General features: G+C 33.7%; 141 non-coding genes across 141 annotated transcripts; all 141 read left to right on the plus strand.

The window, feature by feature from the left end:
* Positions 1-45891: 45891 nt before the first annotated feature.
* On the plus strand, positions 45892-45964 carry Trnar-ccu (transfer RNA arginine (anticodon CCU)). The gene has a single exon. It is a non-coding gene; the product is annotated as a tRNA-Arg (tRNA).
* A 247-nt stretch (positions 45965-46211) lies between these two features.
* Trnar-ccu (transfer RNA arginine (anticodon CCU)) lies at positions 46212-46284 on the plus strand. The gene has a single exon. It is a non-coding gene; the product is annotated as a tRNA-Arg (tRNA).
* A 1967-nt stretch (positions 46285-48251) lies between these two features.
* Trnar-ccu (transfer RNA arginine (anticodon CCU)) lies at positions 48252-48324 on the plus strand. The gene has a single exon. It is a non-coding gene; the product is annotated as a tRNA-Arg (tRNA).
* A 566-nt stretch (positions 48325-48890) lies between these two features.
* Trnar-ccu (transfer RNA arginine (anticodon CCU)) lies at positions 48891-48963 on the plus strand. Its single transcript has one exon. It is a non-coding gene; the product is annotated as a tRNA-Arg (tRNA).
* Positions 48964-49370: 407 nt separating this feature from the next.
* Positions 49371-49443, plus strand: Trnar-ccu (transfer RNA arginine (anticodon CCU)). The gene has a single exon. It is a non-coding gene; the product is annotated as a tRNA-Arg (tRNA).
* Positions 49444-49838: 395 nt separating this feature from the next.
* On the plus strand, positions 49839-49911 carry Trnar-ccu (transfer RNA arginine (anticodon CCU)). Its single transcript has one exon. It is a non-coding gene; the product is annotated as a tRNA-Arg (tRNA).
* A 727-nt stretch (positions 49912-50638) lies between these two features.
* Trnar-ccu (transfer RNA arginine (anticodon CCU)) lies at positions 50639-50711 on the plus strand. The gene has a single exon. It is a non-coding gene; the product is annotated as a tRNA-Arg (tRNA).
* A 398-nt stretch (positions 50712-51109) lies between these two features.
* Positions 51110-51182, plus strand: Trnar-ccu (transfer RNA arginine (anticodon CCU)). The gene has a single exon. It is a non-coding gene; the product is annotated as a tRNA-Arg (tRNA).
* Positions 51183-51589: 407 nt separating this feature from the next.
* Trnar-ccu (transfer RNA arginine (anticodon CCU)) lies at positions 51590-51662 on the plus strand. Its single transcript has one exon. It is a non-coding gene; the product is annotated as a tRNA-Arg (tRNA).
* A 247-nt stretch (positions 51663-51909) lies between these two features.
* On the plus strand, positions 51910-51982 carry Trnar-ccu (transfer RNA arginine (anticodon CCU)). Its single transcript has one exon. It is a non-coding gene; the product is annotated as a tRNA-Arg (tRNA).
* Positions 51983-52069: 87 nt separating this feature from the next.
* Positions 52070-52142, plus strand: Trnar-ccu (transfer RNA arginine (anticodon CCU)). The gene has a single exon. It is a non-coding gene; the product is annotated as a tRNA-Arg (tRNA).
* Positions 52143-52380: 238 nt separating this feature from the next.
* Positions 52381-52453, plus strand: Trnar-ccu (transfer RNA arginine (anticodon CCU)). The gene has a single exon. It is a non-coding gene; the product is annotated as a tRNA-Arg (tRNA).
* An 87-nt stretch (positions 52454-52540) lies between these two features.
* On the plus strand, positions 52541-52613 carry Trnar-ccu (transfer RNA arginine (anticodon CCU)). The gene has a single exon. It is a non-coding gene; the product is annotated as a tRNA-Arg (tRNA).
* Positions 52614-53171: 558 nt separating this feature from the next.
* On the plus strand, positions 53172-53244 carry Trnar-ccu (transfer RNA arginine (anticodon CCU)). The gene has a single exon. It is a non-coding gene; the product is annotated as a tRNA-Arg (tRNA).
* A 570-nt stretch (positions 53245-53814) lies between these two features.
* On the plus strand, positions 53815-53887 carry Trnar-ccu (transfer RNA arginine (anticodon CCU)). Its single transcript has one exon. It is a non-coding gene; the product is annotated as a tRNA-Arg (tRNA).
* An 87-nt stretch (positions 53888-53974) lies between these two features.
* Positions 53975-54047, plus strand: Trnar-ccu (transfer RNA arginine (anticodon CCU)). Its single transcript has one exon. It is a non-coding gene; the product is annotated as a tRNA-Arg (tRNA).
* Positions 54048-54614: 567 nt separating this feature from the next.
* Trnar-ccu (transfer RNA arginine (anticodon CCU)) lies at positions 54615-54687 on the plus strand. The gene has a single exon. It is a non-coding gene; the product is annotated as a tRNA-Arg (tRNA).
* Positions 54688-55094: 407 nt separating this feature from the next.
* Positions 55095-55167, plus strand: Trnar-ccu (transfer RNA arginine (anticodon CCU)). The gene has a single exon. It is a non-coding gene; the product is annotated as a tRNA-Arg (tRNA).
* A 91-nt stretch (positions 55168-55258) lies between these two features.
* On the plus strand, positions 55259-55331 carry Trnar-ccu (transfer RNA arginine (anticodon CCU)). The gene has a single exon. It is a non-coding gene; the product is annotated as a tRNA-Arg (tRNA).
* Positions 55332-55418: 87 nt separating this feature from the next.
* On the plus strand, positions 55419-55491 carry Trnar-ccu (transfer RNA arginine (anticodon CCU)). Its single transcript has one exon. It is a non-coding gene; the product is annotated as a tRNA-Arg (tRNA).
* A 567-nt stretch (positions 55492-56058) lies between these two features.
* Positions 56059-56131, plus strand: Trnar-ccu (transfer RNA arginine (anticodon CCU)). The gene has a single exon. It is a non-coding gene; the product is annotated as a tRNA-Arg (tRNA).
* An 87-nt stretch (positions 56132-56218) lies between these two features.
* On the plus strand, positions 56219-56291 carry Trnar-ccu (transfer RNA arginine (anticodon CCU)). Its single transcript has one exon. It is a non-coding gene; the product is annotated as a tRNA-Arg (tRNA).
* Positions 56292-56378: 87 nt separating this feature from the next.
* Trnar-ccu (transfer RNA arginine (anticodon CCU)) lies at positions 56379-56451 on the plus strand. Its single transcript has one exon. It is a non-coding gene; the product is annotated as a tRNA-Arg (tRNA).
* Positions 56452-56689: 238 nt separating this feature from the next.
* Positions 56690-56762, plus strand: Trnar-ccu (transfer RNA arginine (anticodon CCU)). Its single transcript has one exon. It is a non-coding gene; the product is annotated as a tRNA-Arg (tRNA).
* A 247-nt stretch (positions 56763-57009) lies between these two features.
* On the plus strand, positions 57010-57082 carry Trnar-ccu (transfer RNA arginine (anticodon CCU)). Its single transcript has one exon. It is a non-coding gene; the product is annotated as a tRNA-Arg (tRNA).
* Positions 57083-57482: 400 nt separating this feature from the next.
* On the plus strand, positions 57483-57555 carry Trnar-ccu (transfer RNA arginine (anticodon CCU)). Its single transcript has one exon. It is a non-coding gene; the product is annotated as a tRNA-Arg (tRNA).
* A 237-nt stretch (positions 57556-57792) lies between these two features.
* Trnar-ccu (transfer RNA arginine (anticodon CCU)) lies at positions 57793-57865 on the plus strand. The gene has a single exon. It is a non-coding gene; the product is annotated as a tRNA-Arg (tRNA).
* Positions 57866-57952: 87 nt separating this feature from the next.
* Positions 57953-58025, plus strand: Trnar-ccu (transfer RNA arginine (anticodon CCU)). Its single transcript has one exon. It is a non-coding gene; the product is annotated as a tRNA-Arg (tRNA).
* A 407-nt stretch (positions 58026-58432) lies between these two features.
* Positions 58433-58505, plus strand: Trnar-ccu (transfer RNA arginine (anticodon CCU)). Its single transcript has one exon. It is a non-coding gene; the product is annotated as a tRNA-Arg (tRNA).
* Positions 58506-58752: 247 nt separating this feature from the next.
* On the plus strand, positions 58753-58825 carry Trnar-ccu (transfer RNA arginine (anticodon CCU)). The gene has a single exon. It is a non-coding gene; the product is annotated as a tRNA-Arg (tRNA).
* An 87-nt stretch (positions 58826-58912) lies between these two features.
* Trnar-ccu (transfer RNA arginine (anticodon CCU)) lies at positions 58913-58985 on the plus strand. The gene has a single exon. It is a non-coding gene; the product is annotated as a tRNA-Arg (tRNA).
* A 247-nt stretch (positions 58986-59232) lies between these two features.
* Trnar-ccu (transfer RNA arginine (anticodon CCU)) lies at positions 59233-59305 on the plus strand. The gene has a single exon. It is a non-coding gene; the product is annotated as a tRNA-Arg (tRNA).
* Positions 59306-59392: 87 nt separating this feature from the next.
* Positions 59393-59465, plus strand: Trnar-ccu (transfer RNA arginine (anticodon CCU)). Its single transcript has one exon. It is a non-coding gene; the product is annotated as a tRNA-Arg (tRNA).
* An 875-nt stretch (positions 59466-60340) lies between these two features.
* Positions 60341-60413, plus strand: Trnar-ccu (transfer RNA arginine (anticodon CCU)). Its single transcript has one exon. It is a non-coding gene; the product is annotated as a tRNA-Arg (tRNA).
* A 247-nt stretch (positions 60414-60660) lies between these two features.
* Positions 60661-60733, plus strand: Trnar-ccu (transfer RNA arginine (anticodon CCU)). Its single transcript has one exon. It is a non-coding gene; the product is annotated as a tRNA-Arg (tRNA).
* An 87-nt stretch (positions 60734-60820) lies between these two features.
* Trnar-ccu (transfer RNA arginine (anticodon CCU)) lies at positions 60821-60893 on the plus strand. Its single transcript has one exon. It is a non-coding gene; the product is annotated as a tRNA-Arg (tRNA).
* An 87-nt stretch (positions 60894-60980) lies between these two features.
* On the plus strand, positions 60981-61053 carry Trnar-ccu (transfer RNA arginine (anticodon CCU)). Its single transcript has one exon. It is a non-coding gene; the product is annotated as a tRNA-Arg (tRNA).
* An 87-nt stretch (positions 61054-61140) lies between these two features.
* On the plus strand, positions 61141-61213 carry Trnar-ccu (transfer RNA arginine (anticodon CCU)). Its single transcript has one exon. It is a non-coding gene; the product is annotated as a tRNA-Arg (tRNA).
* Positions 61214-61300: 87 nt separating this feature from the next.
* On the plus strand, positions 61301-61373 carry Trnar-ccu (transfer RNA arginine (anticodon CCU)). The gene has a single exon. It is a non-coding gene; the product is annotated as a tRNA-Arg (tRNA).
* Positions 61374-61768: 395 nt separating this feature from the next.
* Positions 61769-61841, plus strand: Trnar-ccu (transfer RNA arginine (anticodon CCU)). The gene has a single exon. It is a non-coding gene; the product is annotated as a tRNA-Arg (tRNA).
* Positions 61842-61928: 87 nt separating this feature from the next.
* Trnar-ccu (transfer RNA arginine (anticodon CCU)) lies at positions 61929-62001 on the plus strand. Its single transcript has one exon. It is a non-coding gene; the product is annotated as a tRNA-Arg (tRNA).
* Positions 62002-62088: 87 nt separating this feature from the next.
* Trnar-ccu (transfer RNA arginine (anticodon CCU)) lies at positions 62089-62161 on the plus strand. Its single transcript has one exon. It is a non-coding gene; the product is annotated as a tRNA-Arg (tRNA).
* Positions 62162-62568: 407 nt separating this feature from the next.
* Positions 62569-62641, plus strand: Trnar-ccu (transfer RNA arginine (anticodon CCU)). Its single transcript has one exon. It is a non-coding gene; the product is annotated as a tRNA-Arg (tRNA).
* Positions 62642-63036: 395 nt separating this feature from the next.
* Positions 63037-63109, plus strand: Trnar-ccu (transfer RNA arginine (anticodon CCU)). Its single transcript has one exon. It is a non-coding gene; the product is annotated as a tRNA-Arg (tRNA).
* Positions 63110-63196: 87 nt separating this feature from the next.
* Trnar-ccu (transfer RNA arginine (anticodon CCU)) lies at positions 63197-63269 on the plus strand. The gene has a single exon. It is a non-coding gene; the product is annotated as a tRNA-Arg (tRNA).
* A 247-nt stretch (positions 63270-63516) lies between these two features.
* Trnar-ccu (transfer RNA arginine (anticodon CCU)) lies at positions 63517-63589 on the plus strand. The gene has a single exon. It is a non-coding gene; the product is annotated as a tRNA-Arg (tRNA).
* Positions 63590-63836: 247 nt separating this feature from the next.
* On the plus strand, positions 63837-63909 carry Trnar-ccu (transfer RNA arginine (anticodon CCU)). Its single transcript has one exon. It is a non-coding gene; the product is annotated as a tRNA-Arg (tRNA).
* An 87-nt stretch (positions 63910-63996) lies between these two features.
* Positions 63997-64069, plus strand: Trnar-ccu (transfer RNA arginine (anticodon CCU)). The gene has a single exon. It is a non-coding gene; the product is annotated as a tRNA-Arg (tRNA).
* Positions 64070-64784: 715 nt separating this feature from the next.
* On the plus strand, positions 64785-64857 carry Trnar-ccu (transfer RNA arginine (anticodon CCU)). Its single transcript has one exon. It is a non-coding gene; the product is annotated as a tRNA-Arg (tRNA).
* Positions 64858-64944: 87 nt separating this feature from the next.
* Positions 64945-65017, plus strand: Trnar-ccu (transfer RNA arginine (anticodon CCU)). Its single transcript has one exon. It is a non-coding gene; the product is annotated as a tRNA-Arg (tRNA).
* Positions 65018-65104: 87 nt separating this feature from the next.
* Trnar-ccu (transfer RNA arginine (anticodon CCU)) lies at positions 65105-65177 on the plus strand. Its single transcript has one exon. It is a non-coding gene; the product is annotated as a tRNA-Arg (tRNA).
* Positions 65178-65264: 87 nt separating this feature from the next.
* Trnar-ccu (transfer RNA arginine (anticodon CCU)) lies at positions 65265-65337 on the plus strand. The gene has a single exon. It is a non-coding gene; the product is annotated as a tRNA-Arg (tRNA).
* A 555-nt stretch (positions 65338-65892) lies between these two features.
* On the plus strand, positions 65893-65965 carry Trnar-ccu (transfer RNA arginine (anticodon CCU)). The gene has a single exon. It is a non-coding gene; the product is annotated as a tRNA-Arg (tRNA).
* Positions 65966-66360: 395 nt separating this feature from the next.
* Positions 66361-66433, plus strand: Trnar-ccu (transfer RNA arginine (anticodon CCU)). The gene has a single exon. It is a non-coding gene; the product is annotated as a tRNA-Arg (tRNA).
* Positions 66434-66520: 87 nt separating this feature from the next.
* Positions 66521-66593, plus strand: Trnar-ccu (transfer RNA arginine (anticodon CCU)). The gene has a single exon. It is a non-coding gene; the product is annotated as a tRNA-Arg (tRNA).
* A 247-nt stretch (positions 66594-66840) lies between these two features.
* Positions 66841-66913, plus strand: Trnar-ccu (transfer RNA arginine (anticodon CCU)). Its single transcript has one exon. It is a non-coding gene; the product is annotated as a tRNA-Arg (tRNA).
* A 407-nt stretch (positions 66914-67320) lies between these two features.
* Trnar-ccu (transfer RNA arginine (anticodon CCU)) lies at positions 67321-67393 on the plus strand. The gene has a single exon. It is a non-coding gene; the product is annotated as a tRNA-Arg (tRNA).
* A 235-nt stretch (positions 67394-67628) lies between these two features.
* Positions 67629-67701, plus strand: Trnar-ccu (transfer RNA arginine (anticodon CCU)). The gene has a single exon. It is a non-coding gene; the product is annotated as a tRNA-Arg (tRNA).
* Positions 67702-68099: 398 nt separating this feature from the next.
* On the plus strand, positions 68100-68172 carry Trnar-ccu (transfer RNA arginine (anticodon CCU)). Its single transcript has one exon. It is a non-coding gene; the product is annotated as a tRNA-Arg (tRNA).
* A 567-nt stretch (positions 68173-68739) lies between these two features.
* Positions 68740-68812, plus strand: Trnar-ccu (transfer RNA arginine (anticodon CCU)). The gene has a single exon. It is a non-coding gene; the product is annotated as a tRNA-Arg (tRNA).
* Positions 68813-69059: 247 nt separating this feature from the next.
* Trnar-ccu (transfer RNA arginine (anticodon CCU)) lies at positions 69060-69132 on the plus strand. The gene has a single exon. It is a non-coding gene; the product is annotated as a tRNA-Arg (tRNA).
* Positions 69133-69379: 247 nt separating this feature from the next.
* Positions 69380-69452, plus strand: Trnar-ccu (transfer RNA arginine (anticodon CCU)). Its single transcript has one exon. It is a non-coding gene; the product is annotated as a tRNA-Arg (tRNA).
* Positions 69453-70010: 558 nt separating this feature from the next.
* Trnar-ccu (transfer RNA arginine (anticodon CCU)) lies at positions 70011-70083 on the plus strand. The gene has a single exon. It is a non-coding gene; the product is annotated as a tRNA-Arg (tRNA).
* Positions 70084-70481: 398 nt separating this feature from the next.
* Positions 70482-70554, plus strand: Trnar-ccu (transfer RNA arginine (anticodon CCU)). The gene has a single exon. It is a non-coding gene; the product is annotated as a tRNA-Arg (tRNA).
* A 567-nt stretch (positions 70555-71121) lies between these two features.
* On the plus strand, positions 71122-71194 carry Trnar-ccu (transfer RNA arginine (anticodon CCU)). The gene has a single exon. It is a non-coding gene; the product is annotated as a tRNA-Arg (tRNA).
* Positions 71195-71441: 247 nt separating this feature from the next.
* On the plus strand, positions 71442-71514 carry Trnar-ccu (transfer RNA arginine (anticodon CCU)). Its single transcript has one exon. It is a non-coding gene; the product is annotated as a tRNA-Arg (tRNA).
* Positions 71515-71601: 87 nt separating this feature from the next.
* Positions 71602-71674, plus strand: Trnar-ccu (transfer RNA arginine (anticodon CCU)). Its single transcript has one exon. It is a non-coding gene; the product is annotated as a tRNA-Arg (tRNA).
* An 87-nt stretch (positions 71675-71761) lies between these two features.
* On the plus strand, positions 71762-71834 carry Trnar-ccu (transfer RNA arginine (anticodon CCU)). Its single transcript has one exon. It is a non-coding gene; the product is annotated as a tRNA-Arg (tRNA).
* An 87-nt stretch (positions 71835-71921) lies between these two features.
* On the plus strand, positions 71922-71994 carry Trnar-ccu (transfer RNA arginine (anticodon CCU)). The gene has a single exon. It is a non-coding gene; the product is annotated as a tRNA-Arg (tRNA).
* Positions 71995-72081: 87 nt separating this feature from the next.
* Positions 72082-72154, plus strand: Trnar-ccu (transfer RNA arginine (anticodon CCU)). The gene has a single exon. It is a non-coding gene; the product is annotated as a tRNA-Arg (tRNA).
* Positions 72155-72241: 87 nt separating this feature from the next.
* On the plus strand, positions 72242-72314 carry Trnar-ccu (transfer RNA arginine (anticodon CCU)). The gene has a single exon. It is a non-coding gene; the product is annotated as a tRNA-Arg (tRNA).
* An 87-nt stretch (positions 72315-72401) lies between these two features.
* Trnar-ccu (transfer RNA arginine (anticodon CCU)) lies at positions 72402-72474 on the plus strand. The gene has a single exon. It is a non-coding gene; the product is annotated as a tRNA-Arg (tRNA).
* A 407-nt stretch (positions 72475-72881) lies between these two features.
* Trnar-ccu (transfer RNA arginine (anticodon CCU)) lies at positions 72882-72954 on the plus strand. Its single transcript has one exon. It is a non-coding gene; the product is annotated as a tRNA-Arg (tRNA).
* Positions 72955-73041: 87 nt separating this feature from the next.
* Trnar-ccu (transfer RNA arginine (anticodon CCU)) lies at positions 73042-73114 on the plus strand. Its single transcript has one exon. It is a non-coding gene; the product is annotated as a tRNA-Arg (tRNA).
* An 87-nt stretch (positions 73115-73201) lies between these two features.
* On the plus strand, positions 73202-73274 carry Trnar-ccu (transfer RNA arginine (anticodon CCU)). The gene has a single exon. It is a non-coding gene; the product is annotated as a tRNA-Arg (tRNA).
* An 87-nt stretch (positions 73275-73361) lies between these two features.
* Positions 73362-73437, plus strand: Trnar-ccu (transfer RNA arginine (anticodon CCU)). The gene has a single exon. It is a non-coding gene; the product is annotated as a tRNA-Arg (tRNA).
* Positions 73438-73669: 232 nt separating this feature from the next.
* On the plus strand, positions 73670-73742 carry Trnar-ccu (transfer RNA arginine (anticodon CCU)). Its single transcript has one exon. It is a non-coding gene; the product is annotated as a tRNA-Arg (tRNA).
* An 87-nt stretch (positions 73743-73829) lies between these two features.
* On the plus strand, positions 73830-73902 carry Trnar-ccu (transfer RNA arginine (anticodon CCU)). Its single transcript has one exon. It is a non-coding gene; the product is annotated as a tRNA-Arg (tRNA).
* An 87-nt stretch (positions 73903-73989) lies between these two features.
* On the plus strand, positions 73990-74062 carry Trnar-ccu (transfer RNA arginine (anticodon CCU)). Its single transcript has one exon. It is a non-coding gene; the product is annotated as a tRNA-Arg (tRNA).
* Positions 74063-74469: 407 nt separating this feature from the next.
* Positions 74470-74542, plus strand: Trnar-ccu (transfer RNA arginine (anticodon CCU)). Its single transcript has one exon. It is a non-coding gene; the product is annotated as a tRNA-Arg (tRNA).
* Positions 74543-74937: 395 nt separating this feature from the next.
* Positions 74938-75010, plus strand: Trnar-ccu (transfer RNA arginine (anticodon CCU)). The gene has a single exon. It is a non-coding gene; the product is annotated as a tRNA-Arg (tRNA).
* Positions 75011-75097: 87 nt separating this feature from the next.
* On the plus strand, positions 75098-75170 carry Trnar-ccu (transfer RNA arginine (anticodon CCU)). The gene has a single exon. It is a non-coding gene; the product is annotated as a tRNA-Arg (tRNA).
* A 407-nt stretch (positions 75171-75577) lies between these two features.
* Positions 75578-75650, plus strand: Trnar-ccu (transfer RNA arginine (anticodon CCU)). The gene has a single exon. It is a non-coding gene; the product is annotated as a tRNA-Arg (tRNA).
* An 87-nt stretch (positions 75651-75737) lies between these two features.
* Positions 75738-75810, plus strand: Trnar-ccu (transfer RNA arginine (anticodon CCU)). The gene has a single exon. It is a non-coding gene; the product is annotated as a tRNA-Arg (tRNA).
* Positions 75811-75897: 87 nt separating this feature from the next.
* Positions 75898-75970, plus strand: Trnar-ccu (transfer RNA arginine (anticodon CCU)). The gene has a single exon. It is a non-coding gene; the product is annotated as a tRNA-Arg (tRNA).
* Positions 75971-76217: 247 nt separating this feature from the next.
* Positions 76218-76290, plus strand: Trnar-ccu (transfer RNA arginine (anticodon CCU)). The gene has a single exon. It is a non-coding gene; the product is annotated as a tRNA-Arg (tRNA).
* A 247-nt stretch (positions 76291-76537) lies between these two features.
* On the plus strand, positions 76538-76610 carry Trnar-ccu (transfer RNA arginine (anticodon CCU)). Its single transcript has one exon. It is a non-coding gene; the product is annotated as a tRNA-Arg (tRNA).
* Positions 76611-77325: 715 nt separating this feature from the next.
* Trnar-ccu (transfer RNA arginine (anticodon CCU)) lies at positions 77326-77398 on the plus strand. The gene has a single exon. It is a non-coding gene; the product is annotated as a tRNA-Arg (tRNA).
* Positions 77399-77804: 406 nt separating this feature from the next.
* Positions 77805-77877, plus strand: Trnar-ccu (transfer RNA arginine (anticodon CCU)). Its single transcript has one exon. It is a non-coding gene; the product is annotated as a tRNA-Arg (tRNA).
* Positions 77878-77963: 86 nt separating this feature from the next.
* On the plus strand, positions 77964-78036 carry Trnar-ccu (transfer RNA arginine (anticodon CCU)). The gene has a single exon. It is a non-coding gene; the product is annotated as a tRNA-Arg (tRNA).
* Positions 78037-78123: 87 nt separating this feature from the next.
* Positions 78124-78196, plus strand: Trnar-ccu (transfer RNA arginine (anticodon CCU)). Its single transcript has one exon. It is a non-coding gene; the product is annotated as a tRNA-Arg (tRNA).
* Positions 78197-78763: 567 nt separating this feature from the next.
* Positions 78764-78836, plus strand: Trnar-ccu (transfer RNA arginine (anticodon CCU)). The gene has a single exon. It is a non-coding gene; the product is annotated as a tRNA-Arg (tRNA).
* Positions 78837-78923: 87 nt separating this feature from the next.
* Trnar-ccu (transfer RNA arginine (anticodon CCU)) lies at positions 78924-78996 on the plus strand. The gene has a single exon. It is a non-coding gene; the product is annotated as a tRNA-Arg (tRNA).
* Positions 78997-79243: 247 nt separating this feature from the next.
* Trnar-ccu (transfer RNA arginine (anticodon CCU)) lies at positions 79244-79316 on the plus strand. Its single transcript has one exon. It is a non-coding gene; the product is annotated as a tRNA-Arg (tRNA).
* Positions 79317-80030: 714 nt separating this feature from the next.
* Positions 80031-80103, plus strand: Trnar-ccu (transfer RNA arginine (anticodon CCU)). Its single transcript has one exon. It is a non-coding gene; the product is annotated as a tRNA-Arg (tRNA).
* An 87-nt stretch (positions 80104-80190) lies between these two features.
* Trnar-ccu (transfer RNA arginine (anticodon CCU)) lies at positions 80191-80263 on the plus strand. Its single transcript has one exon. It is a non-coding gene; the product is annotated as a tRNA-Arg (tRNA).
* An 87-nt stretch (positions 80264-80350) lies between these two features.
* Positions 80351-80423, plus strand: Trnar-ccu (transfer RNA arginine (anticodon CCU)). Its single transcript has one exon. It is a non-coding gene; the product is annotated as a tRNA-Arg (tRNA).
* An 87-nt stretch (positions 80424-80510) lies between these two features.
* Positions 80511-80583, plus strand: Trnar-ccu (transfer RNA arginine (anticodon CCU)). Its single transcript has one exon. It is a non-coding gene; the product is annotated as a tRNA-Arg (tRNA).
* Positions 80584-80670: 87 nt separating this feature from the next.
* Positions 80671-80743, plus strand: Trnar-ccu (transfer RNA arginine (anticodon CCU)). Its single transcript has one exon. It is a non-coding gene; the product is annotated as a tRNA-Arg (tRNA).
* Positions 80744-80830: 87 nt separating this feature from the next.
* Trnar-ccu (transfer RNA arginine (anticodon CCU)) lies at positions 80831-80903 on the plus strand. The gene has a single exon. It is a non-coding gene; the product is annotated as a tRNA-Arg (tRNA).
* Positions 80904-81150: 247 nt separating this feature from the next.
* Trnar-ccu (transfer RNA arginine (anticodon CCU)) lies at positions 81151-81223 on the plus strand. The gene has a single exon. It is a non-coding gene; the product is annotated as a tRNA-Arg (tRNA).
* Positions 81224-81470: 247 nt separating this feature from the next.
* Trnar-ccu (transfer RNA arginine (anticodon CCU)) lies at positions 81471-81543 on the plus strand. Its single transcript has one exon. It is a non-coding gene; the product is annotated as a tRNA-Arg (tRNA).
* Positions 81544-81938: 395 nt separating this feature from the next.
* Positions 81939-82011, plus strand: Trnar-ccu (transfer RNA arginine (anticodon CCU)). Its single transcript has one exon. It is a non-coding gene; the product is annotated as a tRNA-Arg (tRNA).
* Positions 82012-82098: 87 nt separating this feature from the next.
* Positions 82099-82171, plus strand: Trnar-ccu (transfer RNA arginine (anticodon CCU)). Its single transcript has one exon. It is a non-coding gene; the product is annotated as a tRNA-Arg (tRNA).
* Positions 82172-82258: 87 nt separating this feature from the next.
* On the plus strand, positions 82259-82332 carry Trnar-ccu (transfer RNA arginine (anticodon CCU)). Its single transcript has one exon. It is a non-coding gene; the product is annotated as a tRNA-Arg (tRNA).
* Positions 82333-82578: 246 nt separating this feature from the next.
* Positions 82579-82651, plus strand: Trnar-ccu (transfer RNA arginine (anticodon CCU)). Its single transcript has one exon. It is a non-coding gene; the product is annotated as a tRNA-Arg (tRNA).
* A 395-nt stretch (positions 82652-83046) lies between these two features.
* On the plus strand, positions 83047-83119 carry Trnar-ccu (transfer RNA arginine (anticodon CCU)). The gene has a single exon. It is a non-coding gene; the product is annotated as a tRNA-Arg (tRNA).
* Positions 83120-83206: 87 nt separating this feature from the next.
* On the plus strand, positions 83207-83279 carry Trnar-ccu (transfer RNA arginine (anticodon CCU)). Its single transcript has one exon. It is a non-coding gene; the product is annotated as a tRNA-Arg (tRNA).
* Positions 83280-83366: 87 nt separating this feature from the next.
* Trnar-ccu (transfer RNA arginine (anticodon CCU)) lies at positions 83367-83439 on the plus strand. The gene has a single exon. It is a non-coding gene; the product is annotated as a tRNA-Arg (tRNA).
* An 87-nt stretch (positions 83440-83526) lies between these two features.
* On the plus strand, positions 83527-83599 carry Trnar-ccu (transfer RNA arginine (anticodon CCU)). Its single transcript has one exon. It is a non-coding gene; the product is annotated as a tRNA-Arg (tRNA).
* Positions 83600-83846: 247 nt separating this feature from the next.
* Trnar-ccu (transfer RNA arginine (anticodon CCU)) lies at positions 83847-83919 on the plus strand. The gene has a single exon. It is a non-coding gene; the product is annotated as a tRNA-Arg (tRNA).
* Positions 83920-84166: 247 nt separating this feature from the next.
* Trnar-ccu (transfer RNA arginine (anticodon CCU)) lies at positions 84167-84239 on the plus strand. Its single transcript has one exon. It is a non-coding gene; the product is annotated as a tRNA-Arg (tRNA).
* Positions 84240-84634: 395 nt separating this feature from the next.
* Positions 84635-84707, plus strand: Trnar-ccu (transfer RNA arginine (anticodon CCU)). The gene has a single exon. It is a non-coding gene; the product is annotated as a tRNA-Arg (tRNA).
* An 87-nt stretch (positions 84708-84794) lies between these two features.
* Trnar-ccu (transfer RNA arginine (anticodon CCU)) lies at positions 84795-84867 on the plus strand. Its single transcript has one exon. It is a non-coding gene; the product is annotated as a tRNA-Arg (tRNA).
* Positions 84868-84954: 87 nt separating this feature from the next.
* Positions 84955-85028, plus strand: Trnar-ccu (transfer RNA arginine (anticodon CCU)). The gene has a single exon. It is a non-coding gene; the product is annotated as a tRNA-Arg (tRNA).
* Positions 85029-85274: 246 nt separating this feature from the next.
* Positions 85275-85347, plus strand: Trnar-ccu (transfer RNA arginine (anticodon CCU)). The gene has a single exon. It is a non-coding gene; the product is annotated as a tRNA-Arg (tRNA).
* A 395-nt stretch (positions 85348-85742) lies between these two features.
* Positions 85743-85815, plus strand: Trnar-ccu (transfer RNA arginine (anticodon CCU)). The gene has a single exon. It is a non-coding gene; the product is annotated as a tRNA-Arg (tRNA).
* An 87-nt stretch (positions 85816-85902) lies between these two features.
* On the plus strand, positions 85903-85975 carry Trnar-ccu (transfer RNA arginine (anticodon CCU)). The gene has a single exon. It is a non-coding gene; the product is annotated as a tRNA-Arg (tRNA).
* Positions 85976-86062: 87 nt separating this feature from the next.
* On the plus strand, positions 86063-86135 carry Trnar-ccu (transfer RNA arginine (anticodon CCU)). Its single transcript has one exon. It is a non-coding gene; the product is annotated as a tRNA-Arg (tRNA).
* An 87-nt stretch (positions 86136-86222) lies between these two features.
* Positions 86223-86295, plus strand: Trnar-ccu (transfer RNA arginine (anticodon CCU)). Its single transcript has one exon. It is a non-coding gene; the product is annotated as a tRNA-Arg (tRNA).
* An 876-nt stretch (positions 86296-87171) lies between these two features.
* Trnar-ccu (transfer RNA arginine (anticodon CCU)) lies at positions 87172-87244 on the plus strand. The gene has a single exon. It is a non-coding gene; the product is annotated as a tRNA-Arg (tRNA).
* An 87-nt stretch (positions 87245-87331) lies between these two features.
* Positions 87332-87404, plus strand: Trnar-ccu (transfer RNA arginine (anticodon CCU)). Its single transcript has one exon. It is a non-coding gene; the product is annotated as a tRNA-Arg (tRNA).
* Positions 87405-92787: 5383 nt separating this feature from the next.
* Positions 92788-92860, plus strand: Trnar-ccu (transfer RNA arginine (anticodon CCU)). Its single transcript has one exon. It is a non-coding gene; the product is annotated as a tRNA-Arg (tRNA).
* An 87-nt stretch (positions 92861-92947) lies between these two features.
* On the plus strand, positions 92948-93020 carry Trnar-ccu (transfer RNA arginine (anticodon CCU)). Its single transcript has one exon. It is a non-coding gene; the product is annotated as a tRNA-Arg (tRNA).
* A 1998-nt stretch (positions 93021-95018) lies between these two features.
* Positions 95019-95091, plus strand: Trnar-ccu (transfer RNA arginine (anticodon CCU)). The gene has a single exon. It is a non-coding gene; the product is annotated as a tRNA-Arg (tRNA).
* A 728-nt stretch (positions 95092-95819) lies between these two features.
* On the plus strand, positions 95820-95892 carry Trnar-ccu (transfer RNA arginine (anticodon CCU)). Its single transcript has one exon. It is a non-coding gene; the product is annotated as a tRNA-Arg (tRNA).
* Positions 95893-96448: 556 nt separating this feature from the next.
* Positions 96449-96521, plus strand: Trnar-ccu (transfer RNA arginine (anticodon CCU)). The gene has a single exon. It is a non-coding gene; the product is annotated as a tRNA-Arg (tRNA).
* Positions 96522-96608: 87 nt separating this feature from the next.
* Trnar-ccu (transfer RNA arginine (anticodon CCU)) lies at positions 96609-96681 on the plus strand. The gene has a single exon. It is a non-coding gene; the product is annotated as a tRNA-Arg (tRNA).
* Positions 96682-96768: 87 nt separating this feature from the next.
* Trnar-ccu (transfer RNA arginine (anticodon CCU)) lies at positions 96769-96841 on the plus strand. The gene has a single exon. It is a non-coding gene; the product is annotated as a tRNA-Arg (tRNA).
* Positions 96842-96928: 87 nt separating this feature from the next.
* On the plus strand, positions 96929-97001 carry Trnar-ccu (transfer RNA arginine (anticodon CCU)). Its single transcript has one exon. It is a non-coding gene; the product is annotated as a tRNA-Arg (tRNA).
* A 568-nt stretch (positions 97002-97569) lies between these two features.
* On the plus strand, positions 97570-97642 carry Trnar-ccu (transfer RNA arginine (anticodon CCU)). The gene has a single exon. It is a non-coding gene; the product is annotated as a tRNA-Arg (tRNA).
* Positions 97643-98851: 1209 nt separating this feature from the next.
* Positions 98852-98924, plus strand: Trnar-ccu (transfer RNA arginine (anticodon CCU)). The gene has a single exon. It is a non-coding gene; the product is annotated as a tRNA-Arg (tRNA).
* A 727-nt stretch (positions 98925-99651) lies between these two features.
* Positions 99652-99724, plus strand: Trnar-ccu (transfer RNA arginine (anticodon CCU)). The gene has a single exon. It is a non-coding gene; the product is annotated as a tRNA-Arg (tRNA).
* Positions 99725-100120: 396 nt separating this feature from the next.
* Trnar-ccu (transfer RNA arginine (anticodon CCU)) lies at positions 100121-100193 on the plus strand. Its single transcript has one exon. It is a non-coding gene; the product is annotated as a tRNA-Arg (tRNA).
* Positions 100194-100280: 87 nt separating this feature from the next.
* On the plus strand, positions 100281-100353 carry Trnar-ccu (transfer RNA arginine (anticodon CCU)). Its single transcript has one exon. It is a non-coding gene; the product is annotated as a tRNA-Arg (tRNA).
* Positions 100354-100440: 87 nt separating this feature from the next.
* Positions 100441-100513, plus strand: Trnar-ccu (transfer RNA arginine (anticodon CCU)). The gene has a single exon. It is a non-coding gene; the product is annotated as a tRNA-Arg (tRNA).
* A 407-nt stretch (positions 100514-100920) lies between these two features.
* On the plus strand, positions 100921-100993 carry Trnar-ccu (transfer RNA arginine (anticodon CCU)). Its single transcript has one exon. It is a non-coding gene; the product is annotated as a tRNA-Arg (tRNA).
* A 567-nt stretch (positions 100994-101560) lies between these two features.
* Positions 101561-101633, plus strand: Trnar-ccu (transfer RNA arginine (anticodon CCU)). Its single transcript has one exon. It is a non-coding gene; the product is annotated as a tRNA-Arg (tRNA).
* An 87-nt stretch (positions 101634-101720) lies between these two features.
* On the plus strand, positions 101721-101793 carry Trnar-ccu (transfer RNA arginine (anticodon CCU)). Its single transcript has one exon. It is a non-coding gene; the product is annotated as a tRNA-Arg (tRNA).
* Positions 101794-102970: 1177 nt separating this feature from the next.
* On the plus strand, positions 102971-103043 carry Trnar-ccu (transfer RNA arginine (anticodon CCU)). The gene has a single exon. It is a non-coding gene; the product is annotated as a tRNA-Arg (tRNA).
* Positions 103044-104225: 1182 nt separating this feature from the next.
* Trnar-ccu (transfer RNA arginine (anticodon CCU)) lies at positions 104226-104298 on the plus strand. The gene has a single exon. It is a non-coding gene; the product is annotated as a tRNA-Arg (tRNA).
* Positions 104299-130315: the final 26017 nt, after the last annotated feature.

Here is a 130315-nt window from a genome sequence, read left to right on the forward strand (position 1 = left end):
AATCCATATATGCAAAAAACAGGTAGTTCTCCAAAATCAAAATCTCCGACCAGGTAATTCCAGTAGTAATTATTCCAATTAGTAAAAGGAAATAGTGTGACATAAAACGATTCGAAAAGTTGGTTATGTCATTCCTTGTTCAAAATTTTGATATTTGTTTCAGATCAAATTCAGATAGGCACACATTGGTATAATTAGTATCGGAAGGTTGAGCTTTTTTCAAGACGATTTGCCATTCTGAAAGTTCGTTAAGGTTTTTCTAAGAATAAATTGGAATCGGAAAAACCTATGTTTTGTGCTGTTTAATCAAAAATGGCTTTTAAACCAGTATATCCCATCCAATTACACGCACGTAATAAATCTTAAATTTAAAAAGTATAGAAAATGTAGAATAATTTTTTTAGATTAAACGAAATATGGAAAAACGATATGACATAAACACAGCTGATGCAGAATCTAGTTATACCTATTATTATGTAATTAGTGTTTATTATTATATAATATATGTTATTAAGATAATACAACCCACTGATATAAATTCAAATAAAGACAAATTGTCTGTAAGACTTTGATAAAAATCTGAATACGATGTAATGTATTAATTTTTTCAGCATTTTTTAAATAACTTTTTTCAATTAATTACATAAAATTATTTTCACAATTTATTCTTCATTTCTCAGGGATTTTAACAGCATGTCACAAATAAATACCTAAATAGTAAAAAAGGACAATATATTTGAAAATTCTCAAAAGATTTAAAAACTTTTTATTGCATTCCTTCTCTTGGAATCGAAAAACTTAAGAATTCGTTCCGAGAAATGGATGTTATTTTTATAGAGACCTCAAATTTCATATAAATGCTTTAAAATAATAAGAATTTAAACATTCTACATATTTATATTTGATTCCATAAATATAAAGAAAAAAGGAATGGATATGAATTCACTTAAGATTTCGGATTTTTTAAAATTAATTCTCCCTAGTATTTTGAAATATGGAAGAAAGGAATAAAAAAAGCATTAAATTGATTTGATAATGTTTTAAAATTAGAGAACTACGTCCTCTTCAAGCAAAGCCCAAAATATGCTTGCGTATATATATAAACAGAGAGTAACACGAATTTTGCATGCAGTTTTGAAACATTTCTATGCGTATCTCGGAAATACGTTTCGTTTCGTTTGTAAGTAATGGCACTGTAAGATGAGGTAAGCACGCGATGGAAAAACATGTATAAAAATGAACCCGTGGGAAAATGGGAATTTAAGCAATTTCATTCAAACCGTTTCTTTACAATGCCTTATATTTATATCGGTATTGTTATGATTCAAACGATATTTTCACGGATGTTATATTAACGTAAAGTATTGCATCGTAAATATAGAATAAAAAAAATTACGAAAGGTTTAGTATTTTTAACAGTTTCTTTTCCTAATCCAAACGAACAAAACCGTCTTATAGTATTTTAAGAAAAATTTCTTTTTAAATGCTTTTGGGGTGATTTCGCAGGAAATATTGTTCTCCTTCTTTTTCAATTCTCACTTGTTTATGTTCTGAGTTAAGGTATTTTATGCGATGAGAATTTAGAAAATATCTTGGGATATTATTTGCGTTTTTACTGGCATTTAGTTTCTCACTCTTTGTCGAAAAAAAATTATTTTTTCTTTTAAATATTCATGAGAAGGTTACTCTTTTCTTTTTTTTTTAATAATACTTTGTTTACATGAATAAGAATTGATTATAATATTGTAAACATTCTAAATATTTTTTTATCATAACATGTTGCAATGTCGTCCTACATATAGAAAAAAAGGCAGGTTAAAAGATTAAAATATATGTTGAAAAGTTGTTCAATTAAAAGGATAAGAATTTCTGTAAATTTCCATTATTCTCTGGAAAACTTAATTTCTTTAAAATATTTTCATAAAATATCTTTTTCTTTTAAATATTCATGAGAATGTCATTGTTTTCTTTTTTTATAATATTACTTTATTTAAATGAAGAAAAACTGATTATATGATTGTAAATGTTCTGAATATTCTTCGATCATAAAGTGTTGCAATGTCATTATATTAACAGCAAAAAGTTGGTTAAAAGAATAAAATACATGTTGAAAAGTTGTCAAATTATAAATATAAGAATTTCTGCAAATTTCCATTATTCCATGGAAAACGTAATTTCTTTAAAATATATGAGAAAATAATTTTAAAAACATTTCTATAAATATTTCTTTAAAATATCTTTTCTTCGATATTCATCTATTATAACATGTTACAATATCGTTTTATATACAAGAAGCTTATTAAAAGAATAAAATACATGTTCAAAAGTTGTTGAATTATAAAGATATGAATTTCTGTAAATTTCCAGTGTTCTACGGTAAACGTAATATTTTATGTATTGATGAATTATTCAAAACAGAAACGAATTCAGAATATTTAAAAATATGATTCAAATATATTAATCTCTATCTATTATAATAAAAAGTGAATAATTGAGAGACTACACATCTACTATTTGGTGTCTTATAGAGCAGGTCACTGAACTCACAGCTATCGAATTTGGCAAAATGGTGAAAAAATTTACTTAGGGATAATTTTCTTTCAAATTCTAATTGGAATTTTAATAGTAGAAAATTTGACTGAACAGAAAATTGAAATTTTGACTGTTTTCTGTCATTAATTTCGAAAATGTTGCTGCCTAAACATTTTTTTTTCTCGGATTGTTTTCTGTTTCTAGTACTTTTATGAATTTTGTTTTAACTTACGATTTCTTGATATAAAAAATTTCTTATTTAAAACACTAATAAAGTGCTTTCCAAACATTTTATAGTAATTCTTTTCTAATTGTTATTTTATATTATAATTCCAAAATAATTATAACCTTTGGCAATGCCATTTTCCTTTTTTTTTTTTTTAAGCTATTTTGTATTCAGATTCCTAAACCTTTTCCGATATTTTGCTAGTCGCCCTGTATTTGCAACATCGTATACTCACTGTCTTACAAAATGATAATCTCATGATGTTTACATTTATATTCAAAGCCAATATGTAAAATTTCACCTTAAAGAGAATAATCTTATAATAATATTTTTGGTTTCTAAAAATAATTATTTTACTTCGTACATTATCAGCATGATTTTAGTCTAATAGAGTATCAAACTGACACAAATGTTAATCTTATTTTTAAAATAATTTAATATTTACCTTCTTGCAATATTCGTTTAATCCTTTTCATCTTAACTAGTTTTTTTTATCAAAAATGTTGATATCGAAACAAAATTTTAGAAAGGCAATTTTATGATAGAAACAATTTTTGTAAATTAGGATTTTTATCTGTTTCTTATAAATTTTATCTTTCAATTAATGCCCCGCATTTTTTTTATAATATTCATTTTTCCTCGTCACTTCATAAAGTTACTTGATTTTTAGTTTAAAATTTCATTTTCTATTTTAAATTACACTAATAAAAGCTTGTTTTAAAATATTTTTATCCTTATTATTTCTATTATTCAATCTTTAGTGTATATCATAATTCGAGATTGTAAGTATGATGGATTCTAAAATTAATGGATGCTGTGACTGGTATGAAATCAATATTTGGTTAAACTAAGAATAATAATTAAGTGTTGTAAAATTATTTAAACATTGTAGTCTAATAGAGCATCAAAATTTACCCTTAAATTTTATCCCTTTCTTCACTCTTCTCCACATACTTGAATCACGTCAGATATAGTGAGTGAAAATTCTATTATAGAAGTACGATTGGATAATAAATAATACAAGAAAAAATTACAATTTAAATAAAATTATTTGATTATACAGTATTTAAGTCCGTAAACGTTCCCATTTTATTTTATAAAAAGGAATTCATTTGAATTGCATTATTTATCAAAAGATTTATACAAGTAAACAATTAATAGATCTTGGTTTCAGCGACATTATTACAATTAGTGTAACATTCTTCAACGATTATATATATATATGTGTGTGTGTGTGTGTGTGTGTGTGTGTGTGTGTGTGTGTGTGTGTGTGTGTGTGTGTGTGTCTGTATGTATGTATGTGTGTGTGTGTTATGATCGGCATAATAATATTATCCATCTGTTATTATTATTAATAATAGGTTAATAATAACCAAGTAATCATATTAGTTATAACACATATACATTTGTATAAGTATATAAAATTTTGAATGTTGGATGGTTTTGTGTTCTCGAGTTTCAGTTTTAAAGGATACGCAGAACTTTTTGGAAATTTTGTCTTTAAAAATATTCTATAAGAATTCTGCCTACCACTGTCTTTTGGGTAAAATAAATATGTTGTGACTCTATTATTTTTATATAAAAATAAAATTGCTACTTTAAAATGTTTTGCGAAGCAGGAGAGATATTATGAATCAATGTAAAAATTTAAAAAAACATGTATAAAATTTATTAAATTTTTCACAGAGCTGTTAAATTATAAAAACAAAAATGCTTTCGTTTAGAAAAAAAATTTTATATTTTCCTTAATGAATTTTCAATTAAAATACCAAATGAAATCAAGAATATCTCATTTAAGAATAGGATGAAAATTATCTTTTGATTTTGTTATAAAATATCAAAAGATAACGATAAATAAGAAAATCAGTAATCATATTGGATAAACACATTTGAATCAAGGAATTACATCATTCTCAAACAGTGCTCATGATTTGGTAGCGTGTATATAAACATAGCTTAGAACGAGTTTTTTTTCAGGCATTTCACTAACATTTCTATGCGTATCGCGAAAATACGTTTACGTTTCGAATGTAAGTAATGGCGTCGTAAGGTGGGGAAAGCATGCAATAGAGAAATTTATGAGAAACCCGTGGGGAAAATTGGGATATTCACAATTCCTTTCCCCGCCTCCTCACAATGCTTTATATTCATACTGGTTTTGTTTTGAATCGAAGAAGACTCAAATCCAAACGATATTTCTACCGAAGTTAGGTTTGCATAAAATATTGCATAGTAACATTCGAAACGGCTTGTAGCAACAAATAAACAAACAAAAAAATTACGGAAGGTACAATATTTTTTAGCAATCTTTGTTCCAGGTTTAACTGAGAAAAAAAGAACCTTCTTATAATATTTTAGGGAAATTTTCTCTTTAAATTTTATTTGGTTGATTTAAGAGAAAATATTTCTTTTTTTTTCTCGTTTCTATTCTGTGGCAAAGATTTTATGCTGGGAAAATCTAGAACATACACCGGGTTTTATTTGCTTTTCAAACACAAGTTGTTTTCGCATAATTTTCCGACCAATGTATATTTTTATCTTTTCTTTTAAATATTCATGAGAATGTTAAAGTTTTCTTCGACATAATATTTTGTTTACGTGAATAAAAATTGATTCCAAGTTTGTAAATTTTCTTTGTGTTTTTCTGCCATTAGATATTTGGACTGTTATTTTATAAATGAAAAATGCCTGTTGAAAAGAATAAAAGCATATGAATAAAAAGAAATTAAATTTTAAAAATAAGAATTTCTTAAAGTTGCTATGGTTATTGTTCTATACAAAACACAACATGTGTGTTGATGAATGATTGGGATGTGTTTTTCTGCCATTAGATATTTGGACTGTTATTTTATAGATTAAATATGCCTGTTGAAAAGAATAAAAGCATATGAATAAAAAGAAATTAAATTTTAAAAATAAGAATTTCTTAAAGTTGCTATGGTTATTGTTCTATACAAAACACAACATGTGTGTTGATGAATGATTGGGATGTGTTTTTCTGCCATTAGATATTTGGACTGTAATTTTATAGATTAAATATGCCTGTTGAAAAGAATAAAAGCATATGAATAAAAAGAAATTAAATTTTAAAAATAAGAATTTCTTAAAGTTGCTATGGTTATTGTTCTATACAAAACACAACATGTGTGTTGATGAATGATTGGGATGTGTTTTTCTGCCATTAGATATTTGGACTGTTATTTTATAGATTAAATATGCCTGTTGAAAAGAATAAAAGCATATGAATAAAAAGAAATTAAATTTTAAAAATAAGAATTTCTTAAAGTTGCTATGGTTATTGTTCTATACAAAACACAACATGTGTGTTGATGAATGATTGGGATGTGTTTTTCTGCCATTAGATATTTGGACTGTTATTTTATAGATTAAATATGCCTGTTGAAAAGAATAAAAGCATATGAATAAAAAGAAATTAAATTTTAAAAATAAGAATTTCTTAAAGTTGCTATGGTTATTGTTCTATACAAAACACAACATGTGTGTTGATGAATGATTGGGATGTGTTTTTCTGCCATTAGATATTTGGACTGTTATTTTATAGATTAAATATGCCTGTTGAAAAGAATAAAAGCATATGAATAAAAAGAAATTAAATTTTAAAAATAAGAATTTCTTAAAGTTGCTATGGTTACTGCTCTATATAAAACGCAACATGTGTGTTGATAAATGATTAGGATATAAAGCTAAGTACAAAATTTTAAAAACTGTAGTCACATGCAATAATATGAGTATTTTGTCATAGGTTTTATAGTTTTCACTATAATGAAAGCTTCCAAATTATTTTTAAAAAATAGATATTACAATCTTCCATAAGGTAAAGTGAATGGTTTTCACCTTCGAGCGAGCTTAAATCGGAACGCTTGTTGGATTTTTTTCTTTCTGCTATTTCACTTGTTTGCAGCGCTACTATTAGCATTGCATATTGGAATAAAAACATTTTATAACCAAAACATTCAATTAGAAACAGAAATAAAGTTATTCAAACAGTAATTTCACTATTCATTACTAAAATACTCAATCAATTTTTTTGAAATTTGATTAGATTACCTCAAAAACCATTTTCTGTATTCAAAATATGTTTTATTCCTTCTGATAAATAATAAATAAAACGATGCTATTGAAACTGACAGTTCAGAATAATACTTAACGTGTAAAAATGGTGCACAAAAAAAATGGAAAATCCCCTGAGCAGACCTTTCTGTAATGAAATTGCAATAATTATGATAATAATAACTGCAAGCTGTAGACCAACAAAAATTCAAATTGGGATTTTGATCTGAAATATTTAAAGAGTTGAAATTTAGCCTTAATTTTTAATTCACTTTCTCTGAATAAAATTAATTTGGATTTTACATGCTTGTTGAAAATATAGTTACGAAAAAAAAAAATCAAAGACCGATGTGACGGGTGTACGGTAAAAATTCAAACAGTCTCAGTAAAAAATCAACAACACTTTATTCTACAAGAAAATAAGGAAACACAGTAACAGCATAGGACGTTCGGAGAGAATATCAAAAAAAAAAGAATATTCACGTCTCTCGACTTAACTACAACTGCTGACCGATACGAATACTTTTTTTATAGCTCCCAAGACATGAAATCGAATGTTCTAAAACAAACGCCGAATCTGGGGTCTCAATGCAGTTATCGCCAAAGTTTTTGAATATTCTACGTCCTCCACTTTCTGTCTCCATATTCATTGTCAAGTTTGACGCCAAGGCCAGGATCATTAAACCATCATTTATTGAGCATTCTTTAGAAACATTTATAACACTTTCTTCCTTACCAGAAATCCAATTGCTCAAAGAAACAAACAATTCTTCTCAGTAAAAATAATAACGCTTTATTCTACAAGAAAGTACGAAAACACAGGGCAGCCTAAAACGCCCAGCGAGAATTCCAGACAAAGAATAATTACATCTCAACAACAGCTACTGAGCGTTATGACTACGGTTTTTATAGCGATATTGAATGTTCCAGAGCAAACGCTGGAGTTGGAGTGCTATTTCAAAAATAATCAAATTTTTGAATATTCTGGGTCTTCCACTTTTTTTCGTCATATTCATCGCCAAGTTCGTCATATTCATGCCAAGGCCAAGAGGCGTTTACCCTGCATTTATTGAACATTCTTAAGAACTATTTATAGCACTGTCTTCCTTACCAAAAAAACTATTTGAGTGGGGAAGTAACATTGCAAATTCGTAATTGCTGCAAAAAAGTCATCGTAAAAAGTTTTTATCAATGAATTTCCAAATATGAAACTAATTTTCGATCCTAAGAACTTTGAAAAATGATTTGTTAAGAAATTTTACATCAATTTTTATACGATGAAGAATATATTCTTTACTGCTAAAAACCTTGCCAAAGCATCTAACTTTATCTTAAATCTGCTGCTTGCCTTTTATTAAAAGCTACGCTTCTAAGTCTCTTTCTCTTTTTGCATTAGTGTTATAGATTTTTGAGTCCATTCGAAAAAAAGCGTTTAATGCGCCGTTTAATCTCTTTTGTTCTCCGAACATCTATGCTTTTTATTTTCCAGCCAAGCATTGCTTTTCCACATGTTTCAAACAGAAAACCTACTTCCTAAATCCATTATCATTCCTCCAGTCATCATAAAAAGAACTGGGGAAAGATACTGCATCTAAAATATTTTTCAAATTTTAAGAAGAAGAGATGCTTATATATTTTCCCCCGTTGTAATATTTCAGAATTTCAACCGAATCGCTTATTGGGGCATTGAAAGATTGGATGACGGGTAAATGGATTTTTTTGGCAGTAAATTGAATTATTTTTAAAGTCTGATAGGTTCTTTCTTAAGAATTCGATTCGATATTTGAAAAAAAATTGAATTGTAAAAGTTTTAGAGTTCATTATTTATTTATTTATTTGAAATGATCTAAAATTTAATGCTGCATGCGATTTATTAAATTACTCTACCTATCATTTTAAATTGTGATTTACAATACAATATTTTTATTTTCCAAATAAAAAAAGAAGGTAGTTTAACGACATTTTTGTTTTAAATATGGGAATAAAATTGTATAAAATAGAAGAATTACTTTTGAAATCTTTTATTTGGGCATCTTTTGAATGAAATGAATTTATTAATTATTCGCAAAAATATCAACATATATAAATTTAATAAAATAAATCGGGAAAGAAAAGTAGGAAATCATTTTCAAAGAATATAATAGTAACAATAATATAATTAAAAATTAAAATTATCAGTGACAAATGCAAAATAGAATTGCAAGTGCAAATGCCAAAAAGAAAATGTCACGAAATTGTCGAAACTATTTATAAAGATGTCAGAATAGTGGCATCTTATTTTTTATTTCATTCTTTTTTTAGCTACTTCGATGAAAATCAGACATTTTCAATCGCATTGTAAAGTATTGTTAATTTTATACTTAATTATAAAAAACGCGTTTTAATTATTTTTAGCTTTATTCTCATTAACAATTTTGAGCATTCAATTGTTTACTGGCATGATATATTTAAACTAAAGAAAAATACGATGGAAGAATATTTCAAATATGCATATCTAGTTTGTTTCACAGCACTAAAACTGTATATGTGAATCAAATAAAAAAAATGTTGAAGCAATATATGTTTAGATAAAAGCGAAGTTTAAATTCCTATTTATGTATAAAAGGAGGATTAACTTCAATTCATTGATGTATCTGTTCAAAAATTTGCATTCTGATCTCATATTTTTCTTCTTAAGCCGATTATTTTTGTCTACGTACTTCAAATGCATCTGTAATTTTTAAGATTTCATATTTCAGTCAGATTTTTTGTATAATGATTATATTTAACCGAACATAATTCTTAAATTTACTAATACTGGAATAATTAAGAACAATCATTTTTATCTGATTGTTACAAGAAAATAAACCATTGAAATGTTTGATAATTTTCTACAATAATATGTTAAATAAAACCATAATGTATATTAAATCCTATAATTTGAAGTTGTGGTATACAATTTTTAACTCTATTAGCTTTCCAAACCAAATGCTTCAATAAAAAAATAACTTTGTGTTATTTCTGAATATTTGTCAACCAAATTCGTGAAATAAGTCTAATAACAAATTTAATTTTATGTGAATCTGAATCCTTAGCAAATGAAACTGTTATATAAAGAAATTAATCATTCGTTATACTATTTGCATTTTGCCAAATAGATAAAACTGAGTATTAAACATCTCCTTTACATTCATTAAAACTGAAGTTGAAAAATAAAAAGGTATATATAAATTTTTAAGCGAAATTTTCAGGTTTTGTTTTCCTCCTTTTAAGTAAATAATGTTTCCGAATTAATAAGAGTAATTGATTTTAGATATTTTATTTTTATGCACACATCAATAATTTCCCATTCCTAAATAAATATTTTATTAGTCCTCTTTTCGAATTCAAAAATGTAATCATAATAATTTATTTTATTAAAGGAAATAATATTAATTCAAAATATCCTGAATATTTAGAAGTTAGTTCTAAATATTCAATAATAATATTTAGTTCATTCTAAATATCATGTAATTTTTTGCTCATGAATACTTAAAAGTTAAGTTCATATTATTTTTAAATGCCACAAACTATGTTATATACCTCAATTAACATACAGTTTTCTGAATATGAATGCATTTTTTCCTTTTTTTCAAAGATAGAAAAACTTGTGATGTTAATATAATAATAGCATGCGATAATAAAAATATGTGACAAATTGATCAAATTAAAACAAAAACAGAATGAAAACGATTCCGATTTGCACAACATTTTGCTTCTTAATTTTTTTAGCTAAATCTGTTCATAATTTTATATCATTATCATTTTATTATTCTATTGTTGTAGAAAATCTATATATATATAATTAAATTTGTTTAATGATTTATTTTTATTTTGCGTTGATACCGCAAACTTATTATTTTCGTAAATTATGAGAATCAATTACTTTGTTGCAAACGATTTGTATTTTTATTTTGCTATGTTTCAAGTCTCATTATTAGAATGGCATTATTATGAATTTAAAAATTTTACTGCCGAATATTTCATAAGAATTATTATGCTTTATAAATCTGTAAACTCATTTCCTTTTTCATGTTTCGGGAAGAATATGGAAATATTGTTTAATTTTCCGAGTGCTGTTTTATGTGGATGCTGAAATTTCTGTTTAAATGCAGGAATACAAACATCATTTCATCTAAGTAAGAATTAACGTTTATTTATTATTTAGGTCAGAATTTTTTTCACCGTAAGCCTTATAGATTATTAATGGACAGTGATAATATGGGACAGTGCATTAGTATTTTTTGAAGTTTTCCCATAATTGAAAATAAACTTTCCATTGTGGTTCGAATTATTCATCAATCGAACTTTTTTATTTTTTAATAAAATAATATTATTTCTAGAACTATCTTCTGTATGATTTTTCTTAATTCTTAAGAATTACAATCTTTAAAGTATTTCCAAATTAAATATTTAATACTAATTGCTTATTAAACGTGTTTTATTTATTTATTAAACGTATTTTAATAATTTTATAATTTATGAAATTTATATGAATTATTATTGAATTGATTTATGAAGAAGATAATTTTTATGATATATGAAATATAATTTTTTTTAGCTGTTGGTAATTTCGATTTTTCTTATAGGCTATTTTTAATCCATATAAATAATTTTAATTTATTCTAAATGATATCTTGAATAATCTCAATTCCATTAATCTATAGACACTGTTCTTGGTTGTTTGCTAAAAAAACATGTTTTCTCCTATTCGATTAAGTAAAAGTGTTCAAAATTAGGAACTTTTTAAGTCAAAATGCTTGAGCATGCTAATAATGCATGTATAAATATATAAGAATCAACTATATAAACCTCTGTTTTAAAAATTAGTAAACTTCTTACCATTTGCTTAGTTTAATATTATAAGTAACAGTATCGCATGTTCTAAATAATTTTAAATAAGTTTTATGACTTATCTAGCATCAAAAAATTCTATAAAATGTACAAAAATTATAACTGAAACTGTTTCACTGTTGTTTTTAGATTTGTTGCTTTTCGTTCTTTCTGATAAAAAGACCGGAAATTATTTTCCAAAAAAAATTAATTAAACGTCATTACAAAATTTGGTTAATTATCTTCTCAATGTTGCAAGTTCCATTACTGTAATAAACTTTCACTGATTTTTTCAGTTTTTTTTAAAGATTTGTTGTTAGTTCCGGTCACGATAAGTCGCAAACAAATAACTGTATTTAAAAATTTTATTAATTGTAGTGAAATGAGTTAATTTAAAATGTTTATAATGTGTTCTTTCAATGTGAATTGAAACAGATGTTAAAAACAAAAGTGGAAATATTGCTCACTCTTATGTAGTTTCATATCGCAATAGAAAAATTGTGAATGTTTTTAAAAAATCATATCTTTTTGTTTACAAACTTTACGTTCTACGTCTGTTTGGTTGGCGGAATAAATATTGATGTATGTGCCGTTTTTATGCAATATTTGACGAAATTAAACAATTTTGATAAAGACAATGAACCAAATATCAGCTTTGTAGTGCTTTGGAACTATAAACTATTATTTTCATATATGCATAAGAAATGATAGGTAAATATATTGACATAATTAGAATAAAATTGGATATTAAAGAAGTCTAAAATGTTTTATATTATAATAATACTGGGAGTAAAAAATTTTTACTTTTGCAACGCTTTCCTATCTAAATCTTCTATATGAGAAAATGAACTTCTTTTTCTAAAATAATATTAATAACAAATAAAATGAAGAAAAGAAGAATGAAAATGGTTAAAGCAACGAAAACTTTCTGTTTTGTATCAAAATAACAACATTTTTTGACAAAAGAAATGCCCTCAGCTTTTTCTCTTCTGAGCTTCAGAAATGGATTAAATGTGGAAAATAAATAAATATTTCAAATTCTTATCCAAAAAGCAGATTTCCATCATTCAAAGATAAAAATTTCAAGAAACCAATTTGCAGAGAGAAAATTTCTGAATTTCGATATTTGGTGATAATCGAATTCGAAGTATTATCATTAAAATCAGAAGTGTTAGTACAAATATGTTTCAATAAAGAATGCCAAATTTTGATAAATATCAATTAACAATTAATAAATTACTACAGTAATTAAAAGCGGGAAAGATTTTGAGAAAAATTGATTTAAACATTCCAAAATATTTATAACATAGGTTCCCAAAGTGGTCCAGGTGGACCCCCAGGGGTTCATAGGAGACCACACGGGGGTCCACGTAGACGTGAAAACAGGGGTTCACAAGTTGTAAGTGGAGGTCCACGAAAAATTTTCTGGTTTTCATAATAAAGAACAAAAATTTTGGCTTGGATTTACCTATCAACGTACGCAGGTAGCATCATTTACTAGGTAGGTACTCAAAAATTTGAGATTACTTCTTACAAAACTGAAGCCAAATATTGATAATTTGCTGTAAATTTATCAAATACATTCGTCTCATTAAAAGTATGACTATTTTTTATTGTTGATTTACATTTCAGAGTTCATTGTTGATTTTTTGTCAATTGTTGATTGTTTGTAATAATAAATGTTTATAATTTTGCATAACCACAAGTATTATTTTAATAAATAGGACATAAGAAAATGTGCTACTTTTTTTTCCTTCTTAACACCCCCAATTTAGGGTGATATTTTTTAGGAGTTTTGGGAATACCGTAGAAATGTAGCAGCAGGGGGTCTACCGAAAATAATAAAACTTTGAAAGTGGTACACGAGAAAAGAAAGTTTGGGAACCTCTGATTTATAATAATCCTCTTTGCTTAAAGGTTAAATCAATTTTAATAATCATTTTACAACTCTAATATTATTACACTAACAAAAGTATCTTAAAAACAGTTTTCAGTACTTTTTGCAAATTTTTTTTTGAAACTAAATGAAAATTGTCATTTAAATAAAATGTTTCAGTAATCCAAAAACGCACACAATTATCAGTAATTGGCAGATACACAATTTAATTTTTGTATTGAAATGTAGTATTTTTATTATAAACATCATGATCCGATACCATAAAAATTACTATTTTTAATTCAAAAATTGTATCATAATTTTATCGAATCAAAATAAGATGCAAAATAAATAACATAATTTATTGATTATTAATTTGATTCATTACTAATAAATTTGAAAATATTTAACCTGATTTGTATTAAGATCAAAATTGAATCAGTTAATATATATTTTCTTTTTTGCATTTCGGTTTAACATTCTAGATTGTACATAAATCATGAATATTAGACACATATAATTAATATTTTTATCTTAAGTATGCTATTCTTTTTTCCATCAATCAAATGGCAACATAACTGTGGTTTCAATTCTTATTTTTTTTTTCGTCTGTTATTTTGTGCATAACTGTCATTTCAAAACACTAACTGTAAACTCTATTCCAAACAATATATTTAAAACGACCATCATCGTGATTGTTTTTATTTGAGGTATCTTTCTGCCGTTGTTTTGCTGGGGGATATGATGAATTCGGTGCGATTTATTTCCGGTCAGAATATGAGTAATTGGGATGAGGGAGGGCCGAATTTGTGACAGCATGATGGAATATTTCATTAACCCAGAATGCATTAGGTTCCAGATCGGAATCATTCCTTTCTGGAAGTCCTTTATCGAGCGCCTGGGAACAGGTCTGACCTGACAGATGGAATTTCTTCTGACGTAAAGTTTCAATTTTTCATTTGCCCTCTCTCCTAAATGGGCAACTTAAAAGTTTATAATGGAAGAAATATTTTGATTGATTTTAATAAAAAAGCCACATGGTAAAATAGTCTTTCTTCCATGAATAAAATAATAGATGCTATGCTTCTTACAAGCACAGTTATGTTTTCGTTTATGAAAAGTATTTATGTATGCAAAATGTACTGACATGCTTAGGTGATTTCGAGGGGAAGAGAATTTTCTTAAAGTTTGTTTCTGTTCCATTTCAAAGGTCTTATTCTTTTTGTTTTGTAACATCGATTCTAACAGATGTATTTAATTTAATGTTCTGCAATAAAAATATATATCATTTTCCATAAGAATTTATCCTGCTCTGCGAGATGGATTTTCTTAATATTAAATATAAAAAAATATTTATGTCATACTAATATGCATACTAGAGAGAATACTGTTTTTAAAAACAAATCTTATGACTTTCTTGAAGAATATTTTTAAATGTTTTAATAATTTTATTAGTTAATTTTATTATTTATGCATTTATATACCTCTTAAATTATTATCTATAAAATATTTCATTGAATACCAATACTAATATTTAAAATTCATTTGATTATATTATTTATCATGTTTTCGAAGATGTTTTCTAAAGACTGTTTTTGTCCATTAGATTAAAATTAACAAATTAAATTAATAAACTCATATTAAATGGTTATTATTGTTAAATGAAATTAATCAAACCATGCATTTTTAAGGAAAGAATTTCTGAGTTGTGTAATTGTTAAATCAAACACGAAAGGGTGAAAATAAATTGCTTGAGTTATAGAACCAATTTTATTTCATTGTAGATGCTTAACAAAAAATAAAAATAAATTCCCAAATTTTACTTTAAAAATTAATTAAATATCCGCATAGAAATCTGGACGTTCAATAGTTTAGGAAATATTAGGACGCTCTAACATTATCCGAAATATTAGGATGTTAATAAACTTTTATTTTTAAAATAAAATGATCGAAAAGTTCTTGCCTAAATGATTGCAGTATTATAAAAAGAACTTTTTTATTTCAAAGACGAAAATTCAACATTTTTATCTTTATGAAGGCAAATAGAATGGTAAAAATCTCAAATGGCAAAGCAGACCCACTCTATAAACTATTCCTTTAGTGGTCGATGATCCGGAATTCCAGTTCATCAAGTTGTTCTAAAACCCCTGTTCTGGGATATTATGGTCAATGTCAACATAAGATGATACCACGAGAAACGCTCCAAAATAAATCATGCAATTAAATAATCCTGAGTTTGACTCTATTTTTTAAAAACAATCATTTTAACACCATTTGATTTTAAATACCATTTATTGATATTTAGTGTAAGAAAATTCTACAATTAAAATGAAAGCACCTTAATTTCAGTGACTAAACTTATATATAAATACGTATAAAGCCCTTTCTTAGTGTAATGGACAATGATAGTTTTCTATATAGTGTTAGATTAAGTTATCACTGACTCTCAGTTCATTAGAAAATTACAAGAGCACAATTCTAGTCATTTACCTACCGTTATACGATGCGGGACCCTTCGTTAATGTAAAACTGCAAATTATCAAATCAACAATGACCTTACTTCAAAAGAGATACTTACAAGAAAAATATAGAATTTTCTGGTTTCAAATAATAATCATTTAAATGGTTCAACGATATTTGTTAAAGTTTTTATTTAGAAATATTAATTAAATTTTCTTCAATGACCTTTCTTCACAATTCTCTTCTTTTTCTTGGGAATTACTTATTCTGATTTCATATGAGATTCATTTAATGATTATTTATATGTAAAATCGAAATTTAATTATATACAAGCCAGCTAATTTCATCCGTTTCTTTCACGAGAACGTTCAAATTGTAATTTTATTTCTTTTGTCATATCAATATTTTAAATTATTTCCTGAGAGAATGCCCTATCTGCTTCTTTTGGCTGATCTTACTTTATTAAAGCATAAGCAAACCAATAAATTTATCTAATGCTCTTAAAACAAAGGAAAATTGAACTATGGTGAATATTTATACGAACATAGAACAACAAGTTGACATCAACCCAAATAGTTTATATATATAATATAGTTTTTTTCTATATTATAACATATAAACATGCAAATTCTAGTTATTACAGAAATAACCAATCTGTTGAAAAGGCTTCTGAAGTTTTTGATGAAGGTTTGTGGAACTGAAAATTTAGAGCAGAGAGTGTTTATACTTTATAAAGTATTTAAAGGAGATTAGAATATCTAGTTAAAAATGTCAAAGCAAGATAAGGTTTTAGGCTTTATACTGTTACTTTATTTTATTTTAAAATTATATGGCAGGAAGAGCGTGCACACAAAAATCTTTTCTACGCATTCAATATTTAAAACAACAAAAAGCATTACTATGAAATATACTTAAAAAGAATATAATGAAACAAAGGAAATAAATAGTCTAAAAATGTATTTTATTATATGTTTTAAGTATTAAAAAAAACAAAATTATTATTTATATTCATAAATCTATAAATTACTAATTACTGATTATGAATTTCAAAATTTAAAATAGAATTTTGGATGCATGGACATTAATAATTTTCATTGCACCCAATTAAACTCTTATATTTCTATACATAAATCTTTGAATTATTTTGAGATATAATAACATAAATTTATAACTGCGTCTGTTTTGTCGCATGTTTTAGAATTTAGTAGTATAAATAAAAATTTCTTTGAAATGCATTTATACATCTACATGTTTATACCATACTGACCATTAAAATGAATTATAAAATCTTGGATTATACTTTAGAATAATTATAGTTTCAAAATTTAAATGTGTTTAAAATATCTAAAAAAATGTGGAAATTTTCACGAATTTCTAAATTGAGAATCACCAAAAGTTAAATATTTTAAATGAAATTTTTATTAAGTTCTTTCATTGTGGTATAATTAAATTAAAAAACTCTTCCTTTCAATTTTTTTTAAATTTATTTTTTCAAATTTACTAAATTATGGTTAAAGTTATAGTTAAAATAAACCTTGCAAGCTTCTAAGAAAGTTAGAAAACAACGAAAACGTTTTTTCACTGTCTGCAGGCTTCCATTCAACATAAATTATGTTCAATTAAATAAGAAATCTTTATCGTCTTTTGAATACTTCAGAGGAGAATTTAGATAGGAATTTCAGATTCAACGAAGTGTCTGTAAAGTAATCTTTCAAATCATGGTTCATGGCATTTTGAATAGTATAAAGAAGAATGGAAATAGTTTTAAAAGTCCTAAAAAAAAAAACCTCCCGGCAGTGGATGATCAATCTTCTGACAGTCACCAAGAGTTCTTTCTGATGGTATACAGCAATTACTGATGGACTAGCTCAACTGTTTAATGTATGCGATGCTCTAGTAAACTGCTGAGTTTAAATATATGTGATAAGTCTGCGTTTGATGCAACTATATTTACTTGATGCTATCATTAAAAATGTCTTTAGATGCTTTGAAATAAAGAAAATCTTTATATAAAAGGATGTCTTTACAGAGGAAAATATTTGTTTATATTTATTATTGTTTGAAAGGTATTTATCTTCTATATTACGAAAAAAATAAACAAAATGTTTCTATTTTTTTTTCTTTCAATACGTTTTGCGATTTCTCATTTGTCTAAATTGCTAAAAAAATCTGCCACATCGGCTGCTGTGATTTCATTCTCCCTAACCCTAAGTTACAAAGCTGTCTTACCTTCTCAATTTGAGAAGATATTGTTCTTGCTGAATATCTTAGGAAGTATAGCATATTGCAAACTGTTACGAAAAGTAATGAATGTGACGAAGATGATTTTGAAGACATTATTAATAAATCTTCAAAAGATTAAAAGCTAACATCATTTGAGACGATATAAAGAAGATTATAGCTTCAAAAACAGTTAGAGATAAAGTGTTTCAATCTCTAAAAAAGCGTGAAAATCTTTTACAGAAAATGTGTTCTTTGTATTAAATTTCTACAAAATAGGATTAGAATCTTTTTTATAGTGTAAGGTGTGTGTTAAATTCCATAAAGTAGATGGTTAAGTTTCGGTCTTATTTTTTCTCGTTTTTTTATATCTTAATTTGCATATTTCTTTTTAACGAAATTTTTAATGAAACGATAAGGTTTTGTTAAATTGAGATCTAACTGTATTTTCACACCTATAAAATATTTTTGAAACGAGATTTTAATTCATTATACTTTTTTTAAATCAGAAAAGTTACTTTTTAAAAAAAGTTATCTTTTTGTAAAAAATCTCAGATTTCAACAATAATCTTATCTAAACACAGTTTAATTTTATGACCATAAAATTTCTTTCACAAATATATGAGGAAGAATTTAGAGCATATCCATTAATACTACATGTTAAGCATATCATTTAGAAGAAGTATAAAAATATAATTTATGAAAATTAAAATATGCATTTTTTTTCTTTCCCATATCTCATGAAATTGCTAATATATATTGTGGGAAATAGCATTTTAAAGACAATGAATTGCTTCCTTTAATAAAATAATTTTCTTGAAACATACATCTATTCATTATGGTTCATAAAAATTAATCTTATCTAAAATTAAATCGCTTCTGATATGAGGCATTCCTGTTACACATAACAATAATTATTTAGAATTCATTCTTTCCAATACATTGTATGAGGCTTCGGTGATAATATGGAATGATATGAGATGCAATTATTCAATGTTTGCGGACATAGTGCACCTTAAACCTTTCGAAATAAAATATAATTCCCTTGAACTGACTTGGAAATTTTAAGGAGGGTATACTGGCTCAGATACCATCTGTGTTATCTGATTCTCTATGTCAGATCACAAAGTGAAAGAGTATTCTCTCTCAACTTTTCTGATGCTTCAAAAATAGGTCGCGTTATAAATTTCGCTTTGACGCATAACAAATAATGCGATCAAGTATGAAGTTTTACCAATTTTTATTTGATTTACTGCGTCCAAAATCTGCTGCATATCTATAATTTTAATGACAATACCATATAGTAAATTTAATCTATCTAACCTGTTGAATCTTTTAGTTATCACCTTCACATTTAAAATGGCAAACAAACCATCTAACAATCAACCTATCCGTTTATCTGTATAGTTAGTGCAAAATTTGATACACATTTATAATTCAAATGTTAAAACTGCATGCTAAATTTCTTCACCTTGTTTTTTGCATTTAAAGTTATGTTCACATAGATAAGAATTGACAGATTTTCTTATTTCGATCATAATTTGACACATTTCTGCAGATTGATGACTATATAACAAATTTAATGTTTGTTGCTTTAGTCTTTATGAATTATTACGTTTTCAGAGATACAATTAAAATTTGAAATATAGTTTTTCCGAATTCAAAGAGTTTAAAGCGAAATAATGCAACAAAATCGTGTGATTGAACACCTTGGCGATTAATACTTTCTCTTAGTGTACATGATACGCAAAAAAAATCAAAGCCTTATACTTTCTTGGCATAATAGTAATTAATTCAAACTCTGCTAAAGTAGCATATATATCATCACAAGATGTTGCCATTCAGAAAAAAAAACCTTTTTCTTCGAGAATAAAGTTTTATTAACAATTTTCTTAGGGATACATTTCTTAATGGCAGACATTAACAAAACATACTCTCTTTTTTCTTACTTCATTGTTTAATTCCACAACAGCAATTAGACAGTTTCATATTTAGAATTTACTTGTATTATTGATGATTCCGACAGCATAAGAAATTGTGCATGCATTTCGGAACCTTTCAATTTTTGGAACAGCAAACAAAATGATGTTCTTTACTAAAAAGTTACAAGACAGAAACCGCAACCGGAACTTTAATCAAGCAAAGCAAACGAAACGTCAGCGACGACAAAAAAAATGTAAAAAAAAACTTATCTAATATAGTAAACTTGGTTCTTGGCTGCGGAAAGATATTTGAACTGTCAGAAGATTCTTCTTCGTCTAACTCTATATACTGGCGAAAATTTCTCAATTCCAGCCTGTCAAAGTGTACTCATGTAGGAAAAAAGTTGTTCTGACAACTAAGGAAAAAATGAATGAAAGTCGTGAAGCTGCTTATTACTTCTTTTCTGAAAAAAGGTAGGATTCTGGTTTGGGACAGAAATTAATTATCAGGTAGTAACTAAACTGTCGTCATATCAACTCTTGCTCAGAAAATCTTAGTATATCTGACTAACGAAATGCAATTAATTTTTAATCCTTTCTACCGTTATATTGTATGATTTCAGGGAGACTTAAAATTTCTAATCTAAATAAACAGCTACTTCTTAATTATTACTTGTTAATGGAATGTTTTTATTTCGAAATTATTTTTGAAGATGTTAATTGTAATATATATTTTTAAAAATATTCTACATTTAGATGTTCTATTTTGGATCTCCATGCTAAGCAACCAAAATTACATTATCATTTCAGTATAGATTCATCTTATTTCCATGTAGATTTTCACTGTGAAATAATAATTAGATCAACATATTTTAATTTTAAAAAGGGTTTTACGAATGAATCTGCTAATGATAATATGAGACCATCGAATTAACAAAATTAACACTTGAGTCGATATTTACTCTCCACCCTACAAGAGAGAGAGAGAGAAAGATTTGACAAAAATGGAATTAATCTTTAATATGTATACGCACGTGGGTAAAATTATTTGGAATCAGATTTCAAAACCTGAACCTTCCTGCTTCTAATATCAAGACTGCCGTAACTGCCATTGTGCTTCTAAGATTCTATTTCAAGATAAAGGAGGAATGAATAATATATTGGAATCAAAAATTACTGTTTGAATTAAGAGAAAAAATATTTAATATATTAATAGAATTAAACAAGTCTGGAAGCAGGTTGAAAGGAAAGGAAACCCAAATTTTTTTTTAAACATTCTATGTCATTAAATTCTTTAAATATGATACTAGATAAAGAAGAAAATAGCATGTAACTTAGCACAATTGACAATGTTCAAGCATTACCTACCGCTAATTCCTTGAGATTCCTAATAATTTTAGTTCGTAATTGCTAGTTCAAAGCTGTGCAAACTTTTTCTAATCCCTTTTTCATCATAAATTTAAAAATCTATAGAAAGATTTTAGAATTTTCATGAGAAATAGTGGAACTCATGGAAATAATGGAACATTAATATCGTAATATTAAAAATTCGATACCTTTCATTTGTTGATAAATAATTAATCCGATATGGCTAAAATATTTGAATCCGATATGGCTTTCGAAACCACGTGATATTATAAATATAATTATAATTATTATATTAAAATAATATATATTATATTATAATAATTTAAATTATTATATTGTTATAATTTCCTCTTAAAGGAAAAAAACTAATTAAATCAATAAAAATTAAGAAAGAATTGACTTTATAAAACGAAAAAAATTAAAAAGCCCTAAATATGTTAATCGATTTATGAAATTTTACACGAAACTGAATTTCTTCATTTTTAGTACCCTAAATCCAATGGAACAGCAACCGAACATTAACTTCAGAATTATGCATCAGAGGTTAAAAGCCATGTTCCAATAGAATCAACTAATCTTTGAATGTTCATTTCCAAAAAGAAGGCGTTAATGCATTTCGAATATTTATAATGACGAATCGGAACGGTGTATTTCCTCATTATACAGTCAGAGCGCTGAACAGAAAAGGCAATTACCGTTCCATCTTCTAAAACTGCATCAAATCACCGATGCGTAAAAGGAATGAACAGCAGATAAAAGGCGGGAAAAGACAGAAACAGAAGAGCAGCTGAAAAATAAATAAACAAATAAATAAAGGAAAACAATAACTCATTGCGGCATTTACGCAGTCTAATTGACTGCCTAACAAATGACATTGTGTGCCGCATACACTCATTTTAAGGATTAAAACTTAGTGTATGCTAATTACTTGAAGGATGTCTGGAGCGCAGACGATAATTGAATTTTCGGCCGGTGGAATATGAAGGCAAAAAATGAGTCATAAAAATGACAACCGATGTCATTTGTTAAAATAAACGGAAGAAGAACGAAAATTGCTTCAGAACAAGAAGATGGCTCTTTCTATCGTTTGGTTATTATTTTTAAACATTTTTTTTTCAATTTTTATTATTTTTTGTTCTTGATTTTTAACATTTTTTGTCATTATTCTTATTCTTCTCGTCACGAGAGTTTCTAAAATTTTTCTTCCTAGTTTTTTCTAATTATAAGCACTCAGGCTAAGTGGGAAAAGTTTTCGAGGAAGAAGAATTTCAGATTTTGAGTTATTACAGTGATTCATTTTAGATGACTGGAGGAGTTAGTTTGTTTTAAATTTATTTGTATTTTTTTATTAGCCCAATTTTCTACATTTTCGGTAATTTAATTTAAGGAGAGGGCAGTTTCTGTTGAAGATTATTCATGAATGTTTTTTAACAATGTTTTTTTATGTCAACGGATGTTTTAGATACTTGTTAGATTATTATTTTAATTGGGTCATTTGTCGCATTATTTAAATGACTTTACTAATGAGATCAGCGTATTAAATAAAGTTATTGACTAATTACATTAGAATCACATTTAAAAATGTAAAGGAAACAAGCTAATGCAGCAATGAGCTTAAGAATGCTTGAAAAAAGAAAACGTTTAAGAACTTCGTATTTCGATTGGCGTTTTTGTTTTATCATATAATAAAAGATATAAAAAATTTAATAACTATAATTTTGATCAATGAATATGACATAAAAGGATGCAAACGTAATTGTTCAATCACTAGTTTTAAATTATCGTTGAAAGAATGTTTCAATCACTGTGAAAATTCTTTAAAAAAATACTTTGAATTTTTATCAGATGATTGAGAATTCTTCGAATTCCTTCTTATCTTACTTAACTTAATAGAATTTTTTCATTTTTGTATTGGAAAATGAATTGGCTTTTTTTTTTTAAATTCATAATCATTATTTTTTTTCCACGAATTCATTATATAAAATATAGAAATGAAATTAGTAGTGAATTAATCACTAATTTTTTTGATTTTGAATGGAAAATTTTTCTTTGCAAAGTTATTTTACAATAATGGAATTAGAAGTGCCGATTTAAATAATTTACATATTAATTATTAAAATGAAATTATTCGTGTATCATAATTCTGCTCATCAAAAGTATTGAAATATCCGATGTTTTGATTAGGATCTGTTATTTAAAATCTTCAAAATAAAATTCTCTCAGTTCTATTTTCTTTTCAAGTGAGAATTTGACAGTTCTTTATATTTGGCTACAGAAAAAAAAAATTTAATGAGAGAGAAAAGTAACATTTAAGGCAGTTTTAAGCATTATAAAATCTCTTAGATTTTTTCTTTTTATCTTAGTTCCAAACGCAATAAACTTCCTTATCTTTAAATGGCCTTACAGAAATCAAACCAAAAGAATAACTAAAAAAATTAATAATAATTAAATGCAATAAAAATAAAAGATGATCATCGCATCTGGTAAAATAGAGTACTTGTTCTTAGCTGTTTACCTGTTACTGCGCCTACGCTTACAATTATAAGGTTAATTTGTATTTCCAAGGTTAACTGTTTCTTGAACTAAAATATCGAATCAGATTGCAGGCTTTACTTCTAAACATTTAAGAAACTATGCTTTTGTTTATTATGGCACTTGCCACGGACAAGCCCGCTGTTAGGAAGACAGCGATTTAAGCCGGAGGGGGAGCGTCTCTTGTTTTTATAGTAGCGCCAACTGGGGCCAAGTTTACGGCTTTGCTACTCAGGCATCACTCATTCGCTTGCACAACCCCTTTTTATAGGAAGGCACATTCACACATAGAACAACCATGCCCAAAACGGGAATCGAACCCGGTACACCCACATCACAGGGAAGACGCGCTACCCCTATGCCAGAAAGCGAGATTTATTTATGAGCAAAGATGAGATTTTTGAGATTTTTTTTTCTTTTTGTCAAGGGTAATATAACATTTGAAATCGTCACTTATTTCATAAAAATATTCTAATATTGGAATTCCCCTATAATCAAAGGACTACTTTCTGAAACTTATTTTTTATTCCTTTTTATCTGTGAGAGAGATAAAGCAGTTAAAAAATCAGTTTCCTTTCGTCTTTAAAGAAATATTGACTATTGAAATGTAAATTTTATAGTTACTGTTTGTTTATTGCGCATTAGATTATTAACGTTATTATAGAAAGTAATAGAATCAAATGCTAAAAATATATCGATGTTACTGATAAAAATTGATAAACATATATCAGCATCTTATGAAATTCGTGAGAAATAAGTAGGAGCAAAATTTTCCTATTTTCAAAAAGCAGAGTAAAGGACAGAAATAAATATATCTTTCTTATAGCATAAAGAGAACTCATTACAAATTATCAATATTTAGAATTTTTATAGATAAAAAGGGAATGTAAGTAAGTAATTTTTTGCATTATTGTTTCCATTTGAAGTTTTCATTCAATGGATTATGCGATATGTAACATTTTATCTTAAGATTTTTAAGTACTAGATCGTCGAAATACATATTTTATTTTACATTTTTGTAAATTATCAACACTTTAATGAAAAAAATTTGAATTTCTTATTTAAACCTTTTTTTAAAGTTTAACATAATTTTGCTTTAAATTTTCTTAATAGTTTGGCAAAATTTCATCCAGGACTTTAAATATTGATTAATATAAAATAATAGGCAATTCAAATTATTAAACGATATTATGAAATTTGTTTCTTAAGCATTTTTGCAATACGTTTTTTAATGCTTTATAGATGAAAGAGCCCTTCGGATTTAATTTTGTCTACTAATATTAAAAACCAGTTTATGATTTCATTGTTTGCCCAAATTCGGAACAAACCGGCGATGAATTTGCTTATTGGACTTTACTTTTTAAACAATAGTTTTCTTTTTAACATGGCATATGTCATTAAGCTGAACACTGTCTGTAAATTCCATGATGCAATATTCTTGGTTATGATGGTATGCAATTAACTGCTTTAGTTAATGTTAAATCGCTGGACCAAGAACTACAAAATTTGGCAGATTGCTTTATCTCTAATAGTAAGTGTTTAGTTCTTAAAATTTTAACTACTGTTTAAAGTTAAAATATATAGAAATGTTTATGTTTTTTTCTCAATAATTTTTAACAATATTATCTCACAAAAATCATATTTGTATCATTTTAAAATTCAAAATACAGTTTTTCAGTGACACTAATTCACAATGACTTTTCTGTACTGACTTTCCAGTGATACTCCGATAAATGGCTTTTCTGTAATTTTTATAAATTAAAAAAAATATTTTCCAGCATAGCTTTTTTTTTGTTATAGCGTTTATATAACTGAGTACTGCAATAATATTAAATACATTTTTTGAGTGCATGTTAGTTTTAAAAACAACAGCATTATTATTATATTTTGGACCAGAGATTTGAATCTCCTTTAAAACCTTTGGATGTCATTCAGTTCCTTATCTATGCTCTAAAAATCCATAGAATTTGTGTTCCTGCAACTTTAATTCTTTTTTTTTTCTTAGTGCTCTGAACACAGGGATTTTTAAATTGTAACCGTCTAATATTTAAAAATATCTACAACTATTTCTGAAGAAAACTCTTCTGATATCTATACATGACAATATACAAAAATAACTTAGTCCCATTAATAAATAATTAAAAATTAACATTCCTTGTAATCATTACCTGAGTTTCGACTACATAATATTTTTGAATTTCATGGGACCCACCCATGTAAATCAATTTCACAAACAATTCAGACTTTTTCCAGATCTCTCTTACATGAAATCGATGACAAACAATTATGATATCTTATACAAGAACTTGCATATTAAGGAGTTTCCTGTTCCAACTTATTAGCACGACTCTGTTCTTTAGATTAGCTTGACAGCTCTTATTAGCTCACTAATAACTCCCTTCAGAAAATATCACTCATGGACATAATGATACAAGTCTCCTTTATTGCATACTAATTCGAACAATCGTGCCGGTCTGTAGGTACACAAATTAAACACGCCCCTCAGATTTCGATGCGTGACAGTTTAGGGCCCCTTGAGAGCCCTCCCCCAACCCTCAGCGGTTGTGTAGTCCCCCGATTATTGGTGATACTCAATCGTTAGTCATTCACAACTCATTCGGATTTCCAAAGGCGGTAAATTAAGCATTCTTCGAAGTGCATCCAAAAGCGATGGCGTGGTTGGCTCGCTAGCACACCTGGTGGCAACGCGCATTGAATATTGATATAGTTTTCGCACGGACCCGTCACCACTACTCAACACAACTCGGTTTTCATTCCACGTGTGCGCCAGCCACATGCTTCGAATTTCATTAAAATCTAATGGGGAATAAATACAGCGGATTTGGCTCAAATCCGGCTCCGAATAGTATCCACTTTATGGTTCTGCCATTGTTAAGTAGAGATTGTGGTCTGAGATAACGGAACTGAGCTTAAATGGTGTATTGCCGATCGTCGGCTGCCGCATGGCGTGCGCGGTCGTCGGTTAAGCTAATGAATGGCCTTGAACTTATGCGGAGCGAAGACGATTGAATTTCTCTGAATTGTTTGAATATACATAGTGTAATTGAAGTTCTGACATCTGAGAGAAATTGTAGAATTCATGGATGGTTGTTTTGGATTTTGAGACTGACGTTAAAAAAGCAAAGACGATCCCGCTCTGAAATAGAATTATTATTATTTTTTTCAGCTTTAGCAGTTGTAAAATTTTTGTGATACTCTATGTATTTCATTTTTATTTTCCTGCATGAAAAGAATGAAAAAGAGAATTATCATAATCGCTAAAATATTTGACTTTAAAATTTTGATGGATATTCACTTTTTAAATCGCACTAAATCAGTTTGCTTCTCTGTAAGCAGGTTAATACATATTAATTCGTCAATTATTTATCTTTTTGATTAGAAATTTTTTTGTGAAAACCGAATAATTCAGAAAACTGATGAGACTATTACCTTTTTTAATGCTTTTGTTAATAATGATGTGATCATTGCAAAAGCTACTACTAATAACATGAGTTACAAAATCGAATAATCATCATATTTGATATTAAGAATTTATTTTTTTTAACTACAAAGGCTATCATATTATTATCACATTCATTTATAATAAACTTTTATTTAATTTGATTTATTTCATTTTTATAATAATGAAGTTTTGAATATTCATATTTATAATAATGATTTTTCTCCCTCTTTCTGTATACTTGAACTCTGATATTTTTTATAACTGCTGGTTCTAGGTGGAATAAGATATTTTAATATTTTTGGAATTTAATCATTAATTTGATTAAATTTCATTCAATTTAAAAGGGGACGTATGCCAATAAATTTGAAGGAAATTCGATTACATGATGCTATAATATTAAAAATAAGGGATTGTAAACTATATCAAATAATAAAAGTAGAAAACAACAAAAAAAAGGCACTTAAACACACGCTTTTAATGAGGAATTGAAAATTAAAAATTAATTTTATCACAAAAATATGGTGCTCAAAGTTAAATTGTAAAAGCTTAAAATACTGAAACCAATATTAATGCAATTATACAACACAAATGTGGAATTAGGGGCAAAAAAGTGCCAAGCCACATTTTAGACGAAATAAATTTAGTACTGTAAATCTGTTTCTTATTAATAAAAATTATAATAACATACATCTTTTTTGTTTCTAATGTTGCTAGGTGGCAACATATATAAGACATTTTGTTTTTGTCCTAGATGTTTCTAGAACTTTCTTTAGCGGGGGTGATGTATCAAGCAGCAAGAGTTTCGGGTATAACCAAATTCAGGAGAAAATGAATAATTCAGTAATAGTAATTCAGATGATTCATACATAAATGAACACTTGCATAATGATTATCAACTTATAGAAAAAAAGGCTTTGTCTACTGAAATGGACATGGAAATAAATGTTGCATGGCACTATTTTCTTTCAAAATGTTTTTGTTCTTCAATGCTATTAAAGTTATAGTAATTTTTATTTCATGCGTATTAGGTTATAAGATATTGTATGGTTCTGTAATTGGTATATTGCTTTATTATTCTTAAAACCGAGTTTCTTCAGTATTAGTTACATTTAAGATATTTAAAACATCAAAAATATGTTTTTGTGGCTTAGCATTATTTTGGCTAAAATAAAATTCACAATTATTGCTGCATTTGTTCTATAACATTTTATAATTTATTATTATATGATATTTTCAGTTATAATGTTTCATTATAATATTATCATTCTAATGTATGAACTCAGAATATTGTAATTAACCTAAGATTTTCAAATTTGTTATTAATATTATTATTATAAACTTTTAAATTATGTAAAATTTATTGTGAAGTGCTAACAAAGCATGCAATCATTTTTAACACAACAGTACAATGCATTGTTTTATTATTATTTTCTATTTCCTAAAAAAATGATCCAGATGTTAAATTTCTGGAAAACAAGTAATTTAGAAAAAGAAAGAAGAGAAATGCAATTGCTTTTAATTTACAGAAAAATACAATGCTCCAAACAAAATTTAGAAAAATAAAATTAAAGATATTTTTAAACTTTTCGATTACATTCCGCCACTCTTCCATAATTACTACAAGAGCTTGGTTGTTGATTCTGAAGAAGCAGAAAAAACTGTGGAAATGGAAATCGAAGACTTTGTATTTCTGATTTTTATATATATTATTTTTCTTCAGTTGAAGAATCACTTTTCATACATGATAAATTTCTATTATAATAAATAACATATTTTCATAATTGTCACTATTATATTTTGACTGTACAAAATTATAGAACTATCTCATTAACTTTGAATAGTCATAATAGGAAGCATAACTTATCAAATCTCATATCTTTCTAACATTGGACCAAAATAGTGCCAAACCGCACAATTTTTAAGGTTTAATGATGAAGCTAACTAATTTACAATAATAAAAATATCATTATTATAATGCCATATTGTTATCCAGAATAGTTCGAATATTACTAAGAAGCAAGTAAAAAAACTTTATCGCCTTTTTTTTTTTATTTCAATTGAAAGTTTGAAATGTAATTCAGTTTTGAAATGTAACTTGACACTGTCTTACCCTGACACCTTGAAATGAATGTCTTTCAGGTGAATTCCAAAACATTCATTGTGTGTTTAAAATGTATTAGAAAAATGATAAGATTCCAGTTAACTGAAAAAAAATCTCTCATTTCAACAGTTTTATAAATATAAAATCGTCTTTACCTCCATATTTTTCACAAAGAAGGATTTTCTATTTTTATAGTAAGATAATATAAGCACATTTTAAATCATTTTCCTTTGTTCTTTTTTAATTAATATGTTTGAATTCTTTTATAGTTCAACAAATACTTTTTGATAACTAAAACTATGGAAGCTAGCAAAAAATCAGTTTTTTAAATCGTACAGAAATTTTTAATAATCTTTACAAAAAAGACCCATAATATTGATTTATTAAAATGAGTTATTCATATTGAAAACGGGTTTTGAAATGCTAACAAAGCTTCACATTATTTTCCTCAAATTCTGAATTCTGCAATGCTTTTTATTGAATTTTCCCCACTTCTCAAGATGAACCTTTATTTGCTTAACTCATCATGTTACAAAGTTGGTCGATAAATACTCGGCAAAGTTCTGAAACACATATCCCGAAATTCTGTGTGATCATAAACAAAAGCATATCTTTGAAACAAATGGCTGATATATTTCTATCGTTTTGTGAAACAAACCTAAGTTGATACAGACACAGGGGAGTTTTAGTGAATTTCTAATCAGTCTCTGAAATCAACACTAGGCTTCTGAAAAATAATGAATACGAAAAATTATCGAAATGTTTCCTTTGCTGATGTATTTTTAAGAAACCAACGTTTTCCGTAATTTATAGGAATATATAAAACAAAAGAATCATTCAGACATTATATTCAGTAAAAGAGATGTAATTTCAGCGAAACAACGCTTTACTTTTGGAACTTGTTTCTGTTCTGATTTTCGTGTGCATTAAATTGTAAGCATTCATTTTTATTTTTCTGTTGAAATTGCTTATCATTTTGTTTATTCATTCGTTGAAAAACTTTCATTTAACACCGATTTCTTCCCTATTTCAAGCGGAAAACCTTTTCCCAATTTGGGAAAAGCTTGCAATTTCTGAACCGTTGCAATAACCGTTCATGCATTATAATATTTTACCATGATGCTTTATTTTTATTGAAATACACAATAGCATGCCGCTAAAAGTTTGTTTATTAACCATGCATTTGAAACTCTCTTTATATCTCTAAATCTTTCATTATAAAGGAATTTTATATAAATGACATCATTATTTTGAAAAATCCCCCCAAAACAAAATTTCAATGTTATGAAATATTAAAAAAAGCTGAACATGAAAATTTATTGACTCAAACTGCGTAACGTATTATCATGCGTTTTATTTAGACTTCCTTTCAATGTATATATTTATTACAAATGACTCAGAAATTAGCTGATAGGCCCAGATTAAAATGGATATCCTATATATAAAGTTGATATACATCTTTTTCCTGCTTTTATTTTCCTGCAAAATGCCATGTCTCATCTTTATTTCATTTCATAAAGACACGTGCTGGAAATTGCATTTCAATAGAATTAGTTTTCAATAAGAATTAAGTTAATCTTATAGTTTGAACTTTTGTCAGCATAATAATAACCCGTAGATGAAAGCTGGTTTTTCCCATTACGCATAATATGCTCGTGCGGGATAAACGTTATTTTCATTTTATACGAAATATATTGTTGACAAATAAGCTTTAAAATATTTTTTAAAATTATTGAAACAGAAAAAAATTAATTTTATTGAAAAAAATTGGAATTTTCAGATGATATAAAAATCGTTTTTGTACTTAAATATTTTCGGAAAATATCGCAAAAAAAGCTCCAAAATTTCGCTACATTTTTAATTGGTTAAAATTGTAATTAAAATTTTTAAAAAACACTCCTTGTTGAGCATTTCCATCCTCCAAAGTATATCTGTTGCAGGTTTGACAGCTCTAGGTCAAACAGTCTAGCTTGCAAAATTCCAACACAGAGACACACACACATTCATCTTTATTATAAGTAAATATAACATAGGCCGTACTCCGGCAAAAAATAAAAGCAGAGGGGTTTTTTTAGCTTCCTGTAAATAGGACTGAAGAGAACGAAGTTGAAAATTATAATAAGGATTGGTAGAATACGGCCTAATTCTAAAATAATAAAATAAGGAAAACATTTTTCTTCTGAGATTTAATTCTGGCACGTGATATTCAATATACAGGACTGAATCATATTAGTATTAATATATTCGTGTAACATATTGATTGATTGGTTCGAGATATTCAGCATATTCAATTTTAAGACATAATCTAAAATTGAAAAGTTACACTTCAAATTATTATATGAAATAAAGAATAAATCATTGGAATGAACATTTATTTTTATCTGAAGTCCAAATAATATGGACTTAATAAATAAGTTAAGTTTTCAAGAAAACTCTCTTTCCAGGGTCTCTAGTGGCATGCTGGTAGAGAGGCTCGATTCTAGAGAGATACCGATTCGAAATCCCATTTCACCTAAGAACCGCTGGTAAGTGACTCTGACACACATTTGATCCATCAGAATTAAATGCCCCTCCCTGTTGGTATGGTGTAGAAACTTAAAGAAGGGGGTTTAACCGTGGTTCAAGGTCGTCTGTCCCAAAATAGCCCTCCTATTGCTACAAAATCGGTCGTAAATGGAACTAAACTAAACTTATTGCTTTTCATTGCATAAGTTCGATTCAAAGCCACCAAGTGCTCTAGATTAGTTCTGTTAGTAAAAATTTAAATTCTTTTCTTCGGGTTATAAAATCATTCCAGATAAAACCCAGTTTAAATTGTCAATTTTTATAAAATGCATTTATTCTCAAAAAAATTTTTAAGTAATTGTCTGGATAATTATTCCTATCAGTTTTATTTATGTACATTGTATTATCATAATTTGTAATCTCAATTTCACTTTCTAATTTTTTAATATCACATATATAGGCTTGTTTTTTATTAATGTCACTGATAAAGTCGTCAGGAGTTTACCAAGCAGTTACCATCATTGTCAATGATAAAATGACCAGATATGCTTCTATTAAAGTCGAGGAAAAAATAGTCAAACGGGTTAACATCGGGACATCCGATTTCCCACTTACTGACATAACTGGTTTTGTCTATTTTTGTTTTCATATCATTATTAAGGTTCCGAAAGGAAGAGTTTTAATAATCAAGTCAAAAAACTTGAGAATAAAGTCTAAAGTTAATAAGTCATAAAGTTTCTTGATCTTGTATGACATTCTTCTGTAGAAAAGACGGTATCCAAAACCAAGGAATTATATTGGTTTCCTTCTATGAAGAGATATGTCGCCAAATTTCAATATGCTTCTAATGCCTGGTCGATTAATTTCCAAATGAAAATAGGTAAAGTCTTATCTATCCTATCCCACCATACCGGAGACTATTTGCTATTATACATTTTGATCACCTAAATCGCTTTATAACATGTCTTAAGAGAAATAAAGAATTGCTTGTCATTATTGATAATATGGCCAGATTTTTACGCCTCTATCCTGTGAGAAAAGCAACATAAGAATTTTATTAAATGAGTGATTATTTCGGAGTACCGATATCATAACTAATAAGATCACCAGATCGAGGTATCATATCAGTTCAAAGCTTTGGTTTCACTTCACATGAGTTTCAAAGCTCTGCAATAAGAATAGAATCTTGCACATCTCAAAATCAAAGTCATATACTGAAGAAAATGGAATGATCAATAGGATATGCATAGAGGTATTGCCTATTGTTTAACATCAAATGAAAATACCGATCAAAAGAATTGCAATAGTACATTTACAGAAAAAGAAAGAAACTTGAATAACGCTGTGAACAAATCTCTTTTTAAAACATGTTTTTAAAACTCTTCAAGGATATTCAAAGATAGGATTTTGAGGTTATTCAGTGGGGAAGAAGGTGGAATTTGGTGTGACTCAGAATAATTACAACTCGAAGCAAGACAAAAAAATCACAAAAGCATAAGAGGAAACAAAAATATATATTAATAAAAAGAAATGTATCATATTATCCTTTGATAAATGAGAAATAATTGTAGTAAAAAGAAAACCTAAAGTGAGTCAACAAAAACTCAACCACGGTGTCGAGAATCAATGGTTGTCACAAAAATATTTCTTAGTGAAACTTGTAATGACGTAAATGTATAATACATTAATTCTTAGTGATACGTAGGGCGTGACACTTATTTCACCTTTAATACCAAAGCTTTCCGATTTCAAATTTTTTAAAAAAATCTGTTATGCTAATTCAAACATGTTTTATGGTAACATGGAATATTATTAAACTTGTACAAATTCTTTATAAGAGGTCTGGAAGACAATTAAAAGATATTACAACATCAACTACCAGTAAATTTATTTTAAAAATTCGCTCATTTTATTAGGAACGATAGCGTTTTCCTCCATACCTAAAAAACACCTGTTAATCAAAAGAAGCATGGTCCTCCATCCTCTTCAGGATCGATTGAAAGAGACACGCTATTTATTTCTATCACGTCGGTGCAATTCCGAGTAAATAACGGGCATTTTTTCCCCTAGTCTTTTGTGATCAAGACCGATTATCGCTGCCTCTCCAAGAAAACGAACGAGCTCGTTTTACGAATGCATGAGAGGGCGTTTCGTGACGCTTATGCACGAATAGAGACCACCACTTCGACACGCCATCACCAGTGCACCAAGTTTATGGCCTGCACGGAAGCTTGAGCTCTAAATTTATGCCCTATGTCTCTCTACCCTGGTATTACTTTACCAATAGTCACGTCTGTTACAACTGATCATAACTAATGGGGCATCCTGTCATAAATTGGGTATTTTTTGGGGAATGACCTATATTTTGATTAGTTAGTGTAGTTAGGGCAATTAACTCTGGAATTGGACAATAAATGTAGATATTGTTGGTAAATAGTGTGTGGTTTGGAAAGTTCATTAGCTTAAATCGATGTTATTGTAATATTAGATGACGCTCGTTTGCAATAGCTATGTTTTGAAAAAAGGTAAATTCTCGATTTACTGATATTGTCTTCTCCTATTTCGTAAATAATTGAACATGAGAGATTGTAAGATTGATCAGAAATATAATTAGTGTGTAGAAATACACATACATGCAAATACTGTTAATCAATTCAACTTTTTATTAATTTTCGTCTGAACCATTATGTACACTCAAAAAATCTAAACAAAAATGTCTTATCAAAAAATGAATAAATTTAGAAAGTATAAAAGTTGTAAGAGTAAAGTTAATTTATAGTCTGCCCTTTAAATTAAAATTATTAATTTCAAATCATCGAAGCTGATTTTGTCTTGATTTTCTCACAAGTGTATACGTTATGTTTTTTTTTTTTTTTCAATTCCTTTGAATAGAATATGAAACGAATCGAATCTGAATGAATATTCATTTCATAATCCGACTGGATTCAAAATTTGACACAGATTTTCTATTTTGGAGTTGAGAAAACATATTAAATATCATTAATTTACTTATGAGTTACAGCTTTCACAAAATCACGAATAAGCAGTCTTCACATCAACGAAATATTTCAAAAATATGATACATTTGTAATTCTGACGATATTTTTGACATTTTCAATTGTTGAGTTCAGTCTCATACGAATGGTCAGATATACAGACATCTTTTTAATTCAATTCTCCAAAAATAGAAACAGACCTACAACTTTAATGGAAAGTCTACAATGGAATAAGCTAATTACACATATGACTTATCACATCCCTAACATGAAGATAGATCTACAAAAAATAATATCAGAAACGGTTTTATTGAATTCAACTATTTTTAAACCATAAATTCAAATTCAAAGATCGATCTTTTTGGTGATTACAAGTACTTTCTTTGCTAATGCATTGTATACTAAAAAATTTAAAAGTATTTGCAATTTTGTACGAGAGCAAAACAAACTATTATTTCTGTTTCCTTCCATTAGAATTTTATTGGATTCCGAATAATTATTTTATCTGAGCAATTAAAAAAACCCAATTCAGATCATATAAGTAACAGAAAATTGAATAAAGGAAGATTGAATATAGAAAAGGTGTTCGTAATTTTTCCAAGTTACAGTGACATCGTATTCTCGAAAAGAAGGAGAATATTGATCTTGGTCACTTGAATATTCATAATCTGAATGACAATAATAACGAACAGATTCTGATTTACAGATACTGACATAAAACTTCTGGTAGAGATAGAAAATGCAAACTTTTGTATATATTTTACACCATATATCTAAAGAATAGCTTTAATTTTTATTTTGATTGGTAGTTATCTAAAATAAGTAAAAATATTTTTATTTTTAAAGAAAATTTTAACTATGAAGAAATTTCCTAAAAAGTAATTTTTAAAATTCTCGTTTGCAGAATGAGAGTTGCAATATAATATTCCATTAAAGCTACATGGAACATATTTTGAGCCGAATTTAAAATTCCGAACCATAGTGAGATGAAGATAATAATTCCAAAGTTGGCGAACCACTTCGCAAAATTTTAGACTTTAGCGAGGACGGTCTCAATTTCACAAAACAGTGAAAAATGACACAAATTTGTGGAATATAATCACAAATTTGTGCCATTTATACACAGTTTTGTGGAATCTGAGGTATCACTCATTTCTGAATCTGGAGTTTCAGTAACAGTTAAACATGATCCCATATGCACGATTAATATTCAAATGACGCAAAATACGAACACGCTTTCCACTTCGCATGAAAATTTGAAAAGTTGGTTGGACTGCCTTGATTTCTAAGAATTTTATCACTGCCTTTTTTTAAAAAATAAAAGATTTCCGCTTATTTTAGATTATTCACTGCAGAAGGAAAACAGCTTTTTAGCTAAACGTAATATACAGTTAAATTTCTGCATCTTTCTCATACTTATGATACACAGGTGTTGCATCAGCTTTCGCAAATTATGTTTATCCTACAAGAATACCACCAATTCTGTGACTTTTCAAGTTGCAGTGACCAAATACCATGTCCTTTTTTGAACCTCGTAACTCAATCGCGATCAAATCATCTCTATTGAAAACTTCTTTTATTCGATTTTCTTCGATCTGAGTTCAGGAAGGTATTAATGGTCGAAACCAACGACAGTTATATTTTCCCGGAGAAAACTGGTAGCTCTATTTTTATGGAGTATGTTTTGATTTCTCACGTTTACAAGTAATTCAAAGAGAAGGTAATGGTATAATTATTCCTCGGCAGTTTGATGAATCTTTACTATTTAGAACTTGCTGAATTCTATAAGAGTCGACTATAGACTAGTAAAGGAAGATTACCCTATTATAATGTTAAAGTGATTTAATAAACAAATTTTCATGCATCTCTCTCTCTCTCTCTCTCTCTCTGAATTCTAAAGTGAGAGATAAATACAGTGAAAACTCTAGACTTTCTCTCCTGATGTTTAAATATTTTAATGCAATATCTTTTAATGTTGTTGAGAAAATAATTATTTAAATAGAAATTTCCAAAAGCTCTTAAAAGCGTCAAGAACGTTATATATGTTATTTGTTCTTGAAATCAGCAAAGAAGTTTGGTGCTATTTGTTTTTGAAAGTTTATTTAAAATCAGAAACTGAATAGTCCAAACAGTTTTAATTTCAAAGGATAATTTGGTTTAAAAGTTAATTTTAAGCGAATTTAACAATTCCCGATAATAAAAATTATGCAAATGGCAACAATCTATTTTCACATGACAACTATGCTATTTGTCAAACTCATGTACTTTGATTCAGTGCTGTGACGCCTTCGCTAAAATCCCCTGTAAATTCCAAATTTGAACTGCATGTTTGGCATAAATAGCACGAGAATGACTTAACTTATACGTGCATGAAAAATTTCAAAGGCATTACGCCTAAACTTACACACAAGATATTCTAAGTGTTCGATTTGTAAAATGAATTGGCAAAATTAAACTTTGCGTTATCTGTTTTCCGCCTTAATGTCACCCAAACATTAAAATCTCACCAAAAATTTCAGGGTTGCAACAAAAACTATATTTATTACATTTAATTTGTTATCTTCTTAGAAAAATTTTAATTTTCATCAGTTTTATATTCTTTAGTCTAGCCTAAGAGATCATTTCCACCTTTGTGCAGGAAAACTGAACAGCATATAATAATATCCATTAATTACAATTAATCTTCAAGCAATAAAATGAATCATTCATCAATACCAAGCTATCAATGAATTTTTAAAAAATTCCTTTACTCTCCACCAAAATGCTACTTTACAATGAGCAAAACCTCCATTCAACGATAGAATTTTCAACTGAAACACTATCTCATATCTCTGGAGAAATTAAACTGCATCTCTTCTTAATTTCCATAATGATCACATTTCTTAAATGCATAATTAGGCTTAAAGATTTATTCATCTAATATCTTTTAACTCAACTCATTGCATAGCTAATTTGGCTATTAAAATGAAATGCAATTCAGGAAACAAAATAGAACAGTTTATTCCGTGAACTATAAACACATCACACAAAGCGTCTTAGTTTTGAATCACCGCCAACAAACTAACCAATAAAAAAAGGAAAGAATGCGATGATTTACAACCAAGTAGCACGCCATCTTTGAAACAACTGTAACTTGTATCTTTGATACTTTTTTTTTCAATGGGTTGTGGATTCTGCCAAGAATACATCACGTAAAATGAGAAATCAATATTGGCTTAGGTTTAAAGTCTTATAAAAAATTACCTGCACAGAGAAAACATACAATTCCCCTTCGATTTCGACGAAATAATTTGATTGATCATTTGTTTTTGACTTTTATAAAATCAATTGATGATTCCAATTTTTATACGTGTAATATTAAATATTCATTTAAAAAAGAAAGAAAGTCAAACGAATAGGACTACATCAGGCATAATTTATGTATTACCTATATGCAGTCGCGAAGTTAGCCTTTCTACGAGCTTAAACATTATACAATCGCGGAAAAACTTTATTTTGCTGCCAATTATGATTCATAAAAAAAATACCTTTATATAGCTTGTAACGTATACTAAAAGGTTCGTAAGAAATTATCGACACATTTAATTCTATACAAATTTTAAAATTTGCTATGAATTTCTCTAGAGATATGAGAAACACCTTTTTTTTATGATATGAATAGATTTCACATGCAAAAATTACCTGGATTGCACATTTTGGTTTATATACCATGATTGCATTGGGAGATATTTGACTTTTTCTATTAAGGGGTTGTTCCCATATTTATATGTCTAAGGTTTATAATGTAATGTATAATGTTTATGTGTAAGGTCTCTAAACATTGGTAATAATTTTTTTTTAATTTTTGGCAAACTTTTAAAACATTTTTGAAATTTCAATCTACATGTAAAATCGTTTGCTACTTCATGCATAATAAATTATTTAGGTTGGAAATTTCATAAAAATGTTTAGTTTGCTTTCCACAAAGAAATATTCAATAGCACTGAAATTGCATCTGAGCATGAATCGCCATTAAGTTGAAAGCATTAAAATGGGAAATTTTGTTGCATAATCGAAATACTATATTTTTCATCATTTAAGAGAAATAATAAATTTAATGTTAGATTAAGATCTTACCAATAAAGGAAGAGAAAAAATTAAACTGATTTTTATTATTTTGCGATTTATTCTTGCATTTTGCTACAGTATATATTATTCCTATCATCATTGTTTACTATTTATGAATTGATACACCACTTTATTTTACAAACATATAAAAAAAGTGGTGCATTTTATTCCTTGATAAATGCAGTTTAGTTTTCTTCAATGCTTTGTCGGTGACTTAGCGTTCTATATAAATTCTTTTTGATTTCAAAAGAATTCGTTACAAGAAGATACATATACAGAATATATATTTGATACAGATTTGGGGCTCAAAATCGAAGAACCTCATTGTAAAGGTTCATTCATTTATTTTACATACCTTTATTTCAAATTATTGTTCCTTTTTTAAACTATTATCCATTCCATATTTTGCAGTTCCCAATATGATTAGAAATTCGAAAGCAGAATAACTGTAAAAAATAATTATAGTGTAATTATTTTTATATAATTATGAGAGTAACTATTCTATGGAATGTATTTAAGAAATATCTAGTTAGATAATGAAGAGTACATTTATATTTTTTTAAATGTTAAATACATTATATTGCAATATATAAAGTATATTCCTTTGCTGTATGCAATATATAAAGTTATTATATTGGATACAGGAAATTAAACTATATTAAAATAAACAGTTTACTTTACGAATTACACTATTCATTTTTACCATCTTTTAAGCGAAAGCTTGTAGAAAAATTGAGATTCGTCGTTATTTTCTGTTGATTTAATTCCATATTTAATTTTACAACAATAACATCTGAAAGTTTAAACTGTAACTTTTTACAAATTTCTACTAAAATAAATCATTTATATTTCCTGAAAAATCATATTTCTGTTTATGTACTTATGATTGAACAAATCATTTTGATGGACATGGTTAATATTTAAAACTGTAAAATGAGAAGTCTTTGCTTCAAAAGATCAGTCTTCATTTAATAAGTTTCAAATATGTGTACATTTCTTTTCTAATCCAAAACACGTGTCAGTAAAGGACACAAGAATTTTTTTTCTCTTGCAATTAAATAAGAAAAGGTAAGTAAATAAGATAACGATTGAACATCATAAATTTGTTCTGTCTGTGAACGTTTTTTCTAGGTATAGTTTTCTTTTTCTATTCAGGGTGTTTCATTGAACCGTTTCAGAACTTCTAAGAGGGGTAGGGTACATCCTGACGAACCAAAATCATATACCCATGGGCAGTCAGAAATGCTTTCCTGACGCGGTAGATGGCGTTTTGCGAAAAGTCCGAGCTTTCGTGCAGGGAATCTTCAGTTCGCACAAGAACGCCAAGTTAGTAGGATGGATGATTACACGATTGCAGAATTACACGTCGTGCAGCGCAGAATCGATTTTCGGTCAATGTATGGGCCGTATTGGGGGAGATCACCTCATCGGACCTTACCTGTTACCGGGTCGTTGAACCAGACCTACGTACTTGCTCTTTCTGCAGAGCCCATTTTGCCACAACTTTTGAGAGATGAACAGATTTCTGTATCGACGCAACAGACAATGCGGTTCCAACACGATGGAGCCCCTGCCCATTATAGCGGAGATGTTAGTAATTACCTGGATGTCACATTTAGTCAACTGTGGATCGGACGTGGGGGTCCCGTGCATTGGCCTGCTCGGTCACCCGAATTATCATGTCTTGATTTTTATTTCTGGGGTGATATGAAATCACTAGTTTATGACACCCCTGTTGACACTGCTGAGGAGCTCGTTGCAAGAATCGCAGTAGCTGCCGAAGAGATTCGAGATATACCTGGAGTATTCCAGAATGTTCGAATGTCCATGCGTCGGAGATGTGAGGCGTGCATTGTAGCCCGTGGAAGAAACTTCGAACATTTACTTTAATCCATGTACCTTTTGCTTCTTTTCATGTATTATTAAAACGATTTCTCATTTATGGTCTCTTTTCTTTATGGTGCTTCTGTGTACAACACCGCTTCAGGAAAGCATTTCCGACCCCACATTGCTCTATGATTTCGAGTTGTCAGGATGTACCCTATCCCTCTTAGAAGTTCTGAAACGGTTCACTGAAACACCCTGTATATTATTGCAGCTTATCAAAGAATTGATTAAATTTACTCTTTTAGTTGTTGCTCATCCCCCTTGGATTGAACTCCGATTCAAACCAAGTCCAAGAGATCGAGGAAAGAGGGATGTAGTAGCTTCTGAGGGTAAAGATCCCTGCGCACCCGAGGGCAGAAGTCTGATTTTAGCTCATATGAATATGACACTCACACACTCGCTTGCTCAACCCCTTTTTACAGAGGGGCTCTTTCACACACCTCACGATCGAACAAAGGGTAAAGAACAACCATGCCCAAACCAGCACTCGAGCATGGGAAGCCCAGATCATGGGGAAAACGCGCTACCCCTAGGAAAGGACGCCGGCTTAAATTTGCTCTTTGAATTCGTATACAAACTTCTTGAAATTAACCACTTGTTTGAATGTAAAAAATAATTTATAAATATATAATCAATAGAACACAGTCCCCACACCAACCTGTTAGTGGGTTTCAAAGCTTAGAAATAGTAAAAAAAATTTTACTTTAGTATCTGGAAATTTATTATTAAACTCTTATTAATTAACTATATTTAAGTGCTGATATTATAAAATTTTAAAAATTAAGCTTATAATATTTTTATTACAGTTGTAAGTGAAAATGAGACTGCCTTCTGCCTCATCGGTTTTCTGAGAATGACTCAGTTGCTTTCAATTTATTTATGAAAAGAGTAAATAAGATCAACAAACTATTGATTGGTTATCCTCCTTCAGTGTGTGCCGTGCACTGATATGTGCGCTAACATTTATGTGTATGAAACATCAGGTAAGTAAATAATTGCATATATTTAATTATCTGGTTTAAAATATTTAAAAAAATGCTCGCATGAATATGTTTTTTCAATATGTTAGTTAAACTTCTTAAAATCAAAATCTGAGTAAAATTAAGTAAAATGATATACAGATTAAGCAGTCTGAGTCATTTTAACCTTTATATCGGTTTTTTAAAATTATTATGAATTTATTATAATTTTTTTTTTCATTTTATGTCATATTCTGAAATAACTATAAGTTAAAGTGATAATTCCTTAATGTCACAAATTCTTTATAATTAAAATGTTTAATTTTCAAATTGCTTTAAAAGTTTATAACCAATTTTAATAAATTTAAAAATACATTTACTTTCTTCACTTTTAAAAATAAATTCTTTCTTTTTCATTAATAAATCCAATTCAAATAAATTAATTTCAAAACCGTTTGGTAATCCTACAGAAAGTATATGAAAATGTTGCCAAAAAAAGGAAGAAAAATATGAATTTCTTTACAAAGGCTTAAGCTTGGTAATCCTCTAATAGTTACGCACCTGCTAGTTCAAAATATTTTTATAATCATGGAATTTTACAATCTACGATAGATAGTCTAGACTTTTTTCCTTAGTTTCCATTTCATAATAGTGTAATATTTAAATAGCCCTTTTTTTCGAAAGCTTTTTGACAGCTTCTTTTTTTTTCATGCCATTTACATTTTATGTGGGAAGTATCCACAGTAGTTACGGAATATTTTTACATAATCAGAATTTTTCATTTCCAAAATACACTTTGTACTCTTTTTTTTTCAAAGTCAAACTTCCATATATATATAGAAAAATTAGAGTCTTCATTTTTCTAAAAATCATCTTAGACATCTTTTTATGTTTGCTTTCATCAACAGTTCGAAAGAAACTTCTAACTGCTTTTTTTTAAATTTATGACAGATAAAAAAAATCGTTTGCATTTTGAAACAACTAAAAGAATGTTTATTTTTCCACGGTTTTTAAACATCTGTTCAACTGAACTGTTATTTTCGTTTTTTGTAAAAGCAAAAGTGTTTAATGTTTCATGAAATCTGCGCTAAAGAGACACTTGGATTAATTAACTAAGTGTTTATTCAGTAGCTAAAAGAGAAACAATCTCTAGCGAATTTTCGTAATTTTCTCTTGCTGAATTTAAGGCGCATGTTGAAATATTCAGTAGAGATTGTGAATAAAGTAACCGGAAAAGTTGAGGTTTAATCTTGTCTTAGAGCTTTCAAATCTAGATGTACTTAATGTTTACCGAGGACTTACTCTTTAGCTCAACTCCTCTGAGTCTCAATGTTTGCATAGAACGTTTCCTTTCATGCTTTTTTAATCCTTGTTTATTCTTAAAAAGAATGAGGAGTTTTTTACTTCAGTTTTTTTTTCTCGTTTCTCCCACCTTTATTTTTTGTGTATGAAGCTAGAATATAAAAATACTTAATTTAAATTCCTTTGATCCCTTCTGTAGCAGTTTAATCTTTAACTAAAACTGAAAATTATTATGGGTGCTCATCATTACGCAAAACATAATGATGAGCACCAGTTTCAAATGACTTTTAAACAAATTTTGTTTCTATCTTTTCAATATCAAAACTAATGTATGTAAAATAAAAGATTGAACAAATATTCCAAGTATGTTTTTGATTGGCAACTACTCATTTATTTATAATAAAGACAGAAGTTTGTGTGTGTGTGTGTGTGTGTGTGTGTGTGTGTGTGTGTGTGTGTGTGTGTGTGTTGGCATTTTATAGGCTAACTCGCTTAACCTAAAACTACCAAGCTTTGCACAAATATACTTTGGAGGATGGGAATATGCACATCGGAGCAATTTTTTTTATTTGAATTAATTAAATATTAAACAAAATTTTGATGTTTTTCCGCAATAACATCCAAAAATATTATAGAGCCAAAATAATTTTTGCTATGAAACGTTTGGTTGCAGCTAGGGATTGCAATACCGGACCAAAATTTCAATACCGGTATTCGGTATTTTTTTAATCTTAATACCGGGATACCGGTTTTAATACCGGTATTAGAAATTTTGGAAAAAGAAAGAAAACACAGGTGTTTTTTTGTTTTATTTGCCAGTTTTGTTAGAAAGTGTAAATATCACAAAAAATAATTTGTAACTTATAAATTATAACAGTATATAATCACAAAAAAGTCAAGAAACATCTTATTTATTTAAATCACAAAAAAGTGTAAATATCACTATTCAGTTTGTGGTACTATTACAAATTTTTGAAATGTGATCTAAAAAAACATAATGCATCAATTGTACTGTCATTAAGCCTGAAAAGTAATTTTGTGTAAAAATTACCAGCTGTCGCAAACGCTCTTTCGGCATCTACGCTAGTTGATGGTACTGTTAGCAATGCGTAATATACTTTTTCCAAGTATTTACCTCTAAATCCTTCATCTTCAAATAAATCGATTTCTTGTCGGATGGTTTTGGATATAGCTGATTTCTGTATTGTATTTTGGTTCGTTGATTTTTTTATTTATCGCTAATTCTAATTTTTGTTCAAGAGACAATTCCTTTTCACTATCGACAGTAGTGACATCATAATCTTCGATAAATGAACCGAATTCTGCATGTGGATAGGTTTGTGGGAAAATGTTTTTAAAGAAACTTTACTCTAACTTAATCAGATTTGAATTGGTTATTTTCTTTTCTTCTTTTCATTTTCATTTTTAAAATCATTAGAATTATGTAAACACCATAAGACATTTTCTATTTCGGTATGCCTTTCTTCTGTGCGATTTATCAATGCAATATATAATTCTTCAGATACTAAAGTGTGCTGTTTTTTCAGTGACTGCAACATGAAATTTATTGTTGCATTAGCTGTTAATAAATTAGAATCTCTCCGACATAATGTCTCAGTAGTCAGTTTTATTGGAAGTAGAGCTGATATATTTCTGGATATTATGTCGAATTCACTATCTGAAAAATTAATTTACAGGTTTAAGTCGATTATTGCTTTTTGGATTGGATTTCTCAGTTTCAAAAATCGTTCCATCATTAGGAGTAAACTGTTCCAACGTGTTTTAGAATCTAATATTAACATATATTCTGTTTTATTTTCAGTTTGTGTATATTTTAGTAATATATCCTTTTAATAGGGGAACGTTTAAATATTTTAACAATTTTTCGAACTTTATAAATTATAGGAGGCAATTCTTGATAGGTTAATATTTCATCCTCATTAGCAATATCTTCTTCAACAATGACAAATTTAATGTTTTAAATTTTATAATCAAAATATATTTCCTATCTTATTCTTCAATATCAGTGAAGTGGCTAACCTGAAGCCCTCGTATCCTAATAGATAAGGCATCGGTCTCCCAAACCGGGGATTGCGGGTTCGACTCCCGCCGAGGGTAAAAATGGCAAATTTGAAGTTTTAAATTTTATAATCAGAATATATTTCATATTTCATTCTTTAATATCAGTGAAGTGGTTAACCTGATGCCCTCGTGGCCTAATGGATAAGGCATCGGTCACCTAAACTGGGGATTGCGGGTTCGGCTCCCGCCCAGGGTAGAAGTGGCAAATTTAAAGTTTTAAAAATTATAATCAAAATATCTTTCATATCTTATTCTTCAATATCAGTGAAGTGGCTAGCCTGAAGCCCTCGTGGCCTAATGGTTAAGGCATCGGTCTCCTAAGCCGGGGATTGTGTGTTCGACTCCCGCCCAGGGTAGAAATGAAGAGTTTAATTTTTTAAAAATATCTTTCATATCTTATTGTTCAATATCAGTGAAGTGGCTAACTTGAAGCCCTCGTGGCCTAATGGATAAGGCATCGGTCTCCTAAACCGGGGATTGCGGGTTCGACTCCCGCCGAGGGTACAAATGACAAATTTAAAGTTTTAAATTTTATAATCATGATATCTTTTATATCTTTTTGTTCAATATCAGTGAAGTGGCCGGAATGTAGCCCTCGTGGCCTAATGGATAAGGCATCGGTCTCCTAAACCGGGGATTGCGGGTTCGACTAACGCCGAGGGTAAAAATGGCAAATTTGAAGTTTTAAATTTTATAATCAGAATATATTTCATATCTTATTCTTTAATATCAGTTAAGTGGCTAACCTGAATCCCTCGTGGCCTAATGGATAAGGCATCGGTCTCCTAAACCGGGGATTGCGGGTTCGACTCCCGCCGAGGGTATAAATGACAAATTCAATGTTTTAAATTTTATAATCAAAATATAGTTCCTATCTTATTCTTCTATATCAGTGAAGTGGCTAACCAGAAGCCCTCGTATCCTAATAGATAAGGCATCGGTCTCCTAAACCGGGGATTGCGGGTTTAACTCCCGGCGAGTGTAGCAATAAAGAATTTTATGTTTTTAATTTATAAACAAAATGTCTTTCATATATTTTTGTTCAATATCAGTGAAGTGGCTGACCTGAAGCCCTAGTAGCTTAATGGTTAAGGCATCGGTCTCCTAAACGGTGAATTGTGGGTTCGACTACCGCCGAGGGTAGAAATGCAGAATTTCAGGTTTTAAAAATATCTTTCATATCTTATTGTTCAATATCAGTGAAATAGCTATCATGATGTCCCCATGCCGTAATGGATAAGGCATTAACCTCTTTATCCGGGGATTGCGGGTAAGACTCCCTCCTAGTGAAGAACAAATGAATTTAATGTTTTAAAATTTAAAACCAAAATATCTTTCATATCTTTTTGTTCAATATCAGTGAATTAACTCGCCTGAGCACTCGTGGCCTAATGGATACGACATCAGTCTCCCAAACCGGGGACTGCGGGTTCGACTGCCGTCGAGGGTACAAATGACAAATTTTATGTTTTAAATTTTATAATCAGAATATCTTTCATATCTTATTCTTTAATATCAGTGATTTGGCTAACCTGATGCCCTCGTGGCCAAATGGATAAGGCATCGGTCTCCTAAACCTCGGATTGCGGGTTCGACTCTCGCCGAGTTTATAAATGGCAAATTTAATGTTTTAAATTTTATAATCAAATTATATTTCATATCTTATTCTTCAATATCAGTGAAGTGGCTAACCTGACGCCCTCGGAGCCTAATAGATAAGGCTACGGTCTCCTAAAATAGAGATTGCGGGTTCGCTTCCCAACGAGGATATAAATGACAAATTCGATGTTTTAAAGTTTATAATCAAAATATATTTCATATCTTTTTGTTCAATATGTGAAGTGGCTGACCTGAAGTCCTTGTAGCTAAATGGTTAAGGCGTCGGTTTCCGAAACCGGCGATTGTGGGTTCGACTCCCGCCGAGGGTAGAAATAAAGACTTTATTGTTTTAAAAATATCTTTCATATCTTATTGTTCAATATCAGTGAAATAGCTCTCATGAAGCCTCCATGGCGTAATGGATAAGGAATCAACCTCCTTATTCGCGGATTGCAGGTAAGACTCCAACCGAGTGAAGAAAAAAAGAATTTAATGTTCTAAAATTCATAATCAAGATATCTTTCATATATTATTGTACAATATCAGTAAAGTGACTGGCTTGAAGCACTCGTGGCCTAATGGATAAGGCATCGGTCTCCTAAACCGGTGTTTGTATGTTCAACCCCCGCCAAGGGTAGTAATAAAGAATTTAATGTTTTAAAATTTAAAATCAAAATATCTTTCAGTTCTTTTTGTTCAATAACAGTGAATTGACTCGCCTGAAACCCTCGTGGCCTAATGGATAAGGCATCGGTCTAATAAACCGGGGATTGCGGGTACGACTCCCGCTGAGGGTATAACTGACAAATTCGAGGTTTTAAAGTTTGTAATCAAAATATATTTCATATCTTATTCTTCAATATCAGAGAAGTCGCTAACCTGAAGTCCTTGTAGTTTAATGGTTAAGGCATCGGACTCCTAAGCCGGGAGTTGTGTGTTCAACTCCCGCCGAGGGTAGAAATGAAGAGTTTAATGTTTTAAAAATATCTTTCATATCTTATTGTTCAATATCAGTGAAGTGGCTAACTTGAAGCCCTCGTGGCCTAATGGATAAGGCATCGGTCTCCTAAACCGGGAATTGCGGGTTCGACTGCCGCCGATTGTAAAAATGGCAAATTTAAAGTTTTAAATTTTATAATCAGAATATATTTCATATCTTATTCTTTAATATCAGTGAAGTGGATAAAATGAAGCCCTCGTGGCCTAACGGATAAGGCATCGGTCTCCTAAACCGGAGATTGCGGGTTCGACTCCCGCCGAGGGTATAAATGACAAATTCAATGTTTTAAATTTTATAATCAAAATATATTTCTATCTTATTTTTCAATTACAGTGAAGTGGCTAACCTGAAACCCTCGTATCCTAATAGATGAGGCATCGTTCTCCTAAACCGGGGATTGCGGGTTCGACTCCCGCCGAGGGAAAAAATGTCAAATTTGAAGTTTTAAATTTTATAATCAGAATTTATTTCATATCTTATTCTTTAATAACAGTGAAGTGGCTAACCTGAAGCCCACGTGGCCTAATGGATAAGGCATCGGTCTCCTAAACCGGGGATTGCGGGTTCGACTCCCACCGAGGGTATAAATGACAAATTCAATGTTTTAAATTTTATAATCAAAATATCTTTCATATCTTATTCTTCAATATCAGTGAAGTGTTTAACCTCAAGCCCTGGTATCCTAATGTATAAGGCATCGGTCTCCTAAACTGGGGATTGCGGGTTCGGCTCCTGCCCAGGGTAGAAGTGGCAAATTTAAAGTTTTAAATTTTATAATCAAAATATCTTTCATATCTTATTCTTCAATACCTGTAAAGTGGCTAACCTGAAGCCCTCATGGTCTAATGGATAAGGCATCGGTCTCCTAAACCGGGGATTGCGGGTTCGACTCCCGCCGAGGGTACAAATGACAAATTTAAAGTTTTAAATTTTATAATCATGATATCTTTTATATCTTTTTGTTCAATATCAGTGAAGTGGCCGGCCTGTAGCCCTCGTGGCCTAATGGATAAGGCATCGGTCTCCTAAACCGGGGATTGCGGGTTCGACTAACGCCGAGGGTATAAATGACAAATTCATTGTTTTAAATTTTATAATCAAAATATATTTCATATCTTATTCCTTAATATCAGTGAAGTGGCTAACATGAAGCCCTCGTGGCCTAATGGATAAGGCATCGGTCACGTAAACTGGGGATTGCGGGTTCGGCTCCCGCCAAGGGCAGAAGTGGCAAATTTAAAGTTTTAAATTTTATAATCAAAATATCTTTCATATCTTTTTCTTCAATATCAGTGAAGTGGCTAGCCTGAAGCCCTCGTGGCCTAATGGATAAGGCATCGGTCTCCTAAACCGGGGATTGCGGGTTCGACTCCCGCCGAGGGTACAAATGACAAATTTAAAGTTTTAAATTTTATAATCAAAATATCTCTCATATCTTTTTGTTCAATATCAGTGAAACTGCTGGCCTGCATCCCTCGTGGCCTAATGGATAAGGCATCGGTCTCCTAAACCGGGGATTGCGGGTTCGAGTCCGGTCCAGGGTAGACGTGGCAAATTTAAAGTTTTAAATTTTATAATCAAAATATCTTTCATATCTTCTTCTTCAATACCAGTGAAGTGTCTAACCTGAAGTCCTTGTAGCTTAATGGTTAAGGCATCGGTCTCCTAAGCCGCGGATTGTGTGTTCGACTACCGCCCAAGGTAGAAATCAAGAGTTTAATGTTTTAAAAATATCTTTCATATCTTATTGTTCAATATCAGTGAAGTGGCTAACTTGAAGCCCTCGTGGCCTAATGGATAAGGCATCGGTCTCCTAAACCGGGAATTGCGGGTTCGACTCCCGCCGAGGGTACAAATGACAAATTTAAAGTTTTAAATTTTATAATCAAGATATCTTTTATATCTTTTTGTTCAGTATCAGTGAAGTGGCCGGCCTGTAACCCTCGTTCCCTAATGGATAAGGCATCGGTCTACTAAACCGGGGATTGCGGGTTCGACTCCCGCCGAGGCCAAAAATGGCAAATTTGAAGTTTTAAATTTTATAATCAGAATATATTTCATATCTTATTCTTTAATATCAGTTAAGTGGCTAACCTGAAGCCCTGGTGGCCTAATGGATAAGGCATCTGTCTCCTAAACCGGGGATTGCGGGTTCGACTCCCGCCGAGGGTATAAATGACAAATTCAATGTTTTAAATTTTATAATCAAAATATATTTCCTATCTTATTCTTCAATATCAGTGAAGTGGCTAACCTGAAGCCCTCGTATCCTCATAGATAAGGAATCGGTCTCCTAAACCGGGGATTGCGGGTTCGACTCCCGCCGAGGGTAAAAAGGGCAAATTTGAAGTTTTAAATTTTATAATCAAAATATCTTTCATATCTTATTCTTCAATATCAGTGAAGTGGCTATCATGAAGCCCTCGTGGACTAATGGATAAGGCATCGGTCTCCTAAACCGGGGATTGCGGGTTCAACTCCGGCCGAGGGTACAAATGACAAATTTAAAGTTTTAAATTTTATAATCATGATATCTTTTATATCTTTTTGTTCAATATCAGTGAAGTTGCCGGCCTGTAACCCTCGTGGCCCAATGGATAAGGCGTCGGTCTCCTAAACCGGGGATTGCGTGTTCGACTCCCGCCGAGGGTATAAATGACAAATTCGATGTTTTTTTAAATTTTATAATCAAAATATATTTCATATCTTATTCTTCAATATCAGTGAAGTGGCTAACCTGAAGTCCTTGTAGCTTAATGGTTAAGGCATCGGTTTCCTAAGCCGGGGATTGTGTGTTCGACTCCCGCCCAGTGTAGAAATGAAGAGTTTAATTTTTTAAATATATCTTTCATATCTTATTGTTCAATATCAGTGAAGTGGCTATCTTGAAGGCCTCGTGACCTAATGGATAAGGCATCGGTCTCCTAAACCGGGGATTGCGGGTTCGACTCCCGCCGAGGGTACAAATGACAAATTTAAAGTTTTAAATTTTATAATCATGATATCTTTTATATCTTTTTGTTCAATATCAGTAAAGTTGCCGGCCTGTAACCCTCGTGGACTAATGGATAAGGCATCGGTCTCCTAAACCGGGGATTGCGGGTTCGACTCCCGCCGAGGGTATAAATGACAAATTCAATGTTTTAAATTTTATAATCAAAATATATTTCCTATCTTATTCTTCTATATCAGTGAAGTGGCTAACCAGAAGCCCTCGTATCCTAATAGATAAGACATCGGTCTCCTAAACCGGGGATTGCGGGTTCGACTCCCGCCGAGGGTAAAAATGGCAAATTTGAAGTTTTAAATTTTATAATCAGAATATATTTCATATCTTATTCTTTAACATCAGTGAAGTGGCTAACCTGAAGCCCTCGTGGCCTAATGGATAAGGCATCGGTCGCCTAAACTGGGGATTGCGGGTTCGGCTCCCACCCAGGGTAATAGTGGCAAATTTAAAGTTTTAAACTTTATAATCAAAATATCTTTCATATCTTATTCTTCAATATCAGTGAAGTGGCTAGCTTGAAGCCCTCGTGGCCTAATGGATAAGGCATCGGTCTCCTAAACCGGTGATTGCGGGTTCAACTCCCGCCGATGGTACAAAGGACAAATTTAAAGTTTTAAATTTTATAATCAAAATATATTTCATATCTTATTCTTCAATATCAGTGAAGTAGCCGGCTTGTAACCCTCGTGGCCTAATGGATAAGGCATCGGTCTCCTAAACCGGGGATTGCGGGTTCGGCTCCCGCCCAGGGTAGAAGTGGCAAATTTAAAGTTTTAAATTTTATAATCAAAATATCTTTCATATCTTATTCTTCAATATCAGTGAAGTGGCTAGCCTGAAGCCCTCGTGGCCTAATGGATAAGGCATCGGTCTCCTAAACTGGGGATTGCGGGTTCAACTCCCGCCGAGGGTACAAATAACAAATTTAAAGTTTTAAATTTTATAATCAAAATATCATTCATATCTTTTTGTTCAATATCAGTGAAACGTCTGGCCTGCAGCCCTCGTGGCCTAATGGATAAGGCATCGGTCTCCTAAACCGGGGATTGCGGGTTCGACTTCCGCCGAGGGTATAAATGACAAATTCGATGTTTTTTTAAATTTTATAATCAAAATATATTTCATATCTTATTCTTCAATATCAGTGAAGTGGCTAACCTGAAGTCCTTGTAGCTTAATGGTTAAGGCATCGGTCTCCTAAGACGGGGATTGTGTGTTCGACTCCCGCCCAGTGTAGAAATGAGGAGTTTAATTTTTTAAAAATATCTTTCATATCTTATTGTTCAATATCAGTGCAGTGGCTATCTTGAAGCCCTCGTGGCCTAATGGATAAGGCATCGGTCTCCTAAACCGGGGATTGCGGGTTCAACTTCCGCCGAGGGTACAAATGACAAATTTAAAGTTTTAAATTTTATAATCATGATATCTTTTATATCTTTTTGTTCAATATCAGTGAAGTTGCCGGCCTGTAACCCTCGTGGCCCAATGGATAAGGCATCGGTCTCCTAAACCGGGGATTGCGGGTTCGACTCCCGCCGAGTGTATAAATGACAAATTCGATGTTTTTTTAAATTTTATAATCAAAATATATTTCATATCTTATTCTTCAATATCAGTGAAGTGGCTAACCTGAAGTCCTTGTAGCTTAATGGTTAAAGCATCGGTCTCCTAAGCCGGGGATTGTATGTTCGACTCCCGCCCACTGTAGAAATGAAGAGTTTAATTTTTTAAATATATCTTTCATATCTTTTTGTTCAATATCAGTGAAGCTGCCGGCCTGTAACCCTCGTGGCCTAATGGATAAGGCATCGGTCTCCTAAACCGGGGATTGCGGGTTCGACTAACGCCGAGGGTATAAATGACAAATTCAATGTTTTAAATTTTATAATCAAAATATATTTCCTATCTTCTTCTTCTATATCAGTGAAGTGGCTAACCAGAAGCCCTCGTATCCTAATAGATAAGGCATCGGTCTCCTAAACCGGGGATTGCGGGTTCGGCTCCCACCCAGGGTAATAGTGGCAAATTTAAAGTTTTAAACTTTATAATCAAAATATCTTTCATATCTTAATCTTCAATATCAGTGAAGTGGCTAGCTTGAAGCCCTCGTGGCCTAATGGATAAGGCATCGGTCTCCTAAACCGGTGATTGCGGGTTCAACTCCCGCCGAGGGTACAAAGGACAAATTTAAAGTTTTAAATTTTATAATCAAAATATATTTCATATCTTATTCTTCAATATCAGTGAAGTAGCCGGCTTGTAACCCTCGTGGCCTAATGGATAAGGCATCGGTCTCCTAAACCGGGGATTGCGGGTTCAGCTCCCGCCCAGGGTAGAAGTGGCAAATTTAAAGTTTTAAATTTTATAATCAAAATATCTTTCATATCTTATTCTTCAATATCAGTGAAGTGGCTAGCCTGAAGCCCTCGTGGCCTAATGGCTAAGGCATCGGTCTCCTAAACTTTGGATTGCGGGTTCAACTCCCGCCGAGGGTACAAATAACAAATTTAAAGTTTTAAATTTTATAGTCAAAATATCTTTCATATCTTTTTGTTCAATATCAGTGAAACTTCTGGCCTGCAGCCCTCGTGGCCTAATGGATAAGGCATCGGTCTCCTAAACCGGGGATTGCGGGTTCGACTCCCGCTCAGGGTATAAATGACAAATTCGATGTTTTTTCAAATTTTATAATCAAAATATATTTCATATCTTATTCTTCAATATCAGTGAAGTGCCTAACCTGAAGTCCTTGTAGCTTAATGGTTAAGGCATCGGTCTCCTAAACCGGGGATTGCGGGTTCGACTCCCGCCGAGGGTACAAATGACAAATTTAAAGTTTTAAATTTTATAATCATGATATCTTTTATATCTTTTTGTTCAATATCAGTGAAGTGGCCGGCCTGTAACCCTCGTGGCCTAATGGATAAGGCATCGGTGTCCTAAACCGGGGATTGCGGGTTCGACTCCCGCCGAGGGTATAAATGACAAATTCAATGTTTTAAATTTTATAATCAAAATATATTTCCTATCTTATTCTTCTATATCAGTGAAGTGGCTAACCAGAAGCCCTCGTATCCTAATAGATAAGGCATCGGTCTCCTAAACCGGGGATTGCGGGTTCGACTCCCGCCGAGGGTAAAAATGGCAAATTTGAAGTTTTAAATTTTATAATCAGAATATATTTCCTATCTTATTCTTCTATATCAGTGAAGTGGCTAACCAGAAGCCCTCGTATCCTAATAGATAAGGCATCGGTCTCCTAAACCGGGGATTGTGGGTTCGACTCCCGCCGAGGGTAAAAATGGCAAATTTGAAGTTTTAAATTTTATAATCAGAATATATTTCATATCTTATTCTTTAATATCAGTGAAGTGGCTAACCTGAAGCCCTCGTGGCCTAATGGATAAGGCATCGGTCACCGAAACTGGGGATTGCGGGTTCAGCTCCCACCCAGGGTAATAGTGGCAAATTTAAAGTTTTAAACTTTATAATCAAAATATCTTTCATATCTTATTCTTCAATATCAGTGAAGTGGCTAGCTTGAAGCCCTCGTGGCCTAATGGATAAGGCATCGGTCTCCTAAACCGGTGATTGCGGGTTCAACTCCCGCCGAGGGTACAAAGGACAAATTTAAAGTTTTAAATTTTATAATCAAAATATATTTCATATCTTATTCTTCAATATCAGTGAAGTAGCCGGCTTGTAACCCTCGTGGCCTAATGGATAAGGCATCGGTCTCCTAAACCGGGGATTGCGGGTTCAGCTCCCGCCCAGGGTAGAAGTGGCAAATTTAAAGATTTAAATTTTATAATCAAAATATCTTTCATATCTTATTCTTCAATATCAGTGAAGTGGCTAGCCTGAAGCCCTCGTGGCCTAATGGCTAAGGCATCGGTCTCCTAAACTTTGGATTGCGGGTTCAACTCCCGCCGAGGGTACAAATAACAAATTTAAAGTTTTAAATTTTATAATCAAAATATCTTTCATATCTTTTTGTTCAATATCAGTGAAACTTCTGGCCTGCAGCCCTCGTGGCCTAATGGATAAGGCATCGGTCTCCTAAACCGGGGATTGCGGGTTCGACTCCCGCCGAGGGTATAAATGACAAATTCGATGTTTTTTTTAAATTTTATAATCAAAATATATTTCATATCTTATTCTTCAATATCAGTGAAGTGCCTAACCTGAAGTCCTTGTAGCTTAATGGTTAAGGCATCGGTCTCCTAAACCGGGGATTGCGGGTTCGACTCCCGCCGAGGGTACAAATGACAAATTTAAAGTTTTAAATTTTATAATCATGATATCTTTTATATCTTTTTGTTCAATATCAGTGAAGTGGCCGGCCTGTAACCCTCGTGGCCTAATGGATAATGCATCGGTCTCCTAAACCGGGGATTGCGGGTTCGACTCCCGCCGAGGGTATAAATGACAAATTCAATGTTTTAAATTTTATAATCAAAATATATTTCCTATCTTATTCTTCTATATCAGTGAAGTGGCTAACCAGAAGCCCTCGTATCCTAATAGATAAGGCATCGGTCTCCTAAACCGGGGATTGCGGGTTCGACTCCCGCCGAGGGTAAAAATGGCAAATTTGAAGTTTTAAATTTTATAATCAGAATATATTTCCTATCTTATTCTTCTATATCAGTGAAATGGCTAACCAGAAGCCCTCGTATCCTAATAGATAAGGCATCGGTCTCCTAAACCTGTGATTGTGGGTTCGACTCCCGCCGAGGGTAAAAATGGCAAATTTGAAGTTTTAAATTTTATAATCAGAATATATTTCATATCTTATTTTTTAATATCAGTGAAGTGGCTAACCTGAAGCCCTCGTGGCCTAATGGATAAGGCATCGGTCACCTAAACTGGGGATTGCGGGTTCGGCTCCCACCCAGGGTAATAGTGGCAAATTTAAAGTTTTAAACTTTATAATCAAAATATATTTCATATCTTATTCTTCAATATCAGTGAAGTAGCCGGCTTGTAACCCTCGTGGCCTAATGGATAAGGCATCGGTCTCCTAAACCGGGGATTGCGGGTTCGACTCCAGCCGAGGGTACAAATGACAAATTTAAAATTTTAAATTTTATAATCATGATATCTTTTATATCTTTTTGTTCAATATCCGTGAAGTGCCCGGCCTGTAACCCTCGTGGCCTAATGGATAAGGCATCGGTCTCCTAAACCGGGGATTGCGGGTTCAACTCCCGCCGAGGGTACAAATAACAAATTTAAAGTTTTAAATTTTATAATCAAAATATCTTTCATATCTTTTTGTTCAATATCAGTGAAACTTCTGGCCTGCAGCCCTCGTGGCCTAATGGATAAGGCATCGGTCTCCTAAACCGGGGATTGCGGGTTCGACTCCCGCCGAGGGTATAAATGACAAATTCGATGTTTTTTTAAATTTTATAATCAAAATATATTTCATATCTTATTCTTCAATATCAGTGAAATGGCTAACCTGAAGTCCTTGTAGCTTAATGGTTAAAGCATCGGTCTCCTAAGCCGGGGATTGTATGTTCGACTCCCGCCGAGTGTAGAAATGAAGAGTTTAATTTTTTAAATATATCTTTCATATCTTTTTGTTCAATATCAGTGAAGTTGCCGGCCTGTAACCCTCGTGGCCTAATGGATAAGGCATCGGTCTCCTAAACCGGGGATTGCGGGTTCGACTCCCGCCGAGGGTATAAATGACAAATTCAATGTTTTAAATTTTATAATCAAAATATATTTCCTATCTTCTTCTTCTATATCAGTGAAGTAGCTAACCAGAAGCCCTCGTATCCTAATAGATAAGGCATCGGTCTCCTAAACCGGGGATTGCGGGTTCGGCTCCCACCCAGGGTAATAGTAGCAAATTTAAAGTTTTAAACTTTATAATCAAAATATCTTTCATATCTTAATCTTCAATATCAGTGAAGTGGCTAGCTTAAAGCCCTCGTGGCCTAATGGATAAGGCATCGGTCTCCTAAACCGGTGATTGCGGGTTCAACTCCCGCCGAGGGTACAAAGGACAAATTTAAAGTTTTAAATTTTATAATCAAAATATATTTCATATCTTATTCTTCAATATCAGTGAAGTAGCCGGCTTGTAACCCTCGTGGCCTAATTGATAAGGCATCGGTCTCCTAAACCGGGGATTGCGGGTTCGGCTCCCGCCCAGGGTAGAAGTGGCAAATTTAAAGTTTTAAATTTTATAATCAAAATATCTTTCATATCTTATTCTTCAATATCAGTGAAGTGGCTAGCCTGAAGCCCTCGTGGCCTAATGGCTAAGGCATCGGTCTCCTAAACTTTGGATTGCGGGTTCAACTCCCGCCGAGGGTACAAATTTAAAGTTTTAAATTTTATAATCAAAATATCTTTCATATCTTTTTGTTCAATATCAGTGAAACTTCTGGCCTGCAGCCCTCGTGGCCTAATGGATAAGGCATCGGTCTCCTAAACCGGGGATTGCGGGTTCGACTCCCGCCGAGGGTATAAATGACAAATTCGATGTTTTTTTAAATTTTATAATCAAAATATATTTCATATCTTATTCTTCAATATCAGTGAAGTGGCTAACCTGAAGTCCTTGTAGCTTAATGGTTAAGGCATCGGTCTCCTAAGCCGGGGATTGTGTGTTCGACTCCCGACCAGTGTAGAAATGAAGAGTTTAATTTTTTAAAATATCTTTCATATCTTATTGTTCAATATCAGTGCAGTGGCTATCTTGAAGCCCTCGTGGCCTAATGGATAAGGCATCGGTCTCCTAAACCGGGGATTGCGGGTTCGACTCCCGCCGAGGGTACAAATGACAAATTTAAAGTTTTAAATTTTATAATCATGATATCTTTTATATCTTTTTGTTCAATATCAGTGAAGTGGCCGGCCTGTAACCCTCGTGGCCTAATGGATAAGGCATCGGTCTCCTAAACCGGGGATTGCGGGTTCGACTCCCGCCGAGGGTATAAATGACAAATTCAATGTTTTAAATTTTATAATCAAAATATATTTCCTATCTTATTCTTCTATATCAGTGAAGTGGCTAACCAGAAGCCCTCGTATCCTAATAGATAAGGCATCGGTCTCCTAAACCGGGGATTGCGGGTTCGACTCCCGCCGAGGGTAAAAATGGCAAATTTGAAGTTTTAAATTTTATAATCAGAATATATTTCCTATCTTATTCTTCTATATCAGTGAAGTGGATAACCAGAAGCCCTCGTGGCCTAATGGATAAGGCATCGGTCACCTAAACTGGGGATTGCGGGTTCGGCTCCCACCCAGGGTAATAGTGGCAAATTTAAAGTTTTAAACTTTATAATCAAAATATCTTTCATATCTTATTCTTCAATATCAGTGAAGTGGCTAGCTTGAAGCCCTCGTGGCCTAATGGATAAGGCATCGGTCTCCTAAACCGGTGATTGCGGGTTCAACTCCCGCCGTGGGTACAAAGGACAAATTTAAAGTTTTAAATTTTATAATCAAAATATCTTTCATATCTTTTTGTTCAATATCAGTGAAACGGCTGGCCTGCATCCCTCGTGGCCTAATGGATAAGGCATCGGTGTCCTAAACCGGGGATTGCGGGTTCAACTCCCGCCGAGGGTATAAATGACAAATTCGATGTTTTAAATTTTATAATCAAAATATATTTCATATCTTATTCTTCAATATCAGTGAAGTAGCCGGCTTGTAACCCTCGTGGCCTAATGGATAAGGCATCGGTCTCCTAAACCGGGGATTGCGGGTTCGACTCCCGCCGAGGGTATAAATGACAAATTCAATGTTTTAAATTTTATAATCAAAATATATTTCCTATCTTATTCTTCTATATCAGTGAAGTGGCTAACCAGAAGCCCTCGTGGCCTAATGGATAAGGCATCGGTCTCCTAAACCGGTGATTGCGGGTTCAACTCCCGCCGAGGATACAAAGGACAAATTTACAGTTTTAAATTTTATAATCAAAATATCTTTCATATCTTTTTGTTCAATATCAGTGAAACGGCTGGCCTGCATCCCTCGTGGCCTAATGGATAAGGCATCGGTCTCCTAAACCGGGGATTGCGGGTTCAACTCCCGCCGTGGGTACAAAGGACAAATTTAAAGTTTTAAATATTATAATCAAAATATCTTTCATATCTTTTTGTTCAATATCAGTGAAACGGCTGGCCTGCATCCCTCGTGGCCTAATGGATAAGGCATCGGTCTCCTTAACCGGGGATTGCGGGTTCAAATCCCGCCGAGGGTATAAATGACAAATTCGATGTTTTAAATTTTATAATCAAAATATATTTCATATCTTATTCTTCAGTATCAGTGAAGTAGCCGGCCTGTAACCCTCGTGGCCTAATGGATAAGGCATCGGTCTCCTAAACCGGGGATTGCGGGTTCGACTCCTGCCGAGGGTAAAAATGGCAAATTTGAAGTTTTAAATTTTATAATCAGAATTTATTTCATATCTTATTCTTTAATATCAGTGAAGTGGCTAACCTGAAGCCCTCGTGGCCTAATGTGTAAGGCATCGGTCTCCTAAACTGTTGATTGCGGGTTCGACTCCTTCCCAGGGTAGACGTGGCAAATATAAAGTTTTAAATTTTATAATCAAAATATCTTTTATATCTTATTCTTCAATATCAGCGAAGTGGCTACCCTGAAGATCTCGTTGCCTAATGGATAAGGCATCGGTCTCCTAAACCGGGGATTGCGGGTTCAACTCTCGCTGAGGATACGAATGACTAATTTAAAGTTTTAAATTTTATAATCAAAATATCTTTTATATCTTATTCTTCAATATCAGCGAAGTGGCTAACCTGAAGCCCTCGTGGCCTAATGGATATGGCATCGGTCTCCTAAACCGGATATTGCGGGTTCGACACCCTCCGAGAGTATAAATGACATATTCAATGTTTTAAATTTTATAATCAAAATATATTTCATATCTTATTCTTCAATATCAGTGAAGTGGCTTACTTGAAGCCCTGGTATCCTAATAGATAAGGCATCGGTCGCCTAAACCGGGGATTGCGGGTTCGAGTCCGGCCCAGGGTAGAAGTGGCAAATTTAAAGTTTTAAATTTTATAATCAAAATATCTTTCATATCTTCTTCTTCAATACCAGTGAAGTGTCTAACCTGAAGTCCTTGTAGCTTAATGGTTAAGGCATCGGTCTCCTAAGCCGCGGATTGTGTGTTCGACTACCGCCCAGGGTAGAAATGAAGAGTTTAATGTTTTAAAAATATCTTTCATATCTTATTGTTCAATATCAGTGAAGTGGCTAACTTGAAGCCCTCGTGGCCTAATGGATAAGGCATCGGTCTCCTAAACCGGTGATTGCGGGTTCAACTCCCGCCGAGGGTACAAAGGACAAATTTAAAGTTTTAAATTTTATAATCAAAATATCTTTCATATCTTTTTGTTCAATATCAGTGAAACGGCTGGCCTGCATCCCTCGCGGCCTAATGGATAAGGCATCGGTGTCCTAAACCGGGGATTGCGGGTTCAACTCCCGCCGAGGGTATAAATGACAAATTCGATGTTTTAAATTTTATAATCAAAATATATTTCATATCTTATTCTTCAATATCAGTGAAGTAGCCGGCTTGTAACCCTCGTGGCCTAATGGATAAGGCATCGGTCTCCTAAACCGGGGATTGCGGGTTCGACTCCCGCCGAGGGTACAAATGACAAATTTAAAGTTTTAAATTTTATAATCATGATATCTTTTATATCTTTTTGTTCAATATCAGTGAAGTGGCCGGCCTGTAACCCTCGTGGCCTAATGGATAAGGCATCGGTCTCCTAAACCGGGGATTGCGGGTTCGACTCCCGCCGAGGGTATAAATGACAAATTCAATGTTTTAAATTTTATAATCAAAATATATTTCCTATCTTATTCTTCTATATCAGTGAAGTGGCTAACCAGAAGCCCTCGTGGCCTAATGGATAAGGCATCGGTCTCCTAAACCGGTGTTTGCGGGTTCAACTCCCGCCGAGGGTACAAAGGACAAATTTAAAGTTTTAAATATTATAATCAAAATATCTTTCATATCTTTTTGTTCAATATCAGTGAAACGGCTGGCCTGCATCCCTCGTGGCCTAATGGATAAGGCATCGGTCTCCTAAACCGGTGATTGCGGGTTCAACTCCCGCCGAGGGTACAAAGGACAAATTTAAAGTTTTAAATTTTATAATAAAAATATCTTTCATATCTTTTTGTTCAATATCAGTGAAATGGCTGGCCTGCAGCCCTCGTGGCCTAATGGATATGGCATCGGTCTCCTAAACCGGATATTGCGGGTTCCACTCCCGCTGAGGGTATAAATGACATATTCAATGTTTTAAATTTTATAATCAAAATATATTTCATATCTTATTCTTCAATATCAGTGAAGTGGCTTGCTTGAAGCCCTGGTATCCTAATAGATAAGGCATCGGTCGCCTAAACCGGGGATTGCGGGTTCCAGTCCGGCCCAGGGTAGAAGTGGCAAATTTAAAGTTTTAAATTTTATAATCAAAATATCTTTCATATCTTCTTCTTCAATACCAGTGAAGTGTCTAATCTGAAGTCCTTGTAGCATAATGGTTAAGGCATCGGTCTCCTAAGCCGCGGATTGTGTGTTCGACTACCGCCCAGGGTAGAAATGAAGAGTTTAATGTTTTAAAAATATCTTTCATATCTTATTGTTCAATATCAGTGAAGTGGCTAACTTGAAGCCCTCGTGGCCTAATGGATAAGGCATCGGTCTCCTAAACCGGGGATTGCGGGTTCGACTCCCGCCGAGGGTACAAATGACAAATTTAAAGTTTTAAATTTTATAATCATGATATCTTTTATATCTTTTTGTTCAATATCAGTGAAGTGGCTGGCCTGTAACCCTCGTGGCCTAATGGATAAGGCATCGGTCTCCTAAACCGGTGATTGCGGGTTCAAATCCCGCCGAGGGTATAAATGACAAATTCGATGTTTTAAATTTTATAATCAAAATATATTTCATATCTTATTCTTCACTATCAGTGAAGTAGCCGGCCTGTAACCCTCGTGGCCTAATGGATAAGGCATCGGTCTCCTAAACCGGGGATTGCGGGTTCGACTCCCGCCGAGGGTAAAAATGGCAATTTTGAAGTTTTAAATTTTATAATCAGAATTTATTTCATATCTTATTCTTTAATATCAGTGAAGTGTCTAACCTGAAGCCCTCGTGGCCTAATGGGTAAGGCATCGGTCTCCTAAACTGTTGATTGCGGGTTCGGCTCCTTCCCAGGGTAGACGTGGCAAATTTAAAGTTTTAAATTTTATAATCAAAATATCTTTTATATCTTATTCTTCAATATCAGTGAAGTGGCTACCCTGAAGATCTCGTGGCCTAATGGATAAGGCATCGGTCTCCTAAACCGGGGATTGCGGGTTCAACTCTCGCTGAGGATACGAATGACTAATTTAAAGTTTTAAATTTTATAATAAAAATATCTTTCATATCTTTTTGTTCAATATCAGTGAAATGGCTGGCCTGCAGCCCTCGTGGCCTAATGGATATGGCATCGGTCTCCTAAACCGGATATTGCGGGTTCCACTCCCGCCGAGGGTATAAATGACATATTCAATGTTTTAAATTTTATAATCAAAATATATTTCATATCTTATTCTTCAATATCAGTGAAGTGGCTTACTTGAAGCCCTGGTATCCTAATAGATAAGGCATCGGTAGCCTAAACCGGGGATTGCGGGTTCGAGTCCGGCCCAGGGTAGAAGTGGCAAATTTAAAGTTTTAAATTTTATAATCAAAATATCTTTCATATCTTCTTCTTCAATACCAGTGAAGTGTCTAACCTGAAGTCCTTGTAGCTTAATGGTTAAGGCATCGGTCTCCTAAGCCGCGGATTGTGTGTTCGACTACCGCCCAGGGTGGAAATGAAGAGTTTAATGTTTTAAAAATATCTTTCATATCTTATTGTTCAATATCAGTGAAGTGACTAACTTGAAGCCCTCGTGGCCTAATGGATAAGGCATCGGTCTCCTAAACCGGGGATTGCGGGTTCGACTCCCGCCGAGGGTACAAATGACATATTTAAAGTTTTAAATTTTATAATCATGATATCTTTTATATCTTTTTGTTCAATATCAGTGAAGTGGCTGGCCTGTAACCCTCGTGGCCTAATGGATAAGGCATCGGTCTCCTAAACCGGTGATTGCGGGTTCAACTCCCGCCGAGGGTACAAAGGACAAATTTAAAGTTTTAAATTTTAGAATCAAAATATCTTTCATGTCTTTTTGTTCAATATCAGTGAAACGGCTGGCCTGCATCCCTCGTGGCCTAATGGATAAGGCATCGGTATCCTTAACCGGGGATTGCGGGTTCAACTCCCGCCGAGGGTATAAATGACAAATTCGATGTTTTAAATTTTATAATCAAAATATATTTCATATCTTATTCTTCAGTATCAGTGAAGTAGCCGGCCTGTAACCCTCGTGGCCTAATGGATAAGACATCGGTCTCCTAAACCGGGGATTGCGGGTTCGACTCCCGCCGAGGGTAAAAATGGCAAATTTGAAGTTTTAAATTTTATAATCAGAATTTATTTCATATCTTATTCTTTAATATCAGTGAAGTGGCTAAATTGAAGCCCTCGTGGCCTAATGGATAAGGCATCGGTCTCCTAAACTGTTGATTGAGGGTTCGGCTCCCGCCCAGGGTAGACGTGGCAAATTTAAAGTTTTAAATTTTATAATCAAAATATCTTTCATATCTTTTTGTTCAATATCAGTGAAATGGCTGACATGCAGCCCTAGTGGCCTAATGGATATGGCATCGGTCTCCTAAACCGGATATTGCGGGTTCGACTCCCGCCGAGGGTACAAAGGACAAATTTAAAGTTTTAAATTTTATAATCAAAATATCTTTCATATCTTTTGGTTCAATATCAGTGAAACGGCTGGCCTGCATCCCTCGTGGCCTAATGGATAAGGCATCGGTCTCCTAAACCGAGGATTGCGGGTTCAACTCCCGCCGAGGGTACAAAGGACAAATTTAAAGTTTTAAATTTTATAATCAAAATATCTTTCATATCTTTTTGTTCAATATCAGTGAAACGGCTGTCCTGCATCCCTCGTGGCCTAATGGATAAGGCATCGGTCTCCTAAAAAGGTGATTGCGGGTTCAACTCCCGCCGAGGGTACAAAGGACAAATTTAAAGTTTTAAATTTTATAATCAAAATATCTTTCATATCTTTTTGTTCAATATCAGTGAAACGGCTGGCCTGTAACCCTCGTGGCCTAATGGATAAGGCATCGGTCTCCTAAACCGGGGATTGCGGGTTCGGCTCCCGCCCAGGGTAGACGTGGCAAATTTAAAGTTTTAAATTTTATAATCAAAATATCTTTCATATCTTATTCTTCAATATCAGTGAAGTGGCTTACTTGAAGCCCTGGTATCCTAATAGATAAGGCATCGGTCGCCTAAACCGGGGATTGCGGGTTCGAGTCCGGCCCAGGGTAGAAGTGGCAAATTTAAAGTTTTAAATTTTATAATCAAAATATCTTTCATATCTTCTTCTTCAATACCAGTGAAGTGTCTAACCTGAAGTCCTTGTAGCTTAATGGTTAAGGCATCGGTCTCCTAAGCCGCGGATTGTGTGTTCGACTACCGCCCAGGGTAGAAATGAAGAGTTTAATGTTTTAAAAATATCTTTCATATCTTATTGTTCAATATCAGTGAAGTGGCTAACTTGAAGCCCTCGTGGCCTAATGGATAAGGCATCGGTCTCCTAAACCGGGGATTGCGGGTTCGACTCCCGCCGAGGGTACAAATGACAAATTTAAAGTTTTAAATTTTATAATCATGATATCTTTTATATCTTTTTGTTCAATATCAGTGAAGTGGCTGGCCTGTAACCCTCGTGGCCTAATGGATAAGGCATCGGTCTCCTAAACCGGTGATTGCGGGTTCAACTCCCGCCGAGGGTATAAATGAAAAATTCGATGTTTTAAATTTTATAATCAAAATATATTTCATATCTTATTCCTCAGTATCAGTGAAGTAGCCGGCCTGTAACCCTCGTGGCCTAATGGATAAGGCATCGGTCTCCTAAACCGGGGATTGCGGGTTCAAATCCCGCCGAGGGTATAAATGACAAATTCGATGTTTTAAATTTTATAATCAAAATATATTTCATATCTTATTCTTCACTATCAGTGAAGTAGCCGGCCTGTAACCCTCGTGGCCTAATGGATAAGGCATCGGTCTCCTAAACCGGGGATTGCGGGTTCGACTCCCGCCGAGGGTAAAAATGGCAAATTTGAAGTTTTAAATTTTATAATCAGAATTTATTTCATATCTTATTCTTTAATATCAGTGAAGTGGCTAACCTGAAGCCCTCGTGGCCTAATGGGTAAGGCATCGGTCTCCTAAACTGTTGATTGCGGGTTCGGCTCCTTCCCAGGGTAGACGTGGCAAATTTAAAGTTTTAAATTTTATAATCAAAATATCTTTTATATCTTATTCTTCAATATCAGTGAAGTGGCTACCCTGAAGATCTCGTGGCCAATTGGATAAGGCATCGGTCTCCTAAGCCGCGGATTGTGTGTTCGACTACCGCCCAGGGTGGAAATGAAGAGTTTAATGTTTTAAAAATATCTTTCATATCTTATTGTTCAATATCAGTGAAGTGGTTAACTTGAAGCCCTCGTGGCCTAATGGATAAGGCATCGGTCTCCTAAACCGGGGATTGCGGGTTCAACTCTCGCTGAGGATACGAATGACTAATTTAAAGTTTTAAATTTTATAATAAAAATATCTTTCATATCTTTTTGTTCAATATCAGTGAAATGGCTGGCCTGCAGCCCTCGTGGCCTAATGGATATGGCATCGGTCTCCTAAACCGGATATTGCGGGTTCCACTCCCGCCGAGGGTATAAATGACATATTCAATGTTTTAAATTTTATAATCAAAATATATTTCATATCTTATTCTTCAATATCAGTGAAGTGGCTTACTTGAAGCCCTGGTATCCTAATAGATAAGGCATCGGTAGCCTAAACCGGGGATTGCGGGTTCGAGTCCGGCCCAGGGTAGAAGTGGCAAATTTAAAGTTTTAAATTTTATAATCAAAATATCTTTCATATCTTCTTCTTCAATACCAGTGAAGTGTCTAACCTGAAGTCCTTGTAGCTTAATGGTTAAGGCATCGGTCTCCTAAGCCGCGGATTGTGTGTTCGACTACCGCCCAGGGTGGAAATGAAGAGTTTAATGTTTTAAAAATATCTTTCATATCTTATTGTTCAATATCAGTGAAGTGGTTAACTTGAAGCCCTCGTGGCCTAATGGATAAGGCATCGGTCTCCTAAACCGGGGATTGCGGGTTCGACTCCCGCCGAGGGTACAAATGACAAATTTAAAGTTTTAAATTTTATAATCATGATATCTTTTATATCTTTTTGTTCAATATCAGTGAAGTGGCTGGCCTGTAACCCTCGTGGCCTAATGGATAAGGCATCGGTCTCCTAAACCGGTGATTGCGGGTTCAACTCCCGCCGAGGGTACAAAGGACAAATTTAAAGTTTTAAATTTTAGAATCAAAATATCTTTCATGTCTTTTTGTTCAATATCAGTGAAACGGCTGGCCTGCATCCCTCGTGGCCTAATGGATAAGGCATCGGTCTCCTTAACCGGGGATTGCGGGTTCAACTCCCGCCGAGGGTATAAATGACAAATTCGATGTTTTAAATTTTATAATCAAAATATATTTCATATCTTATTCTTCAGTATCAGTGAAGTAGCCGGCCTGTAACCCTCGTGGCCTAATGGATAAGGCATCGGTCTCCTAAACCGGGGATTGCGGGTTCGACTCCCGCCGAGGGTAAAAATGGCAAATTTGAAGTTTTAAATTTTATAATCAGAATTTATTTCATATCTTATTCTTTAATATCAGTGAAGTGGCTAAATTGAAGCCCTCGTGGCCTAATGGATAAGGCATCGGTCTCCTAAACTGTTGATTGAGGGTTCGGCTCCCGCCCAGGGTAGACGTGGCAAATTTAAAGTTTTAAATTTTATAATCAAAATATCTTTCATATCTTATTCTTCAATATCAGTGAAGTGGCTACCCTGAAGATCTCGTGGCCTAATGGATAAGGCGTCGGTCTCCTAAACCGGGTATTGCGGGTTCAACTCTCGCCGAGGATACGAATGACTAATTTAAAGTTTTAAATTTTATAATCAAAATATCTTTCATATCTTTTTGTTCAAAATCAGTGAAATGGCTGACATGCAGCCCTCGTGGCCTAATGGATATGGCATCGGTCTCCTAAACCGGATATTGCGGGTTCGACTCCCGCCGAGGGTACAAAGGACAAATTTAAAGTTTTAAATTTTATAATCAAAATATCTTTCATATCTTTTGGTTCAATATCAGTGAAACGGCTGGCCTGCATCCCTCGTGGCCTAATGGATAATTCATCGGTCTCCTAAACCGAGGATTGCGGGTTCAACTCCCGCCCAGGGTAGAAATGAAGAGTTAAATGTTTTAAAAATATCTTTCATATCTTATTGTTCAATGTCAGTGAAGTGGCTAACTTGAAGCCCTCGTGGCCTAATGGATAAGGCATCGGTCTCCTAAACCGGGGATTGCGGGTTCGACTCCCGCCGAGGGTATAAATGACAAATTCGATGTTTTTTTAAATTTTATAATCAAAATATATTTCATATCTTATTCTTCAATATCAGTGAAGTGCCTAACCTGAAGTCCTTGTAGCTTAATGGTTAAGGCATCGGTCTCCTAAGCCGGGGATTGTGTGTTCGACTCCCGCCCAGTGTAGAAATGAAGAGTTTAATTTTTAAAAAATATATTTCATATCTTATTGTTCAATATCAGTGCAGTGGCTATCTTGAAGCCCTCGTGGCCTAAGGGATAAGGCATCGGTCTCCTAAACCGGGGATTGCGGGTTCGACTCCCACCGAGGGTACAAATGACAAATTTAAAGTTTTAAATTTTATAATCATGATATCTTTTATATCTTTTTGTTCAATATCAGTGAAGTGGCCGGCCTGTAACCCTCGTGGCCTAATGGATAAGGCATCGGTCTCCTAAACCGGGGATTGCGGGTTCGACTCCCGCCGAGGGTATGAATGACAAATTCAATGTTTTAAATTTTATAATCAAAATATATTTCCTATCTTATTCTTCTATATCAGTGAAGTGGCTAACCAGAAGCCCTCGTATCCTAATAGATAAGGCATCGGTCTCCTAAACCGGGGATTGCGGGTTCGACTCCCGCCGAGGGTAAAAGTGGCAAATTTGAAGTTTTAAATTTTATAATCAGAATATATTTCCTATCTTATTCTTCTTTATCAGTGAAGTGGCTAACCAGAAGCCCTCGTATCCTAATAGATAAGGCATCGGTCTCCTAAACCGGGGATTGCGGGTTCGACTCCCGCCGAGGGTAAAAATGGCAAATTTGAAGTTTTAAATTTTATAATCAGAATATATTTCATATCTTATTCTTTAATATCAGTGAAGTGGCTAACCTGAAGCCCTCGTGGCCTAATGGATAAGGCATCGGTCACCTAAACTGGGGATTGCGGGTTCGGCTCCCACCCAGGGTAATAGTGGCAAATTTAAAGTTTTAAACTTTATAATCAAAATATCTTTCATATCTTATTCTTCAATATCAGTGAAGTGGCTAGCTTGAAGCCCTCGTGGCCTAATGGATAAGGCATCGGTCTCCTAAACCGGTGATTGCGGGTTCAACTCCCGCCGAGGGTACAAAGGACAAATTTAAAGTTTTAAATTTTATAATCAAAATATCTTTCATATCTTTTTGTTCGATATCAGTGAAACGGCTGGCCTGCATCTGTCGTGGCCTAATGGATAAGGCATCGGTGTCCTAAACCGGGGATTGCGGGTTCAACTCCCGCCGAGGGTATAAATGACAAATTCGATGTTTTAAATTTTATAATCAAAATATATTTCATATCTTATTCTTCAATATCAGTGAAGTAGCCGGCTTGTAACCCTCGTGGCCTAATGGATAAGGCATCGGTCTCCTAAACCGGGGATTGCGGGTTCGACTCCAGCCGAGGGTACAAATGACAAATTTAAAGTTTTAAATTTTATAATCATGATATCTTTTATATCTTTTTGTTCAATATCAGTGAAGTGGCCGGCCTGTAACCCTCGTGGCCTAATATATAAGGCATCGGTCTCCTAAACCGGGGATTGCGGGTTCAACTCCCGCCGAGGGTACAAATAACAAATTTAAAGTTTTAAATTTTATAATCAAAATATCTTTCATATCTTTTTGTTCAATATCAGTGAAACTTCTGGCCTGCAGCCCTCGTGGCCTAATGGATAAGGCATCGGTCTCCTAAACCGGGGATTGCGGGTTCGACTCCCGCCGAGAGTATAAATGACAAATTCGATGTTTTTTTAAATTTTATAATCAAAATATATTTCATATCTTATTCTTCAATATCAGTGAAGTGGCTAACCTGAAGTCCTTGTAGCTTAATGGTTAAGGCATCGGTCTCCTAAGACGGGGATTGTGTGTTCGACTCCCGCCCAGTGTAGAAATGAAGAGTTTAATTTTTTAAAAATATCTTTCATATCTTATTGTTCAATATCAGTGCAGTGGCTATCTTGAAGCCCTCGTGGCCTAATGGATAAGGCATCGGTCTCCTAAACCGGGGATTGCGGGTTCGGCTCCCACCCAGGGTAATAGTAGCAAATTTAAAGTTTTAAACTTTATAATCAAAATATCTTTCATATCTTAATCTTCAATATCAGTGAAGTGGCTAGCTTGAAGCCCTCGTGGCCTAATGGATAAGGCATCGGTCTCCTAAACTTTGGATTGCGGGTTCAACTCCCGCCGAGGGTACAAATAACAAATTTAAAGTTTTAAATTTTATAATCAAAATATCTTTCATATCTTTTTGTTCAATATCAGTGAAACTTCTGGCCTGCAGCCCTCGTGGCCTAATGGATAAGGCATCGGTCTCCTAAACCGGGGATTGCGGGTTCGACTCCCGCCGAGGGTATAAATGACAAATTCGATGTTTTTTTAAATTTTATAATCAAAATATATTTCATATCTTATTCTTCAATATCAGTGAAGTGGCTAACCTGAAGTCCTTGTAGCTTAATGGTTAAGGCATCGGTCTCCTAAGCCGGGGATTGTGTGTTCGACTCCCGCCCAGTGTAGAAATGAAGAGTTTAATTTTTTAAAAATATCTTTCATATCTTATTGTTCAATATCAGTGCAGTGGCTATCTTGAAGCCCTCGTGGCCTAATGGATAAGGCATCGGTCTCCTAAACAGGGGATTGCGGGTTCAACTTCCGCCGAGGGTACAAATGACAAATTTAAAATTTTAAATTTTATAATCATGATATCTTTTATATCTTTTTGTTCAATATCAGTGAAGTGGCCGGCCTGTAACCTTCGTGGCCTAATGGATAAGGCATTGGTCTCCTAAACCGGGGATTGCGGGTTCGACTCCCGCCGAGGGTATAAATGACAAATTCAATGTTTTAAATTTTATAATCAAAATATATTTACTATCTTATTCTTCTATATCAGTGAAGTGGCTAACCAGAAGCCCTCGTATCCTAATAGATAAGGCATCGGTCTCCTAAACCGGGGATTGCGGGTTCGACTCCCGCCGAGGGTAAAAATGGCAAATTTGAAGTTTTAAATTTTATAATAAGAATATATTTCCTATCTTATTCTTCTATATCAGTAAAGTGGCTATCCAGAAGCCCTCGTATCCTAATAGATAAGGCATCGGTCTCCTAAACCGGGGATTGCGGGTTCGACTCCCGCCGAGGGTAAAAATGGGAAATTTGAAGTTTTAAATTTTATAATCAGAATATATTTCATATCTTATTCTTTAATATCAGTGAAGTGGCTAACCTGAAGCCCTCGTGGCCTAATGGATAAGGCATCGGTCACCTAAACTGGGGATTGCGGGTTCGGCTCCCACCCAGGGTAATAGTGGCAAATTTAAAGTTTTAAACTTTATAATCAAAATATCTTTCATATCTTATTCTTCAATATCAGTGAAGTGGCTAGCTTGAAGCCCTCGTGGCCTAATGGATAAGGCATCGGTCTCCTAAACCGGTGATTGCGGGTTCAACTCCCGCCGAGGGTACAAAGGACAAATTTAAAGTTTTAAATTTTATAATCAAAATATCTTTCATATCTTTTTGTTCAATATCAGTGAAACGGCTGGCCTGCATCCCTCGTGGCCTAATGGATAAGGCATCGGTGTCCTAAACCGGGGATTGCGGGTTCAACTCCCGCCGAGGGTATAAATGACAAATTCGATGTTTTAAATTTTATAATCAAAATATATTTCATATCTTATTCTTCAATATCAGTGAAGTAGCCGGCTTGTAACCCTCGTGGCCTAATGGATAAGGCATCGGTCTCCTAAACCGGGGATTGTGGGTTCGACTCCCGCCGAGGGTATAAATGACAAATTCAATGTTTTAAATTTTATAATCAAAATATATTTCCTATCTTATTTTTCTATATCAGTGAAGTGGCTAACCAGAAGCCCTCGTGGCCTAATGGATAAGGCATCGGTCTCCTAAACCGGGGATTGCGGGTTCGACTCCCGCCGAGGGTATAAATGACAAATTCAATGTTTTAAATTTTATAATCAAAATATATTTCCTATCTTATTCTTCTATATCAGTGAAGTGGCTGGCCTGCATCCCTCGTGGCCTAATGGATAAGGCATCGGTCTCCTAAACCGGTGATTGCGGGTTCAACTCCCGCCGAGGGTACAAAGGACAAATTTAAAGTTTTAAATTTTAGAATCAAAATATCTTTCATATCTTTTTGTTCAATATCAGTGAAACGGCTGGCCTGCATCCCTCGTGGCCTAATGGATAAGGCATCGGTCTCCTAAACCGGGGATTGCGGGTTCAACTCCCGCCGAGGGTACAAAGGACAAATTTAAAGTTTTATATTTTATAATCAAAATATCTTTCATATCTTTTTGTTCAATATCAGTGAAACGGCTGGCCTGCATCCCTCGTGGCCTAATGGATAAGGCATCGGTCTCCTAAACCGGTGATTGCGGGTTCAACTCCCGCCGAGGGTACAAAGGACAAATTTAAAGTTTTAAATTTTAGAATCAAAATATCTTTCATATCTTTTTGTTCAATATCAGTGAAACAGCTGGCCTGCATCCCTCGTGGCCTAATGGATAAGGCATCGGTCTCCTTAACCGGGGATTGCGGGTTCAAATCCCGCCGAGGGTATAAATGACATATTCGATATTTTAAATTTTATAATCAAAATATATTTCATATCTTATTCTTCAGTATCAGTGAAGTAGCCGGCCTGTAACCCTCGTGGCCTAATGGATAAGGCATCGGTCTCCTAAACCGGGGATTGCGGGTTCGACTCCCGCCGAGGGTAAAAATGGCAAATTTGAAGTTTTAAGTTTTATAATCAGAATTTATTTCATATCTTATTCTTTAATATCAGTGAAGTGGCTAACCTGAAGCCCTCGTGGCCTAATGGGTAAGGCATCGGTCTCCTAAACTGTTGATTGCGGGTTCGACTCCTTCCCAGGGTAGACGTGGCAAATTTAAAGTTTTAAATTTTATAATCAAAATATCTTTTATATCTTATTCTTCAATATCAGCGAAGTGGCTACCCTGAAGATCTCGTGGCCTAATGGATAAGGCATCGGTCTCCTAAACCGGGGATTGCGGGTTCAACTCTCGCCGAGGATACGAATGACTAATTTAAAGTTTTAAATTTTATAATCAAAATATCTTTCATATCTTTTTGTTCAATATCAGTGAAATGGCTGGCCTGCAGCCCTCGTGGCCTAATGGATATGGCATCGGTCTCCTAAACCGGATATTGCGGGTTCGACTCCCGCCGAGGGTACAAATGACAAATTTAAAGTTTTAAATTTTATAATCATGATATCTTTTATATCTTTTTGTTCAATATCAGTGAAGTGGCCGGCCTGTAACCCTCGTGGCCTAATGGATAAGGCATCGGTCTCCTAAACCGGGGATTGCGGGTTCGACTCCCGCCGAGGGTATAAATGACAAATTCAATGTTTTAAATTTTATAATCAAAATATATTTCCTATCTTATTCTTCTATATCAGTGAAGTGGCTAGCCAGAAGCCCTCGTGGCCTAATGGATAAGGCATCGGTCTCCTAAACCGGTGTTTGCGGGTTCAACTCCCGCCGAGGGTACAAAGGACAAATTTAAAGTTTTAAATATTATAATCAAAATATCTTTCATATCTTTTTGTTCAATATCAGTGAAACGGCTGGCCTGCATCCCTCGTGGCCTAATGGATAAGGCATCGGTCTCCTAAACCGGTGATTGCGGGTTCAACTCCCGCCGAGGGTCCAAAGGACAAATTTAAAGTTTTAAATTTTAGAATCAAAATATCTTTCATATCTTCTTCTTCAATACCAGTGAAGTGTCTAACCTGAAGTCCTTGTAGCTTAATGGTTAAGGCATCGGTCTCCTAAGCCGCGGATTGTGTGTTCGACTACCGCCCAGGGTAGAAATGAAGAGTTTAATGTTTTAAAAATATCTTTCATATCTTTTTGTTCAATATCATTGAAGTGGCTGGCCTGTAACCCTCGTGGCCTAATGGATAAGGCATTGGTCTCCTAAACCGGTGATTGCGGGTTCAACTCCCGCCGAGGGTAGAAAGGACAAATTTAAAGTTTTAAATTTTAGAATCAAAATATCTTTCATGTCTTTTTGTTCAATATCAGTGAAACGGCTGGCCTGCATCCCTCGTGGCCTAATGGATAAGGCATCGGTCTCCTTAACCGGGGATTGCGGGTTCAAATCCCGCCGAGGGTATAAATGACAAATTCGATGTTTTAAATTTTATAATCAAAATATATTTCATATCTTATTCTTCAGTATCAGTGAAGTAGCCGGCCTGTAACCCTCGTGGCCTAATGGATAAGGCATCGGTCTCCTAAACCGGGGATTGCGGGTTCGACTCCCGCCGAGGGTAAAAATGGCAAATTTGAAGTTTTAAATTTTATAATCAGAATTTATTTCATATCTTATTCTTTAATATCAGTGAAGTGGCTAACCTGAAGCCCTCGTGGCCTAATGGGTAAGGCATCGGTCTCCTAAACTGTTGATTGCGGGTTCGGCTCCTTCCCAGGGTAGACGTGGCAAATTTAAAGTTTTAAATTTTATAATCAAAATATCTTTTATATCTTATTCTTCAATATCAGTGAAGTGGCTACCCTGAAGATCTCGTGGCCTAATGGATAAGGCATCGGTCTCCTAAACCGGGGATTGCGGGTTCAACTCTCGCTGAGGATACGAATGACTAATTTAAAGTTTTAAATTTTATAATAAAAATATCTTTCATATCTTTTTGTTCAATATCAGTGAAATGGCTGGCCTGCAGCCCTCGTGGCCTAATGGATATGGCATCGGTCTCCTAAACCGGATATTGCGGGTTCCACTCCCGCCGAGGGTATAAATGACATATTCAATGTTTTAAATTTTATAATCAAAATATATTTCATATCTTATTCTTCAATATCAGTGAAGTGGCTTACTTGAAGCCCTGGTATCCTAATAGATAAGGCATCAGTCGCCTAAACCGGGGATTGCGGGTTCGAGTCCGGCCCAGGGTAGAAGTGGCAAATTTAAAGTTTTAAATTTTATAATCAAAATATCTTTCATATCTTCTTCTTCAATACCAGTGAAGTGTCTAACCTGAAGTCCTTGTAGCTTAATGGTTAAGGCATCGGTCTCCTAAGCCGCGGATTGTGTGTTCGACTACCGCCCAGGGTAGAAATGAAGAGTTTAATGTTTTAAAAATATCTTTCATATCTTTTTGTTCAATATCAGTGAAGTGGCTGGCCTGTAACCCTCGTGGCCTAATGGATAAGGCATTGGTCTCCTAAACCGGTGATTGCGGGTTCAACTCCCGCCGAGGGTAGAAAGGACAAATTTAAAGTTTTAAATTTTAGAATCAGAATTTATTTCATATCTTATTCTTCAGTATCAGTGAAGTAGCCGGCCTGTAACCCTCGTGGCCTAATGGATAAGGCATCGGTCTCCTAAACCGGGGATTGCGGGTTCGACTCCCGCCGAGGGTAAAAATGGCAAATTTGAAGTTTTAAATTTTATAATCAGAATTTATTTCATATCTTATTCTTTAATATCAGTGAAGTGGCTAAATTGAAGCCCTCGTGGCCTAATGGATAAGGCATCGGTCTCCTAAACTGTTGATTGAGGGTTCGGCTCCCGCCCAGGGTAGACGTGGCAAATTTAAAGTTTTAAATTTTATAATCAAAATATCTTTCATATCTTATTCTTCAATATCAGTGAAGTGGCTACCTTGAAGATCTCGTGGCCTAATGGATAAGGCGTCGGTCTCCTAAACCGGGGATTGCGGGTTCAACTCTCGCCGAGGATACGAATGACTAATTTAAAGTTTTAAATTTTATAATCAAAATATCTTTCATATCTTTTTGTTCAATATCAGTGAAATGGCTGACATGCAGCCCTCGTGGCCTAATGGATATGGCATCGGTCTCCTAAACCGGATATTGCGGGTTCGACTCCCGCCGAGGGTACAAAGGACAAATTTAAAGTTTTAAATTTTATAATCAAAATATCTTTCATATCTTTTGGTTCAATATCAGTGAAACGGCTGGCCTGCATCCCTCGTGGCCTAATGGATAAGGCATCGGTCTCCTAAACCGAGGATTGCGGGTTAAACTCCCGCCGAGGGTACAAAGGACAAATTTAAAGTTTTAAATTTTATAATCAAAATATCTTTCATATCTTTTTGTTCAATATCAGTGAAACGGCTATCCTGCATCCCTCGTGGCCTAATGGATAAGGCATCGGTCTCCTAAACCGGTGATTGCGGGTTCAACTCCCGCCGAGGGTACAAAGGACAAATTTAAAGTTTTAAATTTTATAATCAAAATATCTTTCATATCTTTTTGTTCAATATCAGTGAAACGGCTGGCCTGCATAACTCGTGGCCTAATGGATAAGGCATCGGTCTCCTAAACCGGGGATTGCGGGTTCAACTCCCGCCGAGGGTATAAATGAAAAATTCAATGTTTTAAATTTTATAATCAAAATATATTTCATATCTTATTCTTCAGTATCAGTTAAGTAGACGGCCTGTAACCCTCGTGGCCTAATGGATAAGGCATCGGTCTCCTAAACCGGGGATTGCGGGTTCGACTCCCGCCGAGGGTAAAAATGGCAAATTTGAAGTTTTTAATTTTTTAATCAGAATTTATTTCATATCTTATTCTTTAATATCAGTGAAGTGGCTAACCTGAAGCCCTCGTGGCCTAATGGATAAGGCATCGGTCTCCTAAACTGTTGATTGCGGGTTCGGCTCCCGCCCAGGGTAGACGTGGCAAATTTAAAGTTTTAAATTTTATAATCAAAATATCTTTCATATCTTTTTGTTCAATATCAGTGAAATGTCTGGCCTGCAGCCCTCGTGGCCTAATGGATATGGCATCGGTCTCCTAAACCGGATATTGCGGGTTCGACTACCGCCGAGGGTATAACTGACATATTCAATGTTTTAAATTTTATAATCAAAATATATTTCATATCTTATTATTCAATATCAGTGAAGTGGCTTACTTGAAGCCCTGGTATCCTAATAGATAAGGCATCGGTCGCCTAAACCGGGGATTGCGGGTTCGAGTCCGGCCCAGGGTAGAAGTGGCAAATTTAAAGTTTTAAATTTTATAATCAAAATATCTTTCATATCTTCTTCTTCAATACCAGTGAAGTGTCTAACCTGAAGTCCTTGTAGCTTAATGGTTAAGGCATCGGTCTCCTAAGCCGCGGATTGTGTGTTCGACTACCGCCCAGGGTAGAAATGAAGAGTTTAATGTTTTAAAAATATCTTTCATATCTTATTGTTCAATATCAGTGAAGTGGCTAAATTGAAGCCCTCGTGGCCTAATGGATAAGGCATCGGTCTCCTAAACTGTTGATTGTGGGTTCGGCTCCCTCCCAGGGTAGACGTGGCAAATTTAAAGTTTTAAATTTTATAATCAAAATATCTTTCATATCTTATTCTTCAATATCAGTGAAGTGGCTACCCTGAAGATCTCGTGGCCTAATGGATAAGGCGTCGGTCTCCTAAACCGGGGATTGCGGGTTCAACTCTCGCCGAGGATACGAATGACTAATTTAAAGTTTTAAATTTTATAATCAAAATATCTTTCATATCTTTTTGTTCAATATCAGTGAAATGGCTGGCCTGCAGCCCTCGTGGCCTAATGGATATGGCATCGGTCTCCTAAACCGGATATTGCGGGTTCGACTCCCGCCGAGGGGAAAAGGACAAATTTAAAGTTTTAAATTTTATAATCAAAATATCTCTCATATCTTTTTGTTCAATATCAGTGAAACGGCTGGCCTGCATCCCTCGTGGCCTAATGGATAAGGCATCGGTCTCCTAAACTGTTGATTGTGGGTTCGGCTCCCTCCCAGGGTAGACGTGGCAAATTTAAAGTTTTAAATTTTATAATCAAAATATCTTTCATATCTTATTCTTCAATATCAGTGAAGTGGCTACCCTGAAGATCTCGTGGCCTAATGGATAAGGCGTCGGTCTCCTAAACCGGGGATTGCGGGTTCAACTCTCGCCGAGGATACGAATGACTAATTTAAAGTTTTAAATTTTATAATCAAAATATCTTTCATATCTTTTTGTTCAATATCAGTGAAATGGCTGGCCTGCAGCCCTCGTGGCCTAATGGATATGGCATCGGTCTCCTAAACCGGATATTGCGGGTTCGACTCCCGCCGAGGGGAAAAGGACAAATTTAAAGTTTTAAATTTTATAATCAAAATATCTTTCATATCTTTTTGTTCAATATCAGTGAAACGGCTGGCCTGCATCCCTCGTGGCCTAATGGATAAGGCATCGGTCTCCTAAACCGAGGATTGCGGGTTCAACTCCCGCCGAGGGTACAAAGGACAAATTTAAAGTTTTAAATTTTATTATCAAAATATCTTTCATATCTTTTTGTTCAATATCAGTGAAACGGCTGTCCTGCATCCCTCGTGGCCTAATGGATAAGGCATCGGTCTCCTAAACCGGTGATTGCGGGTTCAACTCCCGCCGAGGGTACAAAGGACAAATTTAAAGTTTTAAATTTTATAATCAAAATATCTTTCATATCTTTTTGTTCAATATCAGTGAAATGGCTGACCTGCATCCCTCGTGGCCTAATGGATAAGGCATCGGTCTCCTAAACCGGGGATTGCGGGTTCAACTCCAGCCGAGGGTATAAATGAAAAATTCGATGTTTTAAATTTTATAATCAAAATATATTTCATATCTTATTCTTTAATATCAGTGAAGTGGCTAAATTGAAGCCCTCGTGGCCTAATGGATAAGGCATCGGTCTCCTAAACTGTTGATTGAGGGTTCGGCTCCCGCCCAGGGTAGACGTGGCAAATTTAAAGTTTTAAATTTTATAATCAAAATATCTTTCATATCTTATTCTTCAATATCAGTGAAGTGGCTACCCTGAAGTTCTCGTGGCCTAATGGATAAGGCGTCGGTCTCCTAAACCGGGGATTGCGGGTTCAACTCTCGCCGAGGATACGAATGACTAATTTAAAGTTTTAAATTTTATAATCAAAATATCTTTCATATCTTTTTGTTCAATATCAGTGAAATGGCTGGCCAGGAGCCCTCGTGGCCTAATGGATAAGGCATCGGTCTCCTAAACCGAGGATTGCGGGTTCAACTCCCGCCGAGGGTACAAAGGACAAATTTAAAGTTTTAAATTTTATAATCAAAATATCTTTCATATCTTTTTGTTCAATATCAGTGAAACGGCTGGCCTGCATCCCTCGTGGCCTAATGGATAAGGCATCGGTCTCCTAAACCGGTGATTGCGGGTTCAACTCCCGCCGAGGGTACAAAGGACAAATTTAAAGCTTTAAATTTTATAATCAAAATATCTTTCATATCTTTTTGTTCAATATCAGTGAAATGGCTGGCCTGCATCCCTCGTGGCCTAATGGATAAGGCATCGGTCTCCTAAACCGGGGATTGCGGGTTCAACTCCCGCCGATGGTATAAATGAAAAATTCGATGTTTTAAATTTTATAATCAAAATATATTTCAAATCTTATTCTTCAGTATCAGTGAAGTAGCCGGCCTGTAACCCTCGTGGCCTAATGGATAAGGCATCGGTCTCCTAAACCGGGGATTGCGGGTTCGACTCCCGCCGAGGGTAAAAATGGCAAATTTGAAGTTTTAAATTTTATAATCAGAATTTATTTCATATCTTATTCTTTAATATCAGTGAAGTGGCTAACCTGAAGCCCTCGTGGCCTAATGGATAAGGCATCGGTCTCCTAAACTGTTGATTGCGGGTTCGGCTCCCGCCCAGGGTAGACGTGGCAAATTTAAAGTTTTAAATTTTATAATCAAAATATCTTTCATATCTTTTTGTTCAATATCAGTGAAATGGCTGGCCTGCAGCCCTCGTTACCTAATGGATATGGCATCGGTCTCCTAAACCGGATATTGCGGGTTCGACTCCCGCCGAGGGTATAAATGAGATATTCAATGTTTTAAATTTTATAATCAAAATATATTTCATATCTTATTCTTCAATATCAGTGAAGTGGCTTACCTGAAGCCCTGGTATCCTAATAGATAAGGCATCGGTCGCCTAAGCCGGGGATTGCGGGTTCGAATCCGGCCCAGAGTAGAAGTGGCAAATTAAAGTTTTAAATTTTATAATCAAAATATCTTTCATATCTTCTTCTTCAATACCAGTGAAGTGTCTAACCTGAAGTCCTTGTAGCTTAATGGTTAAGGCATCGGTCTCCTAAGCCGCGGATTGTGTGTTCGACTACCGCCCAGGGTAGAAATGAAGAGTTTAATGTTTTAAAAATATCTTTCATATCTTATTGTTCAATATCAGTGAAGTGGCTAACTTGAAGCCCTCGTGGCCTAATGGATAAGGCATCGGTCTCCTAAACCGGGGATGGCGGGTTCGACTCCCGCCGAGGGTACAAATGACCAATTTAAAGTTTTAAATTTTATAATCATGATATCTTTTATATCTTTTTGTTCAATATCAGTGAAGTGGCCGGCCTGTAACCCTCGTGGCCTAATGGATAAGGCATCGGTCTCCTAAACCGGGGATTGCGGGTTCAACTCCCGCCGAGGGTACAAAGGACAAATTTAAAGTTTTAAATTTTATAATCAAAATATCTTTCATATCTTTTTGTTCAATATCAGTGAAACGGCTGTCCTGAATCCCTCGTGGCCTAATGGATAAGGCATCGGTCTCCTAAACCGGGGATTGCGGGTTCGACTCCCGCCGAGGGTACAAATGACAAATTTAAAGTTTTAAATTTTATAATCATGATATCTTTTATATCTTTTTGTTCAATATCAGTGAAGTGGCCGGCCTGTAACCCTCGTGGCCTAATGGATAAGGCATCGGTCTCCTAAACCGGGGATTGCGGGTTCGACTCCCGCCGAGGGTACAAATGACAAATTTAAAGTTTTAAATTTTGTAATCAAAATATCTTTCATATCTTTTTGTTCAATATCAGTGAAATGGCTGGCCAGCAGCCCTCGTGGCCTAATGGATAAGGCAGCGGTCTCCTAAACCGAGGATTGCGGGTTCAACTCCCGCCGAGGGTACAAAGGACAAATTTAAAGTTTTAAATTTTATAATCAAAATATCTTTCATATCTTTTTGTTCAATATCAGTGAAACGGCTGTCCTGCATCCCTCGTGGCCTAATGGATAAGGCATCGGTCTCCTAAACCGGTGATTGCGGGTTCAACTCCCGCCGAGGGTACAAAGGACAAATTTAAAGTTTTAAATTTTATAATCAAAATATCTTTCATATCTTTTTGTTCAATATCAGTGAAATGGCTGGCCTGCATCCCTCGTGGCCTAATGGATAAGGCATCGGTCTCCTAAACCGGGGATTGCGGGTTCAACTCCCGCCGATGGTATAAATGAAAAATTCGATGTTTTAAATTTTATAATCAAAATATATTTCAAATCTTATTCTTCAGTATCAGTGAAGTAGCCGGCCTGTAACCCTCGTGGCCTAATGGATAAGGCATCGGTCTCCTAAACCGGGGATTGCGGGTTCGACTCCCGCCGAGGGTAAAAATGGCAAATTTGAAGTTTTAAATTTTATAATCAGAATTTATTTCATATCTTATTCTTTAATATCAGTGAAGTGGCTAACCTGAAGCCCTCGTGGCCTAATGGATAAGGCATCGGTCTCCTAAACTGTTGATTGCGGGTTCGGCTCCCGCCCAGGGTAGACGTGGCAAATTTAAAGTTTTAAATTTTATAATCAAAATATCTTTCATATCTTTTTGTTCAATATCAGTGAAATTGCTGGCCTGCAGCCCTCGTGGCCTAATGGATATGGCATCGGTCTCCTAAACCGGATATTGCGGGTTCGACTCCCGCCGAGGGTATAAATGAGATATTCAATGTTTTAAATTTTATAATCAAAATATATTTCATATCTTATTCTTCAATATCAGTGAAGTGGCTTTCCTGAAGCCCTGGTATCCTAATAGATAAGGCATCGGTCGCCTAAACCGGGGATTGCGGGTTCGAATCCGGCCCAGGGTAGAAGTGGCAAATTTAAAGTTTTAAATTTTATAATCAAAATATCTTTCATATCTTCTTCTTCAATACCAGTGAAGTGTCTAACCTGAAGTCCTTGTAGCTTAATGGTTAAGGCATCGGTCTCCTAAGCCGCGGATTGTGTGTTCGACTACCGCCCAGGGTAGAAATGAAGAGTTTAATGTTTTAAAAATATCTTTCATATCTTATTGTTCAATTTCAGTGAAGTGGCTAACTTGAAGCCCTCGTGGCCTAATGGATAAGGCATCGGTCTCCTAAACCGGGGATTGCGGGTTCGACTCCCGCCGAGGGTACAAATGACAAATTTAAAGTTTTAAATTTTATAATCATGATATCTTTTATATCTTTTTGTTCAATATCAGTGAAGTGGCCGGCCTGTAACCCTCGTGGCCTAATGGATAAGGCATCGGTCTCCTAAACCGGGGATTGCGGGTTCAACTCCCGCCGAGGGTACAAAGGACAAATTTAAAGTTTTAAATTTTATAATCAAAATATCTTTCATATCTTTTTGTTCAATATCAGTGAAACGGCTGTCCTGAATCCCTCGTGGCCTAATGGATAAGGCATCGGTCTCCTAAACCGGGGATTGCGGGTTCGACTCCCGCCGAGGGTAAAAATGGCAAATTTGAAGTTTTAAATTTTATAATCAGAATTTATTTCATATCTTATTCTTTAATATCAGTGAAGTGGCTAACCTGAAGCCCTCGTGGCCTAATGGATAAGGCATCGGTCTCCTAAACTGTTGATTGCGGGTTCGGCTCCCGCCCAGGGTAGACGTGGCAAATTTAAAGTTTTAAATTTTATAATCAAAATATCTTTCATATCTTTTTGTTCAATATCAGTGAAATGGCTGGCCTGCAGCCCTCGTGGCCTAATGGATATGGCATCGGTCTCCTAAACCGGATATTGCGGGTTCGACTCCCGCCGAGGGTATAAATGAGATATTCCATGTTTTAAATTTTATAATCAAAATATATTTCATATCTTATTCTTCAATATCAGTGAAGTGGCTTACCTGAAGCCCTGGTATCCTAATAGATAAGGCATCGGTCGCCTAAACCGGGGATTGCGGGTTCGAATCCGGCCCAGGGTAGAAGTGGCAAATTTAAAGTTTTAAATTTTATAATCAAAATATCTTTCATATCTTCTTCTTCAATACCAGTGAAGTGTCTAACCTGAAGTCCTTGTAGCTTAATGGTTAAGGCATCGGTCTCCTAAGCCGCGGATTGTGTGTTCGACTACCGCCCAGGGTAGAAATGAAGAGTTTAATGTTTTAAAAATATCTTTCATATCTTATTGTTCAATATCAGTGAAGTGGCTAACTTGAAGCCCTCGTGGCCTAATGGATAAGGCATCGGTCTCCTAAACCGGGGATTGCGGGTTCGACTCCCGCCGAGGGTACAAATGACAAATTTAAAGTTTTAAATTTTATAATCATGATATCTTTTATATCTTTTTGTTCAATATCAGTGAAGTGGCCGGCCTGTAACCCTCGTGGCCTAATGGATAAGGCATCGGTCTCCTAAACCGGGGATTGCGGGTTCAACTCCCGCCGAGGGTACAAAGGACAAATTTAAAGTTTTAAATTTTATAATCAAAATATCTTTCATATCTTTTTGTTCAATATCAGTGAAACGGCTGTCCTGAATCCCTCGTGGCCTAATGGATAAGGCATCGGTCTCCTAAACCGGGGATTGCGGGTTCGACTCCCGCCGAGGGTACAAATGACAAATTTAAAGTTTTAAATTTTATAATCATGATATCCTGTATATCTTTTTGTTCAATATCAGTGAAGTGGCCGGCCTGTAACCCTCGTGGCCTAATGGATAAGGCATCGGTCTCCTAAACCGGGGATTGCGGGTTCGACTCCCGCCGAGGGTACAAATGACAAATTTAAAGTTTTAAATTTTATAATCAAAATATCTTTCATATCTTTTTGTTCAATATCAGTGAAATTGCTGGCCAGCAGCCCTCGTGGAATAATGGATAAGGCATCGGTCTCCTAAACCGGTGATTGCGGGTTCAACTCCCGCCGATGGTATAAATGAAAAATTCGATGTTTTAAATTTTATAATCAAAATATATTTCAAATCTTATTCTTCAGTATCAGTGAAGTAGCCGGCCTGTAACCCTCGTGGCCTAATGGATAAGGCATCGGTCTCCTAAACCGGGGATTGCGGGTTCGACTCCCGCCGAGGGTAAAAATGGCAAATTTGAAGTTTTAAATTTTATAATCAGAATTTATTTCATATCTTATTCTTTAATATCAGTGAAGTGGCTAACCTGAAGCCCTCGTGGCCTAATGGATAAGGCATCGGTCTCCTAAACTGTTGATGGCGGGTTCGGCTCCCGCCCAGGGTAGACGTGGCAAATTTAAAGTTTTAAATTTTATAATCAAAATATCTTTCATATCTTTTTGTTCAATATCAGTGAAATGGCTGGCCTGCAGCCCTCGTGGCCTAATGGATATGGCATCGGTCTCCTAAACCGGATATTGCGGGTTCGACTCCCGCCGAGGGTATAAATGAGATATTCAATGTTTTAAATTTTATAATCAAAATATATTTCATATCTTATTCTTCAATATCAGTGAAGTGGCTTACCTGAAGCCCTGGTATCCTAATAGATAAGGCATCGGTCGCCTAAACCGGGGATTGCGGGTTCGAATCCGGCCCAGGGTAGAAGTGGCAAATTTAAAGTTTTAAATTTTATAATCAAAATATCTTTCATATCTTCTTCTTCAATACCAGTGAAGTGTCTAACCTGAAGTCCTTGTAGCTTAATGGTTAAGGCATCGGTCTCCTAAGCCGCGGATTGTGTGTTCGACTACCGCCCAGGGTAGAAATGAAGAGTTTAATGTTTTAAAAATATCTTTCATATCTTATTGTTCAATATCAGTGAAGTGGCTAACTTGAAGCCCTAGTGGCCTAATGGATAAGGCATCGGTCTCCTAAACCGGGGATTGCGGGTTCGACTCCCGCCGAGGGTACAAATGACAAATTTAAAGTTTTAAATTTTATAATCATGATATCTTTTATATCTTTTTGTTCAATATCAGTGAAGTGGACGGCCTGTAACCCTCGTGGCCTAATGGATAAGGCATCGGTCTCCTAAACCGGGGATTGCGGGTTCAACTCCCGCCGAGGGTACAAAGGACAAATTTAAAGTTTTAAATTTTATAATCAAAATATCTTTCATATCTTTTTGTTCAATATCAGTGAAACGGCTGTCCTGAATCCCTCGTGGCCTAATGGATAAGGCATCGGTCTCCTAAACCGGGGATTGCGGGTTCGACTCCCGCCGAGGGTAAAAATGGCAAATTTGAAGTTTTAAATTTTATAATCAGAATTTATTTCATATCTTATTCTTTAATATCAGTGAAGTGGCTAACCTGAAGCCCTCGTGGCCTAATGGATAAGGCATCGGTCTCCTAAACTGTTGATTGCGGGTTCGGCTCCCGCCCAGGGTAGACGTGGCAAATTTAAAGTTTTAAATTTTATAATCAAAATATCTTTCATATCTTTTTGTTCAATATCAGTGAAATGGCTGGCCTGCAGCCCTCGTGGCCTAATGGATATGGCATCGGTCTCCTAAACCGGATATTGCGGGTTCGACTCCCGCCGAGGGTATGAATGAGATATTCAATGTTTTAAATTTTATAATCAAAATATATTTCATATCTTATTCTTCAATATCAGTGAAGTGGCTTACCTGAAGCCCTGGTATCCTAATAGATAAGGCATCGGTCGCCTAAACCGGGGATTGCGGGTTCGAATCCGGCCCAGGGTAGAAGTGGCAAATTTAAAGTTTTAAATTTTATAATCAAAATATCTTTCATATCTTCTTCTTCAATACCAGTGAAGTGTCTAACCTGAAGTCCTTGTAGCTTAATGGTTAAGGCATCGGTCTCCTAAGCCGCGTATTGTGTGTTCGACTACCGCCCAGGGTAGAAATGAAGAGTTTAATGTTTTAAAAATATCTTTCATATCTTATTGTTCAATATCAGTGAAGTGGCTAACTTGAAGCCCTCGTGGCCTAATGGATAAGGCATCGGTCTCCTAAACCGGGGATTGCGGGTTCGACTCCCGCCGAGGGTACAAATGACAAATTTAAAGTTTTAAATTTTATAATCATGATATCTTTTATATCTTTTTGTTCAATATCAGTGAAGTGGCCGGCCTGTAACCCTCGTGGCCTAATGGATAAGGCATCGGTCTCCTAAACCGTTGATTGCGGGTTCAACTCCCGCCGAGGGTACAAAGGACAAATTTAAAGTTTTAACTTTTATAATCAAAATATCTTTCATATCTTTTTGTTCAATATCAGTGAAACGGCTGTCCTGAATCCCTCGTGGCCTAATGGATAAGGCATCGGTCTCCTAAACCGGGGATTGCGGGTTCGACTCCCGCCGAGGGTACAAATGACAAATTTAAAGTTTTAAATTTTATAATCATGATATCTTTTATATCTTTTTGTTCAATATCAGTGAAGTGGCCGGCCTGTAACCCTCGTGGCCTAATGGATAAGGCATCGGTCTCCTAAACCGGGGATTGCGGGTTCGACTCCCGCCGAGGGTATAAATGACAAATTCAATGTTTTAAATTTTATAATCAAAATATATTTCCTATCTTATTCTTCTATATCAGTGAAGTTTCTAACCAGAAGCCCTCGTATCCTAATAGAAAAGGCATCGGTCTCCTAAACCGGGGATTGCGAGTTCGACTCCCGCCGAGGGTAAAAATGGCAAATTTGAAGTTTTAAATTTTATAATCAGAATATATTTCATATCTTATTCTTTAATATCAGTGAAGTGGCTAACCTGAAGCCCTCGTGGCCTAATGGATAAGGCATTGGTCACCTAAACTGGGGATTGCGGGTTCGGCTCCCGCCCAGGATAATAGTGGCAAATTTAAAGTTTTAAACTTTATAATCAAAATATCTTTCATATCTTATTCTTCAATATCAGTGAAGTGGCTAGCTTGAAGCAATCGTGGCCTAATGGTTAAGGCATCGGTCTCCTAAGCCGCGGATTGTGTGTTCGACTACCGCCCAGGGTAGAAATGAAGAGTTTAATGTTTTAAAAATATCTTTCATATCTTATTGTTCAATATCAGTGAAGTGGCTTACTTGAAGCCCTCGTGGCCTAATGGATAAGGCATCAGTCTCCTAAATCGGGAATTGCGGGTTCGACTCCCGACAAGGGTAAAAATGACAAATTCAATGTTTTAAATTTTATAATCAAAATATATTTCATATCTTATTCTTCAATATCAGTGAAGTGTTTAACCTCAAGCCCTGGTATCCTAAAAGATAAGGCATCGGTCTCCTAAACCGGGGACTGCGGGTTCGAGTCCCGCTCAGGGTAGAAGTCTCAAATTTAAAGTTTTAAATTTTATAATCAAAATATCTTCCATATCTTATTCTTCAATATCAGTGAAGTGGCTAACCTTTAAGCCCTCGTGGCCTAATGTATAAGGCATCGGTCTCCTAAACCGGCGATTGCGGGTTCGACTCCCGCCGAGGGTAAAAATGGCAAATTTGAAGTTTTAAATTTTATAATCAGAATTTATTTCATATCTTATTCTTTAATATCAGTTAAGTGGCTAACCTGAAGCCCTGGTGGCCTAATGGATAAGGCATCGGTCTCCTAAACCGGGGATTGCGGGTTCGACTCCCGCCGAGGGTATAAATGACAAATTCAATGTTTTAAATTTTATAATCAAAATATATTTCATATCTTATTCTTCAATATCAGTGAAGTGTTTAACCTCAAGCCCTGGTATCCTAAAAGATAAGGCATCGGTCTCCTCAACCGGGGACTGCGGGTTCGAGTCCCGCTCAGGGTAGAAGTCTCAAATTTAAAGTTTTAAATTTTATAATCAAAATATCTTTCATATCTTATTCTTTAATATTGTCACGTTTATAGGCTTAAGAAGAGAACACTTTTGAACAATATCACTTTATTTAAAGTCAACCAAAGACCTCGGTTACTACAAATGAAGCTCTTATATATACATGTAGAATGTTCTAGAACATTCCTAGAACTAACTAAAGAGGAAATGACGTACAAGGATTAAGGAAATTATAATTTGAATATTCCAGAAACTTCTGGAAGAACTGAAAGGAAAATAAATTAATAAATAACAAATTTTTTTCCCGAGGATCGAACCAGCAATCTCTTTGCCCGCAGTCCGATGTTTTATCAACGAGCCACGGAGACATGTGGCTAGCTTCGTTGCATTGCTTCCTCCTCAAGAGAACAGCGTCTCGATGTTATAGACGAAGGTCCTTAGAGCGTGATCTTGTCATGGGTTCGGTATAGGGCGGGGTCGTCTTCTGAAAATCCACTTCGTCTAGATCAGGATTCCGTATGTCCTGTCCCACGGTCGTGGAATCTGAAAATATATCCTCTTGGGCTTCTGGAGCGTAGTAGGGCTTCATCCTCAGCACATGAACAATGTCCTTTGACTTACGTCTCCTAGAATTTGGATCAAAGTCCTGGACCTCGTAAGTGACCTCCGAAAGTTGACGCAGGACTTCATACGGACCGAAATAATTCTTGAGAAGCTTTTCGGAGCGGCCCACCTTCCTTATAGGAATAAAGATCCACACTAAGTCACCAGGCCGATACAGCACTGCGCGATGTTTTGAATTATAATGACGTCGGTCTTTCTCTTGGGCATCAAAGGTGCGGATTCGAGCCAACTGACGCGATTCTTCTGCGCGGGTTACTAGCCCCGTTACATAGTCTTGTCCTGTATCCTCGATTGGGTGATGGAACATAGTATCGAGTGTAGTTTCGGCTTCCCGCCCAAATGTCAGGAAGAATGGAGTATACCCAGTGGTGCTCTGTTTAGCCGTATTATAAGCAAAAGTGACGAACGGCAGAATTAGGTCCCATGTTTTATGTTCGATATCGACGTACATCGACAGCATATCCGCTAACGTCTTGTTGAAGCGTTCCGTGAGTCCATTCGTCTGCGGGTGATAGGCGGTAGTCATCCTATGCACCACGTTGCATTGATTGTTAATTTCGGCTACGAGCTTTGACTGGAAAACTTGACCTCGGTCCGTGATAATGGTTCTAGGGGCTCCGTGAGTTAGAAGAATCTCTTCCACGAAGAACTTTGCTACTTCTGGTGCTTCTGCAGTGGGAATGGCTTTTGTGACGGCGTATCGTGTAAGATAATCCGTACACACGATTATCCACCTATTTCCTTCTTGAGACTTCGGAAATCGACCAAGCAGGTCCATCCCTACACGCTCGAACGGGATTTCGGTTGGAGGTAGGGGAACCAAGTATCCGGGTGGTTTCAGAGGAACCGTCTTTCGTCTTTGGCACTCCCTGCAATGCCTTACGTAATGGCAGACGCTTCTAAAAAGTCGGGGCCAGAAGAACCTCCTCCGAAGACGATCGTACGTCCTTGAAAATCCAAGATGTCCAGCTGTAGGCTCGTCGTGAAAATGACGAAGGATTTCTAACCGCATTTTCTTAGGAATGACTGGAAGCCACTGTTTTCCGGATGGGTCAAAATTTTTCTTGCAGAGTATGTCATTCACTATAGAGAACCCCGAACTTGATAAATCTGGCGACTCCTCGCAAGCTTTGATATGCTGGGCCAGTGATGGATCGCGACGTTGTTCCGACACCAAATCAATCATTGCCGCCAGGGTCTCTGTTTTCAGCACGTTGTCGTCAGGCACAGGATTTCGGGACAGACTATCAGCGTCGGCATGCTTCTTTCCACTTTTGTGAACAATACAGACGTCATATTCCTGAAGCCTCAAAGCCCATCTTGCTAATCGACCAGAAGGATCTCGTAAATTAGCTAACCAGCATAGCGAGTGATGATCCGTAATTATTTTAAAGGACTTCCCAAAGAGATATGGACGGAATTTTGCTATCGCCCATATAACTGCAAGGCATTCGCGTTCAGTGGTCGAATAGTTTCGCTCTGCTTTAGATAGGGTCCTTGAAGCATATGCAATGACTCTTTCCTTTCCGTCTTGCTGCTGGACTAACACAGCTCCAATACCGTACCCACTGGCGTCGGTATGCAGTTCGGTGGGAGCGTCTTCGTCGAAAAGTGCCAACACAGGTTGCGAAGTCAATGCTGATTTAAGGTCTCTGAACGAGTCTTTTTGAGCTCTATTCCAGCAGAATTTAGCGTCCCCTTTTAAGAGCTCTTGGAGAGGCTTAGCCCGAAAACAGAAGTTTTGGATGAACCGTCTGTAATAAGAGCACAGTCCCATGAAACTTCTTACATCGTGCACAGTCTTCGGTGTAGGAAAGTTGGTGACAGCGGACACTTTATCGGGATCAGGTTTCACGCCTTTTCCGGAAACAAGATGTCCAAGTATTTTGATCTCCTTGGCTCCAAAATGGCACTTTTTCGGATTTAAGGTAAGTCCGGCTTCCTGTATGCAAGAAAGTACGCAATGCAGCCGATGCAAATGTTCAGAAAAGGTCTTCGAAAATACAATTATATCGTCCAAGTAGCAGAGGCACATCTTCCACTTTAAGTGACGTAATAAATTGTCCATAGTTCTTTCAAACGTGGCGGGTGCGTTACACAATCCGAACGGCATTACCTTGAATTCATACAGCCCTTCACTAGTGATGAAGGCCGTTTTCTCCCTATCTGCCTCGTCCACTTCGATTTGCCAATACCCCGAGTGCAGGTCCATCGATGAGAAGTATTGAGCTCCTTTCAAGCAATCCAAAATGTCGTCGATTCTGGGTAAGGGATAGACGTCTTTTTTAGTAACTCTGTTCAGACGACGATAGTCCACGCAGAAACGCCAGCTGCCATCTTTCTTACGAACTATCACCACTGGAGACGACCATGGACTCTCCGATGGTTGAATAATATCTCGCATCAGCATCTTATCGACTTCGTCGTTGATTATGCGTCGCTCCACTGGCGATACCCGATAAGGTCGTTGGCTGATCGCAGGGTGGTTTCCGGTGTTTATCCTGTGTTTTACGTTGATCTTGCGGTTTTGGCGCTGTGGTCCACCATGGAATGAATCTTGAAAATTTCGCAGCAGATTTTGCATCTGCTTCCGCTGCTCAGCACTCAGGGTCGCGGCCATCATTTGGGAACAGTCGATTGGGTCAGTGTACGTCGAGACTTCCACATCGGCAAATGAAGGCACTTCGGTCAGAGTATTTAGGCCGTCGGTGCTGAAAGAATTAGCGTAACCAACACACATGCCTCTTGGGATGTAGCGTGCTTGTGTTTGCCCGTTGGCCACCCAGAGCATACCCTTGTTTTGGAAAAAAGAGGCTATAGTGGAGGGAATGGCAATTCCTTGATTGATGCTTAGACTTTTATTCCCTTCCACAACTAAATCAGTGGCGTCATGTACGTCCGGTGATTGCACTATAATACGTTTGAAGGAACAACCAGGTATGATAAAGTCCGAAACGGCATACAAGTTGAAAGTCTGAGGCGCCGTCTGTTCTTGAAAAACGTCATCAAATGCGAGTTCAGCTCGGCCACAGTCCAAGACAGCTTGTGATGCTTTTAAGAAGTCAAAACCCAAAATGATGTCATGGCTGCAATTCGGCATAACAATGAACTGGTAGGGCTGTGTTCGGTCATTTATGGTAAGTTGAAAGACACAAGTTCCTAACGGCTTTGCATAATTGCCGTCGGCGACCTTCAGAATAATGTTTTCCGAGTCGCTGAACATGACTTTCCGCCGTTTCCGCCGGTATGCTTCGGAGACGACAGAAAAAGATGCACCAGAGTCTACCAGCGCTTTGCCGGGATGGTCGTCAAGAAGAACGTCGATGCGATTCCCGTGCAATTTAGCGGCAAATGGAGGATTCTGAGAAATCGCGGCCTCACCTCCAACACAGGTCGCGGAACTTAGTTTTCCTCATTTCGGCGGTTCGGCGACTGGCTATATCTTCTGTAGGGAGACGGCGATCTATAACGGCGGGTAGGCGATCGTCCTCGACTCGGACTTGGTGAAGGATTTCTGCCCGTTTCTCGATTGATGTCAGCGGTACGATTGTATGTCCGGTAAGAAGTTGCGTCACGTCTGTCGTTCTTGAATTGGTCAACAAATGAAGATCTTCTATCTCTGCAATAGCGTACTACGTGACCTGGGCGGCCGCAATGGAAACAGACTGGCCGATTGTCGGTGGTACGCCATACGTCGGTTTTCCTCGGCATCTGGTTCTGTTGAGGCCATGAAGTCTGGGCAGGCCTACTATATATTGGTTGCATGCGGCGTTTAGGTGCTTGAGCGACTCTTCCCAAGTTTTCACGAGATATAGGAGCCAACGATTGCTCGATTTCCTCTCGTACGATGCTTTCGATGGATTGTAGTTCGGAATATTGGCTTTCGACTTGTGGTGCAGTCATTCTTTGTATTTCTTCCCGAACAATTTTGCGTATCAGCGATGTTAACGGTTGCTCCTCGTCCACGGAAGCTATGGGAATAACATTGGGTAAACGAGAAAACTTCTGACGTCTAATTCTTTTTTGTTGCATTTCCTCGATGTACTGGCAACATTTAATGAAATCGACTGTCGTTTTTACCTCTTTAGGTAACAGTGCCTGGTACACATCTTCTGCGACTCCTTTCATTAGGTGGGACACTTTTTCTTCGTCGGACATGTTTGGATCTATTTGGTTGCAAAGTCCCAGTACGTCTTGAATATAGGATTGTGTAGCTTCACCAGTATTTTGCGCTCGGCCTTTCAGACGATCTTTTGCTCGCCTTATATACAGTTGGGTGTCACCAAAGGTTTTTGTCAGTTCTTCTTGAAATTCGACCCACGAGTTCAGTTTATCTTCGTTATTATCAAACCAAGTCCGGGCGGTCCCATCCAGGAAAAAATATACATTAGCTAAGCAAAGTGTGTCATCCCATTGATTGAATTTCGATACTCTAAGGTATTCTTTCATCCTTTCAATAAATTAATAAATAACAAATTTTTTTCCCGAGGATCGAACCAGCAATCTCTTTGCCCGCAGTCCGATGTTTTATCAACGAGCCACGGAGACATGTGGCTAGCTTCGTTGCAATATCAGGTAAGTGGCTAACCTGAAGCCCTGGTGGCCTAATGGATAAGGCATCGGTCTCCTAAACCGGGGATTGCGGGTTCGACTCCCGCCGAGGGTAAAAATGGCAAATTTGAAGTTTTAAATTTTATAATCAGAATATATTTCATATCTTATTCTTTAATATCAGTTAAGTGGCTAACCTGAAGCCCTGGTGGCCTAATGGATAAGGCATCGGTCTCCTAAACCGGGGATTGCGGGTTCGACTCCCGCCGAGGGTATAAATGACAAATTCAATGTTTTAAATTTTATAATCAAAATATGTTTCCTATCTTATTCTTCAATATCAGTGAAGTGGCTAACCTGAAGCCCTCGCATCCTAATAGATAAGGCATCGGTCTACTAAACCGGGGATTGCGGGTTCGACTCCCGCCGAGGGTAAAAATGGCAAATTTGAAGTTTTAAATTTTATAATCAGAATTTATTTCATATCTTATTTTTTAATATCAGTGAAGTGGCTAACCTGAAGCCGTTGTGGCCTAATGGATAAGGCATCGGTCTCCTAAACCGGGGATTGCGAGTTCGACTCCCGCCGAGGGTATAAATGACAAATTCAATGTTTTAAATTTTATAATCAAAATATATTTCCTATCTTATTCTTCAATATCAGTGGAAGTGGCTAACCTGAAGCCCTCGTATCCTAATAGATAAGGCATCGGTCTCCTATACCGGGAATTGCGGGTTCGACTCCCGCCGAGGGTATAAATGACAAATTCAATGTTTTAAATTTTATAATCAAAATATATTTCATATCTTATTCTTCAATATCAGTGAAGTGGCTAACCTGAAGCCCTCGCATCCTAATAGATAAGGCATCGGTCTACTAAACCGGGGATTGCGGGTTCGACTCCCGCCGAGGGTAAAAATGGCAAATTTGAAGTTTTAAATTTTATAATCAGAATTTATTTCATATCTTATTCTTTAATATCAGTGAAGTGGCTAACCTGAAGCCCTCGTATCCTAATGGATAAGGCATCGGTCTCCTAAAGCGGGGATTGCGAGTTCGACTCCCGCCGAGGGTATAAATGACAAATTCAATGTTTTAAATTTTATAATCAAAATATATTTTCTATCTTATTCTTCAATATCAGTGGAAGTGGCTAACCTGAAGCACTCGTATCCTAATAGATAAGGCATCGTTCTCCTATACCGGGAATTGCGGGTTCGACTCCCGCCGAGGGTATAAATGACAAATTGAATGTTTTAAATTTTATAATCAAAATATATTTCATATCTTATTCTTCAATATCAGTGAAGTGGCTAACCTGAAGCCCTCGCATCCTAATAGATAAGGCATCGGTCTACTAAACCGGGGATTGCGGGTTCGACTCCCGCCGAGGGTATAAATGACAAATTCAATATTTTAAATTTTATAATCAAAATATGTTTCCTATCTTATTCTTCAATATCAGTGGAAGTGGCTAACCTGAAGCCCTCGTATCCTAATAGATAAGGCATCGGTCTCCTATACCGGGAATTGCAGGTTCGACTCCCGCCGAGGGTATAAATGACAAATTCAATGTTTTAAATTTTATAATCAAAATATATTTCATATCTTATTCTTTAATATCAGTTAAGTGGCTAACCTGAAGCCCTGGTGTCCTAACGGATAAGGCATCGGTCTACTAAACCGGGAATTGCGGGTTCGACTCCCGCCGAGGGTATAAATGACAGATTCAATGTTTTAAATTTTATAATCAAAATATATTTCATATCTTATTCTTCAATATCAGTGAAGTGGCAAGCCTGAAGTCCATGTAGCTTAATGGTTAAGGCATCGGTCTCCTAAGCTGGGGATTGTGTGTTCGACTCCCGCCCAGGGTAGAAATGAAGAGTTTAATGTTTTAAAAATATCTTTCATATCTTTTTGTTCAATATCAGTGAAGAGGCTAACTTGAAGCCGTCGTGGCCTAATGGATAAGGCATCGGTCTCCTAAACCGGGGATTGCGGGTTCGAGTCCCGCCCAGGGTAGAAGTCTCAAATTTAAAGTTTTAAATTTTATAATCAAAATGTATTTCATATCTTACTCTTCAATATCAGTGAAGTGGCTAACCTGAAGCCCACGTGGCCTAATGGATAAGGCATCGGTCTCCTATACCGGGAATTGCAGGTTCGACTCCCGCCGAGGGTATAAATGACAAATTCAATGTTTTAAATTTTATAATCAAAATATATTTCATATCTTATTCTTTAATATCAGTTAAGTGGCTAACCTGAAGCCCTGGTGGCCTAATGGATAAGGCATCGGTCTCCTAAACCGGGGATTGCGGGTTCGACTCCCGCCGAGGGTATAAATTACAAATTCAATGTTTTAAATTTTATAATCAAAATATGTTTCCTATCTTATTCTTTAATATCAGTGAAGTGGCTAACCTGAAGCCCTCGCATCCTAATAGATAAGGCATCGGTCTACTAAACCGGGGATTGCGGGTTCGACTCCCGCCGAGGGTAAAAATGGCAAATTTGAAGTTTTAAATTTTATAATCAGAATATATTTCATATCTTATTCTTTAATATCAGTGAAGTGGCTAACCTGAAGCCGTTGTGGCCTAATGGATAAGGCATCGGTCTCCTAAACCGGGGTTTGCGAGTTCGACTCCCGCCGAGGGTATAAATGACAAATTCAATGTTTTAAATTTTATAATCAAAATATATTTTCTATCTTATTCTTCAATATCAGTGGAAGTGGCTAACCTGAAGCCCTCGTATCCTAATAGATAAGGCATCGTTCTCCTATACCGGGAATTGCGGGTTCGACTCCCGCCGAGGGTATAAATGACAAATTGAATGTTTTAAATTTTATAATCAAAATATATTTCATATCTTATTCTTCAATATCAGTGAAGTGGCTAACCTGAAGCCCTCGCATCCTAATAGATAAGGCATCGGTCTACTAAACCGGGGATTGCGGGTTCGACTCCCGCCGAGGGTAAAAATGGCAAATTTGAAGTTTTAAATTTTATAATCAGAATATATTTCATATCTTATTCTTTAATATCAGTTAAGTGGCAAACCTGAAGCCCTGGTGGCCTAATGGATAAGGCATCGGTCTCCTAAACCGGGGATTGCGGGTTCGACTCCCGCCGAGGGTATAAATGACAAATTCAATATTTTAAATTTTATAATCAAAATATGTTTCCTATCTTATTCTTCAATATCAGTGGAAGTGGCTAACCTGAAGCCCTCGTATCCTAATAGATAAGGCATCGGTCTCCTATACCGGGAATTGCAGGTTCGACTCCCGCCGAGGGTATAAATGACAAATTCAATGTTTTAAATTTTATAATCAAAATATATTTCATATCTTATTCTTTAATATCAGTTAAGTGGCTAACCTGAAGCCCTGGTGTCCTAATGGATAAGGCATCGGTCTACTAAACCGGGAATTGCGGGTTCGACTCCCGCCGAGGGTATAAATGACAGATTCAATATTTTAAATTTTATAATCAAAATATATTTCATATCTTATTCTTCAATATCAGTGAAGTGGCAAGCCTGAAGTCCTTGTAGCTTAATGGTTAAGGCATCGGTCTCCTAAGCTGGGGATTGTGTGTTCGACTCCCGCCCAGGGCAGAAATGAAGAGTTTAATGTTTTAAAAATATCTTTCATATCTTTTTGTTCAATATCAGTGAAGAGGCTAACTTGAAGCCGTCGTGGCCTAATGGATAAGGCATCGGTCTCCTAAACCGGGGATTGCGGGTTCGACTCCCGCCGAGGGCACAAATGGCAAATTTAAAGTTTTAAATTTTATAATCAAGATTTCTTTTATATCTTTTTGTTCAATATCAGTGAAGTGGCCGGCCTGTAACCCTCGTGGCCTAATGGATAAGGCATCGGTCTCCTAAACCGGGGATTGCGGGTTCGAGTCCCGCCCAGGGTAGAAGTCTCAAATTTAAAGTTTTAAATTTTATAATCAAAATATATTTCATATCTTATTCTTCAATATCAGTGAAGTGGCTAACCTGAAGCCCTCGTGGCCTAATGGATAAGGCATCGGTCTCCTAAACCGGGGATTGCGGTTTCGACTCCCGCCGAGGGTAAAAATGGCAAATTTGAAGTTTTAAATTTTATAATCAGAATATATTTCATATCTTATTCTTTAATATCAGTGAAGTGGCTAAAATGAAGCCCTCGTGGCCTAATGGATAAGGCATCGGTCTCCTAAACCGGGGATTGCGGGTTCGACTCCCGCCGAGGGTATAAATGACAAATTCAATGTTTTAAATTTTATAATCAAAATATATTTCATATCTTATTCTTCAATATCAGTGAAGTGTTTAACCTCAAGCCCTGGTATCCTAAAAGATAAGGCATCGGTCTCCTAAACCGGGGACTGCGGGTTCGAGTCCCGCTTAGGGTAGAAGTCTCAAATTTAAAGTTTTAAATTTTATAATCAAAACATCTTTCATATCTTATTCTTCAATATCAGTGAAGTGGCTAACCTTTAAGCCCTCGTGGCCTAATGTATAAGGCATCGGTCTCCTAAACTGGGGATTGCGGGTTCGGCTCCCGCCCACTGTAGAAGTGGTAAATTTAAAGTTTTAAATTTTATAATCAAAATATCTTTCATATCTTATTCTTTAATATCAGGTAAGTGGCTAACCTGAAGCCCTGGTGACCTAATGGATAAGGCATCGGTCTCCTAAACCGGGGATTGCGGGTTCGACTCCCGCCGAGGGTAAAAATGGCAAATTTGAAGTTTTAAATTTTATAATCAGAATATATTTCATATCTTATTCTTTAATATCAGTTAAGTGGCTAACCTGAAGCCCTGGTGGCCTAATGGATAAGGCATCGGTCTCCTAAACCGGGGATTGCGGGTTCGACTCCCGCCGAGGGTATAAATGACAAATTCAATGTTTTAAATTTTATAATCAAAATATATTTCATATCTTATTCTTCAATATCAGTGAAGTGTTTAACCTCAAGCCCTGGTATCCTAAAAGATAAGGCATCGGTCTCCTAAACCGGGGACTGCGGGTTCGAGTCCCGCTCAGGGTAGAAGTCTCAAATTTAAAGTTTTAAATTTTATAATCAAAATATCTTTCATATCTTATTCTTCAATATCAGTGAAGTGGCTAACCTTTAAGCCCTCGTGGCCTAATGTATAAGGCATCGGTCTCCTAAACTGGGGATTGCGGGTTCGGCTCCCGCCCACTGTAGAAGTGGTAAATTTAAAGTTTTAAATTTTATAATCAAAATATCTTTCATATCTTATTCTTTAATATCAGGTAAGTGGCTAACCTGAAGCCCTGGTGGCCTAATGGATAAGGCATCGGTCTCCTAAACCGGGGATTGCGGTTTCGACTCCCGCCGAGGGTAAAAATGGCAAATTTGAAGTTTTAAATTTTATAATCAGAATATATTTCATATCTTATTCTTTAATATCAGGGAAGTGGCTAAAATGAAGCCCTCGTGGCCTAATGGATAAGGCATCGGTCTCCTAAACCGGGGATTGCGGGTTCGACTGACGCCGAGGGTATAAATGACAAATTCAATGTTTTAAATTTTATAATCAAAATATATTTCATATCTTATTCTTCAATATCAGTGAAGTGTTTAACCTCAAGCCCTGGTATCCTAAAAGATAAGGCATCGGTCTCCTAAACCGGGGACTGCGGGTTCGAGTCCCGCTCAGGGTAGAAGTCTCAAATTTAAAGTTTTAAATTTTATAATCAAAATATCTTTCATATCTTATTCTTCAATATCAGTGAAGTGGCTAACCTTTAAGCCCTCGTGGCCTAATGTATAAGGCATCGGTCTCCTAAACTGGGGATTGCGGGTTCGGCTCCCGCCCACTGTAGAAGTGGTAAATTTAAAGTTTTAAATTTTATAATCAAAATATCTTTCATATCTTATTCTTTAATATCAGGTAAGTGGCTAACCTGAAGCCCTGGTGGCCTAATGGATAGGCCATCGGTCTCCTATACCGGGAATTGGAGGTTCGACTCCCGCCGAGGGTATAAATGACAAATTCAATGTTTTAAATTTTATAATCAAAATATATTTCATATCTTATTCTTTAATATCAATTAAGTGGCTAACCTGAAGCCCTGGTGGCCTAATGGATAAGGCATCGGTCTCCTAAACCGGGGATTGCGGGTTCGACTCCCGCCGAGGGTATAAATTACAAATTCAATGTTTTAAATTTTATAATCAAAATATGTTTCCTATCTTATTCTTTAATATCAGTGAAGTGGCTAACCTGAAGCCCTCGCATCCTAATAGATAAGGCATCGGTCTACTAAACCGGGGATTGCGGGTTCGACTCCCGCCGAGGGTAAAAATGGCAAATTTGAAGTTTTAAATTTTATAATCAGAATTTATTTCATATCTTATTCTTTAATATCAGTGAAGTGGCTAACCTGAAGCCGTTGTGGCCTAATGGATAAGGCATCGGTCTCCTAAACCGGGGATTGCGAGTTCGACTCCCGCCGAGGGTATAAATGACAAATTCAATGTTTTAAATTTTATAATCAAAATATATTTTCTATCTTATTCTTCAATATCAGTGGAAGTGGCTAACCTGAAGCCTCGTATCCTAATAGATAAGGCATCGGTCTCCTATACCGGGAATTGCGGGTTCGACTCCCGCCGAGGGTATAAATGACAAATTGAATGTTTTAAATTTTATAATCAAAATATATTTCATATCTTATTCTTCAATATCAGTGAAGTGGCTAACCTGAAGCCCTCGCATCCTAATAGATAAGGCATCGGTCTACTAAACCGGGGATTGCGGGTTCGACTCCCGCCGAGGGTAAAAATGGCAAATTTGAAGTTTTAAATTTTATAATCAGAATATATTTCATATCTTATTCTTTAATATCAGTTAAGTGGCAAACCTGAAGCCCTGGTGGCCTAATGGATAAGGCATCGGTCTCCTAAACCGGGGATTACGGGTTCGACTCCCGCCGAGGGTATAAATGACAAATTCAATATTTTAAATTTTATAATCAAAATATGTTTCCTATCTTATTCTTCAATATCAGTGGAAGTGGCTAACCTGAAGCCCTCGTATCCTAATAGATAAGGCATCGGTCTCCTATACCGGGAATTGCAGGTTCGACTCCCGCCGAGGGTATAAATGACAGATTCAATGTTTTAAATTTTATAATCAAAATATATTTCATATCTTATTCTTCAATATCAGTGAAGTGGCAAGCCTGAAGTCCTTGTAGCTTAATGGTTAAGGCATCGGTCTCCTAAGCTGGGGATTGTGTGTTCGACTCCCGCCCAGGGTAGAAATGAAGAGTTTAATGTTTTAAAAATATCTTTCATATCTTTTTGTTCAATATCAGTGAAGAGGCTAACTTGAAGCCGTCGTAGCCTAATGGATAAGGCATCGGTCTCCTAAACCGGGGATTGCGGGTTCGACTCCCGCCGAGGGCACAAATGGCAAATTTAAAGTTTTAAATTTTATAATCAAGATTTCTTTTATATCTTTTTGTTCAATATCAGTGAAGTGGCCGGCCTGTAACCCTCGTGGCCTAATGGATAAGGCATCGGTCTCCTAAGCCGGGGATTGCGGGTTCGAGTCCCGCCCAGGGTAGAAGTCTCAAATTTAAAGTTTTAAATTTTATAATCAAAATATATTTCATATCTTATTCTTCAATATCAGTGAAGTGGCTAACCTGAAGCCCTCGTGGCCTAATGGAGAAGGCATAGGTCTCCTAAACCGGGGATTGCGGGTTCGACTCCCGCCGAGGGTATAAATGACAAATTCATTGTTTTAAATTTTATAATCAAAATATCATTCATATCTTATTCTTCAATACCTGTAAAGTGGCTAACCTGAAGCCCTCGTGGCCTAATAGATAAGGCATCGGTCTCCTAAAACGGGGATTGCGGGTTCAACTCCCGCCGAGGGTACAAATGACAAATTTAAAGTTTTAAATTTTATAATCAAAATATCTTTCATATCTTTTTGTTCAATATCAGTGAAATGGCTGAACAGCAGACCTCGTGGCCTAATGGATACGGCATCGGTCTCCTAAACCGGGGATGAAGGGTTCGACTCACGCCGAGGCTAAAAACGGCAAATTCAAATTTTAAAATTTTAAAAACAGAATATATTTCATATCTTATTCTTTAATATCAGTGAAGTGGCAAACCTGAAGCCCTCGTGGCCTAATAGATAAGGCATCGGTCTCCTAAACCGGGGATTGCGGGTTCGACTCCCGCCGAGGGTATAAATGACAAATTCATTGTTTTAAATTTTATAATCAAAATATCTTTCATATCTTATTCTTCAATATCAGTGAAGTGGCTAACCTGAAGACCTCGTGGCCTAACAGATAAGGCATCGGTCTCCTAAAACGGGGATTGCGGGTTCAACTCCCGCCGAGGGTACAAATGACAAATTTAAAGTTTTAAATGTTATAATCAAAATATCTTTCATATCTTTTTGTTCAATATCAGTGAAATGGCTGAACAGCAGACTTCGTGGCCTAATGGATACGGCATCGGTCTCCTAAACCGGGGATGAAGGGTTCGACTCCCGCCGTGGCTAAAAACGGCGAATTCAAATGTTAAAATTTTAAAAACAGAATATCTTTCATATCTTATTCTTTAATATCAGTGAAGTGGATAACCTGAAGCGCTCGTGGCCTAATGGATAAGGCATCGGTCACCTAAACTGGGGATTGCGGGTTCGGCTCCCGCCCAGGTTAGAAGTGGCAAATTTAAAGTCTTAAATTTTATAATCAAAATATCTTTCATATCTTATTCTTCAATATCAGTGAAGTGGCTAGCCTGAAGCCCTCGTGGCCTAATGGATAAGGCATCGGTCTCCTAAACCGGGGATTGCGGGTTCAACTCCCGCCGAGGGTACAAATGACAAACTTAAAGTTTTAAATTTTATAATCAGAATATCTTTTATATCTTATTGTTCAATATCAGTGAAGTGGCTAACCTGAAGCCCTCGTGGCCTAATGGATAAGGCATCGGTCTCCTAAACCGGGGATTGTGGGTTCGACTCTCGCCGAGGGTAGAAATGAAGAGTTTAATGTTTTAAAAATATCTTTCATATCTTATTGTTCATTATCAGTGAATTAGCTATCATGAAGCCTCCATCGCGTAATGGATAAGGCATCAACCTCCTTATCCGGGGATTGCGGGTAAGACTCCCGCCGAGTGAAGAAAAAAAAGAGTTTAATGTTTTAAAATTTATAATCAAGATATCTTTCATATCTTATTGTACAATATCAGTAAACTGGCTGGCCTGAAGCCCTCGTGGCATAATGGATAGGCCATCGGTCTCTTATAGAGGGGTTTGCTGGTTCAACTCCCGCCGAGGGTAGAAATGGCAAATTTAATATTCTAAAATTTATAATCAAAATATCTTTCATATCAGTTTGTTCAATATCAGTGAAGTGGCTAACTTGAGGCCCTCGTGGCCTAATGGATAAGGCATAGGTCTCCTAAACTGGGGATTGCGGGTTCGACTCCAACCGAGGGTACAAATAACAAATTTAAAGTTTGAAAGTTGATAATCAAGATATCTTTCAGATCTTTTTGTTCAATATCAGTTAAGTAGCTGTCCTAAAGTCCTTTTAGCTTAATGGTTAAGTCATCGGCCTCCTAAACCGGGGATTGTGGGTTCGACTCTCGCCGAGGGTAGAAATGAAGAGTTTAATGTTTTAAAAATATCTTTCATATCTTATTGTTCAATATCAGTGAAGAGGCTAACTTGAAGCCTTCGTGGCCTAATGGATAAAGCATCGGTCTCCTAAACCCAGGATTGCGGGTTTGACTCCCGCCGAGGGTACAAATGACAAATTTAAAGTTTTAAATTTTATAGTCAAGATATCTTTCATATCTTTTTGTTCAATATCAGTGAAGTGGCTGTCCTGAAGTCCTTGTAGCTTAATGGTTACGGCATCGGTCTCCTAAACCGGTGTTTTCGAGTTCAACCCCCGCCTAGGATAGCAATAAAGAATTCAATGTTTTAAAATTTGTAATGAAAATATCTTTCATGTCTTTTAGTTCAATATCAGTGAATTGACTAGCCTGAAACCCTCATGGCCTAATGGATAAGGCATCGGTCTCCTAAACCGGGGATTACGGGTTCGACTCCCGACGAGGGGACAAATTTCAAGTTTTAAATTTTATAATCAAAATATCTTTCATATCTTTTTGTTCAATATCGGTGAAGTGGCTGTACTGTAGCCCTCGTGGCCTAATGGATAAGGCATCGGTCTCCTAAACCGGGGATTGTGGGTTCGGTTCCCGCTGAGGGTAGAAATGGCTAATTTAAAGTTTTAATTTTTATAATCAGAATATTTTTCATGTCTTATTCTTCAATATCAGTGAAGTGGCTGTCTTGAAGTCCTCGTGGATTAATGGATAAGGCTTCGGTCTCCTAAACCGGGGATTGCGGGTTTGACTCCCTCCGAGGGTAAAAATGGCGAATTTAAAGTTTTAAATTTTATAATCAGAATATCTTTCATATCTTATTCTTTAATATCAGTGAAGTGACTAAACTGAAGCGTTCGTGGCCTAATGGATAACGCATCGGTCTCATAAACCGGGGATTGCGGGTTCGACGCCCTCCGAGGGTAAAAATGGCAAATTTAAAGTTTTAAATTTTATAATCAGAATATCTTTCACATCTTATTCTTTAATATCAGTGAAGTGGCTGACCTGAAGCAATCGTGGATTAATGGATAAGGCATCGGTCTCCTAAACCAGGGATTGCAAGTTCGCCTTCCACCGAGGGTAGAAATGGCAAATTTAATGTTCTAAAATTTATGATCAAAATATCTTTTATATCTTTTTGTTCAATATCAGTTAAGTGGCGGTCCTGAAGTCCTTGTAGCTTAATGGTTAATACGTCGGTCTCCTAAACCGGGGATTGTGGGTTCGACTCCCGCCGATGGTAGAAATGAAGAGTTCAATGTTTTAAAAATATCATTCATATCTTATTGTTCAATAACAGTGAAATAGCTATCATGAAGCCCCCATGGCGTAATGGATAAGGCATCAACCTCCTTATCGGGGGATTGCGGGTAAGACTAGCGCAGAGTGAAGAAAAAAAGAATTTAATGTTTTAAAATTTATAATCAGGATATCTTTCATATCTTATTTTACAATATCAGTAAAGTAGCGAGCCTGAAGCACTCGTGGCCTAATGGATAAGGCATCGGTCTCCTAAACCGTTGTTTGCTGGTTCAGCCATCGCCGAGGGCAGCAATAAAGATTTTATTGTTTTAAAATTTATAATCAAAATATCTTTCATATCTTTAAGTTCAATATGAGTGAATTCGCTGGCCTGAAGCCCTCGTGGCCTAATGGATAAAACATCGGTCTCCTATACTGGGGTTTGCGGGTTCGACTAACGCCGAGGTTAGAAATGCAGAATTTAAGGTTTTAAAATATTTTTTTTATCTTTTTGCTCAATATCAGTGAAGTGAACGGCCTGAAGCCCTCGTAGCCTAATGGATAAGACATCGGTCTCCTAAACCGGGGATTGCGGGTTCGACTCCCGCCGAGGGTAGCAATGAAGCGTTTAATGTTTTAAAAATATCTTTCATATCTTATTGTTCAATATCAGTGAAGTAGCTGGCCTGTAGCCCTCGTATTCTAATAGATAAGGCATCGGTCTCCTAAATCGGGGATTGCGGGTTAGACTCCCGCCCAAGGTAGAAATGGCAAATTTAAAGTTTTAAATTTTATAATCAATATATCTTTCATATCTTTTTGTTCAATATCAGTGAAATAGCTATCATGAAGCCCCGATGGCGTAATGGATAAGGCATCAACCTCCTTATCGGGGGTTTGCGGGTAAAACTAGCGCCGAGTGAAGAAAAAAAGAATTTAATGTTTTAAAATTTATAATCAGGATATCTTTCATATCTTATTGTACAATATCAGTAAAGTAGCTGGCCTGAAGCACTCGTGGCCTAATGGATAAGGCATCGGTCTCCTAAACCGGTATTTGCTGGTTCAACCGCCGCACAGTGTAGCAATGAAGACTTCGTTGTTTTAAAATTTACGATCAAAATATCTTGCAGCGATTTCATATCTTATTGTTTAATATCAGTGAAACATCTGTCCTGAATCACTCGTGGCCTTAAGGATAAGGAATCGGTTTCCTAATCCGGGGATTGCTTATTCGACTCGCGCCGAGGTTAGCAATAAAGAATTTAGCTTTATTAGCCCTAATAGCTTATGATTCGAGATTTGGGTATCGTCGATTAGTGAGTCATTTCCATTTGCTACTATTTTATAACACGAATAGAAATGTTAACTATTTTCCTAACCGAGGAAGAGTTTTATTTTAGTGCAGAATGATATCACTTGTTTCGAAACAGGTGAATTGGCTTGATTAAAATTACTGTAACCTAAAAATCAAAGTTATTAAAACGCCATCCCTGAAGTAGATGATTGCGATTTCGAATCGCCGTTTTTTTAATCTGTTTTACAATATAAGTGGAAATTTTGATTCTTTAGTAGAAGATCAAGGACTTTGATCTATTCAGAAGTTATCAGTAAATGCAACACTTTACTTCATTTAGAAATGATATTGTTACGAAATTTCCGGGGGTTCGTTTGGATAGTGGGATTGTATGGTGTAAAGAACGCACAATTAGCAGGCGGCAGTAAAAATAAAACAACGACGTTTATTTACACGAAGACACACAGGACAGCACAAAGACGACAACTATATACAGCACAGAAGACGATTATCTTCAGCATACACAGCAGCATACAACAGTATACTCAGCAGCTCGACTCCATCGCTGCTTCGCTAGTCCCTGGAAGACGAGTTCTTTACCGTCGATTCCGCCTACAACTCTCCGATCTGGTTCACGACGACCCAATTCACGACCACTCTTCTATGTCGCTTCCGACTACTCAATTCACCACTGGTTCACCACTCGACTCCCCGGCAGCTGCAGCTCCTTTTATAGGTCTTAGGAGGCGGGGCTAGAAGCCTCTCAACCAATCAGGACCGTTCGAGGCGTATCTCCGTTCCTACTGGACGGATCGGGAAAATTCTCGTTGTTTCGGGTATAACCTATTTTGGCGCCAAAGTCGCCAAATTCGTCGCCAAGTCGCCAAATGGTCGCCAAGTTTGTCGCCAAGCTCTGGGACCTCCCATGGAACCAACTATGCTGGAAAGCCGCATCGCAGATTCGTAACAATATAATCTAAGTCTGAGTAGGTGAATTGTTTTGTAAGATGGCTTTTGTAACCAAGCATATAATGTAATGTTTTCCTAAACCTAGGATTACAGTTTCGGAGGCGTACTAAATGTAAATTTATATCCATAATCAACAATTTTTATTATGAAAAAAAAATGAACTCTCTTGCATGGAATCTCATAACTTCTTGCATCGCAATTATTTTGCTGCGAAAATATTTCTTGAATTCGTTTTCATAGCAAATCGATCATCACTTAATGGATAACGCATGGGTCTTTTTAGTTTCGGTGTCAACGAAAATACTCTTATATATTTTATTCACGGTTTGATGTTACCAAAGATTATTTGAAGTCATTCGTAAGCAAATATAAAATGCTAGTTTATCGAGCTAATAGTATCTTTCTATTCCAATGAAATAGCTGGTCAAGCAGTCTTCACAATTATTTTTATTAAATTTGTGTTAAATGAGTTATTTTAAGTCCTTTAACTTAGTATCTGAGTCTCATAATGTTTGAGCATATTTTGCAGGAAATAGTTGAAGTGCATAGTACAGTAAAAATTTTCCCATTTATTGTATACCTTAACAAGAAATTACGCTATTTTTTTCTTCCTGCAGAATGAGTAATAGATTTTTAAATGTTGGCAGCACGCCGCATTTGGCAGTGACGTATAAATGCAAATTAATTCCATTTGTTTTTTTAGTCATGACTGATTATGAATTGATTTTTAAAGCTTTTATTTCATTCATTTAAATGAATATATCGTCACTTTGAGAACCAACATCTAAATTAAACAAAAATTATTTTTTGGTGACTCACTTAGAATTCGTAAATGAGTTTTCTTTTAAAGAAAAATATTTTTCAAAACTGATATATTTTATAACATTAAAAGATTAAAAAAAATTGCAGTATTCAATAAATAAAAATAACAAACCTAATTACATCTAGTGACATTTGTAGGATGGTAAAATTAAAATATGAAACATTAAAGAATTAATTGTAAAAAAGGCATCAAATTGTTTTCTTTGAAAACTAATCTTGCGGTTGTCTATTTTTTCAAATAAATGAAGAGATTTTCCATTAATTGTTTTTAATGAATCCATTTGAATACTCAAGTTACTTTAATTTATAAATTTAAATTTCATTTAAAAAAACTCAAATAAAAATTTAGGAGCAATTTCTTTTTATTCCTTATTTTGTAACCAGCTTCCATATTAATATTTATTGTAAACAGCAATACATTAAATTTAAACTAATGTTTGAAAGCATTGTATAAAACTCATTGATGTAAAAAAAAATCTTTTTCACTATCTACTTAGGAACTTTCATTATATTATTCACCATTAAAATAATTTATTAATATACTTGTAATGGAGTTCTTGGCCTTTTAAATTTTTGTGTTCACTTTGTCAATTGTTAATTTATTGATTTTAAATTCTAAACATTCTGTGTCTGATTTAAGGATAAATATTCAATTGAAAAATAGACTTTTATTCAACAAAAGCTTTGTTACAAAAAATTAGAGGCAAGATAGATGTAATTAAGCCTTCAGTATTATTATCACTTCAGTGCAGTTGAAATATCCAAAATTGGCATAAAGATGAAATTTAAGTCATGAAAATTAATCGTTGATTCCTGCCACCAATAAATGATGATAATGATGAGCATTATATTTAAACAATTTCTTACTCAATAAAATTAAAATCACTTCAAAAAAATAAACGGGAATGATCTCTTTGAAGCGTTATGCCATAATATGTAATAAATATTTTATTCATTCCCCTTTCTGGCATAAAAATGTGGACAAGGCCGTGAAACCATGAATGCTGAGATTTGTTTTTCAGAGTTTCTGCACATGAGACTAAAATACAAACCATCAATCATTTGAAAAATGCAATTCCAAATCTGATAAAGATTTGCACTTTATATACTAAAATTGTGAACCAAATTTCATTTATCTACAATGTTTTCTAATTATCGTCTTTACATACATGGAGAAATCCAGACTGACTGATGGTTAATTCCTTGATAGATACATTTTCACATTTGATAGAAATTTATTTTCTCATGTTTTACATGTTAAACTTGTGTACTAAATTTTATTCATCTTGCTTTTTTCATTTTGTATGTATCGTAAAGTCTAGAAATTGGGTGTAAAGACTACATACTAAATTTCATTTGATTCTTGGGCTCACTGATTGATAAACAAAATTCCAGGATTATGTTTTCGGACTTCGGGATGTTTGTAACGTGGAGATTCCTCGAAATCTCGAATTCTAATTTTTCGTCCATTATAACACTTTTACATTATATATTTCATATGTGAGAAAGTGAAAAGTTAATTTCATTATTTTTCTACAAATTTATAATCCATCTCAAATCCTGATGGAAGGGGTAGGAAATCAAATCGCAATGCAGCACAAAACAATGTAATATTAGATGATAAATTCGATTAATTTGTCTCTTAAATTTGACGACATATGAATGGATTTAATTTACTAAATAACATATACCATATACAGATAGAAAGTATTACAATCGCCATAAATTTCAACTTCGTTTGATGAATTTGAGGAATCTCCAAGTTTTCAACATCTCCGAGTTGGAAGAAATTATGTTCCCGACCTCACGCATTTAAACAGAAATAACACAAGAAAAGAAAACATGATAGATAATATGCAAGATAAGAAATTGGCATATGATACCAGAACCAAACTTATGTATTTATGTCAAATGTTGGTCTTGTCAGTGAGAAGGAGATCAATCTTTTTGTTATTTCTATGTTCGGAAACATAACATTTCTGAAACATAATGAGCCAAATCAACATTATGCATCAAATTCGAGTCTTGCCCTAATATTGGATCCCAGTCCGTCAAAGGCAAGAAATAATGATCCATTAATTATCTACACATTGATGGTATGGCATATGTTTGTTATTTTTTAAATTCCTAGGTGGAAAAACTTTGTTGTTAAAAAATTGTTAATATTCAATTAGTGCAGAAAAGGTAAGAAATAATTATCTATTTTAATCGCAAAATAATTCCTACAATGCAATAAGCAAATATTTATAATTTTATTTTCTACAATTACATCTACGAATCAAAAACAATTCGATATAAATTGTGTTTTTTTGTATAATTTTAAATCTTCTACAATAACTAAACGATACGTGCTTGGTACATTCGACATGCCTTCTTAGTATTCACACTTCAATAAACATTTTTATTGTCAATAACATTTTAAATTATCTAAGAGTGTTGAGGGATCACATCACAAATTATTGCATGCTCTTGTGCATCTTATGCCTAAAAACGGTTTCTTGAAATTAAACAAATTTTTTTCATAATATTATGCGTCCTTACATAGAATATTTTTGAGAATGTTTGAAACTACATTTCATTTAATTACTTTGGAACTTTTAATCGCTTTTACACATAATTCTCATATATTCATATATTGCTGCATTTAATCTTAAAACTTTAAGACAATATCTAAAATTATTTAAGTGCCCGAAATGGTATTTTCTTAAATTTTTATGTATTGCCAATTTGAAGCAAAATTCCCATTGATGCACTGCAATTTAGCTAATATTTTAAAAATAAGATTTAGCCAATATTCGAATCTGGATAAAATATATCTAAAAATAATCCTAGTAAGAAAAATGACAATTTTTAAATTAAAAATGACAATAAATGATGTATGATTAATTAATTATATTAAATAATTAATAATCAGTGAATTATTTTAATCAAGTAATAATAAATATAATCAGTAACTTTTATAATTTAAAAAATAATAATTTCAATATACTTTTAATAAAAAAAATATGGAAAGCTTTACAAATGATACAACAAAAGTTCAATGGAACTTTAAAATACGAACAAATATCATATTCGAAAAAATAGAAAATAATTTTGGTATAGTGAATTCTTCTTTGGTAGTATAAAATAGTAAATTCTTCTGTCGAATTAAGAACTTTTAAAACACCATTCACATACTATCGCTAAAAATTCGACGTATTAAAAATTTAACTAAAGAAGCCAATTTAGAAATAAAAATGATTGTTTGGAACTAAAATTTTTGATATCGAATTCTTCAAAATAAATTTAAATTATGGAAGGCAGTTGACATTATTTTAAAGAAAATTTTAAAGTATAGGAAAAGTTTGAATTAAAAGGTCCCAATTAGCAAAGTTTCGATATATAATACTATGCCTCCAACACACTAAAATAGTTCGAGGTCCAGCACAAAACAGGGTATAAAAAAAAACACGAATACCCCACTCGTGAAAGCCAAGGTAATCCCAATCACCTTCTCCACAAAATCCCTCGACATCTCCAATAATCCAAGGCATTCACTGTGAAGCTATTTACGACTCACACTCAGACTATCACGTCCAATGAGATTAAGTTAAGAGATTACAACGAATCAGTGCTCTCTATCTCACGAAGCCAACCAATGAGAGCTCTTGATGAAAAATAAATGAAAAGGAAGTAACAGGTGAAAAGATTTGGAAAAGAAGCAGCCTCGGTAATTTTTCTTCCATGCAGCCCTGACATGGAAAACCACTTATCCTTAAAATTTCGGTTTTGTTTTGGTCGACGTTTGCTAAAAAAAAGATAGTTGTTTCTTGTGAATCTTTCCTTGAAACTGTAAACGAATCGATTTTTTTTAAGTGCTCTTATTAAACTATTAATAGCTGTTATATAAGCAGGAACCGCTATTAATAGTTGTTTTATAAGTAAAAACTTTTAAACACTATTCAGGTATGATCTATGAAAGTATCACGTATTAAAATTTTAACTAAAGAAAGCAGTTTAGAAATAAATATGATTGTTTACAAATATAATTTTTGATATAGAATTTTTCAAAATAAATTCAAATTGTAGACAGGGGTGATCAATTGTAGATTTTTGAGTAGAGACGGTGGCAGGACGATTAAGGCATGCTAATAGCTTTATTAAATATATTTGATGAGCACTATACTAAATAAATATATTTATAAATTTGTAAGATGCAAAATAAATGAATTTGTAAAAAATAATCTTCTGTTAATTATAAAATATTAAGATTATTAGAAGTAAATAAATCCTTTTCTAAATAAATTATATCCAAACTTTACAACCAAATCTTTTTTTTTTTTTTTTTTTTGAAAATTAAGAAAAAAAAAGATTTTACTTAAGATGTTAAAGCAATTCAAATAACTTTCCCAATAAAATACTTTGACATTTAAAACATCAACACCATCTTTGCAGAGACGAAACAGGTGAAGTTCAATACAAGTGTTTTAAAAAAACAGTCTTAATTTTCAAATAGTCCAATTCCTGACACGAAATCTTGCTTGAAGATGAAACAATGTCACTAATACGATACTATAATCCAAATAATTTTTCCAATAAAATCCTTTTCACCATTAACATTAATCCCAGAGATTATTTGCAGACTTCTTTTATAATCTATCACGTTGATAGGATAAAATTCGAGATAACAACGAATCAGCACTCTTTTTCCTAGGAAACCAACCAATAAGATCTCTTTGTAAAAATAAATAAGAAAATGAAATAAAAATTAATGAAAAGAAAGTAATAGGAAAAAACATTTTTGGAAAGAAAGAACGTGGGTATTGTTACTTAATTTATTGTCTTATTTGTCCAAACACAGAAAACTACTTAGAATTTTAAAACTTTTTTTTTGTTTTGATGCGTCTGCTGGAAAGATTATTGTAGTTTCTAGTAATTCTTATTTTTGCGTGATATCTTAGATACATCAAAGATTTTGTATGCTCTTGAAGATAAATTCAAAGATTTTGCATAAACTGTGTGGAATTACATATTCAGGATATATTCAAAACATGTTTCAATTGTTTGCTTTTTGTTTGTTTGATCCAAATTAAAGAAAAGCTGATGTCAAATTTGGGGAAACTCGGTTTAACTGTCATACTGGTCATCTATATGAAACTACCACATTATAAAACTGAAAAGAAAATGAAATATTTCAATGTATTTGATTAAGTTTTCTAATTTCTGAAATTAATTTATTTAATGATTAATTTAGTGCGGTTTGTTTATATGGCTAATAAAAAATTAAGAAGAAATGAAAGAACCAAAACTGCTAAAAATAATCATTATCGTTTGCTCCTTATGACAAATGACAAACTGGAAAAGAATGCTTTTTCAGCAATATTTTTTTCGACTTGATGATAAATATATAATATAGCATCATTATTATTAGTAGTTATCATGTAACGTATGCAATATTATTACAATGCTTTTTGCAGTATTCATATTTTGCATGATTCAGCTTGCGCTACTAGACTTCTTTGATTTCACCCAAGTAGATTGATTATAAGTGACTACTCAGACTCCTCCCCCCCCCGAAGCCGCTCAGAAATTTTGATTCTTTTGAATGCCGCGACAGTATAAGCAAGTACTACGATTAAGTCTTAAAATCCACAGCACTTCCATAGGGGGTATGTCCCGTCATCAGTGCGCGGTACGCAATTCCACATTTATGTACTCACCAAGGCAGAAAGAGCCAATCACCATAACGAAAGCTTCTCATTCCCAAATCCAAAGTTCCCTTCGAGGAGGGGGGGTCGGACGGAGGTCTGATAAGCATAAGATAAAAAATGGAGAAAATGTGTTTTCTTTTTTATTAGTCATTTTCTTCTTTTCACTCTCTGATTAGCCTTAAAAAAAGAAAAGAGAGAGAACAAAACAAATTCATTTCTAAAAATTATGTTAAAAAATTGTTACTTTTTAACATAATCACGATGACGATACGGACATTTGTCATATTGTTGGATCAAGTTTTCAATTTCTTATTCGATGAATATTGCCTCAAATGGTATAAAAGTGGGCCTTGCCACTCTTTAGTCTGGCAGTTTTTTTTTTAAATTTTTAAAGGAAAAATATAGTGCAGAAATGCCTAAACTTTCATACCTCCATGTAGCAATTTTGGCATGGAAATCGCCCAGCTCCTTGCCTGGTTTTGAAAGTATCTTCCGAATCCCTAATTCGTTGAACAAGATCTGTATCGACTGACTTGCGTTTCCTTTCGCCCTTCATCGAGGAGCTCAGAGCTGAGTGATTTTCATCTCTTCTTTAAAATGAAGAGTCAAAACTAAGAGGCCAAAGCTCCAAGAATAATGTGAAGATAGAATCGTTAAAACGCATTTCGCAACTTTGTCGGTAATGGTCTTCGAAAGGGGAATTGAAACCCCATCCACCGATATGGTAAATGCTTGAATTTTGACTACGATGTGTCGAAAAATAACCATATTTGCACATAAATTTTGGTAATAAATTCACTTTGTTATCTAGTATTTTTTTATGATTCATCAGAGCTTGATAAATTAAACGGCCTTCATGTAAGAATAAATATAAGAAAAGAGTGTTCAAAGAAGAACGCTCTTTCTACTTACTCGGTATGACCCTTTTAGAGAAACATAACAGTTGAAAGAGAGGTACTTTTTTCTAAAATAGTCATACTTAATGAATTCATAACTTCTTGTGGAACATTAATTTTGGTACGAAAAGAATTAGACAGAGGAAATAATTAATAATTTTCTTTGTAAGTAAATGTCTAATCAGAAATAATCAAAGGTAAAAAAAAAAGAATCAGATGTTCATTAACAGAGCAATAAGCAGAAATGTTAATTGGTAAAGATTCTAAATAATATAGGCATAGCATGTTCATGGAGGTTTTGAAAATTTCTGGAGTATAATTATATTTTTTCTAGATTATATTTTTCCTAGAATTTAAGATAAAATTTTACCATTTACGATATGAAAAATCAAAATGAATTATTAAAACTAAATGCAAGACTATGTTCAAAGAGAAAAGCTTTAAAACGTAACAGATAACATTAATAAGACAATTTTGATATTATAGTTGAATTAAGATTTCAAAGTTTTTGTGGTACTAAAATAAAATATTGTGTTATTATTATTAAAAGTAATATGTGTGCATTATAATACTTTTATACAACTTTTACATGCATACATGCATTTACGCTGTAATTAAAATGGAAATTTTTGTAAGTCAATGGTATTTATCTTTTGCTATATAAAATGAAAGCCTAATGAAACAGTTTTTTATCCCAATTTTAGAAAGGACAAAAGCACCCATCTGAACCGTTTGAAGGAAAATAAACTGGAATTTTTTCATAATAGTAACAGACTATACATTAATTTTAAAATTTAAATTAAATTAAATTTTAAAAATATTAAAATTAGCGAAAGATTCTTTGAGAATGAAACTAGTATCATTGAAAATGTTACTATCTAAATCTACATTAATCTAACTAATCTTAAATAAGACTAATATATCATTTTTAGAGATAATATTTTCAGAAGTGAAAGTTAAAAAAAAGCATCAAATTCTTGTCTTTTTCATAACTAAAGTATATTTTAATTTACTTTTGGACTTTTGAAAGCTGACAGTGATCATCTTGCTTGACGTGCACATATGCCAAATTTCAACAAAAAGTAAATTGGCATCAGAATGTACTAAGAAGCATTCATTTTTTTATATTTGGGTGTAGATAATAGATTTTAGATGGTATTTTTCTCTTTTTTTTTAATCACATTTATTGACTTTTTACTAAATGTAAAACTTTAATAACTTTTTAACTTTCGTAAATATATTTGAAATGGAATTGAATTCTACAAACATATAATCAAATTAAAAAAGGCTTAGTCAATGATAATTTCTGCTTACACTTCAATAAAATAACTTTAAATCGATTAGTTTAAATACTTTAATAAATATTAATGAATTATTTGAGAAAAAATTAATTTTTCAAGTCCTAAATGAACTGAGTAAATAAAAATCGTGATTTACTTTATAATTTTTGTCTTCCTTAAAGTCACAAAATAACTATTTTTAACGATAAATATGAGATCAGAATAAATGATAAGTATAATTCTAATTCATTAATATATAATTATAAAGTTATTTTAAATTAATTTATTATAGTTTTTTATAAATAAAATATAAACTACGCATTGATGGATGATTCAACAATCCTACCAATTTCTTTTTCTGTGAAATGATTTTTTCTTCAGTATATTTGATCTTATTTTTTCCAAACACTATTTAAGAAAAACTTTTGACACCACTCTAATTAATTGGAGTGGCTCAAATCTAATTAATTTATTATTTTTTCGAAATTCTTTTAAAATTTTTTTAATGCTCTAATATTTAAATTGAACGATTCTAATCTTGATCATTAAAAATTGAAACCCATAAGTGAAATGTTACAGGAAATTAAATTAAAAGAAAATCCTGTGTTTTCAGCCATTTGTTGATTTACCAGTAAATAACTCCGTCGGTCTTTCGAAAAATAAATGGTCATAGAATTTTTTCTCATTTGCTTAATTTAAATATTTAGATTTTTTTTTTTAATTTTACTTGATATAAAATGAAACCCGAAACGGAAACGTCTAGAACAATTTTTTAATGCATTTTTAATAATAACTTTCACATTGAAGTTTACAATTCCAAAATTAAATAGATTTTTTTATTTAAATTTCAAAAAAAATTAAGTGCCGATAAAATAATCTTTATTCTTAAAATTTAAGAAATGTTAAAATTCAGTTTCTAGATCGTTTTACAAAAGTGTTGATATTTAAATTTGTATATTAAGATCTGTGGATTGCTTATTATGTCATTTCTGCTTCTTTTTTAAATGAAATATTAGTAATTGATCAATATTTTATAGAACATCTTTTATTTTATTTTACAATAGCAACCTTTGACGATCAGCTTATTCGTTAGGAATATTGGCTTTTCTAGCTGTTAATTCATTGAAATGGAATACATTTATTTAATCTTGCTTTTCTGTTCAAGTCTATTGACCCGAATTGTTTATGTAAAACCCATCTCATGAAGTCAATTTATAAATATTCCTTGACTTGGGTAGTGATTATGTTATATTATATCTTTGAAAAAGACATTCTTCTATTTATATATTCTTTATAATTTTTTTTCATACCCATGTATTTTCCGAATCATACATTTTTTTCTTCATTGTACTTGTATTTATCATTATTAATTCAGCTAGAAAGGAGAAAATAAACTTCTGAAAAGTAAGTGTATATAATAAAAGGTGTATGATAATAAATTAGTTCTTGAATAAAAAGTCGAACATTTTAATTTTCTCTTGTTCGAGAAATTTGGGGGAAAAAAGCGGCTAGAAATTCAGCTAAAAACTTTTTCTACGTGACAATGTTGAAGTAGACGAATAATTAGTTCTTTTCATGGTCGTCTAAATATGGGATTAAATTATTATACTTTTGTGAAAATAAATCTTCATTTTTGCTCTAAAACGCTTATTTATCCTAGAAAAGAACCCAGATGTGAGAATAACTCATCGGTTTTGTTCTAAAACTCATTTTTATTCTAGAAAATAACCCAGATCAAAACTAGAAAAAAATCAAGGCATTTCAACTACAAATTATTTATCATATCAATTTAGCGTACACAATGGCCTGTGCAATGACTTTACTCCTAAAATATTGGTTCAACTACTCTGAAATGAAATTACTGTTCTTGACATTATGAAAAAAATTAACCAAAATTTTGATCAAATATCAAAAAGATGCAAGTCTTTACTTTACAAATGATACAGCTGTTGTATATTTGCATTCCAAAAGAGCACAAAAACACCACTCTTATGAATACAATGTATTTTGATTTATCAATTAGTAACAGAACATGCAAAAACCCTAATATGATATTAGATTACAACACCATTAAAAGAGATGCAGATACTTTTGATCAACTTTTGAATACATACACTTAAAAAGAAAAGCAAATAACAAACTTAAAATTATGTTTTATAATAGTTTTTCTCGCATTTTTGCTTGCAATGCATTTATTCTCTAGGTATCAATAAATATCAAATGTATTGAAAACAAATTGACCAAAAAAGGGTTGATTTTGGAAGAAATAAGCAAATTAGAAAAATTCAGGCAAGACAATATTTCCCAAGAAATGAAGAATCGCTAATATAGTGGAGCGATTGCAGGCATAAGTCAAAAATGATTTATCTACAACTTTCCCTAAGGATTTATAACTGAGTATTAAGTATGTACATGATTAAGGTTCTGTCTATCAAATAATAATAATAAATGAAATGTGTTGCGCCAGAATTATATAAAAATGCATACCTGCAAGCTAAGTGTAGCATATTTTGTCCAAGTAAAAAAATATATAAAGGAGAAGAGTTAAAAAATGCTTTAATATATATTTAGATGTTTTAATTTGTTTTAGATACATGAACTTTATAATTGGATACTTATTGTATTATTTTTATATCATATTTATTCTATAAAAACAATTCTAAAAACAAAAACAAAATATAATCTTTTTCCAAAAACAGAGAGACCATAGCGTTCTGAAATTACTATTAATGCTCGGGTTTCATTAATCAGAAAGTTACTTTCGTTTAGTAAATGTAAATCAGCCTTTTTAAATTTCATTTTGTTTCTGATAAAACCGAAAAATATGAATTTAGTGGAACCAATCTACTACAAATTACTGCTCGTGAAAATCCTACTTTGTAGTTGATGTCCAAAGAATGCTAATTTCTCATTTTAATTTTAACATTAGCAAAAACACGCGATTGAATGGTTTAATAAAGTAATAAAAATAATTTGTATTTTATTATCATAAAAAAGCATTATTGCAGATTTGTAGCAAATTAAATTAAATTTTTTTTATCAAAATTGGAACAAAATTACACGGAAATTAAATTGGTATCATTAAAATAATATATTTTTTAATATATTATGAAAATTACTTTTGTGAGACAATATTTTCTGATTATATAGCTGAAAAACACTAAAATCTTGTTTAATTTATTAACTAACTTGTATTTAAATTAACTTTCGTCTTTTAATATTTTGACAGTGACCGTTTTATTTTATTTATTTATTTATTTTTGAATTGCATGAATAGTAAATTTTAGATCTACAAAATCTGTAAATTTCTATAAAAATATACGCAAACAAACATCCATCTTTATATATATTAATGTGATATATAGATGTGTAAAGAGACTGAAATTATTATTCATAGTACTATATTCTCATCGAGAATACTATGCACAATAATTCAAAACTCTATTCATTAAGAAATAAGAAAAATGTTGAGCTCAAAATTCCATTTTTCACAAACAAAATGCGTCGAGAATTTAAAAAAAGTGTACAAATAATTACCCTTCTTAAGTATAAAATAATAATATTCTGTACAGGATCAAACATAAATATTCACTTTAGATAGTATAATTTCACTAGTTAATAAATAACTTCTTGATACGTTTAATGCAAAAAAATATTTCTTTTAAATCCTTAAAGGCAATGTGAAACCTCACATGCATCTCTTAGAACGAAATGAACAGAAACGCCCCACTTGAGACAACAAGATAATCCAACTCACCTTTTCCATAAAATTCCTCCTCAGCTTTTCCAATAATCCCACGGATTCACTACAAAAACTTTCCCTTTCGCACTATCATTTCGTTAGGATTAAGTGAAGAGATTACAACGAATGAACGCCCCTGCTCTCACGAAATCAACCAACGAGAATTTTCGGCAGAAAACAATGAAAAGGAAGTAACAGGTGAAAACATTTGGAAAAGAAGGGATGGCTCTATTTTCTTCTATGTAGCCTTTTTCGCCCAGACATGGAAAACCACTTAGCGCTTAAAAGTTTCGGTTTTGTTTCGGTCAATGTTTGCTGATAAGTTGGTTGTTGTTTCTTTTGATTTTTGCCTTGATGTTGTAGATGCGTGGATGAACGGTGGATGTTCTTGTCGTTTAATTAAAAGTTTTCGTGTAATTAGAGATAGTTAAAATTTAGGAGTTGCTTGTTAGCTTGACTTTGAAATGATGAACAGTTTAAAAGGCAACTAATTTCTTGTTTAAAAAAAGTCAGTCAAAAAATCAAATTTTATAAATGAAATTATAGGTTCTCAATTCGAATAAAGTAGAAAATTCCGTACATGATGTACAAGAACTTAACAATTTAATTTTTAAATTGAATCCCTAATATCATAATAGCAAGTAATCATTCCTGTGCTCTGATTTTATCATTTAAAATTACTTTATCGTTTTGATCACGGGTTGAGGAAATCTCAACCATTCTCTAAAACTGAGGATTTTGACGAGGTAACAATAATACAAGCTTTTTTTCATTTAATTTAATCCTTAAATGTCTGAATTTTTATTTTTAATAAATAAAATTTGAAATCCGCCAAGAAATGATGCAATTAATGGAAAAAATACAAAAAGAAATCTACATAGGATTTTTTTAACTTTCAAAAATATATATTGATATATTTTTTACATCATCATGAACAATAACTCCTTGTATTCTACTGCAACCCACTGCATACAATAATATAATATTTCAAACATAAATCATATCTCTCATTACATTACAAAACAGGAAAATTCATGAAACAATTGTGTTTAACATTTTAAAATAAAGGAACATTGCATTTGCTACATGACCATTATATAGTACTTAAACTTACGTAGTAAAATTTTACACCTCAATCTGCTTGAAAATATAGGCCAGTGCCCAACGCCGTCTTTTCGTACATCCATAAACTGCAAAGGATAAAATGACCCTTTAGGATTAGTGAATTTATGTAGATTTGATTTTGCATATTGATGTATTTTTACATTCCAAAAAAAAATTTTTTTATTGTATAAATTTATCAGTATATTCAAAAAAATAAATATTATTCGTTACTCTTACCTTGTTGTTATCCGAAAATAATTTTTCCTGTAGGTCTCTAGTACTATTTATATAAATAATCCTTATTCGTAGCACCCGCCGAAAAGGAATTGTATTCATATAGCGCACCAACAATGAAAATTGTTACAAATAAAGAAATAGACTGTCCAAAATTCTAGTTGCGTTCGGAAACGATAAAATAGTTTTGGTAAAATTACAATGAAAAAAACACTATGCAAACGTTGCTACATAAAAAGATATGAAGTATCAAAGAATCTATGAGGTATAGAAGGAAATATGATTTATAGAAGAAATAAAATCTGTGTAGACAGCAGTATGTTTATTTTGTTCACCTTTTTATAAATAATTAATCATATATTCTAGTCATACGTGAAATAATTTAATAGTACAAAAGTATAAAACTATCTTTATTACGAATGAAAAGATATTGATAGTTCTTGGGAGTGAGAAGAATAGCCTAATTTTTTGCTATTCACAATATTAGCACTACCATACGATAGATTTTTCTTAGATAAAACCAGATAGAAAAGGCAATAACAAAATGATTTGAGAAGGTAATAATTAAAAAAGAAAATTTTGATTCAGAATGTTTGAATATCTTATGTCTAGTAAAGATTAATTCTTGTAACTAGCTGTTCAGATAGAAGATTAAGTAAGAAATAGAAATATCTACCTGTAATAAAACTCAAATTTTCTATATTAAAATATCGCAATTATTCGATTTTCGATCCTGAAAAATGATAGATATTCTTTCTTATCTTCGGTCTCTTGAAAATTCTCTGTAAAAAACGATAATAGAATATCAGAAAGCCGGAAACAATAGAAATATTACTGCACGTATCATAACTAACAGGAGTGATCTTCTCGAAACTTTCTCGCATCCTTCCTAGATAAGTCCCATTTATCTGTGCTTCGTAATAAAGTAAAAGTATAGTTAAACAAAAAATATACCTAACTTTAATAAGATTAATGAAGTATGAAAAGATATACTCAAATAACGAAGAATAATAGAAGACTTTTATAAACTATTGACTAAAAAATCTTATATATAAACTTAAAATCTTATATATGGACTTTAATCTGGGTAATATATAAACTTAATTTTAATATATAAAGTTATAGGTTCTCAATTAAGTAATATATAAATATATAAACTTAATATATAAATATATATACTTAATATAAAATATATAAACTTAACCTTATATATAATCTTAAATTTGGGTAATATATAAACTTAATTTCTTTGTCATAGAAATAGCAATAATCTGTTGTATTGACATATAACATTTTCAAAATCAATAACAAAAACTTATTTTCCTATAATACTATTCTTTTTGTTTGTTTTTGTAAGAATAACAATACGAAACAATTAGTCGTATAAAAAGCATGAAGAAAATGAATTTTGTTATTCAATAAAACTACTCCGTTTGCTGAAGTATTAATATGTGTTCATTATTACAATACTTATATATTCAATTACTTTCACTTAAATTTGCTTCTTAAGTAGAGGTGCTAGCTAGTTGTAAATTTATTATAACAACCCAAACTATTTATATATTGAGTTATAAAAAGATGCAAGTCTGAAATGTTGAAAAAATTAAAAATTTGAATATTTCGAAACATCCATTTTAGGGCTAATAAGAGGTATATATAGTTTTATGAAGAAAAAAAAGTGAAAAAAATTGTAAAAGGGCGTAACATTTAAAACAATATTACAAGGAAATGAAGTCTCAGGGAACATCCTAAGAAAGAAAATTCTTAAACGTTCTTAATCGCAGTTGACATTAAAAACTCTAATTTCCTGAAGGAATTTCTATTAGTGGCCTCATACTGATGAAGGTTTGTTTCGAACCTCATATTTTTTATTTGAAAAGCTTTTCCTACTTTTCATTATATTTATAAGAAGGCATTTTTATAATTTTTTTTTATATACTTTTTCTTGGAATGATTCTTTTTCGCATTTTCAAATGTTCTCTTTAAAACATATAACACATTCCATTAAGTAAAACAAATTAGCAAAACCCCAAGACAAACTCGCAACTCAACAGGATCATCTCCTTTTTAAGAGTTCGCTCGGCTCGTAGCCATTACACGTGTCGTCCATCCATTTTGTTATTGAATTTTATGCCAGCGTCGACTTCCTGGTACTTTACAACATTAATAGAGACCATAACATCAGCAATGCCAACTAAAACTGTTCGCATCTACTGCAAAAAGGCAAAAAGAAAAAGAAAAGAAAGAAAAAAAGAAAAGACACTTCCAAGATGATAAATTATTCAAGGGATTCTTTCTTCTGTTGCAGGGCTCTGTGTATACTCGGAGCAGTATTGTTCCCCATTACACCAACGTAAATTTTTGTTTGTACCCGAGCTTTCTTGGAACAGCTAAAGATCGATTTACTTTTACTGCCGTCACGAAAGCTTTTATAATTTTATTTTGCCTCACAAAAGTATCCTGCCACTTAACTTCAAAGACGGCAGTTTAAGATAAAAGTTAAGGGGTTGGAGATGTGGGAGTTTTTATCTCGGTGAAGTAACTTCGCGAGTGGTGGTTAGTCGGGAAGATTATTTATAATCTTTCAAACTCTACAAGAAAGGAAAAAAATCTTGTCGCTTAATATGACGTGTGATGAAGATGCGTTGGAAATTCAATAATTTTAGGTTTTGCATGGAGATGCATTAATTCTTGTGTATTAATTTATGAATAAAGTATAACCCAAGAGATGCTTGGAATTTTGGAAAACGGTGTAAGGAGTCGAGAATTTGTTTTTCCTCGTTTTTTTTCTCGCCACGGAGTTTTGGTGAAAATATTTATACTGATAAATGAATCGTTTGGTAATTATTTTTTATCAAAGCAAGCAAATTCTTGGTATACTTCACTTAAAAAAAATTAATTCCTGCGTATAAACTTTTTTGTCACTTTCACGTGTGTGAGAGTGTGAACTGCCAATGATAACTCCACAAATAGCATTTGCAACAATTGAAATATTTTTATGTGGGGTGGGCACGTGTTATCAAAGAGATTTAACATGAATAAAGGATTGTTTTTCATAACAAATAATAAAATTCTGACGTAAATGGATTATTACATTCTTTTTCTTTCTTATCATAAAGAATTCAATTTATAGTTTAAAGCGATTAGAGGACTTGTGTAGTCTATTTTTGGTCCATGTCTTGTAATTCATAAAACCATTTATGGATGAAAAAAAGAAATATTTTCAAAAATTTGTCATTAAACATTAGGGGATATCAGTAGCTAAATATTAAAAAAAAATTTGATAATTTTTGGAGGAGTTATGAGCTACTGAAATTCGTAACGACCATTTTTAAAAAAATAAATAAACCATCAAAATATGTTTGGATGATTCATTTTTACAAAAACGTTAGTTATATACCGGTATTTAAATTTGAAATAAATGTCTTAAATGTCTTTTAGTCTTATCTTGTCTTTTTTATAATAATATTTTAGCTATTTCAGGGATTACATTGAAATAAATAAAATAAATTTTTAAAATGTTTTACTATATTTAAAATTATGTATTCACTGGATTATACGACAAAAATACAAATGTTATGATATAAATGCATGAAAAAGAATTAAATTCATCAGAAAGCATTTTTCTGATTAACTTTAAATTTATAGACATCTATTTATTAACAAAAGGCTTTATTTGAAAACAAGAAAAATTTAGACTTTTCCAATTTCAAAATGCTCTAGGTATTTTAGTTTTTTTTTGCCTCTGACTTTTTGAAATTTTATTTGAGTATATAAAAACTTGTTGAGAAAAGAATTTGATACGCATTCAGAAGTTATTCTAGAATTAAGATGTAAATATTTCTTTTCATATCATATATTGGGCATATTTCCTCTAGAATTAACAATTTTGTGTTATTTTATGTATTCATATTGAAGCTCCCTTATTAAATACAAATTTAATGCCAACTTTTGCTTGAAACTCTTTAAAGTTACTAATAAAAACATTGGACTGCTTTTGAATACTTTAAAGTGCCTGGAAGATTTATCATAAACGATATTAACTATTATTCAATTTTATAATTATATCCATATAACTCAAAAATATTGCAATGAAATTTTACATGTTATTTTTCTTTGTGTTCTTTTTAAAGCCTGCGAAATTTAAATTCAACGAATTGAAAATTAAAAATATATATATGTTTTCAAAATCCCTGTTTACACTAACACTTTAAGGATTTCTCTTTCACTTTTTTCAACGGAAATCGATGTTAGTGGAAAGTATGCGGAAAACTCCTTTACGAAATATTGTCAATTAAATGAAATAACAAATGAAATGAATCCATCACTTAACTACAACCGGTTCCTTCAACCAGATGTTCAAATATAAATATTATTTGTTATAACATCTATAGATTTAAATTATGTTGATGTGCGTGTGTGTGTGTGTGTGTGTGTGTGTGTTCGCGCGCGAAAAAGAAAAGAAACAAAAACAAAAAAAATAATTGGGGGACTTTCCCTTTTAACGCCATGAGTTATCATATGTATTACTGGAGCATTTAATCTAATTTTTATATTTTTATTTTAAAAAATCAAACTCGAAAAGTTTAAATCTTTTTATAGATCAGAAACATTTTTTACAGAAATAATACGGCATGACAAATCAATAAACTACAGGCACAAGATGCTTTTGTCAAGTTTTATATTTATACTGATTTATCAAGCGCATATGTGCCTGATATTTATATTGAAACCAATACTGACTTTAATATAGTACATTCCTACATAATGCATAAAACAGCAGATTGAATACAAAAGCAAAAATTCAGTAATTGAATTCAGTGTTTTAGCGTGATAATTTCTTTTTAAAATATTTGAATCACTTTTAAAAAGATAATAATAAAATAGATTTTATTCTCATAAAAAATATTTCATAGAAATTTTCGAAGTTCATATAATGCATTTTCTTGTATATAACCTTTCTGAGAAAATATTTCATCTATAAGAGATAAAACAAAAATTGCACAAAAAATAAAACGACACAAGAAATTTTACAGCTACCATATAAAAGAGCAAAACCACTGCGCAATAGCTTTTTGAAATGTTATTTGTTTCCAACTGCTGAACATTTTGAAAGTGAAAAGTGATCTGAAAATTTATTTGTATTCTATGAAGCTATAGAAACCATCACAAAAGTTGTGAAAGGAAACTTTAAAATTTATGAAAATATATTTCAGAATCAAATAAAATTGAAATGGTGTGAATTTTCGAATGGAAATGAATCAAATACTGAAAATTCTGATGCACATTGAAAAGAGAATAACATAAAATATTTCTCCATGAACACTAAGCAATATGAAAGGAAATAGTGCTATTTTCGTACATGACAAGTAAATATAATATACGCCGGCGTCCTGGTATAGGGGTAGCGCGTTTTTCGCCGTGATCTGAGCGTCCCGGTTCGAGCATGGTTTTTTTGTTCTTCTGTGTTCTATCCGTGAGGTGCATGAATGTGCCCCCCCCTCCAAGTAAAAAGGGGTTGTGCAAGCGAATGTAACGCATGAAGTAGCTAAGTCATACTCTTGGCCCTAGTTGGCGCTACTAAAAAAACAAGAGACGCTGACTCGGCTTAAATCGCTGACAGATAATTGTCAGCTGTTCAGTCACAATACAATTAATATAATACGCATATCAGTTATTCAAATGCACTATCAATGTTTAAATGCACTTCTAATGTTGATCGTACGAAATATATTATTGAACGTACTATATATTTTATTTTTGACTCATTTTAATATTCAAATTTTATGGCATCCATTTTCATTGATTAATCATTTTACATAAAGAAATAATAAAAGAGTACATAAATGATGAGAAAATATGAAAAAAAATATATGTTGCATGTTATTAGAGGGAAATCAAAACAAAGTACAACTAGTTTTTCATCGGAAATCAAAAATAACTGTTGAGAGTTTAAATTCAATATAGTTATTAGTGTACAGTTATTAGAGTTAAATAAATACAGTTGTTTGTTTCACAGCTACCAATTGATGTTGATGAATTGAAAACAAGCATATGGGCAGTCTTTCAAAAAGCGACACCAGACATGATTCAGAGAATGTGGGATAAGATATCGTATCAATATCTTTCGTGTTCTGGAGCATCCACATTAAATATTTATAACTGTGATAAATTTAAGCTTTTAATTGTTATTTTTTATTTTCGAGTAGCAATGTGTTGTACTTATTTATTTATCTTTTTTATAATTGCCTTACAAAATAGGGATACTCATTTATGTACGCCTAATTCTTTAGATCGAGAAAATCAATAGGAATGTTCTCACCTTAACTTTATATAATATTGCATGTTTTCTATTAAATCTTGTGATAAATGCATGGATATCGCCAATAATGTGCAATCTGTCCAGCGTCACAGGAAATGCACCAACTATGTAAAGGCACTAATTTCTAATCATAAACTGAAAATTTGGCGTTTAGGGCTGCTGGATGAAAACTAATAGAAATGAAAGCAAATTTAAAGCTTATCGGAAAGTTCCGGGGCTGACAGAGTAAGCAATTCTTTTTTTTTTATTATTATTTTTTCATTGTGTTTCAGCGAATGGGAAGACAGTTCCATCGTCATCACCATCCCATTGGGACTTGACTCCCCACTACTTCAGATGGGCAATATCAATTTACCGATTTCTTGCTTCTTACTTCGAATGTATATGTTTCATCCTCTCAGGTCTAATAAACCTAAGTGATAAGAACAGCAATGCACCTTCCATCATTCTTAACCTCATACAATTTCTTACCTCCTACTGAATTTTAAATATATATATATTGCATTGAAAAAATACGTACTAGTCTCTACCTTACTAAGGGATTCGCTTATGTACCAATATATATATGGAGGAGAGGATATAATAATTTCGAACAAGACGCCAGATACTCTATAGCTTATTCTGGTAAAACAAATAAATTCAGCATGCATTTTAAATCATGTTTCTTTGCTTAATTGAGAAAAGAATGTGACGCATGTCTATAATTTTAATCTCAAGACCTCATACCAAATTTAGTTTATCTTGCTAATAGTGTTTTTATCATCTTTACAAAACACACGCATATGGGCTGACAGATAAACTATGAAGCCATATATCTAGTCAAAAAATTTCATACACATTTTTACTCTGTAAGGATCAAGTACAAAAATTGAATCATCCAACTTCTTGCGTTTGTGAGTTAATGAATTCACACATGCGCGATCAGACAAATCGGAAAATTAACGGATTTGCCTAAAATTTTTGAAATCTGTAATGCTAGCAATGAAACCTTATAGCAAATTTTAATGTTCCAGTATTCTGCAATTTTATTATCAAATACGCCTAATTTTTAAGCATTTATTTTTATTTATTTATTTTTAATTCTGAGAGATCTAAAAACTGGAAAATTAGAATAATCTCGATGACGAAATTTACGACAATTCTACTATTTTCTGTTTGTATGCTTTCATTTCTATTTTGGTGCAAAACAACGTTTTCTGCCAAATGTATAAATAAAAAGACAAATAATCTAAAATTTCAATAGATAGTTTTTGATTATTACATATATAATACCATAAATACAAATTCATTTTTAAGTAATAAGTATAAAGTTTTCAAGATGTTTTTAATATATTCTGCATGACAATAATTAAATTTTAAAGGTTTATCTTTAAAAAGGGCTAGAAATTATGCCTTTTTCAGTATCTTGAATTCAAATTTTACATTTATTTTATATTTTAACAATAAATGCGCATTCAAATAATCTCTAAGCGTATTCAGAATCTCTAATCACAATTTGCTAGCAATGAAACCTTATGTCCAATTTTAATTTTAATCGATGTCTTGAAGGCTATTAATATCATTTATAACATTATAAATCGAATTAAATTTATCCAATGTTCTATTTTTTCGCGATAGAGTTTTTACAAGCAAAAAAAATGGGGTTTTATTAAATGAAGTTTCTTGCGCATTTACAGAAAGGTAGAATACCTCGCATACTTCTTCATCCTCGCTTAAATTAGTACCAAGTTGTTTGTCTTCTATTAGTTCATCAATTGTGAATAATTTTGCCTTAATAAGCTTAGATATCGTCCTCGCCATCTGATCACTGTTCAAAATTACGAGATCCATCCAAATACAGCCCTCGTGTTGCTTCAAAACAGCATGTTAATGTAACTAAACCAATCTTAAGTCATGATATCAGTATCGCAGTTCACATTCTCCGCGAACGTGATCTCGAATCGAACGAGGATAATGATGCATAACCGAAGCTTTGACGTCGTTTGCCGAACAAAGTACTCTATCATTATAATAGTTAGGAATGAATCAAGATGATTACGAAATGATGTTTGTCCCTAAGAAAAGTATTATCGTGCCTTACTGTAATAACAAAATAATTATTTGAGTCAGTCAACAATTCACCCTTTAAATATAATTTCCTTCGAAATAGACAACTGCAATGCCATTATTTATTGATTACATTTATTATAAAGAAACATTGAAGTTTAATGCATTTCGCCAACTAACTAATTGCTCGCTATTAATATTATTTAAGCTTTTTTAATAATTTGATTTAATTCTATATTTTGTGGAAAGTTGCCAAACTGCGTGAAGGTTGAAAACTGAGACTCCAAATAATTTCTTTTTCGTTCAGCAAAAAGCGAAATCGATCTGTAATATACTCAGTTTGTAGATCAGATTTTAGCATGATAATTAAAGCATTTTGCTAAATTTCTGAGGGAGAGCATCATGAGTTCGTAAGAGAAATTTCAGCATATATAAACGAGATCACTTCTATTGGGAGTATAATAATGGTTCGGGGTCTAATTGTCTCCATTCTGATGATGAAACTCAACTCCAGCAAAGAAGGTTTTGCTTGTAAGATGTTGGCTCTTATGACTCCATCTTCAGATCGAGTAACTGTCGCAATGATTATCATTCATCAAACCTCGTATAACTGCCAAGAGGAGAGTAACTGGTCATGAAATTTCAGCAGCATTGCTATACAATAAGCCGATTATACTTTTGTGTTCACAGTTTTATTTAAAGCATTTATACAATGGAATTACGATACCTCATAACGTGGCTTAGCTTCAAGCCTTATTCGATGAATGAATCACAAATATTAACCATGAGCACGTTACATTTACAAAAATTTATATATTCTTGGTTATTTTTGGTTACCACTTGTTTCGAATTTCGACTGTATATCCAAAGCCGAATTTGCATTAAATATCATAAATATTGCTTATATATGTTTAGTGTTTTAAATTAAAAATTTAAAATAATTTATATTTACGAATAATGAAAGATAATGCCTGCATGTGGCAACCAAAAAGTTAGACCATTTAATCGAGAATTGCTAAATTATGAGTAAATTTAAAGTTGGAAAATAAATATCTCGTAGCATTTTTTTATTTTAATTAGAAAATCAATTGATTAGAAATTAAACCAGATTTTGAAAACTTTTTTCTGTGAAAACTATCAACATTGCGATAGCAAAATATTATTTTTACGTAACCTTAAAATCCAAAAATTGCTTTTTTAAATATGACTTTATGAATTATAAGGAATTAATGAATTATGATTTTGTGAATTACGTTAATATAATTAAATTAAAGTAAAAGTGCATTTTAATTTCATCTTTGACCATATGCCCAGAATAGATTAGAAAGTGTCAATTTTCGATTATTTTTTCGTTTCTAAAAAAATAATCCCGAATTTGAATCATACCTTTGTAAATATATTATCCCTTTTTTATTTTCTCGTCTTTAACGTTTTACCATCGTCTAAAATCATTTTTATTGTTCCTCTCTCAATAATTTTAAATTATTTATTAATATAAATGGCTTTCGGCGAATTTTCTTTATAGTAAAATTCTTTTCCCCCTTTGAAAATTTAAAAAAAAGGGCTAACATTGCATTTGTTTTTTAAAAAAAATTCATTTTATATGTTTCAGTTTTAACCCTATAAGCCCGAACTCGTCTCAAATCTCTCAGCACAGCAAAGCTCTAACTCCGGCGTTTTCCGGCGCATAGCTGAAAATCTCGGAAAGAAAGGTAATTCGTCATCAAATGCTCTTATGGAAAGGCAATTCCTTTTTGTTTTCATGCACGAAAAATTCTTCCGGCTTTTGAGATACTGGAAGTTTTACTCTAGTTGGGCCGGTGTCCTGGCATAGGGGTAGCGCGTCTTCCCGGTGACCTGGTCGTTCTTGGTTCGAGTCCCGGTTCGGGTTTGGTTGCTCTTCCTGTTCTATCTGTGAGATGTGGAAATGTGCCCCCCTGTAAAAAGGGGTTGTGCAAGCGAATGTGATGCGTGAGTAGCTGAGACGTACTCTTGGCCCTAGCTGGCGCTACTAAAATAAGAGACGCTCCCTTAGCTTAAAATCACTGACTTCGTCAGTGAGCTTGTCCATGGCAAGTGCCATTATAAACAACAACTCTAGTTAGACTCAAACACTTAAAGTTGTTGTGGGACTCTGCCTTCCAACTTTTACTATAAAAAAATAGGGTCTCTTAATACCCTTACAAGCAACAAATCTGATGATTATTTAGAGAAATGAAGGTTCTCGAAAG

Source organism: Argiope bruennichi, chromosome 10 (assembly GCF_947563725.1).
Source record: "Argiope bruennichi chromosome 10, qqArgBrue1.1, whole genome shotgun sequence".
NCBI lineage: Eukaryota > Metazoa > Arthropoda > Arachnida > Araneae > Araneidae > Argiope > Argiope bruennichi.